Source organism: Physcomitrium patens, chromosome 1, assembly GCF_059467195.1.
Source record: "Physcomitrium patens ecotype Gransden chromosome 1, ASM5946719v1, whole genome shotgun sequence".
Taxonomy (NCBI): Eukaryota; Viridiplantae; Streptophyta; class Bryopsida; order Funariales; family Funariaceae; genus Physcomitrium; species Physcomitrium patens.
The window spans coordinates 16,175,172-16,319,350 of NC_143410.1; the positions used below are offsets into that span (position 1 = coordinate 16,175,172).

General features: G+C 33.9%; 9 protein-coding genes and 1 long non-coding RNA gene across 27 annotated transcripts in view; 7 read left to right on the forward strand and 3 right to left on the reverse strand.

Moving 5' to 3' along the window:
* The first annotated feature begins 35,623 nt into the window (after window positions 1-35,623).
* On the forward strand, window positions 35,624-43,138 carry LOC112290957 (serine/threonine-protein kinase STY46). Of its 5 annotated transcripts, none has more exons than XM_090251289.1 (17): window positions 35,624-36,765; window positions 37,372-37,486; window positions 37,715-37,782; window positions 37,948-38,037; window positions 38,290-38,365; window positions 38,813-38,923; window positions 39,169-39,219; window positions 39,636-39,811; window positions 40,038-40,145; window positions 40,324-40,397; window positions 40,561-40,736; window positions 40,893-40,988; window positions 41,103-41,183; window positions 41,496-41,549; window positions 41,736-41,870; window positions 42,171-42,272; window positions 42,807-43,138. In XM_090251289.1, the coding sequence occupies exons 1-16, from the start codon at window positions 36,584-36,586 to the stop codon at window positions 42,264-42,266; spliced, it is 1,689 nt and encodes a 562-aa protein (XP_090107415.1). In that variant the 5' UTR covers window positions 35,624-36,583; the 3' UTR covers window positions 42,267-42,272; window positions 42,807-43,138. The 5 variants fall into 5 exon arrangements, with proteins under 5 accessions (XP_090107415.1, XP_024393616.1, XP_073390975.1 ...); XM_024537848.3 differs by having other exon boundaries at window positions 35,631-36,765; window positions 41,463-41,549; XM_073534874.2 differs by having other exon boundaries at window positions 35,631-36,765; window positions 41,463-41,549; window positions 42,171-42,228.
* Window positions 43,139-54,228: 11,090 nt separating this feature from the next.
* Window positions 54,229-56,155, forward strand: LOC112291495 (uncharacterized). The gene is made up of 2 exons (XM_024538996.3): window positions 54,229-54,362; window positions 54,708-56,155. Exons 1-2 carry the CDS (start codon window positions 54,252-54,254, stop codon window positions 55,659-55,661), a joined length of 1,065 nt encoding a protein of 354 aa, XP_024394764.1. The 5' UTR covers window positions 54,229-54,251; the 3' UTR covers window positions 55,662-56,155.
* Window positions 56,156-58,126: 1,971 nt separating this feature from the next.
* Window positions 58,127-70,467, reverse strand: LOC112285513 (protein EXPORTIN 1A). 3 transcript variants are annotated; one of them, XR_016503339.1, is made up of 33 exons: window positions 69,798-70,342; window positions 68,051-68,167; window positions 67,773-67,865; window positions 67,472-67,543; window positions 67,220-67,327; window positions 67,009-67,091; window positions 66,669-66,807; window positions 66,328-66,396; window positions 66,124-66,201; window positions 65,793-65,855; window positions 65,462-65,506; window positions 65,147-65,254; window positions 64,662-64,757; window positions 64,322-64,516; window positions 64,075-64,134; window positions 63,807-63,917; window positions 63,574-63,671; window positions 63,222-63,330; window positions 62,766-62,831; window positions 62,532-62,630; window positions 62,267-62,347; window positions 61,994-62,083; window positions 61,734-61,819; window positions 61,471-61,551; window positions 61,113-61,295; window positions 60,851-60,917; window positions 60,608-60,718; window positions 60,311-60,418; window positions 59,922-59,965; window positions 59,641-59,781; window positions 59,266-59,370; window positions 58,900-59,040; window positions 58,127-58,765 (listed from the first exon to the last, which is right to left on the reverse strand). XR_016503339.1 is itself a non-coding variant. In XM_073534885.2 (33 exons), exons 1-32 carry the CDS (start codon window positions 69,891-69,893, stop codon window positions 58,918-58,920), a joined length of 3,219 nt encoding a protein of 1,072 aa, XP_073390986.1. In that variant the 5' UTR covers window positions 69,894-70,342; the 3' UTR covers window positions 58,127-58,765; window positions 58,900-58,917. The 3 variants fall into 3 exon arrangements, 2 of the variants coding, with proteins under 2 accessions (XP_073390986.1, XP_024382189.1); XM_073534885.2 differs by having other exon boundaries at window positions 59,922-60,059; XM_024526421.3 differs by having other exon boundaries at window positions 58,127-59,040; window positions 59,922-60,059; window positions 69,798-70,467.
* A 3,809-nt stretch (window positions 70,468-74,276) lies between these two features.
* On the forward strand, window positions 74,277-87,559 carry LOC112286868 (DNA polymerase alpha catalytic subunit). Its single transcript, XM_024529208.3, has 34 exons — window positions 74,277-75,349; window positions 75,558-75,791; window positions 76,036-76,124; window positions 76,224-76,718; window positions 76,945-77,118; window positions 77,652-77,735; window positions 77,999-78,073; window positions 78,319-78,383; window positions 78,728-78,818; window positions 79,022-79,210; window positions 79,404-79,564; window positions 79,883-79,997; window positions 80,114-80,293; window positions 80,582-80,695; window positions 81,147-81,266; window positions 81,385-81,705; window positions 81,877-81,969; window positions 82,182-82,303; window positions 82,643-82,715; window positions 82,841-82,897; window positions 83,147-83,239; window positions 83,348-83,473; window positions 83,617-83,714; window positions 83,842-83,887; window positions 84,085-84,198; window positions 84,379-84,456; window positions 84,681-84,794; window positions 84,913-85,002; window positions 85,186-85,268; window positions 85,403-85,610; window positions 85,858-85,911; window positions 86,319-86,438; window positions 86,566-86,640; window positions 86,805-87,559. Exons 1-34 carry the CDS (start codon window positions 75,004-75,006, stop codon window positions 86,973-86,975), a joined length of 4,668 nt encoding a protein of 1,555 aa, XP_024384976.1. The 5' UTR covers window positions 74,277-75,003; the 3' UTR covers window positions 86,976-87,559.
* A 3,473-nt stretch (window positions 87,560-91,032) lies between these two features.
* LOC112289585 (uncharacterized) lies at window positions 91,033-94,687 on the forward strand. Of its 4 annotated transcripts, none has more exons than XM_024534896.3 (5): window positions 91,033-91,239; window positions 92,012-92,384; window positions 92,493-93,078; window positions 93,519-93,763; window positions 94,041-94,687. In XM_024534896.3, the coding sequence occupies exons 2-5, from the start codon at window positions 92,055-92,057 to the stop codon at window positions 94,554-94,556; spliced, it is 1,677 nt and encodes a 558-aa protein (XP_024390664.1). In that variant the 5' UTR covers window positions 91,033-91,239; window positions 92,012-92,054; the 3' UTR covers window positions 94,557-94,687. The 4 variants fall into 4 exon arrangements, with proteins under 4 accessions (XP_024390664.1, XP_024390693.1, XP_090107418.1 ...); XM_024534925.3 differs by having other exon boundaries at window positions 93,534-93,763; XM_090251292.1 differs by lacking the exon at window positions 91,033-91,239 and adding an exon at window positions 91,663-91,833 and having other exon boundaries at window positions 93,534-93,763.
* A 4,816-nt stretch (window positions 94,688-99,503) lies between these two features.
* LOC112288537 (TOM1-like protein 1) lies at window positions 99,504-102,061 on the reverse strand. Its single transcript, XM_024532800.3, has 3 exons — window positions 101,284-102,061; window positions 100,533-100,796; window positions 99,504-100,322 (listed from the first exon to the last, which is right to left on the reverse strand). The coding sequence occupies exons 1-3, from the start codon at window positions 101,803-101,805 to the stop codon at window positions 99,897-99,899; spliced, it is 1,212 nt and encodes a 403-aa protein (XP_024388568.1). The 5' UTR covers window positions 101,806-102,061; the 3' UTR covers window positions 99,504-99,896.
* A 1,858-nt stretch (window positions 102,062-103,919) lies between these two features.
* On the forward strand, window positions 103,920-104,311 carry LOC149989899 (uncharacterized). The gene is made up of 2 exons (XR_016503365.1): window positions 103,920-104,045; window positions 104,231-104,311. It is a non-coding gene; the product is annotated as an uncharacterized LOC149989899 (long non-coding RNA).
* A 1,104-nt stretch (window positions 104,312-105,415) lies between these two features.
* LOC112283817 (2-Cys peroxiredoxin BAS1, chloroplastic) lies at window positions 105,416-108,336 on the reverse strand. The gene is made up of 7 exons (XM_024523075.3): window positions 108,049-108,336; window positions 107,660-107,743; window positions 107,088-107,169; window positions 106,702-106,781; window positions 106,341-106,466; window positions 106,062-106,175; window positions 105,416-105,754 (listed from the first exon to the last, which is right to left on the reverse strand). The coding sequence occupies exons 1-7, from the start codon at window positions 108,292-108,294 to the stop codon at window positions 105,638-105,640; spliced, it is 849 nt and encodes a 282-aa protein (XP_024378843.2). The 5' UTR covers window positions 108,295-108,336; the 3' UTR covers window positions 105,416-105,637.
* Window positions 108,337-111,951: 3,615 nt separating this feature from the next.
* On the forward strand, window positions 111,952-114,872 carry LOC112283872 (2-Cys peroxiredoxin BAS1, chloroplastic). The gene is made up of 7 exons (XM_024523209.3): window positions 111,952-112,239; window positions 112,545-112,628; window positions 113,119-113,200; window positions 113,507-113,586; window positions 113,822-113,947; window positions 114,113-114,226; window positions 114,534-114,872. Exons 1-7 carry the CDS (start codon window positions 111,994-111,996, stop codon window positions 114,648-114,650), a joined length of 849 nt encoding a protein of 282 aa, XP_024378977.2. The 5' UTR covers window positions 111,952-111,993; the 3' UTR covers window positions 114,651-114,872.
* A 27,891-nt stretch (window positions 114,873-142,763) lies between these two features.
* LOC112289172 (putative HVA22-like protein g) overlaps window positions 142,764-144,179 on the forward strand; it is a 4,079-nt gene continuing 2,663 nt past the window's right edge. For 2 of the 9 annotated variants that reach the window (XM_024534363.3, XM_090251342.1), the window contains exons 1-2: window positions 142,951-143,092; window positions 143,591-143,799. In XM_024534363.3, the coding sequence (XP_024390131.1) occupies window positions 143,768-143,799 (32 nt within the window). In that variant the 5' untranslated portion in view covers window positions 142,951-143,092; window positions 143,591-143,767. Of the gene's footprint in view, window positions 143,113-143,249; window positions 143,410-143,590; window positions 143,800-144,179 lie in introns of those variants that run through there. The other 7 variants (XM_024534682.3, XM_073534911.2, XM_090251343.1 and 4 more) reach the window with 7 other exon arrangements.

Consider the following 144,179-nt stretch of genomic DNA (forward strand, 5'->3'; position numbering starts at 1 on the left):
CTTTGTTGAAAGACCAACATTCAAGTTGAAGAAGAATGGCAACCAACAATTGAGAGATTTTGGAAGCTTTTCTTGCAATTGGTAAGTTTGGTTCTTCTCAAATTTTGTATACTTTTTAATTTCTTGTTGCTTGAAGTTTGGTTGAAATTTTAGTCAAGATCTATGGTTCAACTAATATTTATTGAGGTTTCAAATAACTATAGTAATTAATTAAAATTTACTTGGATTTGTTTTAGAATTGTTTAAGATTTGATTAGGATAGGTCTAGGATTGGTCTAGGATTTATGATTTGATTAGGATTTAGAATTTTATTAGGATATCATTAAGATTTTATTAAGATTTGACCTAAGATTTGATTAAGATTCATTAAGATTTTAGTAAGGATTTTAATTAGGATTAAATTAGGATTTGATTAGGATTTATTTAAAATTTATTTATAGTTTTTAAATATTCTTTGTTTTTTCTTTGAAGGTTTTTATTTATATTATTTATTTAAATTTAATATTATTTCTTTAAGATTTTATTTTGATATTTTTTTAAGATTTCTTTATTATATTTCTTTAAGATTAGTTTTTTGATTTCTTTTTATTTCTTATGTAATTTCTTTTCAGTTTATTTAGATTGATTAAAGTTTAATTAATATTATTAAATATTATTAAATATTATTAAATATTATTAAATATTATTAAATATTATTAAATATTATTAAATATTATTAAATATTATTAAATATTATTAAATATTATTAAATATTATTAAATATTATTAAATATTATTAAATATTACTTAAATTTTATTTAAGATTCTATTAGACTTCATAGGATTGTTGTTGCATTCTATTTACCTTCTATAACTAGATACTTGATGCATTCTCAAGCAAAAATACATGTACTACGACATTGTTATATGATTATAATAAAGAATCCATATACAATAAAATACAATCTAAAGTTTCATCTTTTTTTTTCCTTCTTTACATCCTTTGATAGGAATATCATCTAAAAAAAGTATGATTTTTTAAAAAATAAAGTCTTTCAATATCTTATTTATGCCATTCATCATATGTACAATTGAGTTAATAGTACTTTGTAGAAGGGTACACATTTTAAGTAGTCTAAGTGGCTCTACTATGTTCACTAATTCCAATCTTCTACCATCATCAATCTTTCTTTCCTTGACAAATTTCTCACCATACCACCAACTAAATAAACTTGTTCTTGTTTTTTCTACCGGATGCTTTCAATAACAATTCTAGAACTAATTTTGTCAATCCAATTGTAAAAAATACTTAACAACTTCAACAAAAGAGAGCAAGCTGACAAATCTCAAATTAATAACAAAGAACAAACAAAAAGCTAATCCAAGTAGTGCCAAATAACAAGGTATTGGTTGAGACTTTTCTCACAATAGATCTAACACAAAGGATTGAATTTGAAGTGAAGTTTGCAAAGCAAAAATCAATGTGTTGTATGTGAAAGAAAGAGAGAGTAAGAGATAGGGCTAATTCTAGTTGAAGGCTAGATGGATCCACCACCGTTACAAGGATACTCTATTGTAAGGCTTGAGTCCTAGTCTTTAAAGCTTTTCAGCAATGACAACTCTTAGCTTCAATCTCTTCACCCCCCCACGTAGGTTGGCCCAGCCACCACGTCAGCTATTTACCACGTGGGTCCAGCGTGGTGCCTCGCTTCTTCATCTACGCTATTGCTGTCCTGCATGGCCTCGTTTTCCATTCTGGTTTGTGTAGTTTTCCCTTGTTTCCATTGCAAAGTTGGTGGTAACATTGATTACATGGGCGACGCTTCCTTGTCAAATACGGAACTTTGAGATGTCTAACATTTTTTACTTTTATGTATGTATAAATAGGTGTGATTTTTAAATTTTCAACGTTTTAATATTTCACTTCAAGGGATTTTCTTTTTGTAATTTTGAGTATTGTGCAACTCTTAACTTTTGTAATATTTCTTTCTTTCTAATAGATGATAAAGGATTCATAATTGAACTGGGAATTTATAGAGATCCTGCAGCTAACTTCATTACTACAAAATGATATTTGGTATTAGTTTCCATGAAAAATTTGAGCTTAGAAAATATTGTTGGTGAATCTCCCTCAAAAAAATCATTTTTCTACATATATCAAGATTTTTCGAATCTACTATATACTCCAAATATTTACGTTTGAATACAAACATGAGTGATTTTTGTACGTCCCAATTTACTACATGAGAAATATTCTCTGTATATGATAATCGTAGACATTTTATTCTAAAATACGGAATTGATGAAGGGTATTTAAGCTTACACATTACAAGAAATTGAATACAATAATTGGAAGGACAATTGAAAAGCAGCTTGCACACAGTGAGAGTGTGTGCTCGACGCCATTCTCCTATTGAAGATGTGGCCCATCACGGAGGCTGTGCTGTGTGTGTATCAATATGTGTATGTATGTGTGGTGGCTGGAACCTTTGGGAACACACCACGGGAGGCCCCCCCGTTGGGCATTGGTAATTTTAGTGGGTATTGAATATGCAGAGGAAGAAAGAGGCCTTTGATGTATGGAGGGGGTAGACCTAGAAGCATCTGGAATCTTCCTCTGCCTCTCTTTTATTCAAGGCTGATATCTAAGAGAGAACAGTATTCATTTTGGTATGTAAATATGATTTCAATTAATAACAAATTCATCAATTGAACATTGTATTGATGTTGTCCTGTCCCATGTCCCTCTAGGGGTTGAATTTTTGATATGAAATTTAAATTTCTTAATATTGATTTGATATTTATTTATTTATTCTGTTGGGGTAGGGGAGACAAAGCTCATGGTGACGGGGGATATGGATGTGTGTATTTAGTATTCTGAGTTCATTGTTTTGGAAGGGCTGATTTTGAAACGTGGATATTAGATGTCTGTTTTTGGTTTGGTGAATATATGAAGGCTTGATAGAACACAGAAAAACCAATCATGTAACTGTGGTACATAAACAGGCTGTGGGCTGATTGATATTTGAATGTTTAATTTTTTTGAATGGTATTTTAAAAGGAATGAATCTACAAGTATTCTTTTTTGTAAATTGATGATATAAAAAGGGCATGGATATTTTGACATTCTCAACATCAAATCAATGATTTGGTGGGAGTTTGTTGGGGATGTTCCCATCAAGCTCTCCAAACACCACATTCCTTCAACACCCTTTGCAACTTCAAACATGAGCTAGTTATTGATTAGACTTGGAGGGAATTACACGCAATAGCTCTTGTAAGCTCTCTCAATCAGAAACACTAGAGTTCAATGTAAATAAACATGCAAAATTCTCAAACACAATGATACCAAAATATTCATGCCCCATAATTATCAAGATTATTTTCAATTTTATTTTGTTGAAAAGCTTGATAAAATTTACAATTCAACATTTGTTGTACTCTTATTCTTTCTCATTTTACCCGAGTAAAGGCACTTATTGGTTTATCCATTTTGGTGTTAATTCTTGTTTTCTGGTTTTTTTTGGTTCAGGTAGCTACAGATGCCATGTTGAAATCCATGATTGCTTACACACTACACCTGCTCTCACTAGTAGGAACTTAAATCTAGCTTCTTCTGCAGATAGTGAAGCAATTTTGAATATTATGTGGGTACACGTGTACGAGCATCAGTTCATGTGTAAATGTATCTCATCCATGTTTAACTTAACTTCTTTTCTCGCAATGAGAGATGTCAGCCTAGTGTTACGGTGTCAGAAATAGCCGATGTGTAAGGTTTCAATGAGTCAATGTTTGTCAACAGGATAGACGAAAATAAAAAATTCGGGTAGAGAATTAGGACTTTTCTGCTCTTTTTGCCCTTCATTCGTTATTTCTATCGACTATCAAGCATTAGGTATGTACGGTTTCATGCCCTGCATGGTAATACACCGGATTTTGTTACATCAAGTATCACTTTGTATAGCAAGGTACAACAATTTATGTTTTGGAAGCTGACTTTGTCATTAAATATTTTTTATGTGAATATAAGGAAAATACATCATTCATCATCTGCTCAACATGGTGCTTTCTTCCATATAGATATTTAAATAATTGCTTCATCTTTAAGTAACATGGAAACTTTTCAAGAAGCTTCCCATGGTTGCTTCATCTTCAAGCAATATGAGAACTACTTGAAAAGCTCCTTAATATCTAGTATATATTGGAGTTATAGCTAAGGAGATCTTTAATCTCAAAAATTCATCTCTTAGAGCTCTAGCTCATCTCTCTTACTATTAATCTTGTACTCATCTAGTTTAATTAAGTTCTTGTTAACTTTCTTATTAAAATTCTTCTATTCAATTTCTTATTTGGCCTTTAGTATAGTATAGTTGTTATAATTTGTCAAGATTGTCTTCTTATCAATATTAGAACTTGATTCTTCTTAATAAAAAGTAAATTATCCATCTTCTTGAAGGCATCTAACCACTTTAGAGATTGTAGATTATCTTCTTTTAAACTATTATTATTTAAAAACTTCAAGTTTGGAAACTTCTTTTCATTCGTACAACTCTAGATTATAAAGAAACAAGCTTATTAATAGCTATTGAAGAGCAATATAAAGAATTTCAAGATGTCTTTAAATAAAAAAAATATTGACATTTTGTTAGAACATTAACTGTATAATTATGCTATTGATCTTTAAGAAAGGACTCAACTACCATTTGGCCCAATCTATAACTTATCAGAGAACAAACTTTTGGCATTGAAGGATTACATCATCAAAAATCTTTCAAAGAATTTTATTCGCCATTCCAAATTTCTAGTAAGTATACAAATATTTTTTAAAAAGAAAAAAGATAGATCTTTGCAAATGTGTGTTGATTATTGAGGCATCAATAAAATAATGGTAAAAAATTATTATCTACTATCATTGATATCTAAGCTTTTATAATAACTTGATCAAGCTAAGATTCATGCTAAAATAGATTTTTGTAGAGCATATAATCTGGTTTAGATTAAACAAGGAGATGAATGGAAGATAACATTTTGGAATATTTTTTAAGTATTTTTTAACAAGTTTGTTTTTTGCTATCTTAATAATATCTTAATTTATTCTAAGAATCCTAAAGAACATAATGAATATGTAAGACTAGTCTTGCAAAAGTTACAAGATGTAGGATTATAAGCCAAATTAAAGAAATATATATTCTATCAACTGAAAGTAAAGTTTTTTTAGATATATTATATTTAATAAAGGCTTGTTGATGGATTCAAAGAAAGTTCAAGCTATAATAAAGTGGAAAATTCTAAAGATAATATAAAATATATAATATTTTCTTAAATTTGCTAATTTTTATTTGATATTTATTAAGAATTATTTTCAAGTTGCTGATCCTATCATTCAATTGATATCTAAAGACAAATTAAAATGGAACTTCAAATACAAAAGACTTTTCAAGATTTGAAGACAACTTTTATTATAGTTTCAATATTAATGCATCTAGATTTCATGAAGGCCTTTTATTTGAAGATTGATGCTTTTGACTTTAGATTAGAAGCTATACAATTATAAATGGAAAATGATAGAAAAATCTATCCAATTGCGTTTTATTTAAGAAAGTTTTTAAGTACAAAGATCAATTATGAGATTCATGATAAAGAACTTCTTGTAATTATAGACTCTTTTAAAGAATGGAGTCATTTATTAAAAAATACTACACTTCCTATGCTTATATATACAAATTACAAAAATTCAAAAAAATTATGTCAATTGAGCTTCGAATTATTACCAAGCTCATTGAAATATATCATTATTTTATTTTGATTTTGTAATCACATATAGCATGGTGTTGTATTACGTGTTGACTTATTTGAAAATGCATCACGTATCTGGCTATAAAAGGTGAAGTTGTATTTTATAAGATTCCAAAAAAACTTAATAGGTTCTTTCCATTTAAAAATAATGTAATTCAAATTTAAATTAAAAATTACTTAAAGCTAATACAAAGTACTCAAAAATACTCTTTTTAGTAACTTCAATTATATATAAACTCCAATTGTCTTATTACTTTCATAATTAGGTAATTTTGATTTTTTTTTGCTAGTCTTAATCCTAGTCAATGAGCTTTAGTAAGCTAAAACTTCTAATCCGACTATCTACTTGGTGCAAAATTTTGCATACAAATGCCATAATAAATCTTTTATAAGATTAAAAAAAATTTACTTCAATTTGACTTATAAATTGTGAGAAAATTTCCAAAAATTGCACTAAAGTTACTTGGTTGCCAACTCAAAAGTTGATGTAGATGTTCTAGTAGAGATTCTTCCTTCTCCAACCATTAACTTATGCTTATAATTTTTTTAATCTTATAAAATTGGTGTGTAGCTTGATCTTTAAGTCTTTTAATACTAAACCAAATTTTACCTTGTTTCAGCAAGATCTTCAAATATCATAGAAATCCTATCCAACCTCAAACTACCAACTTAAAATATTCTTTTGTACCAAAAACCAGATATCTTTCAATTGCATCATTAGATTGACACAAAAGTTTACACATACTTAGTACATCCAATCAATTAAGTACTGTAAAATTTTAAATCATACATGTGACACCAATTGCACAAACTAGCTAATAGTACTAGTCCTAATTATATTGCATACATCCAAAGTTACTAATACAAATCCTAACTTTGAATAATAATTACAAAGTTTTCTCAAATCCTATAAAAAAAAACTTTATAATTCTTAAAAATGTTTAAAGCTAGCTTTAAACTTCTTATCATTAATCTTCAAATACTTCTATATTTAGTCCTAAGTAACTATTTTAGTGGCCATAGGTTTGATTTCAACCTTGTCCTACAAATTGTCAAACTTTTAATATCAATCCAATCTAACTTAGAAATTTTTTAGTTCCTTCTTATTATGAAATTAATTCTATTATCAACTATATTAATTATTTATCTCTTGTATAATATTTTTACTAATTTATGGCCTTTCTAAAGTAATAAAAAAGTTTCTATAATATAGAAAGTAAAATTATTAATCAACCTTTAATCTAAGAGCTATAAAGACAAAAAGAAAAACTAAGAAGCTTTTATAAAAGCCACGTTTAAATGTCTTGAATTATTATTAAATTAAGATGATTAGATATTAATTAAAAATTTATTTTTTATTATATTTTCATCATATAATTGTATTACAATACAACATCCACTTCCTTTGAACTTGTGTACTCTTTAGTATGTATTAAATAAACCATATGTTATAATTGGCATCACACCATTTCTTCATTTTTTGCATCAAATCCTTCATTGGTATTTTCACCATTCATTTTAATAAAATTGTCTTCTTCAAAAATATTAATATCTTCAATATGATCCTCCATATAGATTTTTCTATCTCATCTTTTGAAAATCTTTACTTGCTTCCCAACAATAGGTATTTTCAACCTTGTACCATTCAATTCTTTCAATGAATATGTAGCATTATCATAGATTGTTATTACCACATAATCAAGCTATATCTTAATAATTATTCTTCAATCAATATCATTTCTTCAATTTAGCAAAAATAGCCCAAATTCCTCTATGCTCTACTTATAATCTATCATAAAACTCCTTGAGTAGTTTTTGTTGAACTTCCTTGGTACCTACTACTTATTGTGGCATTCCAATGTTTGATTTTGGCTTCATTCATAGAAATTTTATTTGTAATATGAATCCATATGTTTTTTTTTTAATTTATTTAAATTTTTCAATTAACTAATTAACATCCTTGATTAATGTGCTTAAATAATGTTTAATATCCAATAACTCTCTTTTGTTATTTATTTTATGAAATGGCTTATTTTCTTTGTTTAATTATAAAACCAAATAAAATTTTGTATCCACATCATCAATATCTTCAATTATTTCATCTTCTTGATCATATTTTGCTCAAGATAATATATCTCCTATCAAATTGTCTTTTCTTCCAACATATCTAAACTCTAGATTTAATGACTTAATATAAATAATCCATCTTAATATTACGATACCTAGTGTTATACAATTAGTAATCATTTTAAGTAAAGGCAAACAATCTATTTGAATCACTACTATTGTCTTAATCAAATAATATTTTTTAACTTTCATAGCTGAAACAACTCTCTATAATTCTCTTTTCACCTATGAATATATATATATTGGTGAGTACCTAAAATCTTAGCTCCAAATCAAACTAAAAATCCATGTACATTTGAATCATCTTGACCTACAGTCCATCTAATAGCAATCAGATTAATATCCATTCTAAGAATCATTAATCTATTATACTTTTAATTAATTTTTTTTAATATTAGAAGTAGTATTAATAATTTCTTCAATCTTTGCACTGCTTTAATGTATTTTTTTCTATTTAAATTAATAAATTTTATATATTAATTTATACAAAATAGTATTTTCATTGTTGTCATGTCTTTGCTCTCTTCTGTAAGTTAAAATTAATCATAACCTAAATACAAATTACCTATTGAATAGATTGCCCTTCATGCAAATACTTCAGTAAATTCATATATTATTCATCCAATTCCTACATTCCTAATAGTCATCGCTGTTGTGTTGTAACATAACTATATAGTGAAAGATAATAAAATGGATCTTATTATAGAAGAGCCAAGTTAAAAGATAAAGTAGAAAAATATAGATAAAAGATAGGAAGATAGTAAAACTTTTAGTAGTAATGCTGCCCTTTTAGAAAAAATAGCTTCTACTTACTTTGTAGGGCAAAAAAATAGGCAAAATAAGGTAGATTGGAAAAATAAATGATATAGGCATCTTTAAAAGGAATTTAAAAGTAAATTCTAGCAAAATTTCTTTAAAAAAATTAAATATTCATACTTTGAGAGGATCAATTATGAATCAGGGTCAAAATCAAATCCTAAGGCATAGAATCAAGTCTCAACGATGACTTCAAGACTCTTTTATAATTCAAAGAATAGAATTTGATAGTAGACTAAATAAGATTTTTATGAGCATTGGTTTTGGATGATTTGGATTCGTTATGACTTTGTAAAGATTTTACAAAGTCAAGTTTATTTTTGGATGACTTGGAATTTGTGAAATAAAATAGGATTGATATTTCTAATGATTTCAAGAGTTTTTAATAAATTTATAAGTGAAATTTTGTAGATTAATGGTCATAATTGTGTTTAATATGTATTGTGAATCTTAGCTCTATTTAATGATTGAATTGAGGGTTATTGAGGTTTAAGTGGATCAAGGTCTTAGAAAGTAGAATTTTAGGTGTAATGAGGATTTTTAAGATTTTTTGCAATCTATCAATTGAGTTGGAGTAAAATTTGTATATGAAGATATTAGACTTGTTTTTTAATGTGTATGAGAATTTTGAATGATCAATCGAATGGTGAAAAAGAGAGATATTGGCTTTGAGAGATTGGCATGAAGGTCGAAGAAGGAGGCCGGCGAATATCCAAGTACATTTTTGAGGTTATCGTCTACTTTTTAATTACGATCCTTTTCAATTTTTTTGTATTTTTTTTCAACTTAGTTTTTAAGAATTTTACAAATTTTGAGTCAAGATCAACGGTTCATTCATTAGTTATTGAGGTTTAAATCTATTATAGGAATTACTAGGATTTACTTAAGATTTGATTTAGGATTTAGGATTTGGTTTAGAATTCAAGATTTAATTAGGATTTGATTTAGGATTTAGAATTTGATTAGAATTTCATTTAGGATTAGAAATTAATTAGGATTTTATTTAAGATTAGGATTTGATTTAGAATTTAGGATTTGATTTAAGATTAGGATTTCATTTAAAATTTAGGATTTGATTTAGAATTTAGGATTTGATTTAGGATTTAGGATTTGATTAGGATTTGATTTACGGTTTGATTAGGATTTGATTTAGAATTTAGGATTTTATTAGGATTTGTTTAGGATTTAAGAATTAGTTTTTTTTGGCCTAAAGTTTGTATGAAGTCCAATAGGATTTTAATTAGGATTAAATTAAGATTGGATTGAGATATATTTGAGATATATTTGTGATCATTTAATATTTTTTTAAGATTTTTTATTATTTCTTTGTAATTTCTTTGAAGTTTCTTTGAATTTGATTAAATCTTGCTTAGCATTATTATGGTCTAATTAGAGTTTAGTTAGTATTCTATTAGAATTAGGATTTTTTTGTTGTAATTTCCATTCTACCTTCTATAGGTAGATGCCCAGAGCATTCTCAAGCAAGACTTCATGTATTATGACACCGCATTTATTAGTTGCATATCTTAAATAAATTGTAATGATCCATTTTTTTTAGGCACTATAGACCATTGACTAGAATATGGTTCAAAAAAAGACTTCAAAATCTTCATCTTTATCTTTTTTTTGATAATTACACTAAGTTTGATAAATATTCTTTTGATTTTGGAATTGGCCTCAAATTTTAAGGTACATGTGATATACTAAAAATGACTATAGGTGTTATAATATTTGGATTTATACATCAAATTTTATAAGATTCAAAGGCAAATGATATATCTTATTTTTCCAACATTTCTTTGAAGTATATAATTTCTTCAAGCAACAAAGAACCATCAAAACTAACCTTTAATTTTTCAAATGTCTCTTTAGTGAACTAGTGCCTAATATTCTTTTGATTTTTTTTTAATGCTTCTTCTATCTATTCTTTAGAATCTTCTAGTAAAGATCTAGTAATGGGTTTTATCTTCTTATCTATTAACTTATATTTTGTTTCAACTATAATCTCTAATACTTAAAAAGATTCAATCATATCATAAATTTTTTTTGAATTAATTTGTATAACTTTATTATTATCACTTAATCCAATAGATGCAATCAATTTTAAAGGATCTTCAAATCCATTTTCATCATAAATATTAGTAATTTTTTATTATCTTTTAATATTTTTAATCTACACAATTCTTTTTTAATTTCATACAATCTTTTTTTTTCTTTCTTTTTAAAAAATCTTTAACAATGGATTTTTTTTCTAATTTTTAATGTCGACCTTGTTCCAAAAATGGTCGATCCTTAGATATCAATCTAATCTATCTTACAGATTTTTTAGTCCAACCATACCTTCAACTAAATCTTAATGTCAACTATACTAATTATTTCTTTCTTTTATTCCTATTTTTATCAATTTATAGCCTTTTTAAGGCAATAAAAATATTTTAATAACGTAAAAGATAAAATTACTAAGCAACCTTTAATCTATTAGCTATTAAGACAAAAAAATAAACTATAAGGCATTGGATTCTTATTTAAGGAAGAAAAAAGACCAAAAGATAGGACAAGACTTCTTCCAACTTTGTGCATCTATGTTTGAAGAGATGCCACTTAATAGGAATGAAGTAACTACTCAAGGCCATGACAAAGACAAAAATTAAGGAGCAAGAAGCAACAAAGAGATGGAGCATGGTGTAGACAAAAGTGAGATAAATGTGTATAATTATACTTTTTTATGAGAGGTTTGAGGATAAAAAAATAAATGCTCAATTTACACATCTTTTTTGGACTAAGGCTACTATTGAGGCTAAAGTGAGATTAGAAGATTTTAAAGAGCACACTTTAACATTTATTGATCATAGGTTGGAGATCAATATCATTTCAAGGAAGATTTATAAGATAGATAAGTAGACTATTTATGTTAATCATAGATGGGTATTAAAGGCCACCAACAATGAGTGAGGTAATTTGTATAGAGCATGTTTGGAAGTTGGGACAAGGATTGAGGATGTAGAGAAAGAACAAAAAAAATTTGTATAAAATTCCACTACTTATCCTATTATTTTAGAATAATCTTATATCACAACTATGAAGATGGAAACCAAGGTTTTAGATGATGGTTCTTACTATACAAGAATTAGGAACTGTGATAGAAAAAAGTTAGTGTAATTCTTCTTGGTAAGATTCAATCATGAACAAAATAGAGATCAATTAAGAAAAGCTCCTTTGAGGATCAATGGGAAGTTTTCAGATTTCTAAAGAGTACTCCTATTACAAGGATGCAAGTAAGTCTTTTATCCATACACTCTCCAGTATGGATAGCTTTGAGTGTAGATTTATAAGTTTGATAATTATTAGAATTTTGAGATTTTAGAAGGCTAGAAATTTAAGTCATATGTGTAAGGATTGGATGAAAAAATAAAAAAAATAAATTAAAATGATTAGATTTGATTTCAAGTAATGACTCTATTTTGGATATAATTGAAGAAGGATTTGAAGATGATGATGTAAAGATTTGAAAAAAATTGACTTTGCATATGATTGGAAGTGGATCTAATATTCTTGTGCAGCTTTATTTAAGGAAAAAATATGAAGAGATTTTAAAATTTTCTAAGAGGCTTAGGATATTTGATAGTCATATGATATTGCAAGATGCTATAGTGTAGACTAAGTACATAGTTTTGGCCAAGAAGATAAAGTACATAACAACTCAATTACATCAACATATCAAAGAGTATATCAAACAAGCTACTATAGAGCCATGATTCAGGGATTCAAGAAATATTAGTTATAAGTTTACTCAAAAGTCTTTGAGTAAATTGAAGATTGAGAGGGGTGATTTTTTGGTTGAGGTGGATAAAGAGAAATTTTTAGAAATTCTCTCTAAGCATCATAAAACTTTTGCCTTTGTACTTAAAGAAATTGATTTATAGATCCTACCATAATAGCATCTATGGTTATTTTTATTATTCTATATTTGTCTTGAAACTTAAAACCTATTCTAATGTCAAAGGCTTTGCTTTTCAAATTGGTAGATTTGTTGAAAGAAAAAGTTAAGATGGCATCTTTGAATCATCTACTATGACGGACATATACATTTATTACAATGGTTATTTATATGATTAGGTAGAAATAGGTAAATATAGATTAATTTCATAAAGTCTTCTTAAAAAGCTTTCTAAAAGCTTCATAGATATGGTTTTGACTTTAGATGTATTTGTAAGTTAGAAACTTGGCCAACAAGCTAATCATGTCTTAGTAGCTTTTGGAATAAGCTAATTATGTAGCACATATATAAATAATTTGCTTTATAAGTTAAGACATGTGGCTAGCAAAGTCAATACATATTCGAGTTCATCACCTTTTGAGTGACTTTCTAGTTTTTTTCAATGATACAAAAGTCTATTGAAGATTTCTTTTTATTTGAGATTCATATCCTTGATAGTTTGACAAGAGTGCTAACATGTTGTTTCGGTCTTATTTTAAAAGTGAATGGATTATTCGACTTTTATTATTATATTTTGAAGATTGTAGACTACTCACCTTTAAACAAAAAATCTTGTTTTCTAATACTGATCTTTTTCTTAAAGAGAGTGGATTATCCCTCTTTGTGGAATTTTTTTATTAGAGGTTGCAAATCACCCTCTTCTAATTTAACTTTTGAAATTATTTGAGTTGTCTATAGAAGGAAAGATTATAGATGCCACTCTCAATAGAAGTGAGAATATATTTGCAACTATTGCAGATCTTGATGAGCTTATCAACAATCTAAGAATAAAAATCTCACATATTTCTAATATGAATCATGGAAGTATTATGCCTACGCCAATAAAAAAAAGTTCAGAGTCTATGGTAAAAAGTTGTGCACTTGAAGGGAGCAAGTAGATTAACCTCACAATCAAATCGAGGGAGTTTTACTTCTACAAGTATGACAAGGACAAATATTAATATGCTTGAGAAGTTTGATGGAACAAGATCACAATTTTGAAGATTTTTGCAACAAATCAAGCTCTATCTAAGGTTGTATCTTTTCCAATACCTTCATGGATTTATTCAAGTTCAATTCATAGATGCAATGCTATCAAGAAGTACTCTCTATTGATTTGGACCTTTATTAGAAAAATATTTGTGACTCTTTTATGATTTGAATTCATTCTTAGAAGTTTTTATGGCCATATTCAAAGAAAGTGATAAAAAATGAATAGCAAAGACTAAGTTTTTTTTTTATGACAAGAATCACAATCAATTACCATATATGCTATTAAATTTCAAAACCTTGCTTACAATGTGGACTAAAACGACAAAATACTTATAAATCAATTTCGATATGGATTGAAGGATAGCATTAAAGACTTATTATTAATAATACCAAAAGTAAAATCTTTAAAATAATTTATTGTTTAAGCTATTGCATGCAAAAATTGATTATTTGAAAGGCATCAAGAACAAAGATTTGGTTGTAGAAGAATAAATCAAGTAATGGCAGTAGCTCCTAAGTTTTCTAAAATGTATTCATCAAGGCCAAAACCAATGCATATAGATATGATATGTTTTAAATCTCTCATAGAGCAAGAAAAGACTCAACATCACTAAAAAGGTTTCTATTTATATTATGGAGAAGCTAAGCATACTGCTAAATATTATCTAAAGAAGCAACATAATTATAAAATAAAAAACATAATTACCAAAGAAGATAATGTGTTGAAAAATAAGTTTCTCCAACTACAGTGGAAATTGTGCAATTGGAATCATGTACAACACCTAGTCAAGGTCTTATTTTTTCCTCAAATCCCTCACATTGTTTTACAATAGAAGTATATTCAGGGCCTAAAAATTACAAAGTCTTTGTCTTATTAGATTTAAGAGCCTTAACATGTTTTATAGACAAATTTATTTTTGGTATTATTAATAATATATGTCCATTTCTAATAGTAAAAAAATATCAAGTGATATTCCTAATCAATATCAAGAATTCTAAGACGATTTTGAAAAAAAGAATGCACATATTCTTTTAGAGCATTGACCTTAAAATTATTCAATTAATCTGCAAGAAGAAGCTCAACTACCATTCAGACTAATTTATAGCTTATTATAGAATGAATTGACTATGTTAAAGGAGTACATTGATGAGACCTTGGCAAACAACTTCATATGTTATTTTAAATCTCCAATCGAGGCTCCTATCTTATTTATAAAGAAGAAAGATGAATCTTTACAAATATGTATGGATTATTGAGGATTCAATAAGATCACTATCAAAAATAGGTAACTTTTGTCTTTGATTTCAGGATTTTTTGACTAACTCAATCAAGCAAAGATCTATATCAAAATAGATCTATGAAGAGCATATAACTTAGTTTGTATCAAAGAAAGAAATGAATAGAAGACTGCTTTTCAAATTAGATATGGACATTTCGAATATGATATCATGCCTTTTGGACTCATAAATGCATCGGTCGCTTTTTAATATCTTATGAATGATATTTTTTGTAAGTTTTTAGATGATTTTATTATTTGCTATTTAGACGACATTCTAATCTACTCTAAGAATATAGAAGAACATGAACTTTATATTGCATATTATAGGAACTTAAAAATGCAGGATTATATGACAAGTTGAAAAAAATGTGTATTCCATACTACTTGAGTTGACTTTTTAGGATACATCATTTCCAACAAAGACCTTATGATAGATCCCAAGAAGGTCCAAACTATTATAGATTGAAAGATTTTAAGAACAATTGAAGATATGCAATGTTTTTTGAGTTTTGCTAATTATTATCAAATCTTCATCAAGAACTTCTCTCAAGTTGCAGATCCACTTATACGTTTGACTTATAAAGACAAACTTCTGTAAAATAAAGAATGAGAAGCATCATTTGATGCTCTAAAGAAGAAGTTTATTTCTACACCAATCTTATATTGCATTGACTTTTCCAAAGAATTTTTTATGGAAATAGATGCATCAAATTTTGCTATAGGTGTCGTATTGTCACAAATAGGAACATATGACAAACTCCATCAAATAGCTTTTCATTCAAGGAAGTTTTTAACAACCAAGATTAATTATGAAATCCATGACAAAGAGCTCATTGCAATCATAGATTCATTTCAAGAATGGCATCATTATTTAGAAGGCACCTCAAGTCCAGTTATTGTATATACAGACCATAAGAATTTCAAGTACTTCATGTCAGTACATATTTTGAATCATCATCAAGCCCATTGGAGCATGTCTTTATCTAGATTCAATTTCAAGATCACTTATTGACTCAAAAAACAATAAGGTTTATCGAACGCTCTCTCTAGATGTTCTTATCTTGTACCAAAATAAAGAGATGCATCTTTTGATTAACAAAGATTAGTTTTCTTGAAGCTCAAGCATTTTCATCTTTGAGCTATAAAATCAACATTGATTGTTGATTGAACATTTGTGAAGTAAATTCAATCAAGCATGTCTTTTGATCTTCTTATTTAAGATATTAAGGATACTCCCTTTAAGTCCCATAATACTTTAAAGTTTGAATTCAAGAATAATCTACTGTATTTTAAAGGATGCCTATATGTTCCAGAAGGTGAAACTCAATTACATGTTCTTCAAGCTTGATATGAATTTCCAACAGCAAGATATTTTGGATACAATAAAACTTTGAAATTAATATCTAAGGATTTTTGGTGGCCACAAATTTGAAAGGCACTCAAAGATTGTCTACAATCTTGTGATATTTGCTCAAGATCAAAAACTCCTCTTCATCAACCTTATGGACTTCTTCAGCTGTTACTCATTCCAAAACAACCATGGTCTTTTGTTTTTATGGATTTCATCAAGGATCTTCTAATCTCATGTTCTTATGACTCTATATTCGTGATAGTAGATCATTTTATTAAGATGGTATATTTTGTACTATGTACAAAATCTATCACAGGTGAAGAAACAGCTAAGCTTTTTATTGACAATATCTAATACTATCATGGATTGCTAAAGGATATTATATTGGATAAGAGGATTCAATTTGTATCGAGATTTTGGAGAACCCTATTTAAGATTCTAAAGGTGGATATAAAGATTTTTTCATCTTTTCATCTTTAAACTTATGGACAAATAGAACAAATAAATCAAGTTCTGGAGTAGTATTTGAGATGTACCATCAACTATCATCAAGATGATTGGACAACTCTTTTATCATTGGCAAAGTTTGCATATAATAATTTGATACATTCTTCTATCCAACAAACACTTTTCTTTACCAATTATGGTTATCATCCATATCTTGATACTTTTAACTTTTCAAAAGTTGATAATCTTATAGCAAAAGATTTAGCAAATTACTTATGAGAGTTACATACAATAATGAAGATATAATTAAAGAAAGCTCAAGAATAACAAAAAATCAATGCAGATGCCTATTACAAAGAGCAACTATAATATGATATGGATGATAAGATATAGTTACTTCGTCGAAATATCAAGACTATTCATCCTTGTGATAAAATAGATTATCGTAGGCTGTGATCTTTTCCTATTTGTGAATAAATCAATCATATTTTCTATCAATTATATCTATTGAAGTCTATGAAGATCCACCTTATATTCATTGGCGTGGATATGATATTAATGAACGTACATAGAAGCCATCAAAGAATCTTATAAATGCAGTAAAGAAAGTTGAAGTCTTTCATCAATGACATCCATCAAAATCAAGATGAAGAATAGCAAACTTTTGCTATAAAAGAAACAAGATCAAAGAAAAATAATATTCTATCTTTTATCTTTCATTGTAGCTTTTGTATATTTGTGATGAGATGAAGCACCAATAACTAGCAGATTCAACTCAAGAGCTTTCATTTGCAAACTTACCAAATGAAACATTACGATTGTCACAACCTTCAAAATGACAAAATCAAGATAAAGATCCTCAAGAATGATATATCTTTCTTCTAATAGATGATAAGATACAACATATTTGATATCATGACCTTAAAAGAGACTCTTGATATTTATTGATTTTATTAAAGGTAGGAACAACTCCTGACGGTGTTCCAAATGTTTTATTTGAAGGAAGTTATAAAGGCGTCAACAATGATTAAATAATAGGATAGTCTTCTCGCCCTGGTATGAGACACTTTAGATGGTTGAAAGGACCTATCAACCATCTTCAAAGAGAGCAAAGATCTAAGTATATAGCAAATACAATTCACCGCATCTTGGACTTTCTCAACACATGAAGACTGCTCCTCATAGAACTCATCCCTAGAAGGAGGAAGGTAATGTCATGGACATATATATTTACCTCAATAGTTACTTATATGATTAAATAGAAGTAGGTAAATATAGAATAATTTCATAAAGTCTTCTAAAAAAACTTCCTAAAAGCTTTATAGACGTGGTTTTGACTTTAGATATATTTGTAGGATAGAAACTTGGTCAAAAAGCTAATCATAAGTTGATAGTTTGTGGAACAAGCCAACTACATGGCATATACATAGATGACTTGCTTTGCAAGAAAAGACATGTGGCTAACAAAGTCAACACATATTGGAGGTCCTATAAAACATCGCCACATAGCTCTTAATTAACCATCTAATTAATTTCTATTGTTGATCAAAAGAAACATTTCTTTTCTTTGATGCAAGATCAAATTATTTAGAGAATACATTTGACAAATACTATTATTTTTTTAATCAATAAATAACCTTGAATTCAAATCTTAAAAAGACATGCTCTAGCAAGCTTGGTGACAATTCAAAATGCATGTTGGCATAAAATATTTAAGGTTCTTGTGATTTGTATACATGATGACTAGACTAGTAGTACTTTTTAGATAATGGAGTTATTTTTATTATAGATCTTATAGTTAATCTTCGCCATTATTTTTATTATAGATCTTATAGTTATTCATTGAAATATTTTTGAAATAAAAAACTATTGAGTGAATTTTATCATTTGTTTTTATTTGTGATAATATAGCACACAAAGCAAAGTTTGATGCATCTATTTCTATAAAAAAATGGCTTAGAAAAGTCGATGCAATATAAAATTGGTGTAGAAACAAAAGTTGTCTTTAAAACTTCAAATGCTACTTTTGTTTCTTGATTCCATCAAAATTTGTCTTTATAAGTCAAACATATAAGTAGAGCTATAACTTCAGAGAAGTCTTTAATAAAGATCCAATAATAATTAAAAAATCTCAAAAAATATTAAACATCTTTTATTGTTTTTGAAATCTTCCAATGTATAATAGTTTGAATTTTCTCAAAATCTATCATAAGTCCATCATTTAAAATGATGTATCTTAAAAAGTCAACTTAAGTAGTATAAAATACATACTTTTCTATTTTGGCATAAAGTCCCTCCATCTCTTAATTTTTGTAAAATACAATGAACATAAATTTTATACTTTTTTATTTTTATAATAGATTAAGATGTTGTTTAAATAACAGATAATAAAATCATCTAAAAACTTTGAAAAGATATGTTTTTTAGATGTTGAAAAGTTGTTGGTGTATTTTTGAGTCCAAAAGGTATGATATTATATTCAAAATGTCTATATCTAATTTAGAACATGGTCTTGCATTTATTTCTTATTTGCATGCATACTAGATTTTATGCCCTTCATAGATCTATTTTGATATAAATCTTAATTTATTTCAACTCATCAAGAAGTCTAAATATCAAAGATAGTAGTATTGTATTATGTATTATTCTATTTAAAAATTCAGTAGGCATCTGGCTGTAGAAGATGAAGTATTTTACAAGTATCTAAGAAACTCTAATAGATTTTATTCATATAAAAAGAATCCAATTCATAGTACTCAAAAACACTCTTCTTATCAACCTCAACCATACATAAATTCTAATTGCCTTATCACTTTCATAATTAGGCAATTTTGATTTTTCTTTGCTATAATCTTAGCCAATAAGCTTTGGTGAATTGTAACTTTTAATCTGATTATCCACTTGGTGCAAAAATTTACATAAAAATAATATTATAAGTTTTTTATATGCTCAAAAAAATTTGGCCTAATCCAATTCATAGATTATAAAAAAATTATACAAAAATTGCACTAAAATCACTCAGCTACCAACTCAAAAGTTGATATGGATGTTTCAATAGCAATTTCTTCTTCTTCAATTATTAACTTTAGTTTAAAATTGGTATATAGATTGATCTTCAATTCATCTAATATCATGCCAAGTTTTATCTTTTTCCAACTAGTAGATCTTTAGATATTTAGAAATCTTTTCAAATCCCAAACTATCAACTTTTAATACCCTCTTGTACCAAAAACCAAATATCTCTCAACCACTTTGTTAGATTAATAGAAAATTTTATAAATATTTAATACATCTAATCAAATAAGCATTATAAAATTTTAAATTATAGATGTGACACCAATTATACAAACTAGTCAAGAATGCTAGCTTTAATTGTATTGCATAAATCCAAAGTCACTGATATAAATCCTAATTTTAAATAATATTTGCAAAATCATTCAAAATCCTATAAAAACAAGCCTTATGCCTCTGAAACAAACTTGAAGCTAATTCTTTAATTCCAATTGTTGATCTTTAAATCTCTCCACATTTTATTCTAAGTGACCAGTTCAGTCACTAGAGGTTTGAATTCAATCTTGTCTTGCAAACAATCAATCTTTGAGAATCAATTTAACCTATTTTAGGAATTTTTTAGATCAATTCTATCCTCAATTTAATTTTAATATCAAACATACTAATTATTTAGTTTTTTTATCCTATTTTTATTAATTTATAGCCTTTTTAAGATAAAAATAAAGTTTCAATAGCCTAAAAGGTAAAACTACTAATCAATCTTTAATTTATTAACTATCAAAATAAAAAATAAACTAAAAGGCTTTTATAAAAATCATATTTAAATATGTTGAATTATTATTGAATTAAGATGATTAGATATTAATTAAAATTTTATTTTTGATTATATTTTTATCATATAGTTACATTACAATACAACATCAAGTATTTTTTCTTGATGGTGATCTCCTTAAGTCCTCGATAATCAACACACATCTATAATGATTCATCTTTTTTCTTCATAAATATAATTTGAGATCTTGCTAAAGATTTAGAATGGCGTATGAAGTTCTCGGCCACATTTTCTTCAATGTATTCTTTGAGTTTAGCTAGCTCATTTTGTGATAAATTATAGATTAATCTAAATGGCAGTTGAGCTCCTTCTTGAAAGTCAATTAAATAGTTATAGAGATGATATTCCAATAGAATATCTATATTCTTCTTTTCAATTATATCTTTAAAATCTTGATATTAGCTAAGAATGTTATTTGAAGTCTTTCCACAATTAGAAACATGTATAGTATAAATAATACAAGATGAACTTTTTTTTACAACACAAAAGAAAGTCCTTACATCTAAAAATATAGATTTGGTTTTATAAGACTTATGACTTTCTATTTAATTAATTACACTCTTAGTTATATTTTCAAAAAAGTCAAGATTACAAGAAATCTAATTTATTTAAGGATTATATTTTTTTAATCATAATAAATTTAAATTAACTAAATTAAAAAGAGATCTTATGATATTAAATATCACAAAGCTACTATGGCTATTATTTATTATTTTTAAAAGAAATATTTTATAAATAATATCTCTAAAAAATAATAGACGACTATCTATGATTTCTTTATGAATAGGTTTTGTTTTCTTTACTAAAGATATATTATATCTTTTAACAAATTCTTCATTTAAAAAATAAGCTGAGGCTTGTGAATTTCATAAGGCAGAGGCTTTATGATGTTTAGGTCTTAAATTAACATCAATTATAAAATAAGGAGAGGATTTTGAAGAAAGAATAGGATCTTTATTAGGTGTTGTGTAAGGTTCCAGCCACATGTTGTTGTATTGTAACATGACTAAATAATAAAAATATAATCAAAAATAAATTTCTAATTAATATCTAATCATTTTTATTCAAAAATAATTTAAGATATTTAAACATGGCTTTTATAAAAGCATCTTAGTTTGTTTTTTTGTCTTAATAGCTAATAGATTAAAGGTTGGTTAATAATTTTACCTTCTAGGCTATAAAAAATCTTTTATTGCCTCGCAAAGGCCATAAATTAATAAAATCAAATTAGAAGAGATAAATAATTAGCATGATTGATACTAAGATTAAGTTGAAGATAGAATTGGACTAAAAAATTCCTATGATAGGTTAGATTGATGCCCAAGGATCAACCATTTGTAAGACAAGGTCGAAATCAAACTTCTAACCACTAAAACAATTGCCTAGGGCAAAGTAGAGGACATTTGAAGATTGGCAATTAGAATTTGGGAGCTAGCTTTAAGATAAGTTTAAAGATGTAAGGCTTATTTTTTGAAAGATGTAAGGCTTATTTTTTGAAAGATGTAAGGTTTGAAATGACTTTATAATTATTGTTCATAGTTAAGATTTGTATCTATAATTTGGAATTTATTCAATATAATTAGGATTAGCATTCTTGACTAATTTGTACAATTGATGTCACATCTATAATTTAAAATTTAATAGCACTTAGATAATTATGTGTTAAGTGTATAAAATTTTGTATTAATCTAAAAGTACAATTGAAAGTTATCTAGGTTTTTGTACAAGAAGGTATTAAAAGATGGTAGTTTGGAGTTGAATATGGTTCATATGATATCTTAAGATCTACTAATTGGATTGAGATAAAATTTGGCATAATCATAGAATACTTTAATATCAAGCTATATACTAATTTTGAGTTGAAATTAATGATTTGAGAAAAAGAAATTGCTACTAGAACATTTGTATCAACTTTCAAATTGGCAGTGAAGTGACATCAATGCAATTTTTGGACTTTTTCTTACAATTTGTAAATTTTGTTAGATTGAAATTTTTGTGAGTATATAGAATATTTATAATGATTTTTGTGTGAAAAAATTTTCACCAAGTAGATGGCTAAATTAAGAGTTATAGCTTGCCAAAGCTTACTAATTAGTACTAAGACTTGCAAAGAGAAATTAAATTGTCTAATTATAAAAGTAATTTTTTTCAATAAAGAAAAATTTTAATTGAAAGATCAACATTCTAGTTGGAAAAAAAGACAACCAACTTCTAAGAAGTTGTTTCAATCGGTGAGTTCAATTTTTTTCAAATTTTGTGTATTTGTTAATTATATGTGGATTGAAATCTGAATAAAATTTTAGTTAAAATCAATGATTTAATTAATATTTATTAAGATTCTAACATATTATAATAATTGATTAATATTTATTTAGGAATTTTTTGAGATTGTTTAAGATTTTATTGAAATTTGGTTATGATTTAATATTTATTTAAGATTTAATTAGAATTTGTTCTAGAATTTTATGAAAATTTTATTAGGATTTGATTAAGATTTGTTTAAGATTTGATTTAGGATTAGATTTAGAATTTTACTAGGATTTGGTTAGAATTTGGTCTAAGATTTTGTTAAATTTTGATTGAGATTTTATTAAGATTTTATTAGAATTTGGTCTAGAAATTGTTTAGAATTTGATTAAGATTTTTAATTTTAGTATATTTTTAAAGATTATTGTTATTTCTAAAAATATTTTATTTTTATATTTTTTTTAATATTTTTTTTAGATTAATTTATGACTTCTTTTTATTTCTTTTATAATTTTATTAAAATTTCTTTTGGATTGATTAAATTTTGATTAGGATTATTAATAATTACTTAGAGCTTAATTAAGATTCTATTAGACTTAATAGGATCTTATTGTTATATTTTCTATTTACCTTCTACAATTAGATATTCAATGCATTTCAAGGAAGAATTTATGTTTTATAACAACATCGTCAAAAAAGATTGTATATATATTATAGAAAACCTAAGCTCATTACTTAATATTATCTAAAGAAGCAACACAACTATAAAATAAAGAGCATGGTTGTTAAAGAAGATAATAAATTAGAAAAAAGAGTTTGTCCAACTACAATAAAAACCATGTACTTCGAAGCTTATACAATACTTAATAAAGGTCATATTCTCTCCTCAAAAATCTCTCTTTGTTTTACAATAGATTTTTTTTTAAGATATAAAAATCAAAAAATCTTTGCTTTATTAGATTCAAAAGTATCTAATTCTCCCTTAGATGGAGATTTTATTAAAATATATTAAATACCTTTTGTAAAGACAACTAAATATGTGCATATAAAAGTCATATATGATTGAGGTAAGTATATACATGAAAAGAATTCAAGTTGCACTTTAAGTTAGTATAAAAATTATTAAGATATTTATAAAAATAAAAATAAAAATATTCTTCTAAAGCATTATTTTTATAATTTCTTAATTAACATTTCAAATAGAATGAAATTACTATTTGGAAAAATCTAGAATTTATCTCAAAATTAATTGACTAAACTCAAGTAGTATATTAATGAAAATCTGGCTAAAAATTTTATATGCCATTCAAAATCTCTAGCAAAAGCTCCTATTTTTTTCAATGGAAAAATAAATAAATAAATAAATAAATAACGGATTACTTTAAATGTATATAGATTATTGAAAGCTCAATAAGATTACCTTCAAGTATAGATACTTTTTACTTTTGATATTTATACTTCTTCATTAATTTAATCAAATCAAGATCTATATAAAAATAAAGCTACAAAGACCATATAACTTGATATGTATTAAAGAATAAAATGAATAAAAGATTGTATTTGAACTAAGTATGGACATTTTAAATATGATGTCATGCCTTTTGGACTTTTTAATTGGATTGATTGCTTTTTAACATCTTATAAATAATATCTTTCAAGAATTTTTAGTTGATTTTATTTTTTGTTATGTAGACAATAATATAATCTATTCTAACAATATAAAAGAGCATAAAATTTATATTAGTCACTTATTACAAATACTTTAGGATGTAAGATTATGTACCAAGATGAAAATGTATATCTTCTATAGTATTGAAATTGATTTCTTATGACACCTTATTTTAAAGAATAATCTTGTAATAGATCTTAAGATAGTTCAAACTATCATAAATTAGGAGGTTCTAAGAACAATAAAAAATATCCAATATATTTTAAAATTTGTTAATTACTATCAAATTTTCATTAAAACTTTTCTTTACTTACAAATTACTTATACATTTGACTTATAAAGACAAACTTGAATAGAATAAAGAAATCAAAAGAATATCTGAAGCTTTAAAGATAATATTTGTTTTTTTTATAATTTTTATAAAACATTAATTTTTTTGATGATATTGATGGCAGTTTATAAATAATATCTTTCATATAAAAATAAATGCATTGGACTTCAGTTTAAATGTAATATTATCATAAATAGAAGTAAATGACAAATTTCACCAATAGATTTTTATTTAAGAAATATTTTAGCATTCAAAATCAACTACAAGATCCAAAATAAAAAAATTCTCACAATAGTGGATTTTCATCAAGAATGGCAATATTATTTGAAATACACTTCTAATCTATTGATTTTTTATAAAAAATACAAAAACTTCAAGTATTTTATGTCAATACATGCTTTATTTTTTTGACAAGTCCTTTAAAGCATTTTCTTATTAAGATTTCAATTCAATATTATTTAATGGTCAAGAAAACATCAAGATTTGTTAAATGCATCTTTTAGATAATTTTATATTATTCCTAAAGAAAAAAATGTAGCTTTTGATCAACAAAAAATTATTATTTTGAAGTTAGAGAAATTCTATTTTTGACTTAAATAATCAATATTAATTATTGATTCAACCTTAATTTATCCAATTTAATCAAATATGTAATTGAATACTCTTATTCATGATATTAAGAATAACTCTTTTAAATTTCATAATACTTCTAAATTTGAATTTGAAGATAATATTTTTTATTTTAAATGATACTTATATATTCTTGAAGTTGAAGCATAATTATGTTATCTTCAAACTTGTCACAATTTTTCAATCGTAAGCTATTTTAGATACAACAAGACCTTAAAATTAATCTTGAAAGATTATTAATGGTCTTAAGTATATAAGGCAATTAAAGACTTTTTACAATCATGTGATATTTGTTCAAGATCAAAAATTCTTCAACATTAGTCTTATAGACTTTTTGAGTTGTTATCTATACCAAAACAACTATAGTCATTTAGTTTTATGGATCTTATTACAAATCTTTCAATCACAAGTTTCTATGATTCTATATTTTTAATAAAAAATTATTTCATCAAAATGGTATATTTTCTATTATATACTAAATATATCACAAGTAAAAAAAAATAATTTAATAATATTTATGACTATCTTAAATTATCAAGAAATACTATTTTAAATAAAAAAAACTCAATTTTTTCAAAGTTTGAAGAACTCTTTTTAAGTATTAAAGGCGGATATAAAACTATCTTTGATTTTTCATCCTTAGATTGATGGATAAAAAAAATCTATAAATCAAGTATTGAAAGAACATCTAAGATGGACCATCAACTACTATCTAAATGATTGAACAACTTTTTTGCTAGTAGCAAAGTGTACCTACAATAATACAATAAATTGATTTTTTAATAATTACTATTCTATGCTAATTATAATTACTAACAATGATTTGATACCTTATACTTTTTAAAGTCACTAATTTGACAATAAAAGATTTAACAATTTTTTTATTATAATTGCATGGAATAATAAAGACATAATCAAATAAAATTCACAAACAACAAAAGATCAATATACATCTCTATTTTAAAGCACAATCTTAATTCCATTTTTTTGACAAGGTATGATTATCTTGTCGTAGTATTAAGGTTATTTTTTTGTAATAAGTTGGATTATTATGAACTTAAATTATTTTTGATCTGTAAAAAAATCAATCTTATCACAGATCAACTGTACCTACTAGACTCTATAAAGATCCATCTTATGTTTAATGTGTCCCTTCTTGAGTGATTTAAGATAGTGGCTTTATTAGAAGGAAGACAAATATCCCCTCTTTTTATTGAATTAGATAATAATTAAGAATTTGAGGTGGAAAAGCTCTTGGATTTAAGGTGGGACAAAATTATTTTATAATATCTTATACAATAGCATGAGTATGATATTAGTGAATTCACAAAAGAGACATCTTAGAATCTTGCAAATATAACAAAAAAGAACAGCATTATTTATTAATAATATCTATCAAAATGAAGATGAAAAACAAAGCAATTTTTTTCTATAAATCAAATGAGGTTTAGTATAGATTGTATTATATATTCTATCTTTTTTTATGATTTTTGTGAATTTATAGTACAAAAGAGATAGTAAATGAACAAACATTATATTTAATTTAGGAGCTATTTTTTTAGGAATTATATGATAAGACTAAGATTTTTACAACCTTCAAGACAATGTAATAGAAACAAAGATGATCAAGAAGAACATATTCATTTTTGAATAGATGGCAATATACAATTTGTTTGATATCACAACTTTGGAAGAAATTCTTGATATTTGGTAAAAAAATTAGAAGTATGAATCACTTATGATAGTATTCTAAATATTTTATTTAAAAGAAGTTATGAAGGCTTTAACAATGATCAAATATTATGGTGGTCTTCTTGTCTTAATATAGGACAATATTAATAGCTAAGGTAATTAATTAACTATCTTTAAATTTAGCAAAGAATAGATTATATTGCAAATATAATTTTTTGCATTTTAGACTTTTTTAATATGTGATTACCATTCTTTGTAAAACTTATCTCTAAAAGAAAGAGAGATGAGAAGAGAGGAGAGAACATCATATCATTGATATATATATATATATATAATATATTAATTATTTAAATAATATAAATAATTATTTAGATAAATTTAATAATATCTTATAAAAAAGCTTCATTGATCCAAATTTTCTTTATGTGTCTATAGATGAATGATAGATTGTAAACTTAGCCAATAAATTGACCACATATCAGAATTTTGGCTACTTATTATATAAGTTGGACATATGTTACACATGTAAGAAAATTGCTTTGCAAATTAAACATGTATTTTACAAGTTTAATACATGTTGGAGGTTATATGGAACATTTCTATATAGCTCCTAGTTAAATAGTATATATAGAGATATGAGTAATGCCTTCATTAGTCTTGTCAATTCTTTCTTTTCTTCTAATCTAGTTTCAAGAATCTCCAACTTTCTAATTTTTTGGCAATAGTCATACTAATTTCTTCTTAAATTGCCATTCTTATTTATTTCTTTTTTTTCATATTTCTTTAATGTATGTTGTTGTATTACATGAAGTCTTCTTTGAGGATGCATTAGGCATTTAGTTGTGGCAATTAAATTAAAAATTGCAATAATTAGATCCTAAAAATTCTAATAGAATCTTAAATAAATTCAATTAAAGCTTAAAAATCTTAATCAAATCTTAATAAAATTCAAAAGAAGTGTTAAAGAAATTATAAAAGAAACATAAAGAAATTATTTTAAAAAATATAAAAATTCTAAAATAATATCAAAAACAAAAAATTTAAATAAAAATTAAGTAAATTTAAATCAAATCATAATATAATTTTAAATAAATCCTAATAAAATCCTAAAAAAATAGTAAATAAATCATAACCAAATTCTTATAAAATTCTAATAAAATCCTAAATCCTAAAAAAATCCTAATTTAATCTTAATAAAATTCTAAATGAAATCTTAAATAAACCTTAATTAAATATTAAATCTTAAATAAATCTATAATCAATTATATTATAAATTAAAATCTTAATATTTAATAATTTAATAATAGATTATGATTTAAAATTTGGAAATATTTCAATTATTTGATTGACAATAACGTAAATAATTTGAAGATGAATGAACTTATTAAATAATAGATAAATTCTATAATCCACTTGATTATCAACCAAACTCCTCTTCCAACCTTGATATCAATTTCTAGCACAATATCTCTTGATTTTATTGTCCAATAGCTCTCAAACTTTGTATAATTATTTTTTAAAAAAATTTAAAACTATTGTATAAATTTTATATCAGTCTAATTGAAAAATTACTGAAAATATTAGAATTCCTCATTGAAAAATAAAATTTTTTATATATAAAAGTGATATAAATATTATTAAATTATAATTTATTTTTATATGTATATGTATATTAAAAGTAAATGATATATATATATATATATATATATATATATATATCAAAAATTATATACTTTGAATAAAAATATTTATAATTAAAATTTATTTTAGAAATAATAATTTTTAAAATAAAATTTATTAAAGATATTTATAATTTTTTTCTACAATTAAATGTAAATAAATAAAATTAATTTTATTGACGGCTAAAAATTGGAATTTTTTAAAATAGATATCAAAATTTAATAAATTGTTTTAAAATATTATATAATCATGGTTATGAATTTTATATATTTATTTTATATTTAATTTAGTATTTATTGAATTACAAAAGAATTATAAAAGAAATATTTGCTATCCGTCAAAATATTATATATATATATATATATATATATATATATATATATAGATATTAAAGATATGATTTTAGACAAACTCAAGAATAAAAAAAACGCTTATGAATATTTAAAATAAATAAATATATAAAGAATTAAAATAAAAAATAGAATATTAATATAAGATAGAAAGAAACCAATATATATTTTTATATATTTATTAACTAGAGAGTCTTGAAGCAAGACTTGAATATATGAGAGGTGTTGACAAGTTTAAAAACGGTTCTAACCTTACTTTTGTATATATTAGCTAAGAAATAAAAATTGTAGAAGATTTTATAGTTAAGTTACTAAAATTATTTATCAAAAATTTTAGAATCAATAGAATGCATTGACTTAATAATTCACAGAAATATATACATAAATCATATATACGTATTATATATACAAAATATATTATATGTACAAAATTTATAAGATTTTTTCAATTTGTTTCTAAATTAAATGAATTTGTTTTGCAATAAGTTGCAAACTGATCAAAATAGTTAATAAACTCCTTCTTAAAGGTCAATTGCATTAGTTCAATTTCTTGAATAAAAGTAATGCATATTATTTAAAAGATTTTATGTACATGTTTCTTATAGTTCTGTAGAATGCTAATGTAAGTTTAAATGAAGGCCATATATTTTATAAAATAAAAAAAAAAAAAAAAAAAAAATACAACTTATTTTTGAATTGTTTGAATAACTTTTTATTTTAAAATAAAAATTTGATATTTAAAATTTAAAAAAAATATTTTTCTTTTGTTTTTAAAAAGTTAGAAGAAATTAAATACTACAATATCTACAACGTTTTTAAAAGTTATAGACTTCCAATCATAATCAATCAAAGAAATAAGACTTCAAAAACTTTACAATGTTAAGTATTCTTAAATTTTTCTAACCATCCATAGATACTTCTCCTAGAAGTATGTTAAAAGTGACATCTCTGAGATAAATAAATTGAAAATCTAAAATTTATAAGAAAACTATCTTAGATTTTTTCAACTAAAATGTTTCTATGATACTTAAAATTACTTTATCAAAAAATGTAAAAATATAAAAAAAAAAAAAAAACATAAAATCTATGAATTCCCACAAGACAAAAGTAAAAATTACAAAAATTTTGATTCTAAAAATAAATTCTAAAAATATAATATAATAGAATAGAATAGAAGTCCTTTACAAAATAATATTGTACGAAAATCTAATTCCACAATCTATATAGTAGCCAAAAGAAATAGTTTTTTGTTTTTTTTCTTTTTTGAATTTAACTCATTATTTCTTACAAAAATTTGTGAATAAATAATATTTAGTTAAAAAAGAGTTAATTAGAACAACTAAAACTATTTAATTTTTTTAATTTTAATTTTTAAAATATTTGATTTTATATCTTAAAAGATTAAGTTCTTTTCTTCTATATGTTGATCTTACAAAACTATTAAAGAAAAATATATTCAAACTTTTAAAAGAAAATTTTATTATAAATGATAATAATAATAATAATAATAATAATAATAAATTTATATATTAATAAAATAAAATAAATCATACAATTGCCATCGCTAAGTACAAAGAATTTAAAAATCTTAAGTCAACACTAGAATACATAAAAGACACTGACAAGATTAAGAACAACCTCAATCATGCATCTATATGTATCAACTATTAAAATAGCTATGTAAAAGTTATCTTGTGATTGCAAGATTTAAATGCCAAAATATCCAAGTTCTAGAATGCTTTCACAGTGATTTACAATTGATTTTACATAAATTATTCTAACAGTACAAAAAAGATGTTTCTATCAATTTTTATAAAAGCTAAAAACTACATCTTATAAGCCAAAGTAAAAAAAACAATGTTATTTCTAAAAAAAAATTCTTAAAAATATTTTAAAACTAATTACCAGAATACATGTATATAATATATATATATATATATATATAATAAAATCATCTACATATTATTGGAATATTACTATTAGAATCATTTAAATTTTTATAGATATATTTGGAATCGTCTTTAAAATTTATATTTTTTCAAACTTTTATAGAACATTTTCCGATTAAATTATGAAATATCATAAATTAAATACATGGATACTTAATTCTATTCTATAATTAGGTACATTTTGATGTAAGTTAGTCACAAATATAAGGATTCCTTAAAAAATTACAATATTTATTTTTGATTATTGAACATGGAAACCGTAATAAAAATAAAATAAAAAAGGCTTTTTAATTCTAAAATTTGGTCAAACATATCAGGACCTAAAATTTTCATGTTTTGCAATCAATTTTAAAATTTTATTTTATTCTAAGAAACAAATTTGTATAAGGTATGTATTTCTTGAAGAATAATTATATATATATATATATATATATATATATATAATGATTTTAGAAATTATTATATTAGAACATTCTTTTAATGATATATTTAAATAAGAAATTTGTCAATAAATTATCATTTTTGGCTTCTAGTATTTATTCTAGAAAGGAAATGACTTTAAATTTATAGTGATTACTAGAATTGATTTTGAAGTATAGTTTTTTTACTAAATTGTGGATTAGAATCAATATTTTTAAGAAATTTTAAAAAAATACTACTAACTAATGTAGTATTTAATAAAATTCATAAAGAAATAGATTAGAAAAAAAATCAAATATCATATTGGTGACCAAAAAAGTACTTTAGACATTAACTTATCTATATTTATCTTCTATTATTGGAAAAAAAACAAATCAAAACAATTCAGTAGACATGTAAATTTGGTTATTAGATCATATCAGCTTATTTAACATTATATAAAAATGAAATTCCTTAAAAAACTGAAATTTCAAATAAAAATTTTAAAATGATTATAAATCACAAGAAATTTAAATCAATATCATGTAGATTTGAATTATTTATTTCTTTTAAATCAATAAAAATTTATTCTTAATCTTTAAAAAATCATTCAACTCTTCTAAATCTTTAAAAATAATTCAGAATACATTCTTGTATTTTTTTTTTGTGTGTGTGTGTGTGTATATATATATATATATATATATATCTATATTTGTTAGATACTTTTTCTTGTTAAATTATAAGAATTATTTTTTATGATCTCTGGTATCAAATCTATTTCAAAAGTTGATGTGTTGGTATCTTTTCAGTAATCTAACTAAAAAGTTAGAAGAAGCTCGTTTAACAAATACATAATTTTGTAAAGAATACAAGAGAAAACAAAATTGAAAACCTTGACAATCTTATATATGTTTTTCTTGTATGAGTCTACTAGAAAAAACATTTTTTCATACACAATCTATAATTCATTATTTTTACTATGAATGATTTTTGAAGATTGTTCCAATTTGAAGAAAATTCTTGCTTTGTTTGATGGTATGAAAACCTTAAAGATATTGTCTTATAAAGGATGTGAGAATTTAGAACACATGCCTATGGGATTGAAGCATCTCTCACCTTTGCAAGAATTATCATTTGAAGGTTGCATAGAAATGAAAATTGAAGGTGATACCATTAATGCATTGGCATCTTTGACATACTTAAATTTGAGTGATTGTGTTAAAGTAGACACAATACACAAAGGATTTGCCAATCTTGCATCTCTTAATATATTGCATTATGATGATTGTACAAATTTGAAGACGATTCATGCTATATTTGATGGTATTACAAATGTGAAGAGATTGTGATTTGAGGGGTGCAAGAATTTAAAAGACATGCCTACAGGATTGAAGCATCTTTCACTTTTGTAAGAATTATCAAAGTTAAAGTGAATATAGACCTTTTATAATATATATATATATATATATATATATATATATGTGTGTGTGTGTGTAGTTTTTACAATACGTTATCTTTTATTTTATTATTGTATATATAAATATTAATAATAATATATATATAAACTTTATTAAGAATATTTTACAATACATCATCTTTTATTTGTTCAAGTGCTAAATTTTTATTTTTATGTAAGTAAAATATTTAATTGAAATTGATCACACATATTTTATAATATATTATTATTTTAAAATATTTATATTTTAAATAAAAATTTGAAGTTTATGGGATTTTTAAGAAAATTTAATATCAATGACAAATAATTATATAATATCATTGCTTAACATGTTTCATATATATATATATATATATATATATATAAACTAACTAAATTATAGAAATTGAAAAGTAAACAAAATTCCAAATCATTAACTGAAAGTCTATTCAGACAACTCAAATGCAACCACATTGTGTCATATCATAAATTAAAATTTGTTAACTTTATCTTTCTATTAGAATGTTGACTTTTATTTTTTTTCCATTTTATTTTTTTATAAAGATTAACTATATATATATATATATATATATATATACACACACACACAATATGTTTATGAACAAACACATACAAACACAAATATACATGATAAAATCACTAAAGTTTCCAGAAAATAATGTCCAAATCAAAAACATTTTTCTTTCATTAATATGATGAATGAAAAACCTCAGAGTTCAAAACCTAAAATTCAAAAAATAATTAATAAAATGAATAAAAGACCCCTTGTATAAGATTGCTTTTGAGGATTACAGATTACAAACTATATTTAACTTCACCATTACTCTTGTGTTTATCATTCTTAATTTTAAGTGAATTTATTTATTTTTCTCTGAATATCAGAAGTAAAAACAAAAAGAAAGAATAAAGAAGAATAGAGAAAGTTTTTAGAAGTGTTCATTTTAGCTTTATTTCAGGATAATTAGTATTAAAATTCCTTTTCATTGAAGGCGTTTTTTCTATATCTTCTTAACAAAACGTTAAAGGAATACAATAATATATTTCTCAAATTTCGGATTTTTCCTAGAAAATAAGCAAGAATTTTCAAAAAAGACACATCTTTTTTTAAGAAATAAAATAAATTAAATTTTTTTGAGTCTAATCAATAAAAATTCACATCTATTCACTACATTATTTCTTCCTCTTAAACTTTCATACGCCTCCGAAGCCATCCATTTTTATCTATTAGTGTACACAACATGAAATCATTTAATACCATGAGTTATATCAATCTTTAATAATTTTTCTCATAATTTTTTTTTATTATTATTTTTGTATATTATTATTACTATTATTAATATTTTGCTGATTGAAATGACAAAGGCCTTCGAAAAGAAAGTTCCACACATTCGCATCTATCCATCCATTCACATTAACTCATTCATCAACAAATCTGATCATTCCTTCATTCACATCTCGCACCCATTCATCCACAGAATCGCACCACCACCCAACAATTTCTTCATTCATTCATCCACTAAACCGTACCGACGAATACTCGACGGCGACGGACGGACGGGGCGGTCGTCGTCAACGGGACGACAATAATTTCATTCATTCATCCACTAAACAATAAGGACGAATGCTCGACAGGAACGGACAGACGGACCGACGGACGCGCCGGTCTGTTAAGATTAGCGAATCTCTTTCACACAGCGAGTGAGTTACTCCCAGTGAGAATCGCTTACACCGCTGGTTTCACTCAGGCTTTACGGGGTTAGAAAGATGAATAATCGCCTTTCGAAGCTGGAAAGCATCTTTTGGTGATGCAGTTAAACTGCAATTTCGATCACTGCAGATGCGGAGAGGGAATGGAAGTTTCTCTTTGAAGGAATCCAGGGTACATTGCAGATACCAGAAGCTGGTGCACAAGCGAAGATGGAAGCAAATCTTGTGTTCGAAATAGGGGTTTCGAGGTTTCGTAGTTGCGCGTGATGACAGGAAAGCTTGAGAAAGATATTAGAATTTTGGATGAGTCTGAGATAGGTACAGTGTTTAACTATTTATTTTACTGAACTAAACTTGTTCATTAGAACCCAACTTTGGAAAGTTGTGTGAATGTCGTGTCCTACGAAGATGGTAGTGCCACGTTTCCTTAACATTGGAGATAGTCTCTTCTTTGGAGGAATAATCTTTCGACATGGATTAGTTCAATTAGGCGGTTCTGCCCGCTGGCGTCAAGGTTCCGTGCCATGATTTGAAGTCTACTGGTAGCTGCGACCAGTAGCCCTGCGAATGTACAAAATGGGAATCAAGAGTCAAAGAGAAGCGACTGTGATGTTTGCTCTGGCAGAATTACAGAAACCAACTAATTATGGAAGAGGAACAAATACATTGATTCCGGAAAGCAGGACAGATGTGGTTTCTGAGACATTTCGAAGTCCAAGAATTATTCCAACGGAATGTCACCACAGCCGCAGCCACATTCTGATTCCTGAACATGGTCGTCGGTGTTTCCAGCCTATATTCCCGAATTCCTTTCTTCTCTTGATGTAGTCGTGGCCTTTCGAGGTCTCAAGAGGCAGTATGTTTTTATTGCAAGTGAAACAGATAAGCACTCGAATCCGGCGTAGTGTTTGTGTGTCGGCAATATCCTGGCTTCTCTTAGAAATGGGGTATGATAATCTTCCCATGCGTGTCAGGCTTTCATCCGGGAACACGTCTTGTGAGTGATCCCTCGATGACATGCTACACTTGGCAGGTGGCTCTACGTTTTTAAATTTGTGGTTATAATAATGTGGCTGTGGCCCCCATAGCTGACCTTCCAAGTCCCCGATGTCAGCTATTACGGTCGCCTTACGGTCGACGCGACAGATAGGTCGGTAATCATTCGAAGAATACTCCACGAGACAACGATCGCGACGCTGATGTAGAACAGACGACAGTTGCCTCATCGCGAATACTAGCTGCCCAGTTGCGCGATTACCGCAGTAATGAATGCGCAAGGAGACGATCGTCATCTCTTTTTCCAAATTAAATCACTCTGTGGGCGTTTATTCAAGTCCAATAGGGTAGTCTGTTGCTGAATGGGGATCTCAAGGGCGTTGATCGTCTCGTATCGAGGTCTTTCCATTTTCATGTGAACCTATATTGGCAGTGAGATTGAGCTCTAGAACGAGAGGCACCGACATGTTCATCCCGTGATTCAGAATATTTTTAGAGTCATCAATGTTACCAGGGTTGCTAGGATCCTGATACGACACGAATCCATGGAATCACATGGATTAGTCTTTACTAGGTGCTTGTGCGTCTGTTATTAGGAAGTACTCTGAGTTGGGTGGCAATTATTTCAGATAGTAAAGCTCTTCGCTGGGTTCGAAGAGGACGACTCTTTTCTTTTGGTTACGATTGTCCCACAGTTTGAAGTTATCTACCGATTGGTGTGTCCCGGATGCTGCAAGGGATCCTTGCAAAGATTCTTGGATGGGTCGGGGATTTTGCATCAGGAGTAACTCATGCCCTAGATTTTTCGAGAAAAGCTTGCAATACTGGGATTTGAAGCAACGTTACGTACTGTTAGCGAAGGATCTTTATGGAAGATCACTTGGGTGAAGCAAGCATCAAGATGGCAGTGCACAACGCGCAGCGCAAGCAGAAGAAGAGAGAAGTGTGCGAGAGCATCCTGTCGCAGCTGCAGGACAGCGGAAACGATGCTGCTTCAATTCCTGGATTCGCCGACGAGCTCCAAGCGCACTTTAACAGGCTTCCCACCCGGTGAGTGGAGATTATTCATACCTGCAAGCCTTGCATCCAACCCTAGCTCTAGTACTTCTTACAGCTCTCAAAAGCTCCTCCAGGCATTTCATAAGCTATTTGAATTCGGACCACCGCGCGGATATGTTCGCATTTTGCGCAATAAGAATTCTTTCTATCTGAAAAATGTGACTACGATTTAAACCCTCGCAGTTCTTTTTATTCACAAGGTTTTCCGAAAACCCCTACGAGTTTCACATAAACCCTACAGCAGCTCCAGATCCTGAAGCACTTATTTGAAATTTTTTTGAGCGTTGTGTAGAATGAAACCCCTCATACTCCCCGAGGATTTCTTCTCTTTTACCAAAGTGTTGTAGAAGATGGACAACCTAAATACTAACACTCTGCAATCTTCTTTTTGTAGTACACGATCGCATGTAGAAATAAACGTAGCCCTTCGAGTTGAGTAATTAATTTCCGTGTCGAGATTCATCATTTTCAGTTATGGCATATTTTCTCTGCTGTACCAGAGTATGTCAATGGAGGTTGAAAGATCGCCGGCCTGTATGAGAGCAAGTTCTATAACCGGGTTCTAATGATTTTAGTGCTCTTGGCGTATGTGTGTAGATATGCATTGGATGTGCACATCGACAGGACGGAGGATGTTCTCACTCACAAGCGACTTCTGGAGGAGGCCAAGGTTGTCAGAAATGTTGCCGCGTTCCATGTTCGTTCAGTCGAGGTACATTGGATGCCAATATCACATGTGTTTCGAACTCTTAAGCTATCTGGAAGGTGGTAAATTTTTGGCATTCTGTAATTTTTTAAATTTTCGTACTATGGAGGCATCCGTTACGTCGATCATTTCAACTGAGCGCAGACTTTTGACATCGTTTTAGTCTGTTATTTTTTGCCGCTGTGTACGTTTCTTCTGCAATATAATTGGTGATCTTCAATTTGCTTCTTGCAGATCTTTCCTTCTGAACCTCCGGATAACTCAATTTCTCAAACGGCTCCGAACCAGGCTGTTAACGATCAGTATGTGTTGATGTTATCCTCGTAATCGGCCACTACATATTTTTATTTCAGCATTTGTATGGAATGAGATCGTGCCTTAGAGGTTACGAATTAGCAGTAATCAGTGGCAAGAATGAGCTAATCGTGGCTTTCTATGCTGGACCCTGTTTCTACTTGCCATTCTAGGAGATTGCAACCTCCGGCCTCAGAATTCAATAGTCCTACGTCAGCATTAATTGATAAAGACAAGGATGACAATAGCCATCATTCTCAAAGGTACCATGCTTTGGCTTATTTCCAATCACGAATGCGTATTTTAGCCTGATCTACCTTGATTTTACTTGATTAATATTCGAGGTTGGAGAGGGCTCTCATGCTACGTTGAGAATCGATATCGTGAAATGATACTCTTTAAACTGTTTTTTAGTGAGGGTACTAAGGTGTGAGGTTAGTTAGCTCCGCTGCTCAAACAAGCGGTGTTGGATCCCTACGGAGGGAGCTCTAACATCAACATTGACATTCTGGCAGTTCGACACACTTGACAAACGTGCCAAGGCATGAAGTCACCATCTCATGCATTGATAGACCCAAACTTCTCAGTCAGGTGTGTACTTGAACATGATATTGGGAAACTTCTCATGGCTGAGAACTATGCAGTGTAACAAATAATTCTGGTAAGGATGTAAACAGCAAAACGTGCGAATGAGCTTAAGCTGTACAAGTAGCTATTGTGCAGAACTTGATCATCATTCAAAAGGATGAAGCGTTGGAAAATTGTAACATTAGGAGTGTGATCAAACTTTTGAATTGTGCTGCCAACGCACTGCGTCAAAAAAAATTATGGTTTATGGACTAAGAGCTCGACATGCTTAGGCTCCTTACTCTGCGTCCCAAACAGCAGGGTGCCGTGTGGTCTGTAGGAAAATTTGTTTTGTTATCAGAAGATTAAAAACTGATTTTTGTGATAGGTTCTATGAAGGTGCATCTTGGTTAAAGAATGGTCGGAACCAACATGAACTGTTGAAATGACTTTGTATCCTTTCGTGGTTAGTTGTCAGCGTTGCTCGCAGATGTTGGGTTGAACATTCGTGAGGCACACGTCTTCTCTACCACGGACGGCTATTCTCTTGATGTTTTTGTAGTAGATGGTTGGCCGTCAGAGGTAAAAGGAACACCTTTTCGTTGATCTCTCGGTCCTTCCGAAAAGCTCTTGCATATCTTCGATTATTCCATCACCGACAAAAATAAGCCTAGTATAGTTCGCCTATGATAAATTTCGACCATGGCTGTCTCATTGCAATGATTATATGTAACTATGTGTTTCGATGAGTAATATTGAGTGCAATATTCATTCGACTGAGAACTCTTGCTCTTGTTTTTATGAATCGGAATGTCACTATTGGACAGGGTATTGAAGATCTGAAACGGGCTTTACGTCAGGCTCTCTCAATTTTGGAGGTCTGCTAATGTGTTCTTTTGCCAATTTCTTCATATGTTATGCCTTAATGACCTTGCGGATGATCTGAATTAATCGGAAGTATAGTGAAAATACTTTTTTTTTAGAAATACTTGATGTGTCTGGTAGTAGATTGGTGTAATATCCAGGTCGAAATTTCTTTAATAACTGGAATTGTGGCTCTTCTTAGGATCTTAATAGTTGCTTTGCATTAGAGTCCCAGTTCATTATCTTAAGTAAATTAGTTTAAGTTGCGTAGCTACCTCTGAAAAAGAGATACGAAGGCATCTGAGATTGCGTATGCATGGTCGTTTACACGCCTCGGGATATGATGGAAGTTTGATGATTAACCTGATAGGTACGCTCTAACTTTCTTATGGAGGTCTGAATTGCCATTTTGATGTCTCTTGATGTTCAGCCTGCTGCACTGACTAGCCCGAAGCCAGTTCCTGAACATGTGCCTCGTCAAAACCTTCCGAAGTGTGAGTTGAAGCCAGAAGCGGTTCCGTTATTCAGTGGCACAGATGATTGGGAAATTGATAGTAGCCAGTTGAAGTTCATTCGAAAGGTGTCAACTGGGTCCTCTGGAGACCTGTAAGTAATTCTTGGCATTCGACTTTTTGAAAATGGGAGGAACTTAGGCGACAATGCAAGGTAGAAATAAAGGACGGATGTGTATTCATGTGTATCTGGGTTCTTTGACATTTCGTTCACGTACTTTCGAAATTGATAGGTTGACTAATATCTTGAATTGTCAAACGATCTCTCACTAATCTTTCAAGTCATGTTTCAGAGCTGACGTAAATCATCTTATATGCAGATACCAAGGTAGTTATTGTGGACAGGATGTAGCGGTCAAAGTTCTTTATCCAGAGAGGATGAACGAAAGCATGAAACTAGAGTTTCAACAAGAAGTGTTTATCATGCGGTAATGTGTCACACTTCCAAGTTTCAGTAGTTCAACTGTAACATCACATGCCATGTAGATCTTTGTTTGTATTATTTCTTTTTTCGTTTTTTAAACCTTACATGTAGGAGAAGCCTCTTGAGATATCCACCTTTGCTTATGAACATGTCGACCTACAGTGAAATTTGAACTTGTACAGGAAGGTCAGGCACAAGAACATAGTGCAATTCATTGGCGCTTGCACAAAACCTCCCAATCTATGCATCGTCACAGGTACATGTTTTGGATTATCGCGCGTTCCTATGACGCATACTCATGTTTGATGCCAAAGATACCGAATGCTATCCATGCTCAGAATCTGCTACCCTCTCGTCTATTCTTTGTTTGTGCAATGCTGCAGCTCAAGGGTTGTTAGTAAAATTTATCTTGCACACAGAGTACATGTCAGGTGGAAGTGTTTACGACTATTTGCACCAGCAGAAGGCAGTTCTGAGGATACCAATGCTACTGCGAGTGGCTATTGATGTCTCCAAGGCCATGAACTACCTACATCAAAATAAAATCATACATCGTGATCTAAAAGCAGCAAACCTCCTCATGGACGAGAACGAGGTCCGTAACCGATTAAAAAGTCTTATAGACATATTCGATGCATCGTTCTAGAGCATTGTGTCATTTGAAGTAATGTTCTTTTCGTATCCTGCTTCCTGGCTGCATTGTGACAAAGCCACTAGCATTGGGAGTGTTACAGATTGTGTGGATTGACAGGTGGTGAAGGTGGCCGATTTTGGTGTAGCCAGAGTGCAAGCCCAGTCGGGCATCATGACAGCAGAGACCGGCACGTATCGGTGGATGGCTCCTGAGGTATGGCTTTTATAGCCACTTCTTACTATAACTTAAGAATCTTAAATTTTCTGTTTTAAAGCACTTAGGGAATGAGATCATGTGTAGTTTATGACTAGGCATGAAGCTGTGCAGGTTATCGAGCACAAGCCGTATGATTGCAAGGCAGATGTTTTCAGCTTCGGCATAGTGCTTTGGGAGCTACTAACAGGACAGGTAACAGATTTTGTTAGTCCGGATGACACAATTAAAAAACTCATATTGTTCCTTGTCCAGTTGGCTCTTTTCAAACTTCGTTGGTTCTGTTGACAAACACAGTTAAAGCACTTGTAGATCTGAAATTAAGAGCAATCTAGAAATTGCGAAGGGAGTGGGTAGTCTATGTGGATAAATTAGCTTTATACGTCACGCTACGATTCGTATGAAGAAAAGTATAATATTGTCTTGTTTTAAAAGTTGATGCTGTTACAACTTATTTTGTTTTGTACATGATAGCACTCAACTCTCAGTACCTGGAGTCTGGTCCAGGTTCCTTATGCAGATCTTACTCCTCTTCAAGCTGCAGTTGGCGTTGTTCAGAAGGTACTAAATATTTAAACTTTCCAACGCGCACAAGTTGGTCCCGCAATTACCACTTTTGCACGTCCTTGATTTTGTAATGGACAATCGTATTCTAATTGTGTCCCTTTTGAGCACTTCCATTTCAAGATTTTGCTTTTAAATTTTGAGTAATACTTAGATCTTACTCGAAAATATGGATTCGTGCAGGGTTTGAGGCCAACCGTCCCTGAGAAAACCAATCCGAAACTGAGTGAGTTGCTTCATAGTAGTTGGAAAACAGACCCAGCTGAACGGCCTAGTTTCTCAGAAATAACGGGTCAGCTTGAGGAAATTTTGAAACAGGTATGCACGTGCTAGATAGTCTTACTGAAAGTTTGAGACATGCGACACTTTCTGCATTCAATGTAATTTGCTCTCTGTTTGGCCTTATGTTCACTATTGTAATCCCAACTAATATAATGTTAGCAATGGAGTTGGTATACTTAGAAATGCCGAAGTGCACTGCATTTCAAGTGTACCAAGATCTTAGAACCAGTACAACACTGGTCTCAACTCATCCTTCGCGTCTATCAGCAATCTACTCTAGTGGTTGTCTGGCATGGTCATTTCACTTTTAATCATTTTTTCTCTCGTCTTCAACAGGTGAATGAAGATGTTGCAGGAGATGCAGCCACCAGACGTAAGGACAAAAAGATGGCAGGTTCATTTTCAACATGGAAGCACTCACCAACTCAATAAGTCAAGGTTGTTCTAGTGCTTTGGACTTAATAGCGTCTTAATGGTCTCTACACGGTTTATCGGTTGTGTAGTTCATGGGTTTGATGTCCTGGACGTGATTTAAAGGTATGTTGCCGAAGTATGTCATCCCTCGTATGCCTGCTTACGAAATAGTTATAAGGGATTCTTGATCAATATGAGCCTTCAATTTCTTACAGTGCCGTAGCATGAAAGACGAATCCGGTTGTTTGATACTGGAAATCGAAATGCAGTAAGCCGATTGCCAAGATGATGCTCTCTTGCTAGAAATGTAAACAAGAATTCATTGCACCAATAGTGGCACTGATACCAACTTGTGATAGTAGTACACTGTTCACAGTCAAAATCTCTGTAGCAAATCCGGGATTTGGAGACCCTCATAAGAATTACTTCATCACTCTGGATTACCCCAGCTTGAATACTTGTGAGCACTGCATCGAATCAAAACATTGAACACTAAATTGAATTCAGCAAATTCTTGGATGCTTACTGACATCGTTCAATTTGTGTACTTGTGTACAGAACAATCAACTGAGGTTCATTTTAACGGTCCAGCGTACCCACTAGCAGAGAAAAAAACTCATGGCGTGTAAACAAGCCAGAACAAGTGATCTCTTTTGCAACTATAACTTGTGGTCTCGAACAAGTGCTCTAAAACAAATGTGGAAGGATCTACTCAGGTAGTATGGGATGGCGTATTAGTGTCAACTAACCACGTTAGGCTCTCTCAGCACTTTCAACAGAGAATACAAAATTTGTCATAATAGTTTCAACTAAGTTCGAAAATTCTTTTAAAGACCGTCTGCAGAACCGCATAATACACTCTTGGGAATAACACGTGCGATTGCCTTGTATGTGATATGTCTAGCAGTGTGATCCACCTCACGCTCTACTGCATGCTAGAATGCCTAAGTATGCACATGGGCTGATTTTCCTTCATTTGCACTTGAAAATTGTATTCCTATTTGTGAGATGAATGAATTTTTCTCATTAAGATATAAAAATATGGCAACCCGTTGAATCTACCCTCTACAAGTAGCACACACAAAAAAAAAAAAAAAAAAAAAAAAAAACGAAATGAAACGAAAAATCAAAAACAAACAAACAAACAGACAAACAAAAAAAAAAAAAAAAAAAAAAAAAAAAATCTTAATCCTAATCTTCTTAGATTAATCTCTTTAAATGTGTAATGACCATGTTTTATGGCACAAGTGAGCAAGGAGGGGTAGATGATATTGGAAGAAGAAGTGTCTAATGAAATAACAAGAAGAATCAAAGAAACCAATTCAAATAATATGAAATAATAAAATACTTAACTTATTACCATTATGGATGTACACGGTATAAGTACACAAGTTGAGATCTAGAAGTATAGGATTTCAACATAATAGTTTGACATGTATCCATCCATAGACTTTATTCAATGGATGGATGTAAGTTTGATAATAAATGATATTATGTTTCTAATACTCCTTTTTGCTATAAGCTTCATATCAATGGTGGATATAGTAGTGTTAGAAGTAATATGGAATTTTTATCATGGTGAGTAATTGAAGCCTCTACATTGTCTATTTTGGTCAATTCAAAAAAAGACGTAGGAAAGATGTAGGTCAGTGAAAAGACAAAGTGGGAATTTTTTTTGAATTTGTCACTTTGTTGAGAAGGAAATAATGATGGGTAGAACCAATTTTGTAAGAATGCTGTCATGTTTGCAAGGAAGGGTCACATTGAAGAGAAAAAGAGGAGAAGTAAATTTTACAAGTATGTTATTGTATATGTTGGAAAAAGTTAGTTTGACAAGAAGAAAAATGAATTAATTATATGATAGAGTATAATATATGAAAGGTGAAGTTTTGATCATACTTTGGGTTTGGAAGAGTGTGGTTGTAGATGACTTGAATATAGATGGAGTTGTGTGAAATTTGTATTATCATAGCCTCTTTCTTGTTGAATAGTTTGTTTTCAAATGTCTTTGAATATTCATATTGCAAATTGTTTTATTGGATGTTGTGGTCTTGATTGATGAGTGCCATCATTTGTTATATAAGAGCAATAGGTTGATAATATAAATGATCTTATATGTCCAAATTGGTTATGTGAGGGTTGTGAAAAAGAAATTGTTGATGTAGATTCTTGTGATGTTATTTTATTAGGATTATATTTGATTTTGTGTTGTGACTATTTGCAAGATGTTGACATAGGAAACTTGAGGTTGATAGGATATTATAGTATTAATATTGTCTCTATGTTGGAATATGAAGAGGTAGCAAGTAGGATTTTTCTAAGTTCATAAGCCTCTATAAATAATAGTTCCTATAGGAACAATTTTTGAGTGGAAGAAGAAGATGAAGATGAAGAATTGACAAAGAAAGTTGAAAAAGCAGTAAGAGTGTTTGTAACAAAGAGGTAGATATTGTTGGAGGTGATAAAAGAGTCAAAAAAAGCAATAAGATTCTATTTATTGTATCAAAGGTATCAATAACAAATTTAGTGATTCCTAGCTTAATGCGAGGACTTGAAGTTGGTGATGAGGTTTTGAGGTTATTGCGCCTATTACAAGTAGTATGTAAAGATTGTAAGAAAAGATTGGATAAAAAAGATGATAATAATGTAACTGAAGAAAGAAGGCTTGATAAAACAATAGTGGCTACTTACAAAAGAGATGCATTAATTGAACTTTTTTTTATTTTGGCTACAAGTAGATGCAAACCATATAGCAAAAGATGATGATTTTAGAAATTGTCTAAAGAATTAGAGGTGATAAGTGAAACAATACAGATTTTGAGTTTTAAAATGTAGAATTTCAAAGTAAGACATAAGATTTAGATTCTTTCTAAGTTTTTTAAACAAGCTTTTTTTCAAAGCTTTTGTAAAAATATCAGAACTTAATCTAATGAAAGAACATACTTGAGTATAATTTTGCAACTCTGCATTTTTTCTTGTATAAAATGGTGATGCATATTATTATGTTTTATTCTAGGATTAATGTTGAGATTCATTGCTATGCAAATGTCATCTTCATTATCACAGTAAATAGAAACAAATCTTGTGATTTGAAGACCAAAGTCTTAGAAAACTTAGCCAACCAAATAGCTTCTTTAGAAGTTACATATGATTTCATATATTCAACTTCAAAAGAATTCATGGCCACTATTAATTACTTCTCCAAGAACAAAGTAATGATGTTAGAGCCAAGCATGAAAGTGAAGCCTATTGTAAAGCATCCATTGATCATATATTTAATCTAGTTTATATCAATAAATCTAATTATATTAATATTTGATTTTGATAAATAGAAAATATTATAATTTGAAATATGCTTGATATATCTAACTATTCTATAAGCTACTATTAAGTGAGATTGTCAAGGATAAAAAAAAATCTTAAACAAATACTGATAGCTTTAGAAATGTTGAATTAAGTATAAGTGAGATGATTTAATTTTTTCACTATAGATTTGTAGTATGTAAGATTACAAGATTTAGCATTCATGTTGACTATGAGTTTCAGCCATACTTGCATTGGTATTGTAGTAAGAGTATATTTTTTTATACCAAAGAATTCTAAGACTTAGAGCACATATCTATATTGAGTCATAAAGATATTTCTAAGTAATTTTATATACTCTATTTTGTGGTAAACTATCATATCTCCTTTACTTAATTCTTGTGAGTTCTCAATTATACTTTAAACTTTAAAAAAAAATTATTTTTTTATTTTATAATAATTAAGCATGTTAGATTAAGATTTATATAATAGAATTTAGTTTTATAGAATTTTTAGGATTGTAAACTTTGATGGTATAAATCAAAGTCTAATTCCTTGAACTAAGCTAATTAGGACCAAAGTAATGAGAGTTAGAAAATTAGAGGAGTAATTTAGTTAGTTTTAATAATTTAGAGGTCATTCATTATTACTATGATGGGTTGACTAAGAGCCTATGAATTCACCTACAATCATCTCATATGATTTAGAGTGAATTAGAATTATTATTTTTTAAAAGATATAATGAAGTTTAGTAATGATAGTTTTAAAGATTTTTTCTAAATTCAACAAATCAAAGTTGCAAAGTGGTTCTTTTAATTAATGGGAGTTGTTCAAATGCAATGGCAATATCGGATTCACTCCATGGAGTGAAGAAAACAAGATCAGCACCCTCTCTTTCAAAATACAAGTGGAGCAATGAAATTTTCATTTTTGTAGAATTTTACAAGAATTGCCAAAATCCTTATAAGTAAAATTTTTTATAAAAATTACAAATGAGCATGGATTGAGGCATATAAATAGTTGATATTAGCATAAAAAGGTGTTTTGAATATAATGGTGAAGTTAGATTTATCAAAAAATCTTTTTTGACTACTTACAAGAGCCATCAGCCTTGGTAACGAAAATAGCTTTTGGATGAATAAAGGTTGTAGATCTACATTAGAGATCTTTAAAATCAAGGATAGAGGTGTGGCCACTCTTCTACAAGCCACCACTCAATTGTATAAGAATGGCTTGGTTTCCCAAGCCCTCTTTCTCTCTCCTCTTTGATGAAGGATAAAGCCATGCCAAATTTTGGCATTAAATCCTAATTTTAATATTAATTTTGAATTTAAATCTCACTATAAATTTTGTGGGTGTGTACATGGATCTTGAATTGTGAATGATGGTTTTTGGATTTTAAAACATACTTCATTAAGATAGATAGCTCTCTTAGCCTCCCAAATACTCCAAGGGTTTTAAGAGCCTCAGATTTCCTTCAATTAGTCATTCATTTTTTTTAATTTCAATGGAAATTTATTTGTGGTTGTAGCTTTTGGTGTTAGATTTTCAATAAATTAAGGCTTGATTGATTTGGAGTAAAGACAAATTTTTGGAAGTAAGTGCATCTTCAGGTTGAGTTTGAAGATAAATTAAATTTTTGATGAATTTTTAAGTGGAGGAAGATTGCTTGCCACGGTAATCTTGTTCACTCAACTTTGAAGGAGCATTTCTCATGGTTTAAGTACTGTATTGAATTAAAAATCATTATAGCAAGAGAGCCTTTAAGTTAATCTTGCAACAAACTAAAAATCATTCATTTTGGAACTAATCACGATTTTTGGCAAACTTTGGAGAAAAAGGGGATTTGTTGCTCTCAATTCTTGGACATTATCAAGGTATCTTTGCCTTTATCTTGCTTTAATTTTATTTTTACTTTTATTCTTTTAATATACTTATAACTTTCATATTTCACTTTTATCTTTTAATTTTAATATTTAACTTTTAATCTTCAATTTCTAATTTTTTTATTTTTATTTTATTTTATTTTTAATTTAATCTTTAAGATTTTACTTTTATTATAGATTAATCTTAATAAATTAATCAATTATTTTTACTATCAATTATTTAAGGAATAATAATTTATGAGTTTCAATTAATTAATTAATTAATTACTCTAATTAATAAAAAAAATATAATCACATAAAATTTAGTAGTTAAATAAGGACCATATAATTGATTCTAAATAAATCATTGAGATTTAAGTAGAGATCATGCAAATAGCCTTAAAAGACCGTAATAAATTTTATTAAATTTTTTTATTAATATTAATAACCATTGTTTAGAAGGCTTAAAGTTAATTGAATTGTAAATACTAAGATTTAAATTAACTTAGCCATTACACAATTAGAAGTTCTTTCATTCCACTTTCTAAACCTGTTGTGTGGCATCAATTTCATGGACTGGTAAAATATGAGCTCAAAATTCCAAAATTTCAAAGTTGGATATTAATTGTTATATAAATCAATTTAAAAAAAAAAAAAAAAAAAAAAAAAAAAAACTGCCACTGAACAATAGGTCATCTATATATATGATAAGTAATAAAAAAAATTTATGTACTTAATAACATAGATATTATAATTGCCTTATCTCTTAGAAAAACCTTGTTTTTTGAAGAAAGAATTGATTATGCCATATTAGACTTTAGAAATTTATTTGATGCCATAAAAAGCTTTATGGAATCTAAAAATAAATTATTCTTGTCTTCTTTTAATAAAACCTTGTGGTTATGTGATATATACCTCTTCTTTCAAGTCACCATGGAAAAACATAGTATTAGCATCTATGTGGTAAAGTTTCTTATTCTTTTGTATTTTTAATACTATCATCATTTTTATTGTTCCTCATTTTACAACTAAAGAAAAAGTTCTTTTATAGTCTATTCCAACTTGTTGTTCAAAATCATGAGCAAATAATCTTATATATATTTTTTTGTAGTATACCATCAAGTTTAACTTGACTTTGAACATCCATTTAATAAAAATGGATTGCTTGTTAGATGAGACTGTAATAAAAAGTTTTTATATTATAGATAGGTTGCATTTTATTTTTGATTGAAGTACTCCAACCCTTATCTTTGATAGCTTTAAGATAAGAAGAAGACTTCATATTTGATAGATTAATGAAGTTGCAAAAGTTAACTTGCATCCATTTTGGTGGTTTGGCAACTTGTTTACTAGCACAAATCACTAAAAAAGAGATAATAATGTTGATAGATGAGTATTTTAGTCTGAATTGGTCTTCTATTTCATCATTAAGATATTCGATAGTTATATCTGGTCTAGTAGATGGGAGGTCATTACTATTGTAAGTAAGCCAAGTATCAATGTTCTTAAATTCCATGTAATAAGATATAAAATTTAATATTAGAAATAACATAGAAATGTCTTTAAAGAGAGATAGGAGGCCCCAATTGAATATTAGAAGGACTAGTGAGATAGAATCAAAGGTGAAAATAAAAGATATTTTATCTTTGTAGCTATCATGGAGTAGCATAGTAATAGTAGAAGATAACATGCCTTCAACTCCAGCATTCTTGTCATCATGATTGTCACTAAGTATGGTCCTTTAGGGATAGAGTGTTTAAAAAAATTTGATACTAAGAATTGTTGTTGCAGAGTCTAATTTGAAAAAATAAGTTTCATCAAGAAAACATCAGAAGTAACTTAAATTTTACAAAGAATAAAAAGATATACTTTATAATCATTTAATTCGTAATCAATTTCTAGATAGATTCTAAATTTTGATTTAGATTCAAGTTTGTATCTTTGAATGTTCTTATTTTTTATGAATTTTTTTTTTTTAATACTATTATTGAGCTAATATTTAGATTTGTTTTGAAGAAAAAAGTAGTCAAGATGCATACCTTGGTTTGCTCAAGTAGGGTTGCAATTTATGAGTTGAACATTAATATGGACAACTTCAACTTAGAAAAATAAAAATATGCTCCTACTTATCAATATGATTTATATCTTATTCAATATATATATATATATATATATATATTAGATATCTTATTTTGTTGAAGAGTACGAGCAATTAAAGTATGATACCTTGGTCTTATAGATATTTGATGAATTCTTGCAACATGAACTCTCCTCCTTCCTTAGATTGAAGCAAAAAAATGTAGGTTGAGGTTAGTTACTCAATTAATATATAAAATTTCTTTAACATTTCAAGACATTGATCTTTATAATCATGAAGTAGATCTAAGATTTTTTTAGAAAATTTGTCAATAAATACAATAAAATAATGTGAATGAGCTAAAAATTTAACTAAGAGAGGCCCGCATACATTGACATATATAAATTGTAGAGGTTTTGAGGTCCTAGATATTGTTACTTTAAAATTTTGGATTCTACTTTATTTATCTTAATAACAATGACTGCATATTTGAGTTTTTATTAAAAAAAATATAAAGTTTTAAAACTAAATTAATTATTTATATATGTTTAAGGTTCTTATAGTTCAAGTGCCCAAAAAGCAAGTACTAGAGATATGTGAAAGGTTTAGTAGATTTATGAAGTGTTTTTAGTTTAAAAAAATTTGTATTCTACTTAGGTACCTCTATTGATTTAATTTAAGTATTAATATATAAGTTATGTATAGCTAATTTTTCTAACTTCTACAATATATTTTCAAGATCTCTTTTATCTTTACCTATGATTCTATGTGGCTTATTTGCAAAAATAATAATGCATTGTTTGGGTCTAAAAATGCAAAAATTACCAATATTTGTGATTTGTTCTATAAACAAGTTATTTCTTCTTAGACCATAGACATAGCAAAATTCTTTCACGATTTTTATTTCTATAGTAGGCATTATACAAGTTTACAGATCTTTATCCTAAAATTACATAGATATATTTTTTAGTTGAAATTATTGTATTGCTTTGAGTATGTTCTATCTAATCAAAAATACAATAGTCTCTAGTAAAATGCTTCAAAGCATCAAAGTCTAAAATCCATTTACTATCACCCTTGTCATTGAAAGCTAATAGTTCAAACACTTCTAAGATACTTTCATTATTTGATAGATTAGAGGAAAGTAGGATGTTTATAGAATTCTTTAATGATATTAATGCCATAATTATTTTTTGTTGCTAATATAAAAACAAATATGCTTGAATTTTAAGCACTAAGGCAAGTATTAGGATTAGAGTTTGTATAGCCTTGGTGAAAAATCATGTTAGTTAGTGCACAACAGATATTTGAAGTGTGCTCTTCTTTGTTGCATCAATGACAAAAGAATGAATCTTATAATTGTCCTTGTTGGTAATAACAAGGTCCTTAAAGTCTATTTATTCTATCAACAAGGTCCTTAAAGTCTATTTATTCTATCTTAATTCCAACCTTAGCCATGTGAATGTCCTTAGTAGAGTTTATTGTGATAGAGATTTTGAATCTGCATAATAAGAGCTTTATTAATATATTATTGTGTAATAATACAACCATTAGGTTAAATATATATATATATATATATATATATATATATTATAAAAGAGTCTAATTGAAAATATATAGTAAAAAAATGTAGATAAATGATAGGCAAATAGTAAAATCTATTAATATTGGAATTGTTTTTTATAAAAATGGATTCAATTTACCTTGTAGAGCCATAAATAAGTCAAAAAAAGGTAGATTAAAAAATAAAGAATATAGATATATGTAAGAAAGAGTTAGAAGTTAATTTTAGTAAAAATTACCTCAAAAAGATAAGAATTGATATCCAAAGAGGACTAGTTTCTAACCAAGGTTGAAATCAGATTCTAAGATATAAAACCAAGAACCTACAGTGACTCCAAAGTTCTTTGTAAATTAGAAAGTAGAATTTGAGAATAAACTTTTAAAAAAAATTTTGAATATTAGTTTCATATCATTTGGATTAATCCTAAATCCTAAAATTTGTATTAAATTTTAGTTGGAATTATTAGGATTTGTTAAAGATTTCATTAGGATTTAATTAAGATTTAATTAAAATTTATATTTTTTATATTTTTTAAAGATTTTTTTATTATATCTATTTTATTAAGATTAATTTATTATTTCTTTATGTTTCTTTTGTAAGTTATTGAGATTTCTTTTGGATTTAATTAAAGATTGATTAGCATTGTTATAATTTAATTAAATTTTATTTAGAATTCTATTAGAATTATTAAGATCATCTTGTTGCAAGTTCCATTTTTCCTTCCACAACTTAGTATTTAGTACATTCTCAAGCAAACTTCACATAATACAACAACATTCTTAAGATTTTTTGAATGTCGCATTAGTTTCTTCTATATGCAAATAATTCCATAATTCTTCTAGAGATAGTAAGTTTATTTTTTTTTTCATGTGAATCATGAGTTTTTCAAAATGTTTTAGTAAGCAATTTAGTGTTCTATGAACTAAACTCCAAGAGGTTGCATCAACTCTATGGCTTTTAGATCCCCAATAACATCATTAATGAATTGCATTAAAAAAAAAAGTGTTTTGGTATTTGCTCATTTGTAGGTATTTTCATGAATTTAATACAACCATGGTGTCAAAAATAGTATTTTTGAGAAATATATTCTTAAGAAGGTTTTGGGTAGTTTTAAGATCTTAAATATTGAAGATGATGTAGTATAGATCTAGAACAAGGGAGAGTTGTAAAAAGGCCTTCATGCATCTCATTTCCTTGTAATTCACATCAAGTATACATGATGTGGTAGTGAAGTATTTTACTCATACTCCATTTTTTTTTTTGTCGTTATTCATAGAAGAGTTGTCTTTGAGTTCAATGAGATTCTATAGATCTTCTTTTTTAAAAATACTCTACATCATCATGGCCTAATGTTAGTAGTTTTTGAGTCTTATCAACATAGTTTCTTTTAAAGATATGCTCTTGTAAGTACTTATTTTGTGTTCTTTTGTAGGATATAGAGATATACTACAAAATGTTTGAAAAGTAGCAGAGGTATAAGCATTGAGGAGAAGAAAATAGAAAGAAAAAAAATTAGATCTAGAAAAATAGAGTCTTATATAAAAGCTTAGTATAAGTAGGAAAAAAGAATTAGATAGAAATATAAAAAATAAAAAATAAAAAATAAGGACAATGTTTATAGATGCTATTATATTATAAATAAAAAAAAAATTGATAAACAAGGAAATAAGCCAATGTTTATTAATAATGAAAAAATAGAAAGAACTTTGATAAAACAATAATGCTTTAAAAAACACTCTAGGAAAAAATACTTGTTCTAATATTACAAAGAAATAATAAGAAGAATCAAAGGAAAAAATTCAAAGAATATAAAATAATATTCATATAGACTTTATTTAATAGATGGATGTAAATCTGACAATAAACAATATTATGTTTCTAATAGTATCCACTCAATGTGATATTCGAGATTGAATATTTGAGAATGCTTCAAAATTAAAGTTATCACAAGAGAGACTTCAAATCTTTTTTCCTATGAAAAGGATCTTGAGATCATCTTTGCCATTGTCTATTAAGTTTATAAGTTTTCTTATTCCCAAATTGGAGTGGTTACAAAAATTAAATATGGAAATAAAGTAGATCAATGTTAAGATTTAGGCGGATTGATTTAATATTTTCTTATATATTTAACATTATTATGTTATATAATCTTATTCATATTAGTGAAGCTAAGCTATATTTTTAAAGTTGAAAGTTATTCATGTATGACATCATTGATTTGTTGCAACTTTAGCTTATTAACAGAATAGGTCTTCCTTAATTAGTGTTGAATTCTATTAAACCTCAATTCTAAATACATTTAAGTAGACAGAGTCATCGATGATGTATATATAACATTGTTTTTTACAATTTTGTATATGAGTAGATCACAAGTACATAGAAACAAATAGACATTGCAAACAAAATACGAAAGTCCTAAAGCTCCAAGATGACTGCAAACTACACAAGGTGACAAGTAGTTGTACCAAATAAGTTTACAATTGTGAATCCCAACCACGAAATCCTGCCCTTCCCCGATGAAAAAAAATATAACATGCAACAGTTGGATCCGCATTGTTTCAGAAAATAAATTACACAACAATTGGAAACACAACACGAATAAGACCTAAAAAGTAAACAAACCAGTGGCATCGGCAATTTCAGGACTGGATTGAAGACTTGAACAGTGTCGAAGAATGAACGAGAAACCGAGCCAACAGAATAGGATTTCTATAAATATAAATATAAATACATGGAATGTGCTGCTGTAGATTCACGATGAGCCTGTAAGATGCCGCCAACGAAGTTTCTAGCGGAATTGATCCGCTGGCTTCATGTTTATTGCCGCCGCTCTCGTTGTGGCGTCGCGTCGGAGGGAGACCGTGGCGCACAAGAGCACAACGTGGCCAACGCCAATCCCCTTACCTTTCACAACAGCCATTCCCTGGTCCCAACTCCCGGAATTCGCTTCTGGGTTGTTGCGCATCGCAGTAGTTCATTCTCTGAAATTAGGGTTTGAGGTATTCCATGGCAGCGCAGGAATTGCGATCTCAGCGATGAGGGATCCTGGGTTGTTCGCACTAGTTTGGGCCGACGGGATCTGGATGTCTGACAGGAAGGAGACTGGGTAAAAGGGGTGACCACCGAAGCGAGGTGTGTGTGTGCGTTTGTGTGAACTTAGTTTTGGCTTGGTGCCCGGAGTTGTGACGGGAGCCATGGCGGCCCTTGGCGCTACTAAATTCTTGGTGCTGGTCGGTGCGGGGCTCATGGGATCAGTGATGGTTAGCAATAGTAAGCTCGCTGACTTTGTTGGTGATCTCTCCAAGGTAAGTGTATTTTTGAATTCCACAATCTTTCCTGCGGTGTGGATGGGCTTTTTGCGATTTGTCGTTGGATTTATGTTTCTAAAGTTTGAAGCTTGAGTTTAGGGTTTCGGTGGCGATCGATGTAGAGCCTTTGATTCGCTTAATTTTGAAAGGCGAAATCCGTTTGTGGAGGAATTTGGCTTTCAGGAGTGACAGAGATGAGAGCGATGTTAGATAGCCGTAGGAATTTCCTAGTAATCTAGTACCACATCGAATTAAGTTATCAATGCGCTGTCAATCAGTGGAGTGAAACGGGGTGAATGGGTTTTTTGATCATCGATATTTACGATGATGCGGTCTTGTTAGGTTTTGTCGAAGCATCTGAAAGAGAACGGACAAAAGGGAGATGGAGTAGGAAAAGATGCTGCACTCAGTTTACAGGTTCGGAAACTAACGGAAGAGCTTCGAAATCTAGCCTCTTCCTCAGGGACAGTCACTGTTGTGCAATCAGGTTCCGGGTCAGGAACCTCGTTCACGTCATTCATCTTGCCAGCTGCTGTTGTAGGGGCTGCAGGTTACAGTTACATGTGGTGGCGTGGTTTCTCCTTCGGAGATATAATGTATGTCACAAGGAAGGGCATGAACAATGCTGTGACGGGGATGGGCAAGCAGCTAGATCAAGTCTCTGCAGCTCTTTCATCGACAAGGAAACACATGAATCAAAGGCTAGATAGTGTGAGCAGCAAATTGGATGATAGTGTTGTTGTAACAGGGTTGATTAAGGATCAAGTGGAAGAGGTGAAAGGCACGGTTGGGAGAAGTATATATGAAATTGGAAACGTTAATCGGAAGATGGAAGATCTAGGCGTGAAGATTAGTGAGGTTCAAGAGAGCCAGAATTTCGCCAATCAAGGGATTATTCTACTGGTTGAGTGGGTGCACCGTCTCAATCTCGTTGCTCCTGCCAAGAATCGAGAGCTTGCACAAAGTTTCAACTCATGGTATTTGAAGGCTAACAGTATGGAGAGATCCGCATCATCTTCAACTCTTCTCACTCTTCCAGGCCTAAAGCAGTTATTTTCAGAAGCCTTGGAACCTACGCCATTTAATAACTTCCCTGAGGGTACACCTGTAAGGGACTCTGATGAATTTAAATCACCTGGCTTGAACTTGCCAAGCCCTAGCTTGGGCTTTTCAAGCAATCATACTCCAGCGAGGACAAAGTCCGCATCCATGGTATCCAGGTCCTCATTTGGCCGGTTGTCTTCAGGTCTTTCTTCATTTGCTGGATTTTCGGGAATAGCCTGTTATCTTGCCTAATACTTTCCTGTCCTGACAGAATGTACATCTTGAATTATAGATTTTGTTTTTTTTTATTTTTTTTTTTAATTCATTCAAAGTTTGCGGGGTAGCTGTTCCCTTTTACCTTCTTTTCCTTATAACATAATTTTAAAATACGTAATAGTTTAGTTATAGAGAAAGAGATGTTTACAGGATCAAGGCCATTTATGGTTTCTGTCCCTACAGGTCTTGAAAGTAGATCCAGTATTGAGTTAAAGGAGAGGACTTTTGCTAAAATGATCCCTTACAATCTATTTTTATCTTTACAGAGGAGTTAAGATAGAAGAGTTTCGGATAAGAAGGGTGCGGCAAGCAGAATACTAAAAAAAATTAGTTTTTTTGTGTGGTACTTTTATTCCTAGAGTATTGACCCTTCGTGCTGAGAAGCATGCGACAATGGTCTCCTGCAGTTTGTGGAACTTAAAGACACTTGCAATTGCCCCGAATTCAATACAGCGATGTACCTTTCAGTACTTTGTCAGTGAGAATCTCCACATCTCCACTTGTAATGTTGAGAAGTTTTCACAACTATTAGCATGGGAACAAATCTTGTCATAACTCGCTTGAGCGTTATTCAAATCTATTATGAAATGATACAAGTCTCAGTTGAATCAGCCGCAGTTATGAGGAGTATTCAACCTGTGATTCCTTTTGGGATGGTGATCAAATGATAGCATCAGTTAGAAGTGTAGAAATTAAGTTGAGGAGTTGGGACTGTGATTCGAAGGTGGTTCAAGTGGTTCAATACGAGGAATATTTTTGGTTTAACTTGTGGTTGTAACTCAAGTTAAATAGTTTAGATTACAACAAATTCTATCACTAGGTCCATATTTTGTGCAAGAAAAATACATCAATTATTGTCTTTTATAATTGATTCTTTTATAACTAATAGAGATTATTTTGTAATTAATGAACATTATACTATTAGAAGAATATATTTCTAGACAACTTATCAATATGATTATCTATATGATAATGATATGCTTAAGTGACATTAATATGACATTGTGATAACAATCAAATATTTATAATGTTATTTGAAATAATGTTTTAAGATTTTATGGCTTTATATAAGTTTGGAAGGTCTTAGAATATTAGTAGGTAATCTTTATAAAACTAACAAATACAATTAAATAAAAGTAAATAATATTATGAATAATTTAATTATTTTAAAAAAATATCTATCTAATTCTTTTTGTATGTATTCCAAATATATATATATATATATATATATATATATATAATTTTCTTTATTTACTTATATTACAAAATTTATTAGTACATGAAAATTCACCATCTTAAGTGACTAGCAATAAGGCCTTACTAATATTTCTAAAGACTTATAAACAAATGAAGGATCTATATTGGTATGAATGTATATTAAGTTACAACTAATGTTGTATAAAATTAATGAAGCAATATTCATACTTTCTTACTACTATCTTTAGGATACATCATACAATAAAAAGAAATATGCATTGAATCACAAAAGATGGTATATAAGTATATAAGTATATATGGTTGATACTTGTTGCCTTTTCTTTTTGCAAATTCTATTCTAATCCCCTTCCAAACTAAAACTTTAATCTAATGGTTGTCTCTAATAGTAGGACTCTCTTCTAATCAATAGCATCTTCTTTTTTCATAATGGTCTTGTTATTTGTTACTTGCAGCCCTTGACTACTTGTATTATCCAACATTATGTTACTAATTCTATTTTATGTCATTTTGCTGCATGGTGGATTTGCAAACTTTTGTACTTGTTATTTCAATAATATTTTCAATGATGGATACTTATTGTTTTATAGAACTTTAATTCCAGCCTCCTAACTCCTACTTTAGGTCATGCCAATCTCATATCTCTCAATTGATTGATCCAGTAGTCATTTACTTTTTGTCCATGTATACTTTATAATTTCATTATCTTTGTGAACTTTTTCCTAGTCAATATATTATTTGAAAATTTTCTATATTTTTAGTCACAAAATATAATATAATAAAATTAATTTGCATACGGTTAAAATACGGAACTTGGTTGATGTTGCATATGCAAATACGAACACCCGAAACATAGAAGAAAATGTTGCCATGGACACTAAATTCTGGGATAATTAAGCATGAAAACTCTTTAAATGTTTTGCTTCATTGGCATGTGGTTTAATGTGACAAAGTGTAAACTTGTCACTGTGGAATCAGTATCCATTCTGGTCATCCAATCACCATATCAAAATCTAGAGGGACTGAAAAGTTAACGGAAACATGAACCAAGTTCCTCCATATTCACAAGGAAAAACAAAAATCCTTCTTAAAATCTTTATTAAAATGAAGACATTATTTTCCTTATCAAAGTCTAATCAATCAGTATTCAAATTGAGCACAACAGATTTCACCCTCATCTTCGAATAGAATCCAGGACATTTGCAACTTCACTTCAATATCAATGCTTGAATCTCAAAAACCAGATGGTATCATACAAATAAGTTGATTACAAAAGTTTTGCGTATGTTATAAACATAACAAGTGCGCAAGAATTCCTTTCACAAGGGAACACTTGAGTTTACAGAAGCTACATGTGGGGCCTACGGGAAGGAAAACTGTTTCCATATTGGCTACACAGGCAGGTCGGTGACCGAGTGCATAAAACGGTGACTGAAATGCACTGGGTTCGAACTACACAAAAATGTTCAGAGGATCCGCCGTCTCCCGGCTAAGGTGAACATAAGGAGGAGACAGCCCTACTTCAACCACTGAGGACACACGAGATACAGTGCAGAACAGTTTTTCCACAGGTCAACTTGCCTGAACCAGCACGAGTGTCTCACAAACTAACTCCCTACCCAGAGGTATCACACGTAGGATATGGCCGACTCCTGGGTTTCCAATTTCTTAGATTCTGGTCTCTTTTCTCCGAGCGGAGTGAACAACACTCTCATTTCTGGAGCCCACAAAGGTGTACAAGGTACACATAATTCCAATAATCATCGTAAGCCTAGTGTGATAATGATACTTTCAACCTGGCCAGGATCATCCTCCACTTTTTAACATGCCATCATGCATTAGTCGAGTCCTGAGATCACACAAGCCTACCATGCCCAACCCGCACAAGGCAAAAGGTACTGTAAGTGCAATAACACAGCTCCACACAAACAGAAAGGGTTGAAGTTAACAAATACTAAACAAGAGGAGGTTGGACGAGAACTAGAATCTGAAGTCTCACGCTCGTCAAGGAATATGCCTATGTATCAATCATCTCATCTTGCAGTTCACTTGGAGCAACCAATCCAGGAATGCTAAGCATTCGCCTTCTTTCTGCCTCTCTTTGTACAGCAGCTTCTTCAGCATACAGGTCATTGTTATCCTGCAAATCATCTTCAATATTAGTGACTCCGATCCACAGCCAATTGCTTCGTGATGAAAATTGTAAAAGCTGTAGAAAAATCCCTATTACGTAACATGCAATACTACACCTCAATTCGATATGGACTTGGATGCTACAGGCAAAGCCACAAGTTGTTCTCATAACAGCTTCATCACGAAATCAGAAAGAGAGAAAAGTCATGTTCTGACTGAAAAATATGAGAACCTGAGCTGAAAACTCCTTGGATTGGATCAAGAAGTCACGAAGTTGATTCTTGAAAGCTCCCAATTCATCTCGAGTCTCAAACAGCCCATTTACAAATGTTGTCACCTACACATAAGAAAAACTAAGTAAGAAGGTATTGCAGATCACTGCGATGTCAGCAACGAGCAACAAACGTACGAGAGAGTGACTAATGCAATAGTAGAGAGCCTGATAGCTTCAAATTCCGAAGCTGTAAAGCTAGGGGAACGCTTTCACCAGAATAACTCGATTATAAAGTCATAAAGCACGATACAAACCAATTAACTCGAAACTGGGAGGCTTCCGAATCCCATCAACATGATGGATAAAAAATAAAATAAAAACAATATAACATGCCTCAAGTAGAGTCATATTGGGAAACGACGTCCCCAAAAGCTTGATGGTGTAGTCTCGAACAAATTCCATATTATTTGGGAATGCTGTTGAACCTAATGTTGCTACATCCCAAAGTGGTTGAGTGAGAGCCTGTGAATCAACCTGAACAGAGCTGAACTATGTTAGACATGCATGGCAACCTTGGAACCATGTTTTCATGTTAAGTGCAAATATAAGTATAAATATTTAAAAGTACATGTACATCATGGACGCCGAAGAAGTGAGATGAGGGAAAGAAATACCAGACAGAATAAGTGCTGGAGAATTAACACATGCAGTTTGAATCCTGGCTTGTGGAAGGTGTCAGTCAAAACAGCAAATAGTTCTTGTTCAATAGTAAGAAAGTAGGTTTGATGAAACTGATTACAAAATTCTGACGCCTACACCACAATAAAGAACCACAAAAATATAAGAACGAAAATAGAAAAGCCATGCACATTCAAACCTGCAAAAAAGCTGTAAATAGAAACAAAACAACCAAAAGTCGAACCTATGAACATTAAACTGTGCAAGTAACAAGCAAGAAAAAACCGCACTAGGAATAACTAAAAGTATTAAAAATATCATCGAGAAATATGTCATGATAAGTTATATATGAACACAAAAACATGCAAGGTGTTGAAGACCTTACTTGGAAGTTAGTTAGTATTTCAAGGAGGAGATTAAGCCCAGTCTCAGCAACGTTGCGTTCTGTGTGACGGAATGCCCAGATTATGGAATCCATCACCAATTTCAGTTGCTGACATAAGGCACAAAAAATCACAAACACATGCTTCAATGTACAAGTTTTTAACAATTGAGATATTTTCATATACAACTCACTATCACATGGTAAACAGAAGAAACATCTGATATGTTCTGAATGAAATTGGCAGAAAAGACAATTCTACTAAAATGCTTGCATCAATGACCATCAGCATGACTTTACCTGGCTAGACAAAGTGAAAAGAGCACGGAAACAATGGCTTGCAATCGCCCGCAAAAGTGAAAAGAACTTCAGCCGATGCTCTGGGTAATCTTCAAAGTTTTTGGTAATCATCTGCGCAACCAAGATCTGATGTAAAAATTCCGAAACTAAAGTCTCTTCAACGGCACATCTAGAAAACTATACTATACCACGACATACAGGATAACAGACACGTCCCCCAAATACAAACTATTTGCCAAATACCTCAAGAGTGCATGCAAACACAGCTTCAAATATTCTGGGAACGTCATCAATCATGGCACCCTTTAACCTGCAAAACAGTCTTCGATCATTAGAATTCATGGAAATATGCTACAAATTACAATTCGAGGGAAGAAGAACATCACTTCTCCGCCTACCAATCACAGAAGCACACTTTTAACGTTGTATTTATACCGTTCATTGATGCCTTTGCTAAGAAAAAGTTGGACAAAAAATCACAAATTAGTAAGATTGTAGAACGCACTTGTCAATGATGGTTGCAAACAAGGACAAAACTTCAGATTCGCGGGCGTCAGAGACGTTGCGGGCATAGTCACCCAAGATGGGATCCATCATAGCTGGCACAAAATTCTTAGCGATCAGTTCCACATCTTCAGCTTTGTCCACAAATGTTTCAATCAACTTTAGTGTTTCACGCTTGACGGACCTGCAGAAAGTGTTACAACAAATAAATAAATAAATAAATAAGAATGAATAGCAATATCAATGTCAACAGCACAGATGATCATGCTGTTAGTGAACAAAATTGAGATAAGTAAAGATAAGACATGATATTAAACTTAATTTAGAAAGACTAGACTTGTAGAGCTCCGATTCCATACCTCAACAGCTTGACAAATGAAGTCCTGGATGCAAAGGGTCCTCCTTCAGCAATGCTACTTGATATGAGTTCACTGTACATTCTGCACACATCGATACACCTCCTTGTATATAACAGCTATCCAAATAATCCCCTAATGTGGACAATAATCAATAGCAGCTGAGAAAATAATATAAGATCTGAATCTGTTAAGCTGCAGAAACGACAAGCTTCACATATCACACATTGTGACCAACGAGGCTCTGCAAGATACAGTCACCTTACCTATAAACATTTAGCATATCCAAGTAAATCAATGAGATTTGAGCTAGAAAGGCTTGGCCGAGGGAGCTGGCTACACTAGTGTTCAACTGCACACAATCAAGAAGAACACACATTAGACTGGAGAAATGACTAGGTCATCAAAAAATTTCATTGCTTCGTAGAAAGGTATCACTACTTCAAATTTTTTGGACACAGATCAATTAATTCTATCCCACAACTGATCGAACATACCATTGATTCCAAGGTTACAGAGGGCATACCTGCAGAATATTAAGTACGGCTCGAACGACTTCCACTGATTTTAAGTACTCAACGCTTTGACGAGCTTGACCGATGATTTCTACCCATCTCTGCACAAAGAGCGCATCTTAATCACACATAACAAGTGTAAACGACATAGAAACACACACACACACACAAATTAATTCTGACCGACTAGAAATCCTTCGATATATTCCTTTTCTATGTAAAGCGATGAAATGCAAAATTCCATCAAATCAACAATAACACGAAGTACTTGCGCAATATTCAACCTGGTTGGGAAGTTCCATGAGTTTCTGCAGATATTCATCCCGTCTTTGAGGGTCTGATTCAGCTTGAATCATGAATCCAACCTGAAATCAAACTGAAAGTAATTAACAACCACTTTTACTGCATCCACAATTCAATTCCTAAATTTATAGAGTGATGAAGAAGCAAGAATTTTCCAAAGCAAGCGTTGGAAAGATGACATATACCAACTTAAAAACAAGTACATTCTGAACAAACGTAGCAAACGAATCACAAATCCTAGAATACCGCTTCATAAAATGTATGAATTTGATGGGCTTCCAGATCCAGAATAGTCGTAGGTAAACCCTTCAGAAGCTCGCATACAAAAGGTTCCGTCTCTCCGACCTGGAGAGCAAAGTCAAAGACTACTTCATCATTGACAAACTCAATTCGATAATTATCTTCTCAAAAGACTAAACTCGATAAAATTAGATTCAGTAGAATCCAGAGCATGTAACAGACGAAACGAAGAAGGCGTACCTGAAGAATAACGAACTTTCTTCTACACTTTTGAACTATCTTCAAAAATGTATCACAGGCCATATCCTAAACAATGCAAAATACGTTAGTGACTCTTCGAAAATTAATTCTTTACAAAAATGAACAAAGGTAGCCAACGATTCTCCTTTGTTCGAATAAGTATGATGAATATTCTTACCAATTCGATTAAAAACAACACACGCACACACACACACATATATATATATTTATTTATTTATTTATTTATTTATTTATTTATTATTCCAGCAATGTTTTCAGGGCGGGTAAAATTAAAACAGGAAAAATAAGTAAGAAATTTTATTATTATTATTATTATTAATGAAGAAGAAGAAGAATCGATGAAATAAAAAGGAAATTACGAAATTCCAAATGATGAAAACAATCATGGGTACTGATCTCTTATCAAACATCTAGCTGGAAGGCAGACTATGGTACCTGAACACCAGGATGAGTTTCGTGCATGAACTCAAACAGCTTATTCACTACTGTCTTCAAAAACTTCCAGTGAGCTCTCAAGAACCGAGGGTACTGCCCCACTACATACCTGAGAAAGTGCAAGTAAATTTCATTCAGAGGAAGACCAAGCAGCCTATTGAGTTTCTGAAAATTTGAGTAATGATCTCACTAATAGGCTGCTGATCATTACTGAGATCAGCCTATTGAGTAACTCAGTAATGATCTCATTAATACACCTAATGTGACCATTACATCAAAATCTACAGATCGTGAGGCACAGACCAGAAAATTCAAATGTCCAAGAAGCTATTGAACAAGTATTTGTACATACATAATGTTACTGGCAATCACTGCTTTGTTGTCTTTGCCTTTTGTGATTTCACACAGGTTGAGCAGATCACGAATCACAGTGACGAGAAAACGATTTTCCTGCTTGACCCAAAAACCTCACATTTAGAAACTGGCGAAAAAAGAGAACTAAAATTGCATAAGAAGATCTAAACCATTCCAAATGCTCAGAACGATAACGTTAGGAAAAGACTCGATGTTAAACCAGTAATTCACCTGGTCTTCAACCATAGAGCCTGAAATGGAGCCTATAGCCCAGCAGAGTGTATTTAAATTGTTCCAAGCCCATTCCTCACCATTTAATTGCTTGCTGAGTTTCCGAAGCATCTGCAATTCTCAAGACCGGTCCCAGAATGTCAAGGATCACGTAAGAGCAATACTAATAAAAGGGAGCATGGGTGCCCATTCATGCATGTAGAGCAAAGAAAACCAATGAAAAAGTCGTTACAATATTAGGTCAGTTGCGACATGAAGGAAAGTTAACCTGCTGCTCCGTATCCTCATGATCCAAATGAGACAAATAAATCAAGGTCTCCCTCATAATCTGCATAAGCACAACGCAGTGAGTCAAGACTCATTTGATTTGTGCATCGAACTTGACTGAAGATCATCAACTTACAGAGGACACCGACACAGACCATATTAAAAAAAAAAAAAAAAAAAAAAAAAAAAAAAAAACGGATATTGAATATTCAAAAGAGAGAAGCACCAAGAAGGCAATAGTAATGCACCTTATACTGAACAAGAACATCGTTGTCTTTCATAGTCTCCCGTACAATGTTGCCATTTTCATCTTCTACTATCAAAACTTCCTCTGGCTTAGCCATGCGACTGATCATCAGCAGCCTTAATTTCGATAATGGCCCCGAATACAACGCTCTGCGATGGGAAAGCAGCGTGGCCATCCCATTCAACATTCCTCCAACCTGCGGACTCATTTCAAAACTTAAAAATCATAAAATACGCTTTATGTGACTTGAAGGGATAGAACGTTCAGTGCCCCATATAATATGTACTTACAAAATATGATCAAGGACACAAAAAGTTAATCAGAAGAGAAAGCCTTCTTACCTGGAGACCCAAGGGACTAGGTGGAGCGGGAGTTTCCATATTGCACTCTGACTGGAAGAGATCGCAAACGAGTGAATTCCAGTAGTCCAAGCAAACCTATATGGGTTCACCAACCACATTAATAGCAATCCCACACTGCCGGAATAACAAGGATATATACTCTGATACGATCGTTAACCCCATCAAACACAAAGGTGAATGTGATAGAGAAAGCAAACACAAAAAGTTGATCCAGATTTCTATCAATTATAACTTAAATGGAACATTGAAAACCAGACAAAAATATCAAAACCTTTCCACTGCACGCAAATATTATTCTATACCTCAAGTGCCATGGAATTGTCGATTATCCCGACACCCCCAAAACTCCCATACTTCGCAACTTAAGAATGCAGGTCAAACTAAACTAAAAACCAAAGCCAATACCAGTAAATCTTTGCTGTCTCTCCGAGCAGTGCATCATAAACAAGGCATAGAATGCACACCTTAAAAACCTCCGTATCATCTACGTATGAGATACCGATCAAATACTCCAAGCCCATCAACAAAGCAGTTCGATTCTCTGGAGTTGTCTCCAACACCCCAATGTGTGACTGCGAATCCCAAATTGTCCCTCATTTCAGTCCAATAATGCACGTAAATAAAATCCACTTCTAAGTGGATCTTTAAAATTTGTACAAACTAATAAACAAACAATTAAAACCTTCGGAATTAAGAGGCAACGAGACATCTGAACGATGTGATGCTATAAAGGAATATTAAGTGCAGAAAAAGAGGGTAAAAATGAAAATCAGAAAAACCTTCAAGAACGATGTGAAAAATATTGCCAAGTTTTGTATGAACGCCTGCAAAAACCGAGGGCAGAACGTATCAAACATAAGGAGGGGTGACGAGACAAAAGTCAGCAATATACCGCATAAGATATCTACGAAACTCACAAGCTTGGTCAGTATTCCAGACCAGACGCAGGGGTCACCCGGACGTGCACTCATTTCCACGTAGTAGAAGATGATTAGGTATTAGTAAATTATGAAATAGACGACTAAGAATTAGAAAGATCAGGTAAGTGCAACTTTGATGTAGCAGTTTTAAACATAGAAGTTTTATAACGGAAAAAGGCATAAGCCAAACCTGATCCTCATCTGAACCACTTGCATAAGACTCTGGTACATTGGTGCCTGGAGGTAATATAACCTGCCATAATTCCATGCATAGATCATGTCACAGGTATATAAATGCACTAGTAATCTAAACTGAAATGAAAGCAAATTCCACATAATACTACGCCAGAAGATAGGATGTAGACTATCAGAAACCTTCATTAAAATACAATAACACGTTCATCTACCTTCGTGACAAAATTCAAAACCCATACATCTGACAAAATATATTTCCTGTTTGATACCACCGATTAGTATCCTTAATGATCCCTAATAGTTTGACAACCCATATGATTCTTTACCTGCAATTGTACCATGAAAATAGTGTAAAGTTTCACGAATTGAGCATCAAAGTAGCCTCCACAACTGAGGGCAACCACCTGCACAATACTGATTCCTTCAACCCATGTTCAAAGTCTCCATACACAACAAAAAAACAAAAGAATCAATAGAACAGATTTGTAATTTTAAAAGCATAATTTGAAATGCGGCCTAGCCGAACTTACCTCAGATAGACATTGCAATGCTAAGTTACGATAGCTAATAACAGGGAATAACTTCAGCAATGTCTCCAGCTGCACGTTTACCACGGGTAAATGAATGGATAAATTGTAAACACCGAATCGCAAACAAACAAACAAATCTGCATCAACCTACAATGAACGGCAAGCGCAAGGCTAGTTTTTGATAGTCGGATCGCGTCAATGAAATTGTGATCTATGCTTGAGATAGCACTGAATTTATTGAGACCAAACATGGTATTGAGAGAGAGAGAGAGAGAGAGAGAGAGAGAGAGAGAGATGATAACAATATTAGACTAGTAGTAAGTTTTTAAAATAAAACTCACCAGCGCTGACTCGAAGATGTAACCAAGTGGGATCCAGGATAGAAAAGCGTGTAGAGTGGCCAATGTCGCTCGAATAAGCTCAGGATGTTGAGACATTGATAAAACATATTGGCATAGTTCATGAATGAGCTGGAATTCACTGTTGAACAAGTCCGCAATTCCAAATGAAATACGTCAATTCCAAAAAATCGGCCAGTAACATATGATTCATGGATGCAGATGACTGAGCCGTCACTCATTGAAAACTAGATCCTTCAAAAGAACGAAGGCGATGACGTTAGATACATACAAAGATTGACATTCAACCCTCCCACAGATAAGTTACAAAGGATTTCCATACCTATTTAAAGAATTCTTCAATTCTTTGATCTTACTTTGAGTTAACTCCCCTTGTGAGAAATCAAAAACTTCCTCACTGAGCAGCTGCTTTCAAACAGTTCAAGTTAGACGCTTGTAGATATTCAACGTAAAGCGCATCAGAGTCAATAAAAATAATAAATCTAATCAAGAGAAGATGATCAAGATTTATACCAACGAAGCTTGAGTCTTACTTTCAATATAACCATGCAGTTCTCACACAATGTTTCACTGCTCTTGGCAGCTGAAACGAGATCTGGTATGAATCTCGGCCATCGTGCAGGCCACTCATGCTTTAAGACCTGCATCAAAGCAATTATTAACCTTGTGAGCACCACAACCTGGACGTGAGAGAATCCGAAGCCAAAATGTGCAATATTGTATGCATATTACAGCCCAACACGGTATAGAAAGAATAACGTACGTGCGTGTATATATAATTATACCTGAACAAGAATGATATTTAGTTTGTTCACATACAACCGTTCTGCCCGAAATGACGATTCATTGCTTGAGAGCTGCATTAAAATATAAATAAATAAATAAAATTAGTGTGAAGAATACACGAAACCACTGGAGTCACGTAGTGAAGCAGCACAAATTTAAGGTTTTGAACATGAAAGGAAGGAACGAAGATGTTTGTGCACAAACTACTTATTAAAACTCTTTCGCAAACAAAAACGCGATCGTATCAGTACTCAGAAATTGAGACATGAAAGATGAAAAAATACGGTTAAGTTAATGAACCTGCACAATAAGGTCTGATATATAGTTCTTGATGCCATCTCGTTGCTCTACGGGTAAAGCATTCCATCGATACTTAATTACTCCCTCCAGCACCTTCATCGCAGTAGGCACGAAGACATAGTCAGCATCACGAGTTATGCAGAAGGAATATGACGGACTCAGTGAATTGGCGTTCCAATTGACATGTAATTTTACGCGAGAAGCATCAAATCGCCAGTCACATGAGTACACGATGAACAATATCAAAGTACCAATCAACAGCACGCCGACATTCTTACCTGAAGTGCATAGAACTTGGTATTTGGAATTGTAGAATTCTGGAGAATCGTAACCACTCGAGTCCATGTATCTGGGTGCTCTTGCAATTGCCTCAACACCCTCTCAGCAGCAGCCCTCTGCATTAACAACGAGAAGCTCAGCAGAACGTAGTCCAGTTCCCGGCAAACTTTCTCAATATCTTTCTCTCACACACGCACGCGCGAGCGCGACTATTTTTCCCTCCACCATATTATAATTCGAAACCCATTCAATATTTACTCACATGTCCTCACCAGTAACAGAGAATTCTGCCTTACATCAAAACATGACCGGTTCCATCCGTCTCAATATTTCAATTCATTGAACTAAGATGTAAACGAGCCATGAAGATTATTTATTGCATTCAAACTCCTGAACTACGAATAAGACTATTCCTCCACAAACGGGACAAAATTTTATATCCCTACAGAAATGAATGCGATCTATTTAGTTGATGACCGTACTGTACCAATCAACATAATAAGATTCCCCAAAGTAACTCAAGCACATACAAACTGCAAATACGACAAGTATAGGAGAGACTGCTATTCTACAACAATCACTCCAATTCGTGGGATATGGGTTTCGTGTCCTTGATACACGCAAACAACAACTGTAATACAAGTCAATTCAGAGACAAGAAACCCCAAAATCTAACGATTAAATCAAGTTGGGATTAGAAATATTCCCTTCCACACTTTGATAGTAGCTCATGACACTTATTTGGACGTGGAGAATTTCCAAAACCACAAAAGAACTAGTTAAATCTCAGGAGCAACACACCAAAATGTAGTAGACTGTAAGAAGAGAAAAAGACAATTTGGTTTGCATGCTAGTGTGTTGCATGCAAAGCTGGATTTCAACATACTTCCTTGAACTAAATGTATGCTTCCAAAAAATCCTATCTGGAGTCCAGTGCAAGAAGAAAATGGACCTAACAAACATCATTCTCTCCGCAGGTATTCCTCGCATCTGCAGATTACGATGATAGCTATTGTGTAACATCCGCAAAAGTTCAGAACTGCACTATAAGGAATATGATATGCAAAATCGGAAGAAATCAACACTTTCCATAGACGCACTACGATGTCCCAAACGAAGAAAGATCACCAATAGCTCGCCACTAATTCATCCAATATGCTCCAATGGGATCTCAGTCTCCCTTGAAGCCAATTTCTTGTTACGCAACGGCAATAATTCCTAACTAAAGCGGTTCATTTATTGAGAATTAATCATGAAGCCATCGAATCAAGTGAGTCGACGCTCATCGTTTGCCGGTATTATTCCAACAGGCGATGCTGACGAAACACAGTATTGTAGCAACTAACGTGATCTGTACATTACGCAGCGCTGGACATAGCTTCATCAGCGCTAGGGAACAGGTAAGTCAGACTCGGAAATGTGATCAGGTTTGCGAATTTCGACTAATTCAAAGTCTAAGACGTATTAGCAGTAATTTAGAACCTTCAAACGAAGAAGTAAACAGCTCAAGGAATCCACGCTCTTAAGGCACATACTCCAGATAAATATTGTACATCAGCACGATCAGGATCCCGAAACAGAAACATGATCAAAAGAACAGATCGAAACATGGTGGTAATCACAAATACTGCTCATCATGAATAAAATAAATATTCAAACCCGCATCATTTCCCAGTTCCGTTTGAAAGCGCACAGCCATGAGAATCGTGTGAACATTCGGAGCTCTGTGACCGATACGAAATGTACCTCCTCTTTGGAGCCCGTGCCATAAAATGCTGCTACAGTAGCATCAAGAAGACCGACATCAAGAGGCTGAGTGAAATCCAAGAGCTTCTCTGCCATGGCGGTCGCCGCTTCTTCTCACCCTCACGCAATAAGAAATCCAGAAACCAATCAGTCCCGCCTCGGGCACCTGCTCCTCGAACTAACTTTTTCCGTAGCTCCCAAACAAAAATGAATAAAGCCACCTGCACTCCCGTAAACCCTACTGCGAACACCACACACTTCAAGAACTTCCGCGTCACACCATGACGCTCCAAAGAAACCCCCGACCTCCAAATCTCAACCACACGACCTAATCCCCGTCACAGACAACCGCCGGTGCAACAGGCAAAGAAAATTGCACGCTCTTGAATCCCACGCCGCGTTCAAACGGTCAAATGGCGATAAAAATCCGGAGGGTATATTGATCCGGGGATTGATCGTAGCGACAAGATGGTGAGCTTGATGAGTTTGCACAGGACCGGCGAACCTTAAACCCTAGAACGTCGCTGATGCAGCTAGAAACAAACCGCTTGTCGATTGAATGGTGATAGGATGCATTCGGGGGCACAAAAACTAGCCCGGCCTTCCCCCACCCCACCCCCTCCTGGCGCACCGCTCAAAGCTTCTAGAAGGACGAGGTTCTTCTTCTTCTGCTCAAGCTGACTTGTAAAGAACTGACTCGACTTCTTCAGTTTATCGACCAGGCAGACTCTCGCCTCCGTCGTCAACAGGAGGTGTTGTCCATGACTACCCCCTCTCCCTCCCCCCCTCCTCATTGCATGCTTCGAAATAGTCGACGTAAACGCTTCGAATGCATGGACGATTAGTGGCGACGAAGGCACGGTCATGGGCATGCGACGAAAAGTGGACATTGGACCCAACGAATCAGTCCGAGAATGGGTCGTCGGTACTTTGGAGTTTCTTCACAGCCCCGCTGCTGCTAGTTCAACAATCTGGTTCACTTTTCCTTTCGTGACACATTGACTTCTCTGCTTGGGTAATGGCAATTTGATCCCCTTTGCCAATTGACCTATTCCCCTTGTAGGACGAGGAACTTGAAACGAAAGCGAGGAGACACAGAGACTCGACCCCCCCCCCCCCTACGACAATGAAAATTTTTTTCAGCACATGATTCCACATTCTAAAACACAAGTCGAACTTCGTGACTGCTTCTACGTTTGCTTCCCATCTCTGTTTCTTCTTCTTCTAGTGGGGGCAGAGACAGAAATTCATACCAAACAACGCTCTCCACATTTCCCTTGAAATCAATTCATATCATTACAATCTTGCCCTGCAATCAGTGAGGTATGGGTACTCTTGATATGAAAATCAAAAATTTGAAAAGCACCACTGCTCAGCACATTGTTATGTTATTTTTGAATGAATAACGAGGTATCGTGTTCTATGCACATTAATTTGTGCTAATCTTTTCTTCTCTTCTCATTAAAAACTACAATCTTTGCATGTGACCATTGCAAATGTTGCTTTTACGTAATATGTCCTCATGGAGAGAAAGAAAAAGAAAGTAATAATAACAATAACAACAACAACAACAACAACAACATCATAGCTCATAGTCCTTGAAATATGTATAATTGCATGTTTAAACATGTTATTTTTAGTATGTATTCAGCACACATAATTGTGTCTTGTCAAAGTATATTGATGTAAATGAAGAAAGAATAAGTTATCATGAGTTTTATATTGAGTGTATAACATGTAACAGTACAACTTATAATTAAACTACAATATGTACACAATTCATAATAGGAGGTTTCAAACATGGCACTTTTCCGAAATCAAATAACTAGGATTCAGCACCTGATATATTTTCAGGAACACTTGAAATATCAAATCCAAAGCATCACCATTCAAATTTTATTACTCCATGCCAAAGCATGGTATTAGGGAGTGTGGTATGGAGTCAAAGAAGAAAGAGAGCTGAGGCAAACAACTCGGTTCTTAATATTTGATCCACCCCTCTTTTGATATTTTAATTTCAAAATCATCCACCTTGCTACATGGGTGATTTGGTGAATTATCAAAGTGATATTCTGAAAGATCATGAGATACTTTGAACTTGCATCACAACTGAAATAATTTTACATGGTTTCATTTTGATCAATAGTGGAACATGTGTAAATTGACTGAGAAATAATAGTTTTATTTGAAATCATGCACAATTTGAGTGCAAAATGTACATATTTACATGTGACATTAAAATTGCACATATTAATTGTAAAATCATATAATCACTATTAAATAATCATTTTTTACAATTTTATGTTTAAATTTATAAAATATAATTTTATATATACTTCCAAAAATAACTATTTTATATTTTTGGTTGTAGCAAAATAAATGTCAAAAATAAAAGTTTACATATAAATTATAAAAAAATATAAATGCATTCAGTAAAAGATAATTATATTAGAGTATTATATAATAAACCAAATATTTATTTCCAATCCTTGTCAAGACTTAGAAAAATGTAAGAAACTTGTTTATGTTTACATTGCTTGCAAGAATACATTTTATTTTTTCTTTTTCTTTTTCTCTTTTTTCTTTTCTTTTTGAAATAAAGAGATTTTTTAGAATATGTGATTTATCAAATTATATTAGGATTTTCTTAGAGAGGCTTTTTAAAAAAGTTTGTGTAATCAGTCCATCAAAGAAACCTTAGAAGAGGATTTTTTTAAGACTTTGTTTTCAAATTTTCTATTTGATCATTTCAAAAGGTTATTATAGTGTTTTGCAAGAATCCAAAATTTAAAATGATTGTAATGTTTTAGGTAATATACATATTATTAGAAAGAAATTATATTGATTTTGTTGGATTGAGACTCAAGCTAATACTAAATAGATTTGGGTCTAATTGCAAAGTAGTTTAAATCTTAAATTACTACAATACATCACTTATTATATGGTCTTTAAAAATATATTTGGATAAATATATATATATATATATATATGTATTACAACTTTGCAATTATTCAATTTTTTCTTGATTTACAACTAGTCTATATTACATGTCAATTATTGCATAAATAGAGAGTGTAATATATCATACTGAAAAAAAATAAAAAAAATAATACACATATCAATTGATGAATACATATAATTGGCATCCAAATTAAATATTAATATACATGTGTAAAAAATAAAATTCATTTTAAGCCATATTTTTATGTGGGAGCTTGGTTTTAATTCATTTGGTAGCATGATTTGTAGTCACTATTGCACACATACAATTGCTATAATAATAAAATTTAGATGGATTTTAGAAACTAAATTTTTGATTTACATAAGATTATTTTCCATTCTATAATTAGATGTTTAAAAACAACCAACTTGGATTATTTGAAATTGTGCTTTGATAATTGTAGCAATTTAAGTGAAACTAGCAAATATCCTTGTGTTGATTATACCAAAGGTAATTTGGATGAATGACTCTTGAGAAGATTATATTTTTTAAAAAATAACAACATACATGATGGTTATGTGATTTATAGAGAAAGATGCAAATATTGGCTCTGGCAATATTGTTTTTTGATGCTCGGGTTGTTTTAAATTAATAGAATATATTATCTTTGATTTCAAAGAAAATAATGTTATGTGTGATTTATTTAGTTTTTTATTATTAAACACATGCAATAAAGAGATAATTGTTAAAAAATAGTTATTAGTAGTTGGGTCCAGTTGGATTAGAATGAAATGAAACATGCATTATGTGTTGAACTATTAATGGAATTTAAAGTTAAAAATACAATACATATGTGCTAATGTCTTGTATTAAGATATACAGATATTATAAAGTCACTTTCAATTTTTTTCCAGCAATTATTAATAGAGAAATAAAGTACTCTTTAATACACATAGCACAACTATCTACCTAAATGTCTAATATCATTTTTTAGTATTTAATTCTTACATTAGTGAATTTATTTAATATTTATTAGTAACTTGTAAATCCATTCAAATTTTTTTTATTTAATAAATAGTTTTTTATGTAAATATTTGTAATTTAATTTAAAATAAAATATTTAAAAACAAGTTCAATGAGGACTAATTATGTAAGCTGATTTATTAGCTTGATCTATTTTTGATTTTATTGTTACGGGTGGTCAAAATATCTTTTTAATACATGTACATATCTAGTTGTTATGCTAAAATAATCATTTAGTTTAGCTTAATTAGGTGTTTAACAAATAATCCAACAAGTTTGTATAGTAATAAAAAATAATCATCTTTAAATTTGCAAAATATACATAAATAAGAAATTGCATCTCCTGATCATCCACATTCATACAGTGGGACAACCCGCAACCCACTCAAGTGGATTCCACATACGGGTTCACCCAAATGTGAAACGGGGAAGCCGGGTCTCTGATTTCCCGCCCTTTTGAACCCTCAACTTTCGGCATCTCCCGCGAGCTATTTTTTCTGAAGTCTACCGTTTGTTTTCAAATCTACCATCGCTCTTTCGTTTTTGATGTCCAGAAATGTCACCGTATCCGTCAGGGTTCGATTGTGCGGGTGATCGATGTCCTTTGCCTTGAGGCGAGATTAGATGTATTCGAATTTGGGATCATTAGGTGATGTGTCGGCGGTGAATGGCAGCAGTGATCGTTGCTCATCGAGCACCACAGTCGAGAACTTAGCATTTGGGGTTTCGTTTGACGGCCGCGGACAGTTTCCGGCCGGAAATTGACACCGTGGTGTCGGAATGGATGCGTTGCTCTTGACTGTATCTAGTTTCTGCTTCAGAGTTTCACTGTGAACGTGTGGCATTCGTTCATCACAATTCAACAATTGGCTCGCATTTTCCTGAATTAGGTGTCTTCTCTGACTCGTATCGAAGGATGAGCGGCATTGATGTGCATTTCTAAGAAAATATAGGCTTAAGATTCTCTGACTATCACTTTGAGGACTGCTCATGTCAGGGGTGTTCCCTGAGTGGAAGTTGTGGAAGGGCATGAGTTTTCATTTCTTACAGATCACAAGTGTTGGTGGATGCCTACCTTCACAAGCGAGTAGTCATATATGTATTTTTTGCTACATGATATGAGCATTGCACGATAGCTCCTGCTCACGTAGTGTGAATGAATTAGGGGTCCATTTGGGTGAATTGTTACGTGGAAGCTCAAACGGCTTTCATCAGCACTGCTCATTATCAGAGTCTTCCGCAATGGCTAGCAATGGAGGAGGTAGAAGAACCAGAGGGGTGGTTCCTGAAGCCTCCGCTCGGGCTGCGGCGCTTTCTGAGCTCAAGAAGCTTAAGGATGAAGGTGGACGTCGGGTAAACAATTACCAGGTTAGAGAGGAAGATAAAATATACGACTCTCTGTCGGAGGCGGATTACAACCTTCTCGTCCTTAAGAGAAGAGAGGAAGTTAAGAATTTTGTGGTCGCTGATGATGGATTAGGTTACGCGGATATTGGAGAGGAGGAGGACTGGAATGTGGATCAGTATTGCGGCGACAGCGAGGACGACGATGCAGACACAAACAAGAAGAAAAAGAAAAATGCAGATGGTAGGACGTTGAAAAGTTTGGGACGTCAATAGGAAGCCGTCTGCAGTTTTGTCACGAACCTTATTTTACAGTGATTTCATTTCTGGATTTTTTGCAATCACTAGATTCAGTTACAGGTGAAGACCATGTTGCATTTTAGGTTACCATTTCTTGCCAGTAATAATAATTTCGGTGAATTGATCGGATGAGTTTATTTCGAGTTGAACAGAGGTCAAGAAAGATGCGCCAAACAGGAAAGCAGCTGCTTTGTCAGCGGCTGCATCTCTGATAGGAAAGCAGCGCCTTGCAAGCATGTTCACTTCTGCTTCAGGAATCCCTTCTCTTGGACGACGTCTAAGGGACGATAAAGGAGTCAACACGGAGTCCATTTTGGATGATGTGCTTGCAGATGTTTCTGCTGACGATGTCGATCGCGAAAGAGAGAAGCGTCGACGACGTGCAAGTAAGCATCCTGTTGGCCACACAGTCTATCTGTTTCGTTCTCTGCTGTATCAGGTACTTGTCCAGAAAATGATTTCAGTTTTTTGCCTTTTAGTTTACTGGTTCAAGGCACGCTGTGACCGTGTGGTCAAATGATAAGTTTTATTTAAGACCTGTCAAGTTGTGCGTTTGATATAGAGTCTGTCTTTGGAACTTTTTGGGTTTTGTGTTCTACATCTCAAACGGAATGCTCGGTAAATTTTCAGATTTCCGCCCATCAACATCTGTGCAGGATGTGGTGTTTCAACCTATACCGGAGAGGATGGTTGTTAATATTGCCGAGAAATCCACACCCGTAAGTTCTTATGACACCTATTTTGAGAATCCTGTCCATCCTTTGGCACTTGTATTACCGAAAGATACTCTCTGATTGTATATCCCTATTTGCGTGCAGGGAAGCCAGATTACTAGTTCTTCTCGCCCGAATACAGATATTCCGCTGAGCAACTATCTGGAAGAAACGAACGCATCTGAAGGTCCCTCTGTTTCAACTATTGGCCAAGAGTGTGTTACGGATATCTGCGACAATCTCGTTCAAATAGATAAAAACGAGGCCATCAACGAAGAGGTTAAGAAAGTTGTTTCAGATAATATAGTCCTTGATATGAAACCAGAGAAGAAAGCAGAAACTGTGGTTCTCAATGCCAAAATATCCAAAGTGGAAGATACAGGGAAAGGAGCAATGGCAGCGTGGCATGCAATCAGCAAGGGCACTGCAGGAAATAAATCTGTTGTAGATATTAAAAAAGAGGAGGAGTTGACCGATCAGGTTATATGCGATGGCAATAGTCTACCGTTGGATGCAGAAAGTCGGCTTCCCTTCTTTTTGCTAGACGCCCATGAAGAACCATATGGAGCTAATCCTGGCATTATCTACATGTTCGGAAAGGTATGTATCCATGCTGAAACTCTGCAACTTTAGCACTCATCATCTTTGCGGATAGTGTTTATCTCATGTGATAGGTTTTCTTCAGCTTCAGTAACAAATAGAAAATAAAGTTTGATTCTTGAAGGGCATATCAGAAGAACTACATGCTGGGCATGCTTGAAAACCGTTCTTCAATACCGCAGTTGGTTAATAATGTTTTTATTGTTGTTAATTTGTTGTATTGTAGGTGCCAGTTGGTGGAAAGTACGAAAGTTGCTGTGTAGTAGTGCGGAACATGCAACGCTGTGTGTATGTTGTGCCTACCCCGAGTATTTTCCCCTCGAATTCCATTGCAGAACTCGGACAATTAGCATCCTCTGACCAGCCTGCAGAAAAGATAGCTTTCAAAGCGAAGCTTCAGGTATAATTTATCCTACGCCAAATTACTTCAGAAGGTGAATTAGATTCTTAAGTCTTCTAAATACTTTCTCTTTGGGCACCAACACCTCTCCATGGTAATGCTCTTAATTGATTTGAAGTCCACTGTTTCGCTGTGTTGTATTAGTTTCATCTGGATGTTTCTTTATACGAAAACTTGTGTTGTATCGTATTGTATTGTATTGTAGGCAGTGCTCTTGTCTGGCATGTGTGGTGTGGTTTACTCTACTCTTTCTATCATAATGACATGACACTTGTCAAGCTTGAAATCAGTTAGGGTTTATCGTCCTTCCTAGCTAAGATTTAATGTTGCCAGAGTTTATTTTTGTTCCATAGGTTGTATTGCTTTGTGAGTGAATGGTTTATTCCAGCTTCTCTTACTGGCTTACGGTATGAGTCTTATTCCTATTCGACTTTCTATGCTGAACACTTGGAAGTCTTTTGCTGTGTCAAAAATTGATTTTATGCATCACTCCTATTGCGCACTTACACTTTGTCGGATTTGTAATTTTGCAGGAATTGTCAACAGATCTAAAGCAGGAAATGGCCGAAAAGCTTATGGACTTGGATGTTGCTCAGTTCAGCATGTATCCTGTAAAGGTATACTTTCTTGGTCAAGGAAGTGTACAGACACTTTGTGGTTCTATTCATCTTAGCTCTGCTGTAGTAATTATCGCTTTGACTATATTTCCGAGTACCTATGTCTTACCCAGCCTGTCGGAACTCTTGATCACGGACTCACCTTTTTGGAAACGTTTTCTAAGTATGCTGATCCAAGCAATAGTCATCACCTAAATGTGTTCAACACAATGATTGTCACAAATTTTTCTCTTTTAACACTTATTTGCGGCTGATGTTGGCAGCGCTCTTACGCATTTGAATGTCCAGAAGTACCAACTGGAGAGAATTATTTCATGAAGCTCATGTATCCTTTTAAGGTGTGATTGGCTCCTTTTGTTTTGATTTATACAAGCTTTTTCAAAATCTGATTAGCTTGCTCGTATGAAAGTTTCTTCCTCGATTTGCCTTCGAGGAGTTAGCTCTTGCATATTGTTAAGCTTCACTGTTAAATCTACTAGACTGTACATGATCACCGTCTTGAAAGACATGGTGGTAGACACTAAGCTACGATGTATTTGATATTGATGCAGTGATAGTGTTTTCTGCTCTCGATGTATTGCAGAATCCTCCCCTTCCAAGTGATTTAAAAGGACGGAATTTCGTGAAGGTCCTTGGGACACATACAAGGTACCAGGAGAACCTTGTCCTCATCCCACAAATGAACTTATTAGCTACTGCGGACTTGATTATCCATTCATTCAGTTTATTGGCTTGAGCAGTTGATGTTAACAGCTGTTTTCTGGATGCGGATGCACTTTCATTAACATACGTCATCTATTTCTGCGTTATTGTGTAGGTTTTAATTGGTTACCAATTCTCATGATTTGATGCCATGAATAGCGCACGATTTTAGTGACAATATATCCATACAGCACAATGTGAGCAGCTGTTTAGACACGTGTGTTTTTTTTCTATATGTTTAAGAAGGGCAATCCAATTGAGGTGTCTCGGGACTGTGGGCTGGGTTTCAGTGCATTGGAACTACTGCTAATAAAGAAGAGAATCAAGGGGCCCTGCTGGCTTTCAATTGCTGCGCCTCAGCGTGTTGCAAGCTCATCGCAGGTATATCTAGCCGCGTTAGCTATTGTTGCGGATCATCTTGGAATAATATCAAAATGACTAATAAGAGTGCAGTACGAGTTTTGCTTTATATTCCTAGTTTGGCCGATTCAAGTTTCCCAAGGATTTTTACGAATCTTTATTTTTTGTTTGTAAGCCAGTCTTGTACTAAGCGAATGATTTATTTGGCTTGTTGATTGATTCAGATTAGCTGGTGCAAAATCGAAGTAAATGTGGAAGATCCCAAGGACCTGATGGTGGCCCTTCCAGGAAAGGGACCGTCAGGAATCCCACCACTGACTGTGGCCTCTCTCAACCTCAAAACTGTTATTAATTACAAACTCAATGTCAATGAGATAGCCTCTGTTTCAGTGGTCTACTGCAAGCGAGTCAAGGTTTGCACTGTACTGCAGCTTATAGTTTGGGCCGGGACTATGGTGATTGTGCTTGCTTCTGTGTTTTCTTGTTGAATGTTTGTAGCGTCTGGAACAGCGTCATGCAATTTAATGATCTAGTGAATTTTCGTTTTGAAAAGTTGGAAATGAATGTTTGGAGAAGGAAATGACGTCCTCACATGTTATAACTTAGGTGGATGCTCCCATGCCTCTTGCTGAGTGGAACAACCGGGATATGCTGAGCCATTTCAGTATTGTGCGAAAGTTGGACGGTGGGATATTTCCTATGGGTTTCGCATCCGAGGTTGCGAAAGTAAACAGCAATTCTGTGAACACTCTCAATGCAGAGAGCAGGTTGACATATCCCTCCCTTTTTGACTGTCTGATTGTCTTCTTCTCCCCGCCCCCTTTGTTTGTTTTGTTTTGTTTTTTTGAATTTGCCTTTTCGGGTTTTGGGTTCCTAATAATTCAGCACATAGATTCAAACTTCGTTACCAGAAAGAAGGTGGGGAAAAACAACTATATAACTATTTTTCAGTGTCTTATGTCCACGGTCGATTCAAGAAGAAGTTGCACAGCTCTTAGGAAACCGTCATCACAGAAGTTGAAATGATTTCCTCACAGATCTGCAAGGAATCTGACATTACAAATGGGTTCACGGGTCATTTGCAGTGAAAGAGCTCTGTTAAACCTGCTGATGATCAAATTGCATCAGCTTGACGCGGATGTGCTTGTCGGACATAATATATCTGGGTTTGACCTTGATATTCTACTTCATCGGCTGCAGGTATGGTCTCTTCTAGTCACATCTACTAAGTAGGTTATTATTTATCAGATGTTATGAGAATTGAGGACAAAACTTGAAGAACCTTCCAACCATAGTTTGCGTGTTCAATCTAACAGGCCTGCAAAGTGGCAAGCAACGTATGGTCAAAAATAGGTAGACTGAAACGATCCCAAATGCCTAGGCTGAATGGAGGGGGGTCAACATTTGGCTCTGGTGCAAGTCCTGGTGCCCTGACGTGTATTGCAGGCCGTCTCCTATGTGACACATACTTGTCCTCTCGAGAGCTCCTAAGAGAGGTAAACTGGTCTTCTCGACACCCTTGACGTAGTTTTGTTTGCATTTTAATTAGACTTTTATGACTTTGGGCTTCCTCCTCATTGGACGTGCTTACACCGTATCGAACAGTCAAATTTTTGATGACGAAGATGCTGTGATACGTGAGCAGAGTTTTAGAAGAGACTTGATCCATGATGTCAAACCTTATAAATATAAAGCATTTTTTGATTCTACTGTCAACTTCAAACTCGAGCATTGTATTCCTATATATTCTCCTCATTTGTCGGAGTTTTTCTCATGGTTTACAGGTCAGCTATTCTTTGACTCAGCTGGCAAAGAGTCAGCTGGGTCGAGAGAGGAAGGAGTTGGTCCCTTCAGAAATTCCTGGAATGTATGGGAATTCTTCGTCTTTGTTGGAACTGGTGAGATATGTTCTTTAAACGTAGTAGACGACCTAAAAATATGGAAGTCCGGCATAGTCTTGGATTAAAGTCTCTGGTCGCACGGATGTGACTGCAAACAGTGCAAGTATCATCTGAAATTAAAAGTTTTGTATGTGAGTGAATTTTAACGGAAGTGGCTTGAGTGCATATAAGTGCGGGATATCTTTATTAACTTATTCATCTACATTGAAGTATGATTTAAACTTTTCTCTAATTGTTTTGCTAGTTTGTGCTTTTTTACCTTTGAACCACAAGCTTGGATGCCTCGGTATTAGTAGCTCTGACGGTTAGAATCATCGTTCCAAACGAGTCTAACTCTGGGTAGAGAGTTCTGGTTTTGTGTATTATGATTCTCGTGAGAGTAGTTTGTTCTATATTTGTTCTGTTGATCCTGAGGTTAGTTGATAATTTCCTGGGTGATTGCTCGCAGATTGAATCTGGAGAGACAGATGCATGGCTGTCCTTGGGACTCATGTTTCACCTTAGTGTATTGCCACTGACTCGGCAACTCACCAACATCAGTGGTAATCTGTGGAGCAGGACGCTACAGGTATGGTGCTTTGCAAAATTTGAATCCGATTTTTCAAAGTAAAATCCTTAGGATTTCATCTGCACTTGAGGATGAATCCATGTCTTCTTGATAATAGAACATGGGGATATTTTTGTAGGGAGCTAGGGCACAGAGAGTGGAATATCTTCTACTACACGAGTTCCATATTCGAAAGTTCATACTTCCTGATAAGCTATCCCAAAAGGAGAAGGAGAAGGAGGTTGGTAAGAGGAAAGCATCAGCACAATCCGATAGAGATGTACCACCAGATGGTGAAGATGGTGACAATCGTGACGCTGGCCTTGATAATGCAACCGCCAAGAAGGGGAAGAAAGGACCTGCTTATCTTGGTGGATTAGTCCTGGAGCCCAAAAAGGGTCTGTATGATAAATATATCTTGCTGCTAGACTTCAACAGTTTGTATCCCTCCATCATTCAGGTTCACCCAACAAGTTCTGAGCCTAATAGATTTTTTCTATTTTTAGCTTCTAAAATCTCTGAGTCGTCTTTTGCTCGATATCGAGATTCTCCCATTTCAGAATATGCTCATCATTTATTTCTTAAATATTCAACAGCATTAGTGAATAAGTTCTGATGGTTCACTCTTCAGGAATACAACGTCTGTTTCACTACTGTGGAAAGAACTGTCACTGGTTCAATACCCTCAATACCTTTGAGTGATGTACCAGGTGTACTACCTCAGGTACATTATCCTCTTTCCTTGCAGCTTCTTAATTTCGATTGTGTAGAGTTTGATTGTTAGGACCTGGGCTGCAAATCTCATCGTCGCTTGTATCATTAGCAAATGCAGTGCTAGATGTAGGAATGTCTGATCATTGTATTTCAAATTGTAATATGCTGTGTGTTTGTGACTCTACTAATGTTGCTGCTGAAATGAGCATTGCACACGAACAGGTGTTGAAGGGTCTTGTAGAGCGAAGGAAGCAAGTGAAGGGGTGGCTTAAGAAGACAACTGATATTTTGAAGTATCAGCAATTCGATATCCAGCAGCAAGCTCTTAAACTCACTGCCAACAGGTATCTCTATTACTGAAAATCCCGTTGCTCGTACTTTAGTTCTTGTTAGTAACTAGGAATATTATGTAATCTTCCAATTTCTTTTAGTGGTGAATGTAAAATGTGATCTGTTTTACTTCCCCAGTTGAAAATGTTTTGCTGGTTTTAACTGGGTTTGAAGATGGTTTGTCTCGTTCCTTTCTCACTGTATGCGGCTATGGCAGAAATAGTTGAGGATTATTTACTGCACCGCATGTTTGGATACTGCTAGTCGATAGGGTGGCTATTAGTACTTGATTTTCAATGTTATTATTGATGATATTCGATTTTCGTTAGCATGACATTTGTGTGATTGTGCAGTATGTATGGATGCCTGGGCTTTACTAATTCAAGGTTTTACGCCAAGCCTATTGCCGAACTTATTACTGCCCAGGTATGCCTACTAAATTGTATATGAATAATATTCGACAAATTGAACTGAGCTTCTGTACTACTATGCAATGTATTCATGATTTGGAGAATAAGAAAGTCCTGTGCTGTTGTAATGTCTGAATTCAGGGACGTGAGATATTACAAAGCACTGTGGATCTAGTGCAAACTTCTTTAAATCTAGAGGTTTGTTCTGCCTTCCTTTGATTTTTAAAATTTACCTCCACCCACGTTTTGCCTTCCTAAAGATGTATCCTCTGACGAGGATGATAGTTCTAACTGCTTCTGACTTAAATGCTGAGACGCTGTCTGTAATGATCAATCATGAAAATTGTGCTCACTAGGATAGTGGAGTTTAAAACTAATGAGTGTAACTAGAAGGTAACTTGGTCATACTGTTCTCAACTCAGAGACATCAGGGGTGATCTTTGATAGGTAATATATGGAGATACAGATTCTATCATGATTCACTCAGGGTTGGAGGATCTTGCAGCAGCAAAATCGATTGCCATGAAGGTCATCAGAGAGGTATACACCTTGGTTCTCGTCAACGGTTTTTGGGTGGTGTTATGTCCAGACATAGCTTTGGTAGTGCTGCTCACTCAACATATTATCTCATGAAACTTGTGTACTCAGGTGAATAAAAAATATAGGCTCTTGGAAATTGACCTGGATGGAGTTTACAAGCGGATGCTTTTGCTCAAAAAGAAAAAATACGCTGCTGTCAAGGTGCAATCTAATAGCGATGGTAGTGTTACAGAGGTGCGTATGATCAGGATCATCTTGGTTTCTTTCTTGGAGAGCTCATTTGACATCCTTGCACCAATTAACCACTAGGCTTCATTTTTGTAGAATGGTGATTCCTGTAATGAAATCTAATAGTGGCAAGTTTTTCTTCACATCAGGTTATAGAACAAAAGGGACTTGATATTGTGCGACGAGACTGGAGTTCACTTTCTAAAGAGATCGGAAATTACTGCTTGGAACAAATCTTATCTGGCGGGTATATTTCCTAACCTAAGCATTTGTCTTCTGCTATTCTTATAACGTGCCATGCGTTTCGAAAACCAACTTTTACTCCTCGTAGGTTATCTTGTGTCGAACTTCAATTGACTAGTGGACTAATTCAGGTCTCGCGAAGAAGTAGTGGATGCCATCCACTCTCAACTACGGAAGGTGAGTACTTCATATCTCATGTGTATTAGAACGTTCATGAATTCCGCAGCGAAGTTTGAAGAGTGTAGGATCATGATAAGCATTATTGGCCATACAACAGTGTCTGTTTTAAAACAAGGACAACTAATCAGTAGAAGGACCTTGAGGATTATGCAGTGACTTTTGAACTGAAAAGGAACAATGGATGTGGTCTGCAGCTACAAGAAGACATGAGGAATGGGCAGATTGAACTGGATAAATATGTTATTACTAAGTCTCTTACTAAACAACCCGAGGACTATCCAGATGGAAAAAACCAACCCCACGTTCAGGTTCAGTGTTGTGCTTGCTCATTTGTATGGATTGAAGTATATTTTGTGAAATTTCAACAAGTTTCTTTTTAAATGCGTTAATAATATTTATTCGTCAGGTTAGTGGTCTCGAATTCAACTAGGTTTTACATTGAATCTTTTGTTTGTGTAATTAACCCTCAACAAATTCCGCACTTCCAGGTGGCACTGAGGCGGAAGCAGAGTGGGCATCGCATTTCCCCCAATGACACTGTGCCGTATATCATCTGTATTAAGAAGGTTACACATCTCATGCCCTCAGCCCAATTATAAGGGTGAACTACATCTTACTCTTGATTAGTTGTATGGTATAATTCGCAATCTGTGTGCTTTATTCCTTTACAATCGTTCTTGAGCGCTAGCGCTTGGTACAGATCAAAGTGTTAACTTATCCTGCCCAAATTCCGCCAGGAATCCACGTTTGATTCACGTCTCATTACATTGGCTGCGCACCCTGTCTACAGGGCTCAGAGAGACCTCAATCTGGAGGAATTGCAGATAGAGCAAGGCATCCAGATGAAATCAAGGAAGAAAATTCTGATTGGTTGGTTGATGTTGAGTACTACATCTCTCAGCAGGTAGAGCACCCAAAGCATATATCTACTAATTCTTTACTGGATTAACGTATGCTCAGCGCATACTAGGCGCGTTTTCAGAGGGATGTTTTACAACTCATGATAATCTCGTGTGTTGCAGATTCATCCTGTTGTATCAAGACTTTGTGCACCTATTGAAGGAACTAATGCTGGGCATATTGCTGACTGCTTGGGATTGGACTCCGCCAAGGTACGTCTAGTCTTATCCAGTATAAACCTTTTTTAGAAGCTAAATACTGACCAATTGCTACTATTTTCGTCGCGAGTCATTTTGAACTCCCAAAATAATGTGGTGTTTGAGAGCTGTTCCAAGGAAGTACGTTTTGATTCTTGCTGTGTCTTTCAACTCTTAATTCCCACCCTTGTACTTCAGTTTCTTCAACGACAAGCGGCAACTACTATTGACATGGATTCAGCTCGTCTTACTTCAGCTTCCATGCTTGAAGATGATGACAGGTGGAGTTCCTAGCGAAGTCACTTTTGCTGAAGTTCAAACTTTTGCTTTAATGTTTGATGGACAACAAAGATATTGCTGACCTAGATTGTGACGTCAGAGTTGTTCATTTATCCTATTTTCTGCTGGATGTCAGGTACAAGCTTTGTGAGCCGTTGGAGTTGGTCTGTGCACAATGCTACAAGAAGTATGTGTTTCCAGGTGTGACTGAAATTCTCTCATTAATTGCCACTCCGAAGGGCACCTCGAGCCCAGCTGCAGCATGTCCCGACCCCTTGATGTGTGACCAATGCAATCAATCTGGTGGATTAAATCGGGTCTCTCCGGCCATGTTGGCTAACCAGGTCGTTGTTTTAGCCAACCTTAATTAGCTTTCATGCCAGTAGTCTGATTGTAGATTCTTTTATTGCCTATTACGTCTTTCTGTACTCAGTCTTGCATTATCAGCAAAGGAGATACAGCTGATTCAGAAAGAATTTGCTACAGCTTTTCACGAACCATGAATTCGATGGATGTCATTTCAAGAACCAACCAATTTGGTTGATACTTATTCCTCCTAATTCTGACGTGCTACAATATTGATTGATGCAGGTCAAACTGCGAGCTGATGAATTTATTAAGCGCTACTACGAGTGCTGGATGATGGTGAGTTGTTAGTGTAAAGGGTCTTGATGACCTCCTTTGATGTCCACCACGTCCAACTAGCTATTTAATCATGTTTTCTGTATAGGAAGTGTTGGGTTGCAAGTTAGTCAAAGTTCCGCGTGCTACTCGATCTGTCTTTTCCTATCTTGCTCTAACTTACTTTTTCTAAAACATGTGCTTTCATGATTTGTGATGAAATTAAAGCGGCTTTAGCGACACTTAAGAATTAGTTCGACCTTCTAATACATATTTGTGATAATTAGGTTGGGTTTTTTTTTATTTGTCATTCAAATTCTACATCTCAGCATTCTTCCAGTCAGAAAGATGTGATTTTCTACGGCTTGGAAATGCTTTAGACTGCGTTGTTTTTCTTGTAACTTGACCTTTATTTTACCGTGGCTTTGCAGTGTGATGATGAGATGTGTGGCCACATCACTCGGAATATCACATTACAACGTGTGGGAGATGCTGAAAAGGGGACTGTCTGTCCTCTCTATCCTCGCTGTAATGGTCGACTTCGTCGCCAGGTCAGTATCTCCGAGTTAACACTACACTACCTCTCGTTGTTGAACCTTACATTACAGTATGTGTCCTGTTATGTTCTTCGAATTTTTAACATATTTATTTTTGTATGTCATGAATTTGTGTATGCAGTATACGGAGGCACATTTATACAATCAGCTGACCCAGTTTTACCGCTTATTGGATGTTTCTCGTGTTCTTGAGAAGGTAATTTGTTTCGTCTCAACTGAGTTTCAATCTGAGTCTGTTTACGAGAACAATGGAGGAATATTTCGCTTCCTAATTTTGGGAACTTACCTGTTTTGTGACGTGATGTTCCTCAATGTTGAATCCCTGACTACTGACGTGAAATCTTGTGGGTTGCGATTCAGATCGTGGACTCCGGGGAGAGAATGGCCGCTGAGCAGAAGTTGGCTCCTGTGCGTACCGCTACAGATCTGGCTGTGTTGACCATCAACAACGTTCGCAACAAGTGTGCCTATAGATTCATTAAATTGCGTGACCTTTGTGTCACTGTGTCTGACCCATGGGCTACTGTTTAGCCTGTCCAGTTGAACTGCTCTTGTAGAAGCAAAGAGAATATTAGATGCAATTTGCTTGCCTTAATTCATATATCTTCCAGGTACTTAGGTCGTCGATTAGTTTTGGCTATGATACAACGCATGCACCGGTCTTCAGGAGGAAATTATCCAGTGATTAGATACATATTTTAGCCGTGACGACCGTAATCTACCTCAGCGGTTCTCATGATTTTACTACCTTTGATGACCGTGAATAGGCTGAAGATTACCATTCACGATAATTGTCAGTACTTTGTGACCTCGCCTGCCTTACCGGAGACGACCGCCTTTTAGATTCCCTCACACTGGTTGCCTTTCGTGAAAGGCTGTAAATTTCTTAGTGCAATCCTCTGCAGGTGCCGTGCCGGTCATGGGTTGATTTCCAAAAGGATGTAAATTAGCATCAGGCTGTGCATCATGAACTGTAGCAGTTGTGCAGTTATTTTCTCACTATGTACGTCCGGTTAGTAACATGTGTCAATTGAGACACATTCTAAACAGAAAGTGTTGCTCCGGATTTTCCTGTTGGTCCCTATTTTAATTCGAGTCGTATTATGTTTGGATTATCTTCTTTTATCTATATGTAGTGGACGTTTGTTCTATCTAGCACACTGATGTTTTGCAGTCATTTACGAAACTAGAAAATGCTCTCGCTAGTAGATTAGGGGATGAATTGCGAAGGAATAAGTGTGGAGTAAGTGAGTTCGAGGTTTGGACCCTTCTTCATGAGAGCTCACTGAAATATCGACGAAGTCTCTATTGAAGATATTCTGCTTCTAGATAAGGTTATTTGTAGTTTTAAGGAAATGAGGTTTAATTGCTTAAGATATTGAAAATCAAGTTTCTTTAATGTACAATATATGGTTTTTACAAAAATTAGGAATGTTTAAAAAATACTTCTTTATTTTTTATTTGTACAATTTTATATTTTGCCCAAAACTTCAAAGTGAACAGAAATTCTTTTTGAGATATCTAATTTTATTCTACCTACTTTAGTATAAAGGTAAATATCAAAGATCATAACACTTCTTTGACAATCCACAAAAGACATAATATAACAATTGGATTTAATATAGTTTAAAATATATCCATATTCCAAATGTATTTAACATTTGAAATATGGAATATCTAATATATATATTAGATTATTCTATTTTGTGTATCATAATCACATAATATTAATTCAGCCTTGTATGTTATTGATTTAAAAGTATCTTTGTCATTTATATTTATATTAGTAAAAAATATATATATATATATTTATATAGAAATAGAAACTATGAGCATATAAGATTTTTATCTTCATATTTATCTTTGTAATTTTATACATGCAACCATATATTATTAATATTGTATATTATTCTTACACCAATATGTATATGGCTTACGTACAAGCACACTCCAAGTTGCTACATATACACCCATTATGTCTATATATATACACACCCAAGGCTTCTAATTGACTCATTTAGATCTCTTTTCTCTTGTCTCAATGTGGCTTCCAACCCCATCTCTTTTTCCTGTGTCCAAATGTGGATCTTGGTTCCCCTTTCCTAATCAAAAGTTTGCAAAAAATTAAGCTATGCATTAGGTTAATTCATGTTCTACCTATAATGGTTTAAAATAGTATGATCTTTGATATTTACCTTATTTTGCTGCTAATAGGATTTACTCGCCTACTATGTGCAAGCTCTTGTAGTATTTGTTATTATCTAAGGATATTACATATGCATGAGACATTGGCTCAAAGAAATAGTTATAGTATTGGTGGTTCCATTTATATATTATTTTTGTCTTGGACTTTCTTTAGTTTCTCAAAAAATTCATTTAAGCACAGATTGGTTGGACCTTTGAGTAGGGTTAATTTAGGACTTTTGCTAATTTGTATATTGACTAGAAAGAATACATGTAGTGCAATGCAAAAATTTGGGACTTTGGATTTGTTGCAATAAAGCGATGCTAAAGAACATAACTCATTTTGTTTTATGTGTTAGAGGCAATTCTTGAGAACTTTTATTTCTTCTCTTGATATTCCAATTTGCTAAACAAGATTGTCACTTTGAGAGGAATGTTCTTGCCAACCATCATGTTATGTAGACATTGGAAGTATAGTTTTTATGTGAAATGTTTATTCATCTGATTATTGAAGTAAAAGAACATAGACAAAAAAATCCAGATGCCCTACATTGAGATGATGGCTCTAAGTTGCGTGAAAGAAGGAGAAGAACCTTAAGAAGGTATGCAAGAAGATTTTGTTCAAGTAGCTAACTTCTAAGCTTGGAGAAGTTAAGAATGATTATATAAGCATATCTTATATATTGAGTTCTTCAAAGCCCTTTTGACAAGGGAGGAGAATTGAGACCCTCTTTTTAGCAAGGAAGAGAGAGAAGAAGGTTGGAACTCACGCTTGGACAAGGGAAAGAAGGAAGGAGGCTAGAACTTGAGCTTAGGGAAGAAAGAGAAGAAGGAGGGCCAAGACCCATGCCAAGACAAGGAAGAGAAATGAGACCTATGTTAAGACAAGGAAAAGAGGGATTGAGACGAGCATTGAGAAAAGAGAAAATAAATGTGGATGAATCAATGAGAAGCCTTGGATGTATGTTTTAACATAATGGATATAACAAATTGGAGTGTCCATGTAGCCCGAGCTTATATATATATATACAAATATATATGAAATAAATATATAAAGATTTTTTTAAAATTTAGTACATAAATAATCAAGTACTATAATAGATTTTTTTTTATTGAAATATTCTTATTTAAAATGTAGATTTTTAATGCAAGAAAGTATTATAAATATAGATACCAGCTAAATTTTTTTTGTAGAAAAGGTGAATTTAGAATTATTTTATTTAATAGAATAAGTGAAGCCATTATTGTTAAGTAGGCTAATGTATTTTATATTAGTAATAGATAGAAGAAGCTAAAAGAAAATAACAAATTGGTAAAAAGAACATGAAAAATACAAGTATACAAGAACAATAAGCAACATTAACAGTTAAATTTGCTATCTTTATAATAAAAAATGATATTAAATGTATGGATTTATATTTAATTTTTGGTATAATATAATGCATGTGTTGGGCTTATTTTTATACGTTTTGTTAACTAAAAGAATAGTTGTACTTAGGAAACAAAACAAAAGACCACAACTTTAAAATCATTCAATTGAATTAAATTAAAAAGTCTTATTTATTTTTCTTTTAAATTAGAAAATATACATATATATATATATATATATATAAAGGAATCCAAAGGAGCTACTTAAATATTTTGAGAAAAAAACTACTTTTAAAATTCTATTTAATAAATGCACTACCCATTGATGTAATTATAAGGTGTACATAGTAAATATTTATTTAAAACTTAGAATTTACGGATGTCCAAAATTGATTGACATGCTTACTTATCCTGGTAGTCCACAAAAATGAACTCAAATCAAAACACAAATCATGTCAAAATATTATACCACACATATAATAAAATCTTAATAAACTATAGAAATTAATTCTTCAATCATTGTTAGGATTTGAGAGTGAGACATTCTTTCTAGAAAGAACCTTCCATGCCACTCGTGCTTGAGTCTCTAGTTCTCTTCTCACTCCCACCCCCTCCTCCCTTCCATATCAACAAATACATATTCAATAATGAATGCTACCTCCTCTATCCAAAAGACAAATGGGCATAATCCTTTGCCCAAATAATCTATGATGAATGAGAACCCATAGGATCATATTCATCCACGTAATAAAAATTCTAAGAGATAAATAAAAGATAAATAAAGAGAGAGTGAGAAAGAGGGGGCCATAATTGGATAGTTCACAAAGGAATGCATCAAGATTCGGGAGCCGGCGGAGACGCACCGGGACGGCATAACTGCCACGATGAGGCGGTGCCGGGCTGCCCGCGGGTAGCTCTCCGGGCTGCCGGAATTTCGTTTCCCGCTCACTGGTGGGCTGCCCGTGGGTAGCTCTCCGGGCAGTTGCAACGACTGCCAGTGCGTTTATCAAGCGACTGATCTCCGACAACAACTCTTGAATGTTGTTGTTTCTTTGTTCTTCGTTTGTGTTCCCGACCCTCATTCCTCGTGCTGTATCTCATTCTATCGGGCCTTCCACACCACCGCCATCGCTATTGCTGCTGCTGCTGCTGCTGCGCTTCATTAGCCGTGCGCGCGCGCTACTGCGTTCTACGGCGAGGTGATAGGGAGCGCTTCTTCAAAGCGTATTGAGCGTCCTTGGGGGTACTCTTTCTCGCTGGCTTAATGGTTAGGAGCACGATGGTGTGTCAATTCCATTTGGGATTGAGGTGTTTGTGATATTTTTGACTAGGGTTTAAGCTTTGAGGAGGATCTTAGGGTTTTTTTTTTATAATTTGAAGTTTATTTTGTGGGAGGCTTTAGTGGCGTGATTTTAGTTCCTATTGCGAGAGGTTGGATTTTGATGCTGCGATCAGTTTTTGTTTCGGTTTTTGAGTGCTGAGATTGAAGTTTTTTCAGCAATTTTGGGGAGTTTTTTTCTTCGTGTGCTCCTGATTGTGGGCCCCGGACTTCATCATTGGGGCCCTCTGCAGGAGTTTTTTAATGTAATGTGTTGTAGCGAGCGGTTTCTGCGCTTTAGGGTTTTCTCTCTATCAGATTTTCCGGGCTGGTTTAGGTGCTTAGCGTGTGTCGTTGCTGTCTGGTTCTATTGACACGCAGCCTTCACTTTGATTGGTTACTATGCATTGGGTTTGTTCTGGCCAATGCTTTGGATGTATTGGCCTTTGCAAATTTCCGGAGGCTATATCCTCTGAGGATGTAAATTGCAGCGATGCTGGTGTCTGAGCAATGCACACTGTGAGTTGCGACCTTCAGGTCCAATACTCGAGTAGTCTTAGGTTGTAGTTCTAGAGCTCACAAAGGTCATGAACTCTTGTCTCGGTAGTTATAATTTTAGCTCTGCTGTTTGCCAATGCTCATGTTTCACATGATTTTTTGTTGGGTTTTGTACTCAAATTTTCAAATTGGAACTCAGGCTGCGGGAGATTCTGAAGAGTAATTTTCGTTCAACGTCTTAAATGGCGGAAGAGCTAGATGATGACAGGGATGAGGAGTGGTTCAAAGAGGTATATGGAACAGAGTACACCGCCCCTGCTAGAGCTACAGGTGCTACGAGACGAGCTGTTGAACCAGCTCCGCCTAAAGTCGCTAACAAGCGTGCACCCAATCCGAGTGATTCTGAAGAGGATGAGGAACAGCGAGATCCTACCGCAGTTCCTACGGACTTCACTAGTCGGGAAGCAAAGGTTTGGGAGGCTAAGGCCAAGGCTGTGGAGAGGAATTGGAAGCGTAGAAAGGAGGAAGAACTTACTTGCCGTCTTTGTGGCGAGGTTGGGCACTTCGCACAGGTAAGCGTTGCATTGCAGATATGGGTTTTCCGTCTCTTGATACTTTGAAGCATAAGTTTTGTGATGGTCGTGCTCAGTGGTGAAGAGAATCTTTGCACTCGCGTGCAGGGTTGTCCAACGACTCTTGGGGGGAATCGTAAGCCTGGAGAAATAGTGGAACGCATCCCGCTTCGTGATAAGCGATTAAAGCCCCGGCTTATAGGCACCGGCGGTGCTATCATACAGGGCATTGAAAAAGAGACTGGTTGCCGCTTGAAGCTCGAGGATAATTTAACTGTTGGGAATGGGGCCTTTTTTGTGAAGATTACGGGTCCTGATAGAGTGGCAGTTAAAATGGCAATGACATCTGTGAATAAACTCGTAGACCAAGTAGAAGATGAGTGGAAGCAACAGGCTAGTGCTCGGAAGCCACAGGGAAGAGATCGAGAAAGGGGAGATAGAGGAGTTTATCAAGGTATGGGTGCGGGTCATAGCCCTGTAAATGCCGCTCAAATGCAGCATGTTGGAGCTCTAAGACATCAACATGATAAAAGCAGTCTAGGAGGAACTGGTCGCAGGGGAGATCTGACTACTCCACCATTGGATGAAGAGAAGCGCACGATTGAGCATATAGCGTCTCAACTGGAGGCTCGTAGGCAGTGGGAAGCCGTATCGGGCTCTTCTCCGCAGTCCTTGAATGGCTCATATAAAGAGGGTAAGTCAAACCCTTAGCCCTACGTACACCATCGTAGCAGACTGTTGTAGAGCAGCTCCACTGAGAGAGGGCATAGCAAAATCCTGGTATGACTTGGACATTAGTGGTCTGTTTGTTTCCCACAAAGAAAGTTCGGAAACCACTTATCCTCTCTTTGGAAGCTACCGTATGTAGCTCCTTCATCTGGAGCCTTTCAGGTAAGTTTCTGCTCGATCGATGATATCGCGATTTTCTATTAATGTGGAGACCGGATTGCGCATATGATTCATCGTGGATCAAAGAATGAGTGTCAAAGCGGTAGTATCTGTGCTCTGAAGATAGCAGTGGTGCGGTAAGTGGCCATCTTCCCTGCTGTCTGTGGGTTCGGATTAAACGGTGTAGCCCACTCAGCTCGACCTAGTCAGGGGAACCCTCATGCTTTACCCCTCATTTTCGTGAAGGCCGCTCTGCTTCAGGATTCGGGAGCTTGGCACCACCACTGCCTGGTGAAGTAGATGTCGGGGGTGCCTACTGCCCAGACAGTGGTGTGTCATACCCTGGCCAGGCTGATCAAGCACTAGAGATGGAGCCGGTGTATAATGCACAAAGTCTGGATGAACTTGAACGTCGATTCCTGGAAGAGACTATCGAGCTTACCAAGGATCAAAACAAGGAAGAAGACAAAGAAAAGTCTCGCCATCGCGAGGTTCGTACTGGTCTTTGTAATATTATCTTCGCTGCAGTCGAATGGAATCTGTTGGTGCATAATATTTTGATGTGATCGTAGCAAAGTAATGAAGGTTTTACTGTAGCATTCTTTTAAACCTAAGCGTTGAGGATCGTATTACTGAATGCTTCGTATTATAAATACTTTTTCGTGATCTGGTGTGGTTCCTGTGTAAGTAGTCATAAATGCGCATCTTTCGTAAAGCATAGAAATGAGAAGAGAATTATAATGCCGATGTGCCCCATAACTTTTGCAGAAGCTTCGAGAGATTCAAGAGCAGTTTCAGCAGAAAATGACCACACTCCGAGCAAAACAAGCCAGGCAACGTGAAGGTTTTCTGCGGGCCGAAGCCCAAAGGCGATATCTTACACCGGTATTAAATCACTCACATTACCAGTACAGAGGTTCAGGGGGCTCAGTGCAACCAGCTCTATCTTCTGGGAGACCTGCCTCAAATTATCTTGATCCCTTATCTGCGCGTGCTGTTTCAGCACATGCTGACCCCTTACCCCAGTATGAGGGATCTTATGATTCCAGCTATGATAAGGGTTACGAACAGAAACCTACCGAGTCTTCGCAGGTTATTCGAGCAACCTCTTACGATTCCTACTCTGAGGCTCCGTATTCATTAGGACCAACTTCTTCCTACAACAGAAAGCAAGGGTATGATATGCTAGGTAATGATAACAGTAATGAGTACAACAAATCTCATGTGTATGATACTAAACACTACTCATATGAGACTACTGCACAATATCCTGCATATGGATGATGTTCCGAAGAAAGGTGGGACGTTTTTCAAGGGGTACTGAACAGTTGCTAGTCTTGTGAGAGCACTCTTCATATGTCCAAGCACCCTCCATTGATATCAGGAATGAAGGTTCCTTCAGGACAGGTATGAAACTGCGGCAGTTACTGTTGTATGATATGTCGAATATTCTTTGGTATGAACGTTTCCATACTGCATGGATCCTTCGCATGGCTGGTCTTTTGAATTCTGGTGTGACCGATGATGCAAGTTTTCTGAGGGTGGTTGTTCTCATCTGTGCGGATAATGGTCATGATGTGAACTTCGACGTGAACTTGACATTGGAACATGAAAAATTGGTGTCAAATTTGTTCATTAGAAATCAATAATCGTAATAATTGTTAACAGAGCCATGAATAAGACATGTATTGTTTAGCTCCGCTTTTGGGCACCTCGCCCAGCAGTCGACAAGCTCTCAGATGTTTTTTTTTTACGCTTTTCCAAGTGCTTGTACAGCTCTTCATTAATCAACTTGTATTAAAAAACAAAAATGCCCTTTCTCACTTCATGCCATCTAAATGTATTGCTCTGGAAGTAATGGATCCTCTTCAGCAGCTGTGCATGAGGAAGCTCAAATCTTGCCCAGTCATATAACGAATTGGGACTGCATGGTGAAGCCAGTGTTGTGATTATGCATGTTGGTGCAGCTAGTATTTTCCACCAAGTTACCTTAAAAGTACAGCGGGCTGCTGATCAGAATTGGAGCCACTTGAAGTGCATGTCAATGGATTTGAACTTTTTGGGGCGATCTTATTGAGCAGTCCCTTATGGTGTGAAAGATAAACTCATGGATATGATGTTTTTTGATGACCATCTTGCAGTTCACTGATTGTTGAAGAGGTTTATCTCTTCTTCTGGGCAACGAACCTTCACATCTATGGTTTAGCAGCATGTTTTGCAGTATTTTAACCACGGATTCTTTGATCACAGCACTAGGTTTAGGCTACCCTTAAGGACATTTGACTGCTTTGCAACTTCAACAATATCAGTGTTCCATCTCTCATCTTGTTTCCAAGCTTGATTTATTTAGGTGTTACTCTAAACATACGAACTCTTCATGTTGTGGCGCAGTGCTTTTGGGTCTCTCCTAATCAGGACCCGATTGAGAAATAATTATTTGAGAGTAACCTTGTTTTGAGACGATTGCCCTAATTTTCCTTGTTTCTGCAAATAAGGTTAGCTACATGGTCAACTACTACAGCTATGCTTTTAATCACCACCTTTGATGTACTGTTCTTCAATGAACTGACAGCAGTACATGCTTGAGAGGAGCAGCTTGAAGGGTATCGTAGTCATCTTTATATTATCTCATCCACCAGGTCTGCGCACCCTAAACACTACAGGGAGTTGGTGGGTCAAGTTGCTAGCTATCTGAATGTACCTGCCGTTATTGAGGATTTGAATCCCACATAAAACGCTTTGGTTTAATTAAAACAAGGATAGTTCATAGCAAAAACGTGACTCTCGTCAAAGCTCGTCTTCTAAAATAAATTGCTTTTTCTATCTGATAGATTCTGATGTATATCAGGCTGAAGAAGTCAGAATTTGATCTGGAGGTGGATCTATTAGGCCTTATTGATGTCTGTTCAGTGCAATGTGATAACAAACGATCTCTTCATCCCTCTTCATCTTACTGGTGAGACCATTTATCGGTGCCCTGCGTCTTTTAGTCTCATTCAGTTTTAATATAAACTTCGGAACCATTTTCCGTAACGCAAGACACGCCCCCATTTAAGTTTTTTTGTTCCCAAGTACCGCTTGTTGAAGGTTGCATTATATTGTCCCGCATTCGAACCTATTTGTAAATTAAATGAGTATTTCATCAGACAATTTACCAAAGAAATGTGGTAGGTGACTCAGCCTGGGTCTGTAAGCCTTCTGAGACTTGATTGGAAACAATTTAAAGTTCACATCCACTGGAAAGATATCTGTCTCCGCACGACTTGCAACAATAGCAGGCGGTGTAAACTCTTATCCTGTGCGTTAAAGTGACTTCAGCTCATTCTCTACCCCCTCGTATGTTCAACGATCCTGTTTTGTATGATTTATTTTAGGTTGAAGTTTGACATGATAGGACTTCACGAGTAATCTCCAAGAAAGGAAGTTGTGGCCTAGGATTGGAAACAATTAAGTCGCTTGTGCACGTGCTATAAGGCAACATCAGAATGAAGAAGGCGTCGGTCTTTATTCTAGCTCACCACCTGTTTTTTAGCGTTCCTTGAACCTGAAGGATGCTCCATGATCTTCGTGTCTTGATACTCTTGGGCTTCAGAAATCTCATCACAGAGACCGTCAGATGGCAGGCAATGTTTGAATAAAAACTTTCTGATTAAGTGGGTTATAGCAGCTAACATCATGCAACCTGTGAAGGTTGCTTAACTGAAAGTTCAAGATCCCTTGACTATTGGACCGCCACTACATGCAACCTGGTTGTGGCAGCCCCTTCATCAGATGGCTAGTAAGGTGCTTGCTCTTCATAGATGATGAAAGACTCAAAGCACCTCCCAAAAATGCTTTTGCATGTGCTGAACGTCAAGTGATACTTTGGTCTCTCTTCCAGGAATCGTTTAACACTAGGCGTGTCGCCAGCCGCCCCAGGAGGTACCCTGTGAAATAACTACAAGAATGTCTCTACTGTGTCCCTATTTTTGCTGACATCAATTGAAAAACAAAATATATTCTTCCATGCAGGGATTACTGTTCCTTGGCTAAGCCAATAAATTAAGATTATAAAATTTACAATCAGGATTCACCTCACAAGCAATTGGTTCTGAGGTTTACTTGAAACCTTCTTCAATTTTAAGGGTGCTTAGAGTAGAGTCTGATGATTGTTCACTTTGGTTTCTCCTTCCATCCAGACCTCTCTGTTTTCATAAAGGCTCCAAGTATGATTTGGAGACGACCTCTCTAAATGATTTTGTGGCAACTTGTTTTGTATTTCTGAATTCATAGAACTACATTCGTGAAATCAATAATACGTGGCAACAGTGCCGTTTTCAAGCCATTACTTTTTCAGTGTTGGCTGTTGGTGCATTGAATGAAGCGAGGATGTCATCAATTTGCATGTAATCAAATTCAAAGCAGATGTACATTACCAAACTTCACCACTATTCAGAACAGGATAGCAGGTTTTAGGAAACATGAAAATTATCCTATTACCATGTAGTGCAGTATAGTATCCACTGCTGTGGTCTCTCGTTTCTGTTTTAATCCCAACTGACATTCAAACGCAAGTTGCTGCAACATTCTGCATAAATAAATTTTGAATTTGGTGCCCTAAGACACCAACCAAAATCACTAAATTTAAATTCTCATTTGGGAAAAGAAAACAAATTGACCTAATGTTGCTTAATTTTCAAATATGCTCTGGCTGGTTTGAAGTCTGCTTGATCAAATGCCCATCTTGACATCTCAATTTCTTTGTTTTTATTTCTCACTCTAGCTACAAGCTTGTCTGTCCGCTTAATGATACGGTTAGTTCAACACCATGCCAATCACCACAAGTCTAAATTTCTTGTTATTTTATATTCTTTTAAGGAATTCGTCAATACTCTTATGTTTATCATCTTGGTGGATGCTTTGAAGTGTGAGTTACTAGATGTCTTTAACAGATGGCAGGAGTGCTAAAGCTGCTTCTGGTTTTTCCTGCTGTGGCGGGAAGATGTCTCGAATCCGCTGAGAGCGAAGGTTGTGATGCCCAAGACAATTTTAAGTGTGTTTTGGATACAAACTCTACGGGGAGTTAAAAAAAAAAATGCAAGAGATAAATCACGAAGACCTATTCCTCTCAGTAGCTCATTGTTCCAGGTTTGAGGTCCTGCCCAGCCGAAACAACTGGACAAGGTTTCTTAACTTTCTCTTGGTCAATCTTTTGACCAATTGAGTGGTTTTTTCCTCAGCGAATTAACGCGGCAATTGAGAACACCAAATTGCTGAAAAAACCCAGTGCAGCATTGATTCGTTGATGGCCATTAAAATATGAGGCAATCCATTACACAAATTAGGTTGTTATGTAGTTGTTGTGTTTCACTCCCTTCGAATGACTAGAACCATTCGTAGAACTATTGTTACATTATATGCTTCTAACCTGTAGCCTTGTGGAAACAAAAGAAATCAAGTGCTGTGTATCGAAATGCACTGCATATTTGGTACATCAAGAACCTGTCTATTTTAGATCTCAATGCACGCTCATCAACTTTTAATATAAATGTACTGATCAGCTAAAGTACAGCCCACGCAAAAATAAATTTCAAATTCCGTTGTTATATCTCATCGATTAACTGAAGACCCTTCTATTGCACTTCATGATCTACCAGAAGATTGGCTTCCTTCGATTCCGAAGCCAATTGCCATGGTTTAGTAACTTGAGACAAAAATTGGAGGTTCCTATTCTGTGACAACTAAGTGAGCATGCAATTCAAAAGACCAAGACAGGTACACAAACAGGGACATTGAACTGTGCAGGAAGGGTCGTTACTCTTGGCAGCAAAAGAAAAAGCTCTTTAAATGTAAACTGGAATCAAGACAGGTAGCTAAAAACTTGGATTAAGTTCATCAAAAATTGAATACAGAAATGTTTCGATTTTCCTGAGCACTCATACTTCATTAAGTACACACATTGAAAAAAAAGTTAGGATTGAATTGCAGTTTCGCATCCCAAATTTACATGAGCATTTGATAGTTGACTATACACGGGCCTACCTTATCCTTCAAGAGTTGGCATGATTTACATGCATACATAAATACAAATGTGTGAATTAAATTGGAGCAGTCCCGGGACAGGGACAGTGACACACAGCACAGGACCACACAAGCGGACAATGAAAGCTCGATAATCATAAACAAGAAACGTAGGACTCCAATCATCAAAAGCTCCCCAGCAACACCCCGTCTAATAGTTTGAGATCGACATACAAGCAAAACAGTAAACTGGGTACATTGATGATAAATTCAATACTAAGCATGAGCTGTGGGCTAAATGTAATTACTTAGCCACAAACAGCTTACAAGAGAGTAACAAAAAAAAAAATTAAAATTAAAAATTAAAAAAGAGGGGGAAAAAAAGAAAGAAGAACAGCCTGTCGTAGCCTATTCGCCAGCTGCCGATTAAAGACCAACGATGAGTTCAAACATGTCTCATCCTGAACCAGCGAACATCCAAATATACCAGGTTTGGTATCTGCCAGGAACGTCCCTTGGTCTGCTCAATACCGGTAGTCTAAGCACACACTCTTGAACGGAGTTTATATACCAACAAAGCTGCTAAAGAATCACAGCAGGAGCCAGAGGGCATCACGAAGCCAGTTAAAACATAATCAGGTCATCGGCATTTTGCTTCTTCGATTTCTGGTTGCTCCCTTCGGCTGCTGCTCTATTCCCAAAAATCATCTCGTCCAAGTCGGCCATGGCCGCGTCGTCGTGTGTCGAGCTGGGAGGAGCGCTGGGCTTTAAGTCACGCTTCCGCACTAGCGAGGCTTCTTCAGCAGTACCGTGGGTGTCGTCGTCGTCCAAAGCTTGAACATGAACGAACGTGGACTCTGCTGCTGGTTGAGTTTGCTCCGCGGTTCCCTTCGACATCTCCTCAAACTTTGTCAGGACGCGCTGAAGGTCGTCATTCACGTTCAGTGCCTCAAAGAGCACTGGATCGGCGTCGCCTGTTCTCTCCACAATTCTCTGCACCTTGAACTGAGAGCTCCGGCATTGTTCCACTAAGGTCAATGTCAACTCTTCCTGCGATAACGCAAGTGATAATGATGAATGGAAATCTTAGCTGAATATCATCCAATTTTGGAAGCTCTCGAAATGTCTAAAAAGCGCTTAAAAGGAGAACTAACACATCGTAAATCAACCAGATAAAAGAGAGATAATATGTGCCGTCAATACATCCTTCATCGAATTGTGTTAAGAAATATATCGAGAAACTTGCTCTTTTCCCCTTACCTTGAGAGCTTCTTGCTGTGGAGACGACGTCAGAACCGTGTTCAGAAGTTCTACACTGTTGCGAGCCACATCAAAGACTTCCTTAGTGTCCTCTGCGCTCACATCGTGAGCTACAAAGCCAGTCAAATCCCTGGAATGAAAGCTGCCGGCAATACCTCCATTTCCTGGTGGGCTTGGCCTTGTAACAGACTGCGGGGGGGTGAAAATGGGAGCAAGACTTTCCTCATCTCGTCCTGGGAATCTGATGCCTCTTGATTTTAAGCTCTGCAGCAATATGGCACCAGTCGAAATCGTGTAATTATTGTTTCCTAGCGATACGTTGGAAGCAACATCTACGATTCAATTCGCAAGTTTTATCGACCATCAAATTCTTACAGCCTAAACTTGATTATCCGTAGCACTAGATCAAATAATAAGCGATTCACTAAAACTCTAACTTAATCTGAGAAGGAAACCCTACACCATAACATAGTCAAACCCCAGCGTTGTTGTCAAGGTCATGGTGTTTTCAACTCTTCAACTAGGGACCTCCCTCGTAGCGTTCCAGTTAGATCAGAGGCTTTCGTTAGAGCAAGTCTAGGTTAAAGACTCACCAAATCATGCATGCAAGTGGACAGTGTCACAATCCAGTAGGGAGAGGAAAACCGCCTGTTCAAAATACAAATTTGCAATCCCGAGGTTGATGCGCTACAGGGAACGTTGTTTTGCACTTTCGACAGAACAGATGATGAGAGAATAGCATAAAACTAACCTTATACGTTTCCTCGAAAATTGGTAGGTATCGAAGCTCTTCGGTAGACTCGCCCCAGGCTTCGATCATTTTCAGGGACTTGTCGCGATTCGCCGTGGACGTGCTGCGATCGTCGACCATCTTCACCATCTCGTCCAACACCTTCTCGGAAGCCACTTCCGAAAACATCTTCTCGCAGTTCTTCACCACCATCTCCAGGAGCGTGAGCGCCAAATGCTGAATCTGGACACTCTTCAGCATTATCCGCTTCTTGATGGCTCTCGCGGTGTCCTGCCCGCTCAACTTCTCCAAATTGATCAAATCGCATATTTCTAGGTTCTTTTGCCAATCTGGCCCCTCCATGTCCTCCCCTGTTGCGTCCTCAACAAGCTTGTCCGCCTGGGTTGAAACCTGGAACAACTCCTTCATTTTATCGCTCATAGTGGACATCCGCTCGCTCATCTTGCGACTCAACTCCCCACTCCCCGTCTTCACCTTCTCCCCGAAGGCGCTGAACTTCTCCTTGAGATTTGCTCCATCCATAGTGAACCTTCACCCCTTTCCTCACTACCGATCGAAACCCTCGCCCCCCCCCCCCCCCACTAAACCAAAAATTCTGACAACACGATGAACACCTCAATTGTGTGCACGATCCAATGCAATAATTGAACAAAAAGAAACGCAGACCAAGATCATTACCACAAAAGTACAAAAAGAACAAAAATAAAAACATCAAACAAAACCGAGCCGCAATTCGATGCCACCGAAAACACCCGCAGACACCTTGTGCGACTACAGTAAGCACAGTCGATCGTCGACACTGGAAGCAGGACACAGCCCGATGAATGGACGAATGAATAAATGAATGAATTCAATAGATGAATGAATAATTGGAACGCGATTCCGTCCCATTCATCCCTAGCTCTAACGCACAGAAAATAAAAATAAAACAAATTAAAAACGAAAAAACTATTCACATGATGTGTTCATGTAGATCAAATGCGAAGATGGTTTTGCTTTAGCTGCCTCTCCTTCAAACACCCACCAATAGAAACGCTTCCTAAGCTCGGAGCTGAGTCCATGGGCTTCAGATAGAGGCCTACTTTTGCTACACTAATTAGTGATTTCACTTAAAATAGAGGGGGTCTTACCTTCAATCGTAGGTATTTCTCATCTATATCCATTGGGTAGTATTCGTTGGGAAATGAAAGTACTTTCGTAGAAATGAAGTTCAAATGGGTGAGTGGATTGCAAGTTTAAGTGGACCATCGTGGGAAGTTTCGGAGGCGTGAACAGGAAGGTTCCTACTGGGAAGGTGAGCGAATATCTTCGCGGCCTTGACGAGTGAAGATGGGCCCCACCGATCGCATCCAGTGGGTTTTTTTTTTTTTTTTTTTTTTTTTTTTTACATCCTTTTCGCTGTACGATGTAGACTGAGGCCTCACGAGGACTGTGAGAGGCGAGGCAACGATCTCATCGACCAATCTGTTGAGTGATCCAACGATCAAACAGACGGGTCAACAGAAGAATCCAGGAATATATTTTACCTTCAGCGGTGCTATTTTTTCTTTTTTCTTTTTTTCTTTTTTTGTGCTCTCCAAGCACACCACCCGCATGAACTGGGAGTGCGCTTCGTTCGGTGCTGCACCTGAGGGGGTGGGGTTCTCTATGATAGCAATGGGAAAAGCTAGAAAGGAAGAAATAGCTGGGTAGTGAAAGAGTGAGGTTCACTGTTCTTTGTGCGTTGCTCAAGCTATCATCCAAGCTCCGTTCGATGTAAGTGGAGAGTGCTTTAATTCGATAGCGCTTTACATGGCTTCTTCATGTCCCACCCTTCTTCGCGCTAGTGTGCTTCTGATGCCCCAATTTGCTGATATCTATGGGCAACGGCAGTCGAAGTGCGCCGCATTATTGATACATCAACTGTGGAGTTAAAATCTCTCGGGAAGAGGGAACCACGGAAAGGGCTTTATCAACGCGGAAACGTGCAGAAAAAGCAACACTTGCGCGGAGAGAAGGAACGGAACATTTGTGTCTGGGTGATGTTTTCCCAAGACAAAGATGAACGAAACGATGTCTTTGCAAGGAAACAGACGAGTCGTTGCTGATGCTTCATCATGGAAAACTCGCACGTAAATGCTCTATCAGACCTACTTGCTGATTGTACCAACGACCTCGCTGTTGAACACCAAAAACATCCTCATTCTCATTCCCAGCTCTGTAGTCGATCCTAACCCGACAGACGCAGCGTCAACAACTGCAATCCTCGAAACTAAAACATCTTGTAAGCATCATAAACCGCTTGCAGAGCATGAATCAACCACAGAGGGATTGGCCAGAGCAAGCTCGGGGCGGGCTGCAGGATCGGGAGCACTGGCACAATTATCATATTGAAAAATCTTAAGCAGTTGGCTAGTTCACATACACCGCTCCGACTTTCAAGATCTCTTCCTCGGTTATCAGCTTCATTGCCTCCGATCGAAGACTCGGCGACATTGAACAGATCCTGACGCCGCGAAGGTCCTTGAATACGATTTACGCAATATAACTACCCACTTCGTCGACATGTGCAAATGAAACTGAAATAGTACGCTGTGCGACAACCACCTCAAGATCTTCAAGGCTGCTATCAAACCCTAATTTCCGCATGATCGCAGACCACCCACCACATGAAAACAAAAAAGGAACAAAGAAAAAAATGAATATGATTTCTTCATTATATATTACGAGGATTATTTGGATGTGAATGTTTGTTTAGACTCGAAATTTCGCAATCCCAAAAAGTATAATATTTTCTTTCATAACCAAAACGTCTAATAAATATATATATATCAAATATATTTTTGAAATATGTTGAAATATCAAGAATATCCCTGTAATCTTGATAATAGCAAATATCCCCCTCACTTTAATTATAATTGTACATCTACCATTGAACTTGATAAGTATAACCATATTTTCATTTTAGGTGAATCCAGGCCCAAACCTCAAACCGGATGTCCATATCTAGTAAATTTCGACGAGACACTTTTTAGCATAAGTCAACCCTCACACACACAAGACTCTAGGGCTGCCGTGGAAACACTTCGAATCCCTCTCTACAAGAGAAGTTTGCTCACTCCGAGGTAAGCGGCCAAGAGAAGAGCGGCGACCAACTGCAACAGACTTCTTTTCACTCATTATATGTTTCGTGCTAAGGATGGATATTTTCCTGAACTCCATCTTCAACAAGTGATTCAACGTGGAAGCCAACAAAGTGAGACTATCGCTGTCGAGAGAAAGTGGCAAAATAAAATAGCAACCCTACTCATACACAGTTTGCAAAATCGTAACAAGACAAGGGATTGCGTCAAGGTCAACTGCAATTTGACGGTCGTTGTAAGTTGGAGTTGTTATGACGGAAAACGTAAGAGAGCTCTCGAACGGCTTAATGAAAATTTCCATTCCGAACAGCTCGAGGGCTAGACTTCACTCCCCAAAAAAAAAAATGAGGTTCAGAATGGCAGCAAATGTATTCGCAAACAAGAGATACCCAACATCTGAGCGGAGCTAGTAGAAAGATCAACAGTAATCCTGGAAACCGTGACCTCCTCATCAACACTAATTGAGTCAAAAAGTACCTCCAACAATGCCATTCTGTCAACACAAAAGAAATAATCCCCACCTCCAAATCCTCCCATTCCTCCTCGCCTGATCGCCTCGCTGCACACCCAAGACTCACTTCCTCACGACAACGTCATCGCTGCTGCCTCTGCTCCGTGTTACACTCCTCCACGCCTCCTTGCTGACTGACCACCACGACCATCCCAACCTCACACCGAGTAACGCGCTCACTCTCAGGGACCGCTCAGTACGCACACCATGCAATTAACCCTTCAATCGTCCACGATCAGGCACGTCAACAGCATCAAGCGCAGCACGGACGTCGCATCAAGGGCGGCTCCCAACGATGCACCACGCACCACAAATCATTCCGGAACCGACAAAGCATACTCTCTGCTGCAGCGAGCAACCACATCTCTACGACCACCACCCGTCCACCCGACTTTCCATCCAACAGACCGGACTGACCACACACACACACGTATCACACATTCACACAAACCACGGCGCACCACGCAAACAGAACCCATCCCTCATCACCGAAGGCAGCGACTTTGAATTCTTGTGCTCGTAGCACCATTGCATTATACAGTTTGCCTCAACCGTGCTGATCGAGACCCACTCACACTACAGGTCCACATGAAACGCTTCTCTAAGTGCATCCAACTGGGCCCCAATCGGCACAAAATTGTCTACCTCCCCACTACATGCCTACTCCAGCGCACCACCCTCCACAAAATGGCCGCCGAGCAGCACCTGCCAGACCACTCGCTTAGATGGCCTCGAAGTACTCCTTGCTCAGCTTCGAGTCGGGCTTCATGGTCTTTTCCCCGGGCTTCCACCCAGCAGGGCACACCTCGTCTGGGTTGTCTTGCACGTACTGTACGGCCTGAACCATTCCATCCTCTATCAGCCACAACCCCACCAAACAGAAACAGAAAAGACAGCACACACACGACTCTACTAACATCATCATCCGCACCCTCCATCGACCTCGCCGTAGAGCTTCACACTCCCTCGCCTCTCAGGACATGTCCCTCCTCACCTACACCCTCCATCCAAACGCAACCGTGCTGCACGCCATCCCAAACAAACCAAATACCACCCCGACGCGGCCACCTACACCACGGCGACACCCACGCCTCACACGACGTGCCCCAAAACCCAACTCACTCCAGACCCTCTCTCCCACCCACCTGCAAGGTCCGCAGAGTCTCGTCAACGCTTCGCCCAATGCCGAGGTTGTTGATGGTTGCGTGCTGGATCACTCCCTGCTTGTCGATGATAAACAGGCCCCTCAGAGCAATGCCCTGCCAAAACCAACGCCCCCCTCACTTAGCCCAACCCCACCGGCCAACTCTCCACCCCGAACCCACGTTGCCACTAAATACCCTCCCCGCGGCTCCACACCGCCAATCCCAACCCACAAGATTCATGCCCAACACATCTCCTCTCCCGCAAACCCTCTGCATTACCTGGTCCGGAATCAACACGCCGAATGACTTGGAGATCTTCTTGGTGATGTCCGAAACGATCGGATAGCTCAGCTCGCCGAGACCTCCCGACTTCCTGTCTGTCTGCACCCATGCGAGATGGGAGAACTGCAGCCATTACCATTGTCCAACGTCAGATGCTTCCACACATGAACCCATCCAACACGCCACATCCATTTCTGACACCACAAAACAACCACCCCTGCGCCTCCCCATTGCATGTCCACCTTTCCCACATTCGTCCCACCACAATCCTGCCCTGAACGGCCGTGCGCCTCATCGTGTACCCCACTCCCGACACATCACAACCACATCGCAAAGTTGACATAGAATGGACACGCACCACGCTGTCGATGGAAACACCGATGACCTCGGTATCCAGCTTCTCGAATTCGCTGTACCTGTCACTGAACGCAGTGATCTCTGCACGCCCACATCATTCCCCCCAAACTTCAGACCACGATTCCATGCCCAGCTCAAACAACCTTTCCTAAGCGCGCGCGCCCACAGGCTGCTATTCACGCCCGAACTCCAATCCCCTCAGCTATATATCATAGATAGAACTAGTAAGTCGATGCTCTCTTGCACAGCTCCTCACTCACGTCTCGCTCTACTCCCCTCCTCCCCAACCCCCCCCCCTGCCGCACCCCCCGACAGAACAGGCTCACCCCTCTTCATAACAAAACAGATTCTAAATGCACCACCCCCAGCCCGAGTCGTCTCTGATACCTGTTGGGCACACAAATGTGAAGTCCAGTGGGTAGAAGAATAGCACGACGTACTTCTTTCCAATGTACTCCGACAGCTTAATCTGCAAGGTAGACGGAGCCGCCCGGTCAGTCTCGATACATGCATAGTACGCACGAACCCTTGGTCGCCTTCCTCGAATCCAACTACACCCCACGACGCATGCAAACAACATCCGACTCGCACCTCCCTCCACCGCACATGCATGGCACTCCGCACCTCGCACTAGACCAACACTAACAGCTCCCCGCATCTGCATTCTCCGCAACTAACGTTGCTTCCGGGCCCGCCTACGACCTCGACATCCCGGGAGCACCCCACGCCACTCACATGGCCCGCACGAATTCGGAAGCCAATTCATATCATACTACTTCGGCGCGACCATACTACTCTTCTGAAACTGCACATGCAGAGGGCACACAACCCAACAACGTCTCCCACCCTACACCACCGCCACTCGTGAACTGCTATCATGTGCAAACAAACGCCGCAAGCCGCAATCCAGGCTAGTGTTACCACTCGTGCGCACTCAGGCCCGGTCAACAAATCCGTACCTTGATGAATTCCTGGTCAAAGACAGCCTCCGCCTCGAAGTCGGGTGCCACATTGCCGACAAGTGGCGCGTAGTCGTCCTCGGCCTGCACGGTCATTGCACACACCGGTTAGTCAACCCCGCACCACTTTCCCTTCCACACACTACTCCACATTCCATGATCCGAAGCGAACACCCGCCAATTCCTAGAATGCCATTCCGGACGACTCCCTCGCTAAGCACCACGTCGCTCGTCCACCCTCGACCCCCAATCACGATTACCGCGGTGCACAGAAAACATCAACGCCCAATAACACATTCCCGGTTCAAATTCCCCAGCGTGCACCAAGAGTTTGACCTAACGCCCGTGCCACTCCCTCGTCTCATTCAACTCTCATCCCTCCTACTCACCGAAGCCCTAGCGACGCCCCTCTTCTGCGATGCGGCCTTCGCTCCAGCTACCGCACCAGCCTTGGCGACGGCCACATTGGCAGTGGCGACACGAGCACCGAAACTCTTGCCCAGGCCGCAGAATGACTTGGGCACGGCCAACGAGGTGGACGTGCCGGAGGCAGAGGACGAGCAGGCCGCAGACGGAGCGCGGGGGATCACGACCGAAGAGGCCGCGACGCCGGAGGCTGCTGCAGCACACGCCATAGCCACGATACGATGAGCGACGCAAAAGAAAAATTCTCTGCTGCGCGGAGAGTGCGAAACTGGGATGCTTTCCGATAGAGTTGAATCAGGGACGGTAACAGGGTCAGGGCCTCCGAGGGCTTCTGGAAGCCCGTGATGCGGCTACCGTCCATTTGTTATCCGCACATTGGGCAATGGCACGGATCGTCCGTCCCCGCGGATATGGGGATCCTTTCCCATGGCTGTGCCTTCGTCCATAGCTGGGCATCATCGTGCGTGTATGTGTGCCTCAGTTTTTAGCATGGTATCCACAGCCCGTGATCCGAAGTTTTTGGGACAATACTTGCAAAACCATCCAAGAAGAGGGATGTGCAGATGACTGGGCATTCACACCAGTGTCTTGTGAAGTCCTGTCAATTATGTTCTGCATTGCGCACAGCAATTATGTACTGTTTTATGAGGACCTATGGAATATGAATTATGTACCGCATTGCACACAGTTTTTTCCCTTTCTTTTCTTTTGATTTTATTTGGCTTTTTTATGCCAATTTTTTCTTTAGAGCTCATAGGTAATGTCTCTTTCGTAAAGCTGCTAAGTTGTGTAAAATCAATCTTAGACTATATTATGTCATTATAGGAAGAGTCACTTATTATCCATTACACTGGGTCAAAGATCATTAGTATTGTTATTATTTTGTTCATTTACTATTATTTTTTATTATTATTTTTTGTTTTTTTCTCATACAAGGCATTGTTATGTTGGGTTTGTCTGGTACAACTAAGGAGGATAAGTGTGGAGATTTTGGCATTGTTTTGTTGCAACATAGTAAGATTATGATGTAGTAGGAAGAGACTAAGTGATTCTATTGGATTAAAAGGTTTTAAGTAAACATTGTTGCGATTTAGTAGGTTGTAGTGCAACATAATGTTAGAGCAATGTGTGAAGTGTTGCATCGCATGAAGGTTTTAGTGCTCTACAAGAAAATTCATTACTGAAGCTAGTTGTGAGGATTACTTATTCCAACAAGAATTACATATTAAAGTTACATAACGGCACAATTTTGCACTAGCATGGTTGTAATTGATGAACAACATTGGTCTTCTACAATATTGGAATTACAGTATAATATTTGAGGGTTGTTGCTATTTCTTGTCAATCTTGGTCGTATTTTTTGAAAACTTTGGACATGAATAGGTTCTTGCATGCTTGGTTACAATGTTCTTGAAGGAGGTGACAAAGATTGTTTTGCCTTATGTATTTTTTCTAAAAAATAAACAATTTTATATTTATGGATTTGATTGAGATAAAAAATAAAAAAAAAAAAAAAAAACTTTTGACAAGTTTTGTTTTAACTATTGTAGGGAATAACCTCTATAGTGATTTATTTTTCTAATGTGGAGCAATTTTTATGTGAAGTCTAATTAATCATTCTATGATAGCAAAGCTTTGGCATCAATGAAGGCTATTGCTCACTTTTGACTTTATTTACATGGACAATAGTTTCTATAGGTGACTAATCATCAATGCTTGAAGTGACTCATGGAGTTAGACAAACTTATTCACAAGCTTGCTAGATGGCATTTGTGGCTTTTAAATACAACATTGAGATTATACATTAGACATACATGATCAATTAGGATAGAGTTAAACTTTTATTTTATCCAAGTTCTAATAAAAATAACTTCATACGTGTTGGATAGCATAAAAATTTTAAATGTGAAACAAGTTTTTGAATGGCATTCAATTACAGTCTTGACTTTGATATCAAGGTCTACATCTTTGATACTTATTCAAAGCTTTGATGATAAATTGATAGAACTTAAGCAATTAACAATGTATAGAAGGACCTATAATACTTGATATTAAGGTATGGTGCATAATTCTTTGTATCAAGGATCTATTACCTAATAGTATTTTGATGGTTGAAAACAAAGATCAATATGAATGTTGAAAATATTCTAAAAATTGTGCTCCTTGTCATCTTCATATTGATAATTCTATACATCTTAAATTTGTAGTTGTCCCAAATGGTCATTTTTGTTTTGTATGTGGTGGAAATAAAAGGTTGCTATCATACTAAAATGTGACCAATGCTAATATAGGTGGTATATGACATGTTTAATACTACTTCTTTAGACTCTTCTTTTAAAAAGTTATGTTTGTCTTTATTGTAAGAAGTCTTCAAGCTATGCCACATTATTGAAAAAGATTAAAAATTCCATCTTTCATGTTTGTCACATATTTTGGTGGTTTAGATACTACAACATTGGTTTGCTTAAATAAAGTCTTGTAGCAACACCGTTTTAGCAATCAAGGGTGCCAAATCTTGTCAAATAGATGTAAACAAATCTAATTTAGTATATTAAATTTTTATATAACTTAACATTATTCATTTGTTGATATTATAACCATCAATAAGGATTTGAAGACTTAGGTAAAAAACAGCCTTGACCTAAATTTCATGTGAAATCAAATCTTAAGTGTTATTTTGGGAAAAATATAAAACATTTGTTGTAAGTTGCTTCTTATCTATAAAATTAGCTTTTTATTCAAGTTTTTAAGGATTTTCTCTACACATACTTGCACTCTTAGATTCCCACATTGTGATATAAGAGATAGATTAACTTAATAGTATATAGATTTCCTATCTTTCCTTTTAAGTATATTATTTTATATTTGTACTTGGTTTAGATTGCATGATTCATAATTCATTTATGGCATACAATCAATTAAATATTACGATCTTCACTTACATAGACAAAATGCAAGATAAAAAAATAGAATATATATTACTCTTAACTAAGCACACAAAAAACATGAAGAAGTATCAAAATAACAAAGAGGGCAATAAAAACTTATGAAATTTTGAACTTTGAATCAATAAAAAATCAAGTTCAATAAAGCACCAAGAATCTAAGTTGGCGAAAAAAAAAATTATCCTGAAATTGGTTGAGTCATAAACATTCTTCCAAAAAACAAAAGTATCTTCTACATTGCCAGCTAAACTGTATAACATCAAAAAAAAAAAATAATAGTAAATGAACAAAATAATAACAATACTAATGATCTTTGACCCAGTGTAATGGATAATAAGTGACTCTTCCTATAATGACATAATATAGTCTAAGATTGATTTTACACAACTTAGCAGCTTTACGAAAGAGACATTACCTATGAGCTCTAAAGAAAAAATTGGCATAAAAAAGCCAAATAAAATCAAAAGAAAAGAAAGGGAAAAAACTGTGTGCAATGCGGTACATAATTCATATTCCATAGGTCCTCATAAAACAGTACATAATTGCTGTGCGCAATGCAGAACATAATTGACAGGACTTCACAAGACACTGGTGTGAATGCCCAGTCATCTGCACATCCCTCTTCTTGGATGGTTTTGCAAGTATTGTCCCAAAAACTTCGGATCACGGGCTGTGGATACCATGCTAAAAACTGAGGCACACATACACGCACGATGATGCCCAGCTATGGACGAAGGCACAGCCATGGGAAAGGATCCCCATATCCGCGGGGACGGACGATCCGTGCCATTGCCCAATGTGCGGATAACAAATGGACGGTAGCCGCATCACGGGCTTCCAGAAGCCCTCGGAGGCCCTGACCCTGTTACCGTCCCTGATTCAACTCTATCGGAAAGCATCCCAGTTTCGCACTCTCCGCGCAGCAGAGAATTTTTCTTTTGCGTCGCTCATCGTATCGTGGCTATGGCGTGTGCTGCAGCAGCCTCCGGCGTCGCGGCCTCTTCGGTCGTGATCCCCCGCGCTCCGTCTGCGGCCTGCTCGTCCTCTGCCTCCGGCACGTCCACCTCGTTGGCCGTGCCCAAGTCATTCTGCGGCCTGGGCAAGAGTTTCGGTGCTCGTGTCGCCACTGCCAATGTGGCCGTCGCCAAGGCTGGTGCGGTAGCTGGAGCGAAGGCCGCATCGCAGAAGAGGGGCGTCGCTAGGGCTTCGGTGAGTAGGAGGGATGAGAGTTGAATGAGACGAGGGAGTGGCACGGGCGTTAGGTCAAACTCTTGGTGCACGCTGGGGAATTTGAACCGGGAATGTGTTATTGGGCGTTGATGTTTTCTGTGCACCGCGGTAATCGTGATTGGGGGTCGAGGGTGGACGAGCGACGTGGTGCTTAGCGAGGGAGTCGTCCGGAATGGCATTCTAGGAATTGGCGGGTGTTCGCTTCGGATCATGGAATGTGGAGTAGTGTGTGGAAGGGAAAGTGGTGCGGGGTTGACTAACCGGTGTGTGCAATGACCGTGCAGGCCGAGGACGACTACGCGCCACTTGTCGGCAATGTGGCACCCGACTTCGAGGCGGAGGCTGTCTTTGACCAGGAATTCATCAAGGTACGGATTTGTTGACCGGGCCTGAGTGCGCACGAGTGGTAACACTAGCCTGGATTGCGGCTTGCGGCGTTTGTTTGCACATGATAGCAGTTCACGAGTGGCGGTGGTGTAGGGTGGGAGACGTTGTTGGGTTGTGTGCCCTCTGCATGTGCAGTTTCAGAAGAGTAGTATGGTCGCGCCGAAGTAGTATGATATGAATTGGCTTCCGAATTCGTGCGGGCCATGTGAGTGGCGTGGGGTGCTCCCGGGATGTCGAGGTCGTAGGCGGGCCCGGAAGCAACGTTAGTTGCGGAGAATGCAGATGCGGGGAGCTGTTAGTGTTGGTCTAGTGCGAGGTGCGGAGTGCCATGCATGTGCGGTGGAGGGAGGTGCGAGTCGGATGTTGTTTGCATGCGTCGTGGGGTGTAGTTGGATTCGAGGAAGGCGACCAAGGGTTCGTGCGTACTATGCATGTATCGAGACTGACCGGGCGGCTCCGTCTACCTTGCAGATTAAGCTGTCGGAGTACATTGGAAAGAAGTACGTCGTGCTATTCTTCTACCCACTGGACTTCACATTTGTGTGCCCAACAGGTATCAGAGACGACTCGGGCTGGGGGTGGTGCATTTAGAATCTGTTTTGTTATGAAGAGGGGTGAGCCTGTTCTGTCGGGGGGTGCGGCAGGGGGGGGGGTTGGGGAGGAGGGGAGTAGAGCGAGACGTGAGTGAGGAGCTGTGCAAGAGAGCATCGACTTACTAGTTCTATCTATGATATATAGCTGAGGGGATTGGAGTTCGGGCGTGAATAGCAGCCTGTGGGCGCGCGCGCTTAGGAAAGGTTGTTTGAGCTGGGCATGGAATCGTGGTCTGAAGTTTGGGGGGAATGATGTGGGCGTGCAGAGATCACTGCGTTCAGTGACAGGTACAGCGAATTCGAGAAGCTGGATACCGAGGTCATCGGTGTTTCCATCGACAGCGTGGTGCGTGTCCATTCTATGTCAACTTTGCGATGTGGTTGTGATGTGTCGGGAGTGGGGTACACGATGAGGCGCACGGCCGTTCAGGGCAGGATTGTGGTGGGACGAATGTGGGAAAGGTGGACATGCAATGGGGAGGCGCAGGGGTGGTTGTTTTGTGGTGTCAGAAATGGATGTGGCGTGTTGGATGGGTTCATGTGTGGAAGCATCTGACGTTGGACAATGGTAATGGCTGCAGTTCTCCCATCTCGCATGGGTGCAGACAGACAGGAAGTCGGGAGGTCTCGGCGAGCTGAGCTATCCGATCGTTTCGGACATCACCAAGAAGATCTCCAAGTCATTCGGCGTGTTGATTCCGGACCAGGTAATGCAGAGGGTTTGCGGGAGAGGAGATGTGTTGGGCATGAATCTTGTGGGTTGGGATTGGCGGTGTGGAGCCGCGGGGAGGGTATTTAGTGGCAACGTGGGTTCGGGGTGGAGAGTTGGCCGGTGGGGTTGGGCTAAGTGAGGGGGGCGTTGGTTTTGGCAGGGCATTGCTCTGAGGGGCCTGTTTATCATCGACAAGCAGGGAGTGATCCAGCACGCAACCATCAACAACCTCGGCATTGGGCGAAGCGTTGACGAGACTCTGCGGACCTTGCAGGTGGGTGGGAGAGAGGGTCTGGAGTGAGTTGGGTTTTGGGGCACGTCGTGTGAGGCGTGGGTGTCGCCGTGGTGTAGGTGGCCGCGTCGGGGTGGTATTTGGTTTGTTTGGGATGGCGTGCAGCACGGTTGCGTTTGGATGGAGGGTGTAGGTGAGGAGGGACATGTCCTGAGAGGCGAGGGAGTGTGAAGCTCTACGGCGAGGTCGATGGAGGGTGCGGATGATGATGTTAGTAGAGTCGTGTGTGTGCTGTCTTTTCTGTTTCTGTTTGGTGGGGTTGTGGCTGATAGAGGATGGAATGGTTCAGGCCGTACAGTACGTGCAAGACAACCCAGACGAGGTGTGCCCTGCTGGGTGGAAGCCCGGGGAAAAGACCATGAAGCCCGACTCGAAGCTGAGCAAGGAGTACTTCGAGGCCATCTAAGCGAGTGGTCTGGCAGGTGCTGCTCGGCGGCCATTTTGTGGAGGGTGGTGCGCTGGAGTAGGCATGTAGTGGGGAGGTAGACAATTTTGTGCCGATTGGGGCCCAGTTGGATGCACTTAGAGAAGCGTTTCATGTGGACCTGTAGTGTGAGTGGGTCTCGATCAGCACGGTTGAGGCAAACTGTATAATGCAATGGTGCTACGAGCACAAGAATTCAAAGTCGCTGCCTTCGGTGATGAGGGATGGGTTCTGTTTGCGTGGTGCGCCGTGGTTTGTGTGAATGTGTGATACGTGTGTGTGTGTGGTCAGTCCGGTCTGTTGGATGGAAAGTCGGGTGGACGGGTGGTGGTCGTAGAGATGTGGTTGCTCGCTGCAGCAGAGAGTATGCTTTGTCGGTTCCGGAATGATTTGTGGTGCGTGGTGCATCGTTGGGAGCCGCCCTTGATGCGACGTCCGTGCTGCGCTTGATGCTGTTGACGTGCCTGATCGTGGACGATTGAAGGGTTAATTGCATGGTGTGCGTACTGAGCGGTCCCTGAGAGTGAGCGCGTTACTCGGTGTGAGGTTGGGATGGTCGTGGTGGTCAGTCAGCAAGGAGGCGTGGAGGAGTGTAACACGGAGCAGAGGCAGCAGCGATGACGTTGTCGTGAGGAAGTGAGTCTTGGGTGTGCAGCGAGGCGATCAGGCGAGGAGGAATGGGAGGATTTGGAGGTGGGGATTATTGCTTTCGTATTGTTTATTTAATCCATAATTAGATAATGGTAAGAAATAGTGATATTGTATATTCTTAATAAAGAATATTGACAATTTTCTTAATTTTATCGTCTTAGTTTAAATATGAACTCATCTATGCATGCTTAAATAAAATATGGGTTTCCATAGGTCATTATTGTTGGTACATTACTTTTATTTTTTTCCTACTCTTATTCTAGTTGGTTCAAATATTATTTCACTTATTCAATTATTACCTATATTATTAGGTTCATAGCTTTAAAGTTTTTAATTGAATTTGGATTTGCATATATATATAAATTTTTTGAATTGATTTTTATTATTTTTATTATGTAAGAATATTCCCTAAATATAGTATTTTAAATATGTTTATATGTTTATATTTAAAATTAAAGTCTTAGAAAAATAATCTTCATCCTTTGGCTTGCATATTTTAATAGAATTTTTCATAAAAAATGACACTTATTTGTATTCAAAATTATATATGGCAATGTATTTACAATTGAAACTCATTTATTATGATAATGTTAGTCTATAAACTATATAATTTATTATATAATTTCAATTATCATCCAATTACATCCAATCAACATTTATCAAAAAATTGGATGTTGTTCATTTTGAGATATGAAATTTTTACTTATTTAATTATTCAAACATCTCATGTATAATATAATTAATTTAAATCTAAAATTAAAATTTTAAAAGTAATAAAATACATACACACACACACACATATATATATATTTATATATATATATATATACCATGAATTTCTCCTATGGTTTTATGAATAAGTCTTTTGAATTTAGAAATGATTCTAAATAAACATTAAATTTGAATAGATTTCTTATTTTAGAGTAATATAATAGAATCTGTATAAAACTGTTTTAAATAATATAATATATGTATATATATATATATATATATATATATATATATTTTAATTTAAAATATCTCTTATTTATAAAAATCTCTATTTAAATTTTGATTGATATATTTGAAAGTCTTTTTACCTTTATTTTCTATTGTATTGTGAAGGATTTAATTTTAATTTTATTTTTAAAAATATTTTTTTATTATTTTTTGATACATGTATTTCAAGTGTCTATATTATTTATTCTTTTGAGTTTTTATGTCTTAAATTATTAATTCATAGTCAATTCTTGTTATTTTCAATATTTTTAAAGTCAACTTTGGAGTGTTGTTAATCCATTTCGTTGGTCCCAATTTGCACCTCCTATAGTAACTTTTATAATAAACCAATATGAAATAACTATCAAACTTGTTGCAAATGATGTTGACTATAATAAGTGCATTTATATATGGTATGTTGTATCTAAACAATCATAATATGAAACCAACATATTAATATTGTACACATTTTGGCACTACCTTTGAAAACCACTATCATGAACTAAAAATCTAATAAGTGATTGTTCAAAATTTTATTAAAATATCCTATTTATGCAACTCCATATTTGGATCCATCCGATCTTCCAAGTTTTGTGGCTCAAGGAGTTTCATATTGAATTTAGGTGCTTTTTAGACCAACACCAACAAATACCACCCCAATTGGTATTAATAACCAATAAGAGTATGAAGTAGACAACATTTTGGAGCATTGCTACCTTTAGCGTGGCAATGGACATCCACAACTTCAGTATTAGGTTCTTTGGAAAGGCTATTCCATCCATGATACAAAGTGGAAACTTGTATAGAACCTCATCTATTGTCAAGAATCAATCTAGATGTATCATTGAGACCAAAATGAGGACGTTCCGCATTAATACACAGATATTAACTGTAACCGGACATAGATAAGATAATTGTATTATTGATACATAGAGATAGATAATTAGGACCCTTTTTGAAAAGATTTTGAGAATTTTTAGAATTAGGCCAAGTTAGTGGTCTATGTGGGATCCACCATAGAACATCTTAGAAAAACTAAGGGCAGTTATTTAGGTAGAGTCTACTTTTAGGATCTTTTAGAAAGGCAGTTATCTTGGTGGAATCCACTATTAAAGACAGTTTAAAAAGTTCTAAGATGGTTGGACAAAATATAAATAAGATTGAACAAGGCCATTTAGGACATTTGGTCAAGTATGTCTTTGGTCCCTTTCTCTCAATAAAGTTTGGTTTGCATTTTATGTTTTATTTTTTTCTATTTTTTTTTTCTCTTTTTTGTCTATCATATTCTATTTTTTTTAGTTTTGTTTAGTTTTGTTAAGTTTGATTTGTATTATCCTAATTTGTGATGGGATTTATATTGCTATATACTAGAAGGATTTTAGATCTTTAAAAAAATTCAATCCCGTTTCAAGATAGATGAGTGACTTAAAAAATAGATCAAATGTATTTTAAATTTTAGAATATGTTGCTTATAAAGAAAGGTAACTTTATTACTTTTAAGTAAACTACTACAAAACTATTGTACATTGTTAGATCAAAATGATAGATTATTTAAGGAATTTTAAGGAAAATATCCATCAAATCAATCCATTGCAAATATATTCACATCAAATCACTCTATTGCAAATATATTCAATACAGATAAAATAACCACTTGAATATATAGATCTTAGATAAATTAGAAGAAAAACTTATAGAATATAATTTATTTATGGCATTATACCAACAAGCACATAAAATTTTGTTAGCAATAAAAAAAAAATGGTGAGGAGGATGTAGAACTAGAAGTCTCACTTTATTTTTATAATGATAAGAAGAAGCGCAATTATATTTTGTAAACTTTAAACAAACTTGCAATTTTTTTGTTTGGTAAAAGGTTTGTTTTAAAATCAATGTGAGGTATAATCATTTGATATTAAAGTTAACCATTGCGGAAGATTCATGAGGTGCATTGATCATATTTTTTATTGAATTATATATTGTTATTTATGTAGATTGATTTGAAGTAGACCAATATTGTATTACATGTCCTTCCAAAATGTGCCTTATGGTCTTGTGTTACATTGAAAGAATTTTATTCTTTAAGATTATTTCTATGAAGAAATGAATATTCAACAATATTACAATCTAAAAATATATTTAAGAAGTTTATTATCAATACATGGGTAATAATAAAATAAAACAAATTGTTCTATCTATTATTGAATCAAGATTAATTATGCACTAATGTATATCAATAACTTACATACATTGTAGGTGTGCTTAATGGCAACTATACAAATCTATTTTTTTTGAAAAGTGGCTTATTCTTTTGTCAATTAATGTATAAAGTCTATAAAATATGGTAAATATTTTTATTATTCAATGGTAATTATTAGATTTTATCAACATTTAGATGTATTCTTAATGATGGCAGCTAATCTAAAGTGATTGAAAATAATAGAGACATTACTTTTGAAACTCAATTGTATAGATTTGAGCCATTGAAAATAGAAGCTTTGATAAAGGATATCATTGTTGTATTACATGAAGTCTACTTGAGAATGCATTGGATACTTGGCTATAGAAGGAAAAATAGAATTTGCAACAAGATGATCTTAACAACTCTAATAGAATCCTAAAAAACATCTATTAAATTATAACAATACTAATCAATATTTAATCAAATCCTAAAGAAGTCTCAAGAACTTATAAAAAGAACATAAAGAAATAATAAATTAATCTTAATAAAATATATATAATTTAAAAATCTCAAAGAAATATAAAAATAGATGTCTTAATTCAATCTTAATCAAATCCTAATATAATCTTCAAAAAATTCTAATAAAATCCTAAATCAATCTTAATCGAATCTTAAATTAAATTTTAATAAAATCCTAATAAAATCCTATCCAAATCCTAATCAAATTCTAATTAAATCTCAAAAAATCCCAAAAAAATCTTAATTAGATCCTTCTCAAATCCTAAATCCTAATCAATTCTTAATAAAATCTTAATCAAATCCTAAACAAATTATAGTAAAATTCTAAATCCTAACTAAATTTTAAATCCTAGATCAACCCTAATAAAATCCTAAAAAAATCTCAAATCTTAATAATATCCTAAATGAACTCTAATCAAATTATAGAGCCCAATCCTTCATCAAATTCTTAATTAAATCTTAAGTAAATCCTAACCAAATTCTTGATCCTAAATCAATCCTAATCAATCTTTAATCAAATCTTAAATCTTAAATAAACTCTTAACAAATTCGACATCAGATTAAAAATCAATAACTAATGCTTGAACTGTTGATTTTGATTCAAAATTTGTAAACTTTGCAATAATTAAGTTAAAAACAAGTAGATTTTTTTTTGAAGAAGATCACACATACTAATTGCAAGAAAAGCTCCCAAAACTTTTTGATTATTGGCTTCCTTCTTCTAACTTGAATATTGATCTTTTAACAAAGATTTTTTTTTTTCTTCAACCATTCAATTGCTCCAAAATTTGGATTATGTTTAAATATTTAAGTCTAAATATTTTTCACCAATTTTGCTTCAATTGAATTGATAAATATTTCTAGATCGTGAAATCCCTCTTTGATTTTAAATCTCAATTATTTAACACTTTGATCCACAAAACCTCTTTTACTTTAATTTGATTGCTTGATTTACCTCAAATTTTTCACACATATTTATAACAAGTACAACAAAAAATTGTCACATTTTCACATGTATACATGCTAAGAAACTAAAAAAATCCTCAAATTTATAATCGTATTTTTATGTCTCAAAATCTAAATCCACCAAGTATATTACTAACTTTGAAAATTCCTCAAAACTTTAATATTAATCCAAATAATGTGAAATAAACTCTCAAAAATATTTTCTCTAATTTCTTCTCAAATTACATTCTTCAATTGGCAAAAGAACCTTAGAAATGGCATAAGTGCTTAGTTTTGTGCCTTAACATCTAATTTTGATCCTCATTGGCAATTGATCCTCTTTAGGTATTAATTCTTATTTTCTTGAGATAATTTTTGCTAAAATTAACTCTTAACTCCTTTTTATATACACTTACATCATTTATTTTTCTAATCTACTTTATTTTGCCTTATTTATGGCTATACAAAGTAAATTAAATCTATTTTTACAAAAGACACTTCTAATAGTAAAAGATTTTACTACCTTTTTGTCTTTTATCTATATTTTTTATTATATCTTTTATTTAGGCTCCTCTATAGTAAAAAAATTTCTTTCTTCTTTCATCTGATGGTTGTGTTGATACACAACATCATAAACAATGAATATCTTAGAAAAAGAGTGGCTTAGGTCTATATAATTGAAGTACAAAAGTGTTGATTTCTTCATATGCACAAATTAATTTTTTTTGCATAAAATAAAAAGATAAAGAATCCTATTAAAATTGACAACATAATCAAAACATTTTTAGTTAAAAAAGTAGATTAGTTATTATTAGCTATCCTTATCATGTACATGATCTACAAGCCTTACAATATGCATAATTCAATTACTTTGTGAATGAGAAATGGCAAGTATTCAAAAAATATCCACAAGATTTTAACAAAGCAATAACTATAGATGTAGATAAATATTCAATGTACTAACATAGAAATGATAGATATAGGATGTAAGCTGGTAGAAAGAAAGTTGATAATTGCAATGACATCTTTTATAACCTAAGATTGAATTGAAAGTACAACTGCGACATAAATATAGAAGTGTGTATATTTGTTTGAGCAATCAAGTATATTCATAAGTGTATTTATTAATGACATGATTAGACAACATTGTAGGTTGGAATGATTGACAATGAAATCAAACAATGTTTAGATGTAAGGTACATAGAAGTCTTAAAAGTAATATAGAAGCTTTTTTAAAAATAAAATGCATTAAGAAATACCAAACATAGTAAAATTGGTACTACATTTGTTTGGCATGTATAATGTGGTCTTTGATCCAAAAAGTGATGCAATTGATATTTTACAGAAAGCAAATTGACAATATATTTTTTTGACATATAATGTGTAAGGTGGCTAAGAAATATACATATCAAAAGTTTTCTCAACATTATGTATGGAACAAATAGACTTGAGAGTGGATGCCAAGAAAAAAAGATTTTTCATTGGATAATTGTACTTTGTTGGATGGTTATTTTGAAAAAAAATCTATTTCTGGCTTTAATAATAATTGTTAAATAATTACAAAATTTTGAAGACTTGCAAATAATAGATGGTATTATATATATGACATATTTAAAGCAGCATCCTTGGCAAAAAGATTATTGGAAGATGATAGTAAATGGTAGCAACGTTATAGAATGTCAGTTTAATAAAGATAACCAATTAGTTTCAATCACTTTTTGTAATAATATTGCTGTATTACATTTTAATATATCCATTGGTTCTTTGAATTGATTTTTTTTCAAGTCTTTACAATGATTTGAGCTGTAAACCACGAATAGAATACAACATGAAAACAATGTATAAAGAAGAAGTGTTTGATCTTGGTCTATATTTGATTGAATATGAACTAAAAAGCATAAATAAGGAGATCAAAGCTTTTTATCAATGCTAACATGGGGGAGAAATTAAAAGAATGTATGACAAGTTGAAAATCAATTGATTGTAAAATAGTTGGTATATAATGTTAAAGAATTGAAGCATAATAGTGCTAAAAGAAGGACAAGGCTCAATTATAATTAGTATTGATAAACGTGTAATTAATCATGTTTTTAAATTATCTTTCTCACAATTATTAGAAAAGAATTCATTTGTAGCTCCATCTTATACTTGCATAATGGTAGATCTTTCTTGATGACAAATAAGACATGACTTCATATTTTAATTGTATACTTTTTCAAGTTGTTTCAATGAGAATTTGTCTCTTAGATCTACAAGGCAAATAAGCATATTCTTTAATTAAATATTCCATTCTTTCCTTCCAACCTTGGTTTGAGATCCAAATCAATAATTGACATTATTTGGACAAGATTTAATCTAAAGGTTTGCAATAGAAAATAATTTATGGTCTTTATTAGAGTTGCTAGAAATTGCCAATGAAACCAATTAGCAATTCTAACACAAATATCTTTTATTTCATTGAATAATGTATCTAGACTTGTAGTTTGGTCAATATTGTCACTTTTTGCATAGCTCTGACATACTTCTTATATAACAATGTGCTAAAAATAATTCCAATACCAAAAAAATAATAGAATAATTTAATAAAATATCTGATGTATTGTTCCAAAAAAGAATTGATTCAAAAGAATTTTAGTATCTTCTTCTTCAGATAAAATTTATCCACAATTCATATTATGATACTTTATTTTTAATTTATATTATTATTAAAAAAATATGAAGTAAAATTTCTTCAAAAGGAATTACATGAAAAGATTGTTGTAGATAATATTTTTTTTAGATATTAAAATATTTAATTTAAGTCTTAAAATCAATAAAAAATATTTATTAGAATTATTAAATTTTTGATACTTCTTATATTATATATTTCTTGAATATATTATCTATTTATAGTTTTATCTATTTATAAGAATAAATAATAAATGTTTATTTTATTTTATTTTAAAATTATATTTGTAAAACATATAATAGGTAGCTACTTTAAATTGTAGGTAGCTATCAAGGACATGAATCTCAATGAACCAAAAGATCAATACACTCTTATATTATTCAAAAAAAAAAATACATAATCACTCAAAGATGGTATAATATTGAACTAGAATGGCTATTATCAAAATTAAAAAAAACTAGAAGTCTCTTAAAATAAAACTAAGGATAAGAAAGGCATTAATAAGAGTGAAGAAAACTTCATTATTACTTCTGTATATACTATCTAACTAGGAACTATGTGGTTGTATTATAATACAACTATATCATAAAAATATAATATATATATATATATATATATATTTTATTAATATCTAATCATCTTGGTTTAATAATAATTCAAAATATTTAAACATGGCTTTTATAAAAATCCTCTTAGTTTATTTTTTTGTCTTAATAGCTAATAGATTAAAGGTTGATTAATAATTTTATCTTCTAAGCTATAGAAACTCTTTTATTGCCTTAAAAAGGTCATAAATTAATAAAATAAAGGTAGAAGACATAAATAATTAATATGGTTGATACTAGGATTAAGTTGAAGGTAGAATTGGGCTAAAAAATCCTTAGGATAGATTGAATTGGGCTAAAAAATCCCTAGGATAGGTTGGATTGATACTCAAGGGTTGATCATTTGTGAAACATGGTCGAAATCAGACCTTTGGCCACTAAAACAGTAGCTTAGAGAAAAATATAAAAGAATTTGGAAATCAATGATTTGAATTGGAAAGCTAGCTTCAAGCTTCTTCTAAAAATATAAGGCTTATTTATATAATATTTAAAATGACTTTGAAATTTTTATTTAAAATCAAGACTTATATTAGTAACTACAAATTTATGCAATATAATTAAGGTTAGCACTCTCAATTAGTTTGTGCAATTAATATCACATCTATAATTTAAAATTTGATAAAGCTTGGTTGATTGAGTGTACTAAGTGTACATAAAATTTTGTATTAATCTAATAATGTAATTGAGAGATATTTGGTTTTTGGTACATGAGGGTATCAAAAGTTCATAGTTATGAGTTGGATAGGATTTCTATGATATTTGAAGCTCTATTAGTCAAAACAAAATAAAATTTGGTATAATATTAGAAAACTTAAAGATCAAGCTATATACCAATTTTAAACTGAAGTTAATAGTTGGAGAAGGAAAAATTGATACTAGAACATTTGCATCAAATTTTGAGTTAGTAACCATGTGGCATTAGTGCATTTTTTTGGATATTTTTTTACAATTTATAAGTTAGATTAGACTAATTTTTTTTTAACATGTAAAAGATTTATAGTGAAATTTGTATGCAAAACTTTATACTATGTCGATGGTCAAATTAAAAATTATAGCTTGTTGAAGCTTATTGATTAAGATTAGGGCTTACAAAGAAAAATCAAAATTTCTTAATCAAAAAGTAATTGTTAGGGACATATTCCTTAGAACTTTCTAGAAGAGAAGCCTCATGAACCTTTTAGAGAGAAGTTTCAAGAAGCTTCTAGAAAGGAAGTCTCTGGAACCTTATAGAAGAGAAGTTTCTAGAAGCTTCTAGAAAGGAAGCCCCTGGAACTTTCTAGAAGCTTCCTAGTTAATAGAAGTAGCTCGAGAAGTTTCTAGAACCTTCTAGAAAGGAAGCCTCTGGAACCTTCTAGAAGCTTCCTAGTTAATAGAAGTAGCTCGAGAAGCTTCCTAAGTAGGAGTATATATAGGGATCGAGGCTGAAGAGTTCTTCAGTCTCGACAACACATCTCTTGGAGTTCTAGCTCACCTTTCTGTTGTTGTTCTTGTACTCATCTATTTAATCTAGTTCTGCCACTTCTTCTTGAACTTCTTGTTAGATTTCAAGTCTGTATTTTGTGTCCGTGACAGTTTGTTGAGACTGTACTAACTTGAGATATCAGAGCTAGTTCTTTCTTAGTAGAGTGTGGATTATCCCTCTACTTGAAGGTATACTAGCATTTTAGAGGTTGCGGATTATCCTCCTCTAAACTGATACTTCTTCTGTTACAATATTGGAGTCTTATTCTTCTTGAAAAGAGTGAATTACCCCTCTTCTTGAAATTCTTAAGGCATTTTATAGGTTGTGGATTACCCTCCTATAAACCAATATTGCCTCTTGTAGAGTCATTTTTGTCCTTCTTTTAGAATGGCCGGAGGTCAAGACATTAGTATGATAGAAAGTTCGGAGTCTAAGTTAGATGCTATTATGAATGCCCTCGCTATGTTATCACAAAGAACTGCAGAGATTGAAGGAGTGGTGGCAAGGCTTCATAATGATGGAGTATCTGGGATAGCACAATCTAAACTGCACCAGCCTTAAACTTCTGCACTTGGAGAAACAACTTTACCTCAGGTTCGACAAGAACCATTAGTTCTACAATATAAGGAGCCTCGAGTTAGCCTTCTAGATAAGTTCGATGGAACACGTTCCAAGTTTCGAGGATTTGTCAATCAAATCAAGTTGATAACAGTTTTACAGCCCGAACGATATCCAACGGAGGAGTCACGTGTTGGGCTTGTTGGAACCTTACTTACGAAACAAGCCCTATCATGGTTTGCTCCTTTGTTTGAGAAACGATCATCCATATTAAACAACTTTGAAACCTTTTTGGAAGCATTTGCAGAAGCATTTGGTGAACACGATAAGGTTCGATGGACTACAACAAAGATCCGGTCGCTACGACAGGAGATGCGTTCTACATCAGTCTATGCTTCAGATTTCAGGCAATTAGTATGCGACATCAATTGGGATGAAGAAGCGTTGATGAGTCAATTCTATTGGGATTTAAGAGATGATGTGAAGGATTTACTGTTAACACTTCCTGATCCACGAACGCTCAATGAAGCCATTAGCCAAGCTGTGAAGTGCGATAATCGCCTATTCCAACGTCGCCAAGAGCAACGCTCAAGACAACATATAATTTGCCATGCTCCAACTATGTCGGCAAGCAATGTGAATTTGCATTCAGAGCTGGAAGACATGCAAATTGATGCGGTACGTGTCAAATCTCTTACTATAGAAGAAAAAAAGCAACGTATGGAGGAAAATTTATGCTTGTATTGCAGTGGAGAAGGCCACAAAGTCGGAAACTGCCCCAAAAAGCACAATCGAGGCATAGTCAAGACTAGGGGAGTATTCGTTTAGGAAAACGAGGATGCCCAGCCACAGTAGGAACCGTGCGGCTGGACAATGAAATATCCCAACAACAATCAGGTTCCTTTCTTTCTGCCCAACCTGCACTTTATTTTACAATCCCTCTGTTTATCGGCCCTCAAAAACTGAGAACCTTAGCACTACTAGACTCAGGAGCATCTGCTTATTTTTTAGACGAAGAAATTGCAAAGCGTCATAAGATCCCTTTAGTACAAAAATCAAAACCTGTTCATGTTGAGGTCATAGATAGGTGACCTTTATTGTCTGGTAGCATCACCCATGAATCAAAACCTATAGAAGTAATGTTTAAAGACCATAGTAGTCATATTATTTTTAATATTATTAGAACCCCATCAAATCCTATTATTTTTGGTCTTTCTTCGTTGGAAAAACATAATCCATTGATAGATTGGAGGTTGCGGAAGATGACTTTTTCCACAAAATCATCCAAGAAAAAACCTAGTAAAAAACCTCGAAAAAAGAAATCCTTATTCATTGGAGCAAGAGCATTTATAAGATCATCTAAGGAAGGCACTCCATTTGTCATTTATGCGGCTTCAACTACCAAGGAGAAGATCTCAACAGCAAGTATATCGGAGCAATATAAGGATTTTGAAGACGTGTTTCAAAAGAAGAATGCCGACATACTACCGGAACACTGACCATATGATTGTGCCATAGACTTGCAAGAAGGAGCACAACCACCTTTTGGCCCAATCTACAATCTATCGCAAACGGAGTTGGCAGAGTTGTGAAAGTACATCGACGAGAATCTAGCCAAGAACTTCATTCGTCATTCAAAATCATCAGCTGGAGCACCCATCTTATTTGTGAAGAAGAAAGATGGATCATTACGGATGTGTGTGGACTATCGAGGCCTCAACAAGGTAACAAAGAAAAATCTTTACCCATTACCCTTGATTTCTAGTCTCTTAGAACAACTTGGACGTGCGAAGATCTTTACAAAAATTGATCTAAGGAGAGCTTATAATCTCGTACGAATCAAGGAAGGAGATGAGTGGAAGACAGCATTCCGTACAAGGTATGGTCATTTGGAGTATAATGTCATGCCTTTTGGTCTTACCAATGCTCCAGCAGTTTTCCAACATATGATGAATGACATCTTTCGAGAACACCTCGACGATTTTGTTGTCATCTATTTGGATGATATTCTAATATTCTCTAAAAATGAGGAAGAGCATGAGAAGCATGTTCATTTGGTCTTGGAGAAACTACGCAAGCGAGGACTATATGCCAAATTAGAAAAGTGTTTATTTCACCAGATGGAGATGGAGTTTTTGGGGTTCATTGCGACTACAGAAGGTTTGAAGATGGACCCCAAGAAAGTAGAAGCAATCATGTCTTGGGAGGTTCCAAAGACGGTTAGAGACGTACAATGCTTTGTTGGTTTTGCTAACTTCTATCGGATCTTCATCAAGAATTATTCTCAAGTTGCTGCTCCTCTCACTCGATTAACATGCAAAGATAAGTTGGAATGGGAACCTTTGGCAGAGAAGGCGTTTCAAGACTTGAAGACAACATTTACTACAGCTCCAATTTTGGTACATCCAGACTTTACAAAGGCCTTCTATTTAGAGACTGATGCTACAGATTTTGCTTTGGGAGTTGTGCTTTCACAAATGAGTGAAGACAAGAAGCTCCATCCAGTTGCATTCTATTCTCGGAAGTTCTCTTCTACTGAAATCAATTATGAGATCCACGATAAGGAACTTCTTGCTATAGTAGATTCTTTCGAAGAATGGCATCACTTTCTTGAAGGAGCTGCACATCCAGTAACCGTATATACGGATCACAAGAATTTGGAGTATTTTATGTCGGTTGAGTTTTAAATCGGCGTCAAGCTCGGTGGAATATGTCGCTATCTAGATTGAATTTTATTATCACTTATCGACCTGGAAGGCAGCAAGGACTATCCGATGCTTTATCAAAGAGATCGTATCTTGCACCTAAGGCTGGAGAAGCAGCGTTTGATCAACAATGTACAACGTTATTGAAGCCAGAGAGATTTCAACTTTGTGCTACTATTGTATCATTTGATGCTGACTTCCTAAACCAGGTACGTGCTATGACCATTAAAGATTCAGTAGCCATTGATATCAAACAACGTACCAATGACGACAAGTTCAAGGTGGAGGGAGATCTTTTATACTTTGAAGAGCGATTGTACATTCCAAAAGGACTAGCACGACTCCGAGTTCTTCAATCTCGCCATGATTTTCCAGTTGCGGGACATTTTGGATTCAACAAGACCTTGGAGCTTATTTCCCGAGATTTTTGGTGGCCCCAAATGTAGAAGGATGTGAAAGATTTTGTCCTCTCCTGTGATATCTGTTCAAGATCCAAGAATCCTTGGCATCGCCCTTATGGACTTCTACAGCCATTGCCAATTCCACGTCGACCATGGTCTTCAATTTCTATGGACTTCATCACAGACTTGTCATCATCAAACTCATTTGACAGCATCTTTGTCGTGGTAGATTGGCTTACGAAGATGGCACACTTTGTTCCTTGTAAGAAGACATCATCCAGTGAAGTCACAGCAAGACTCTTTCTCAATAATGTGTATCGATATCATGGACTACCAGATGATATCATATCAGATCGAGGTACCCAGTTCGTGTCAAAGTTTTGGAGATCTCTCTTTGGAATATTGAAGGTGGATATCAAGCTTTCTTCAGCTTTTCATCCTCAAATTGATGGCCAAACGGAACGGGTGAACCAAGTCTTGGAACAGGACTTACGATGCAGCATCAACTATCAGCAAGACGATTAGACTGCATATCTACTGCTAGCCGAGTTTGCATATAACAACACCCTCCATACATCGACTCAACAAACACCATTCTTTTCCAACTATGGATATCATCCGAAGCTTGATTTATTGAGTCCGTCAACAAATAACAATCCAGCTGCTGAAGGATTTGCGAAGCAACTATCAGAGCTTGAAACTATGTTGAAGCTTCAATTACAATCCGCTCAAGAATCATATAAGACGTCTGCAGATAGATTTTGGAATCAAGCACCTACTTTCAAAGTTGGAGACAAAGCCTGGCTTCTTCGACAAAATATCAAGACCAAGCGACCATGTGATAAGTTGGACTATCGAAGATTGGGACCATTTATCATCCAGAAGCAAATTAATCCAGTGGTTAACCAGCTGGAGTTACCGGCTTCTATGAAGGTACATCCAGTCTTTCATGTTTCTTTGTTGGAACCTTATCGAGAGTCATCTTTTCTTGGAAGAGTGCAATGTCCGCCACCTAGTATTGAAATCGAGAACCTTGAAGAATACGAGGTTGAAAAGGTATTGGATTCACGGCGAAGGTGGGAAAAGTTAGAATATCTTGTTCATTGGTGCGGCTATGACATTAATAAGCGAACGTGGGAGCCAGCTGAAAATCTTGCGAATGCGCCACAAAAGGTACAGGAGTTTCATCAACGACATCCTGATAAACCTAAATCAATTCGACGATAGCTTCTTTCTGAAGCTTGTTCTCTCAACAATATAAGAAAAGGGGAGAGCACCAACAAAATTCATAGTTGATGTAGTTATTTTCTCCAAGATAGATCGTAGTTTGGTCTTTTGATATGGATAGCCAAGAGATAGATACTATGCCAGTCAGAGTATCGCAACCGAGTAGCTTACGAAGGCGACCCTGAGATGAAAAACTACATGTACCACGACGACGACGGAGGATACTAAGTAACCGATCACTGGTGATCGTATTTGAGATCGAGCCTGCTTACAATGGTCAGCCAGAAGGCATGTTTGCAGGACAATTTCACAATGAGGACACGGAAGTTCATGCTTGGTCAGAAGTCGAAGGCGTGGGCCACTACCGTTGGCTTCAAGTGTCGATGAACCACTTGCCTCCTGAACAACAGTTGGAGTTCATAGCAGAAATTATGCAACAGATCTTCATTTTCTTGTGTTGGTACTGATCAACAACATTGCTTCTCAGAGACCTCGAAGCTAAAAGAGGGGGTGATATTAGGGACATATTCCTTAGAACTTTCTAGAAGAGAAGCTTCATGAACCTTTTAGAGAGAAGTTTCTAGAAGCTTCTAGAAAGGAAGTCTCTGGAACCTTATAGAAGAGAAGTTTCTAGAAGCTTCTAGAAAGAAAGCCCCTGGAACTTTCTAGAAGCTTCCTAGTTAGTAGAAGTAGCTCGAGAAGTTTCTAGAACCTTCTAGAAAGGAAGCCTCTGGAACCTTCTAGAAGCTTCCTAGTTAATAGAAGTAGCTCGAAAAGCTTCCTAAGTAGGAGTGTATATAGGGATCGAGGCTGAAGAGTTCTTCAGTCTCGACAACACATCTCTTGGAGTTCTAGCTCACCTTTCTGGTGTTGTTCTTGTACTCATCTGTTTAATCTAGTTCTGCCACTTCTTCTTGAACTTCTTGTTAGATTTCAAGTCTGTATTTTGTGTCCATGACAGTAATATGGAAATTGGAATTTGTATATGATTAATATTAATTAGAAGAATATTTTTGAGCACTTTATATTGGCTTTAAGTACTTTTAAATTAAAATTCAAATTAATTTCTTCTTATATGAGTGAAATCTATTAGTATTTTTTGGATACTTACAAAACACAACTTTACCTTCTACAGCCAAGTACCTTGTGCATTTTTAAACAAGACAATACGTAATATAAAAATGTGGCAATGTAGATCTTTAATATGTATCTAACCTACAAGATACATGTCTAATTTTTAAGACAAATTTCCTAAATGTATGCTACATGGCTAACTTGTACCACAAGCTACAAACATATATGACACGTGGCCAACTTGTTGGCTAAGTTTTCAATCTACCATTCAACTACAAATATATCTATAATCAAATAGATATTAGTGAAGCTTTTAAGAAGCTTTATTATAAGAAATTATCTAATCTTCTTACATTTATTTTTTATCTAATATTTTTTATCTAAATAAATATATATGTCCATAATATAATTCTCCCTTTTATGAATAAGTTCTTCAAAGAATAATAATCATATATTGACAAAGTCTATGATGCAACAAATTACATTTAACACATATTTTGATATTTATTTCTTTCAAAGATAGTTTATAGGACTTCATAGCTATCAATATTATCCCATACTAGGATAGAATGACTATCTTGATATTTGATTATTATTGAGGCATTTATAAATTTCTTCAAAAACATATTTAAAATTTTGTTAGAAGTGGTTCTTACTTCTAATAATATTATCAACTATTAGGAGTCTCTTCCAAAATTATGATATCAAATACATTTTTTTTAATCATCTATTAAAGTAAAAACTTGTTATTCTTGATAATCTTCATCTCTATTATGTCAGCTTAAAGATTGTAACAATCACAATTTCTTGTCTAATAACTCAAAAAATGATAGCTCTTAAGTTGAATCTATTGGTTGTTGGTTTCTATATCTATAATATGATAAATACAAAAAAAATCACAAATAAAGATAGAAGATAGAATATAATTTTTTGAACCTTATTTTTTTTTTTACAACAGAGATTTGTTATTTTTATTTTATATTTGATGGATGTCATCAATAAAAGCATCAATGTTTTTTTTTTTTTTTTTTTTTTTTTTTTTTTTTTTTTGTAACATTTTTGGCTAGTTCTTACAAATATGTACATTTACTAATATCATATTTGCTCTAATTTATAAGATATTCCAACTTATTTTGGTAGCGCCATAAGTCTAAGACTTCTTTGATTTCATATTCATAATTATTCTTTATTTCTATTGAAAAAGTGGCATTTGATTTTTTTTTTGATATATATACTTTCTTATATGGCTTAAAAAGAGATACATAGAACACAAGATAGATCTTTATAGATTCCAATAGATGTAGTCTATAAGTAAATGGATTGATTTGAAATAAAAAATAGTCCAAGTTTATAATAATCCAACTTATCTCAAGGGCAAATAGTTGTCATATTATAAGAAAGTAACTATATCTTATTATCCATTTAGAATTAAGATTTTTCTTTACAATAAATATTATGTTGATGTTTTGTTATTTTTATTTATTTATTTTTTATTATTATTATGCCTTTATTGTTGCATGTATGTCTAAAAAATAATTTTCTAAATATTTAAAAAATAAATTATTAATTTTTGAGAATTTTAAAATATAAAAACATAGATAATAATCATAATTAGTAAAAAAAAGTATTTATTGAATATAAGAATATATTATATTATTATAAGCAAACTCTATAAAGACAATAGAATTATTCAATCAACTTGATAGTAATTGATGGTATATTTCAAATACTACTTTTAAACTTATTTCACTAATTTTTTTTGTCCATCAATTTAAAGATGAAATATTGAAGATAATTTTATGTCTATCTTCAATATTTTAAAAATGATTCTACAAAACATGAATACAAATTGATCTTTTTGTTTGATATAATTTTGTTTGGCAATGTACAACAACAATAGATATTATTAAGAAATAGTATATTTGTTTCTTTACCTATGATAGATTTTGTACATGGTATAAAATGTGCTATTTTAATAAAATAATATATTATCACAAATAATAAATTATAAAAATTCAATATTAGAAGATTCATGATAAAATCCATAGAAATAGAGGACTATAATTGTTTTGATATTGATCTTGGCTAAAGAAGTCTATAAGATTAATGATGAGAAGTTTTTAATCTTTGACAAATATCACATGGTTGAACAAAGTTTTTAACTTCCTACCACATTTGAGGCTACCAAAAATTTCCTTGATATGAACTTATAAGTTTTGTTATATTCAAAATGTCTTACAATTGAAAAGTTGTAATGAGCTTGAAGCATGCATAATTGTGTTTCACCTTTCAGAACATATAAGCATCTTTCAAAATAAAGTAGATCATTCTTAAACGCAAACTTAGAAATACTATGATATTTAAAAGAATTGTTTTTAATATCATAAAGAAAAGAATCAGAGAACGTATTTAATTGAACTTGTTTAAAAAAGATTGAATCAATAATCAATGTTTATTTAATTACTTGAAGATGAAATTACTCTTACTTCAAGTGGATTATTATTTGTTGATTGAAAGCTGTATTTTATTTTTTTTAACACAAAATAAGAAATTTTGGAAATATCATTTGATAAACTTTGTTCTTTTATTGATTGATAAGTAATCCTAAAACCAAATCTTAATAAAGACATGCTCCAATGGATTTGGTGACAATTCAAAATACATTGTCATATTACATATATTCTTGCTTGATAATACATTAAGCACCTAGTTGTAGAAGGTAAGTAGAAATTTAATAGAAATCCTTCCAAGTTCAATAGAATCTTAAAGAAACTTTAAGAAATCTAATCAAACTTTAACTAATCTAAAATAAATTTAAAATAAGTTACAAAAGAAATAATAAGAAATGATAAATTAATCTCAGAAAAAATTAATATTTTTTTTTAAAAAATAAGAATGATATTTTTTAAATAATAAAAATAGAAAATTTTAAAAAAATAATAAATATATCTAAAAAATATTATAAATAAAAAAATCTTAAAAAATCTTAAATAAATCTTAATCAAATTTTAGGTTAAATCTTAATTAAATACTAATTAAAATCCTAATTAAAATCCTAATAAATTTTAATCAAATCCTAAGTCAAATCATAATTAAATTCTAATAAAAATCCCAATAAATCTTAACTATATTTAAAATAAAATTTTAAGTCAAATCCTAATAAAATATTAATTGAAATCCTAATAAATGCTAATCAAATCCTAAATCAAATTCTAATAAAAACCTAATGAAATTCTAAATCCTAATCTTAGACCAAATTCTAATTAAATTCTAAATCCTAAAATATTCCTAATCAAATCTCAAAAAAATCCTAAAAAAATCTTAATCAATTACCATGACTATTTGATAACAAAATAAAAATTAATTGAATACATTATCTTGATTAAAAATTCGTTCAGACTTCAATCAAGAAGCAATTATTAAAATTTCGAAATTTGAAAAGAATCACACTTACTAATTGCAAGAAAAGCTTCCAAAATTTCTTTGCTATTGGTTGCCATCCTTCTTTGACTTGAATGTTAATCTTTCAATAAAGATTTTTCCATATTAAACTATTTAATTATTTTAAAAATTAAATTGTATAAAGATATTTAAGTCTAAATTTTTCTTACAAATTTTTATTTCAATGAAACTCACAAATAATGGCAGATTGCAAAATTTCTTATTAATCCTAAATTTTAATTATTCAAAGCTATAAGTCACAAAAACTCTTATATTCTTCAATCTAACTATTTGATTGATCTTGAATTTTTTACACATTAACAATAAGCACAATAACAAATGCCCAAATTATCATCCATAAGTATGCTACAAAACTCACAAAAGCTTTAAATTTATAAATTTATTTTTATATCTCAAAATCTAAACTCACCAAGTATATTATTAATTTAAAAAATCCCTCAAAAATTTAGTATTAATCTAAGTGATATAAAATTAATTCTTAAAAATCTCTTTATAAGTTTGCTTCTTAATCTTATTATTTAATTGACAAAAAAAATCTCAAAATCACTACAAGTGCATGGTTTTGTGCCTCAAGGTTTGGTTTTGACTCAAGTTCACAATTAGTCCTATTAAGGTATTAATTTTTGATAAATTGAGGTAATATTTGCTTAAATCTATTATTAATTATTTTTTAAAGATTCTTATATTATTTACTTATCTCATTTACTTTAATTTGACTATTTATTCTTTTATAAAATAAATAGAAGTCTCTTCTATAAAAAGTTGCATTAAAACTAAAAACATTATTACTTTCTTATCATTTATCTTTGTTTTTCTATTACATCTTTCTACTAGAGTTTTTTATAATAACATTCATATTTTTATTTTTTACCATTTAGTCATCTTATCACATGACAACGTTGTTGTATTGTGGTTTGACTACTATGTGAAAATAATGCACATAAATATTTAATATATAATTTACTATATAATGTAATAAGAGCCACATTATTAGATTTTAGTTAGTTATAAAATATAATTAGATTACGTTTTTGAAGTAATTAGTTTAAAGGGCTATTATTAAAGTTAATTTTATGTTGATAATAGTTTAATATACTTAGAGCTACCTTTATTAGACATTGGTGGCTCTTGAAATCTTATTTTGTTTTTTTTATTTGGTGTTTAGGACATATATTATATAAATCTTATAAGAAAAAGAATTAGAGAGTAAAAAAAGCAATTAAGATATCCATATGAATGAATGAAGATGGATAATGAAAATCTCTATTCTAATTGGCCAAAATTCTTATCCAATGGACTTTAAGGAAGGTGCCTAAGGCCTTATTAGGAATTAGGGTTATTTTTTGAGGCAATTTGAACTTAAAAGGTTAAGAACAGAGTATTTAGGTTTTTAACTATGATTTTGGTACAAATTTTGTGTGATTTGGATTTTTTACGAAAAAGATATAGGCACTCAAAGTTAAGGTATTGGTTTTGTACTTACTATCACTCTTTTCAACATAATATATGTATACAGAAAGCAATGAAGGATCAGCAATTGAAGTTGGAAAAAGCACTTTTTCAACTATAATTTTTATGTATTGCTTAATGAATTCTAAGTTGGAATAAAGGAATTATAGGAAGTTAAAGTTAATGCTTGCAATCTAAGGGCAATAAATATCCCAATTTACTAGTGGTTGTATTTTGAACTATATCTTGAGCAAATCAATAAGATTTTTGCCAAAAATTTCTAAAAATGTGTATTATCATGTAACCAAACTTTATATATAAATTTTGTGGTATTTTGAGATATAGAGAAAATAATACTTAGGTATTTTTAAATTAGGATTTTAAATACCTGCTAGGATTTTTAAGATATTAAATAATTTATAGTAGATTTGTTTTTTTTTTTTTTTTTTTTTTTTTTTAAGAGCTTAAGTATAAATTTTACATCATCTAGAAATTTGAGAAAAAATGAATGGTTGGATCAAGAGATATAAATTTCTAAAGTTTAGGAAAAAAAGAATCCATTGTAGAAGAAAAATATTTTGAAAAGGGGCATTTTATGAAAAATAAAGGGAGTATTGGAAGCCAAGACTTTATATATGTGTTGAAGATGGAGATATAGAGCTATGAAAAAAATATGATATAAAGATGGTTTTCTATAAAAGAATTATGGATTTTTCTTAAACTTATTGAAAATCAAGCTTATCAACAAATGATTTAATTATGATTTGGTATAGCAAAGGATGTTAGAGCATTTCTAGATGCTTTAAAAAGCCTTATGTATTAAGCTTCTTAAATATAAAAGAGTTTTATTGATAGAATATCTTTTGATATTATTATATTTATTTGGCCTCTATAATAAAAATACATCAATTATTGGAACTTGTTTAATAAGTTAAAACTAAACTCTCTATAGCTAGGTACACAATGTATTCCTAGATAGAAAATCACATCATATGACAATATGCTACCCTAAAATATCCAAGGTTCTTGTAATGTAAATATATAATAATTGAATTAAAAGCACCTTCTATATAATAGCACCATTTTTTGAATGAATCTACAATTGTAAGAAGTTCTATCTCTTAAATCTTGTAATTGATCTTAGTTTCTATACATTTTATAAAATAAAAAGCTATTAGGTAGAATTTTTCATTTGCTCTCATTTATGACAATATCATATCAAAGGTAAAGTTTGATGCATATGTTTCTATATAGAATGCCTTCAAAAAGTTGATGTGATACAAAATTAGTATAAAAATAAATATTATCTTTAAAACTTCAAATAATACTTGCACTTCTTTGCTCCTTTCAAGTTTGATTTTATAAGTCATATCTATAAGTAGAATTGTAACTTTAAAAAAAATTAATGAAGATTTTAGAGTAATTGGCAATTTTTAAAAAATACTAGACATCTTTTATTATTTTTAGAATCTTTTAATCTATAATAGTTTGTTCCTATTATAGGTGGAGCTTGTATATGTAGAAAATTATTGTAGATTGTTCCTAATATGAATAAAAAAACTTGTTTTTCCAACACATTGTCTTCTTTGGCAATCATCCTCCTTATTTTATGATTGTGTTGCTTCTTTCAATAATGTTGAATAGTGTGTTTAGATTCTCTCTAATATAAGCACAATCTTTCTTGACAACGTCAAATCTTTTCTTGCCTAGTTAAAAATTTGAAATATATATATATCAATTTGTGTAGGTTTCAAACTTAATAAATTAGTTTTTAAGAACTTAGATGTTATTACCATAACTTGACTTATACTTCTTGAACCTAATTTTTTTTTCTTAGTATCTTTTAAAGAATTAATTGTCACATAAAAGTCCTTATTAATTAATTTTAATATGATCTCTATTATGAGGATAAAACTTTGGTTTCTACTACTATTTCTCAATCATTTTTTTCAAATATAGCCGTCAACACTTTAAAGAATGAATTAAAATTAAGGAAGAGTTGTGAATTTTTATTAATAAAATATGCAAAGTAAAAAAAAGTACTTACATATAGAAGTACACCTATAAATCTAATTGGAGTAAATCCATTAGGATATTGGATAAGATTCAACCTTAGACAGGGCTTGATTTATTGTAGAAATTCATAAAATCTTCATCTTTTTCTATCAAACTTCTCCAACATACTTATCATTGCATCCTTCATATTTATAGTAACAAGACTTTTGAGATTCAATTGTGAGATTGATTTACTTGCTTCTTTCAATTGCACAGTTTTTTGGCATAGACTTTGAACTTTATTATTAACTTTTTTAATAGGTGCACGAATAGTATCTCAATGATTGACATTAATTATACATGAAATTTTCACTCTAAAAGTGTTGACAAGCTCATGAAGATTTACAATAGTTAAAAATCTATTCTCTCTTTAGTTGAGTGTAGCATCTATAATTTTGTCTTTGATTTCTTTAACATATAATTGTAACAAATTCATAAGTCAAATTAAAAGAAAGTAATTTGCTATCTTAACTACCAAATAAAAAATTTCACAAAGAAGGATAGATCATTTTCTTCAAGAAAAGAATTAATATTAAAAAAAAAAAAAAATTATTAGTTTAAGGGTGGATAGTACATAACCTTTAAAAGTGATATAATCTTCTTGCTTCTAAAATGAAACAAGAATAATGAATTAGCACTCTTTTGAAACTAATAAAGAAATGAATCTCAAAAAATCAAAGGATTAATATATTCTTGTATCATTCAAAAAATAAAATTTTAAAAATAAATTATTCAAAGATGGTATAATATTAAATTAGAATGGTTATTTTCAAAAACAAAGAAAATAGAAGTATCTTGAAACAAAATTAAAGATAAGAGAAACATTGACAAGAGTGAAAAAGGCTTCATTCTTGCTTCTATATATATTATCTAACTAGGAGCTACATGGCAACATGGACCTCTGACATGTATCCAACCTACAAGATACATATCTAACTTGCAAGACAAATTTCTTGCATATATGCTACATGGCCAACTTGTACCACAAAGCACCAACATGTGCAATATATGGCCAATTTATTGGCCAAGTTTTCTACCTATCAATTAGCTTCAAACACATCTAAAGTCATATATATATATATATATATATATTTATGAAGCTTCTAAGAAGTTTCATCACAAGAAATTATCAAATCTACCTACATTTATTCTCTATCCAATACTTCTTATCTAGGTAAATATGTATATATGTCATAGTAGCTCAATAATAGTCAATTAATTGTTGAACTAGCCTAAATGTTATTAGTAGAAATAATAATTAAAAATTTCAATAAAAAACAATAAATCAGTTTTGATTTATAAACCACATGGTACTTATTCCTCTACTACCTAGGCCAACACATCAAAGAGGTTTTAATCCCACTCTCACTCAGCATTTCACTCCAGCAATCACACTCTCAATCTGCATTTCACTCAGTGTACTTCAAAGCTTCTTTTCTGTATTAAAATTTGCACCTCTTTCATGACTACAGCAAGTAGCCTCGCCTCCATGTGATTGGAGTATGAACCCTACACCCTATATGGACGCTTACTTTTTCTAATGGTGGGATTGAGTTGCTATTCAAGGTGTTTCAATATGGCGCGATGATTTCATGAGGTGTCATAGATTGTGGGGATTCCCATTTCTTTAGGTTCTTTTGTAGACGCGCTTGTGTATCATCCTAACTCGACATGAGACAATGGATCTAGACACAGTGATGTGACATTTATTAACATAACATATAAGAGAATATATATATATATATATAGATATAATTTAGTGGAGGATTGAGCCTATAATTAGATGGTTACGCACAGGTGCATTTAGGTGTGTGGGTTGAAAGTTTCAGCCACAAGAAAGAGAGGGAGGAGGTCCGGGACCCGTGTCGGGACATGAAAGAAGAAGGGAAAGAATTGACCTGGATCCGCGGGGGGACAAGGACCAGAGGGAGGAGGTGCGGGACTCTTGCCGGGACCTTCTTGGACAAGGAATTGTAGGAGGAGAAATAGTGTTTCGGGGGGGGTGTGCTTATTTGGGGGTGTTCCATTTGGGGGCAGTGTGCTTGTAGCCTGAGATTATATATATATATATATATGTGTGTGTGTGTGTGTGTATACACATGAGTTGAGGCTCAGAGTCCAGTTTGCGCATTTGTCCTTGACCTTCTGCTTCATTGTCTGTAGCTTGTACCTTGCTCAAGTATTTCGGTTGCTGTAGCGTGCTCCTTTCAGTTCTGTGAGTGTAGTTTGCACTTGAATTCAGTTGGCTTAGAGAGTTGCACAGGCACCGTGAACTGCAGAGCCGATTCGTCACTATGGATTCCGATGCGCTTCAACAATTTCTCCTTCTAGAACCCAGTCTGACCTTCCAACCCATTGAGATTGATTATCTCTTCTACGGAGGTCCTCCTGCGGCCCCTCCGCATGCGCCTCAAGTTCCTGTTGCAGCTGAAATCCCCGCCCAAGCCCCACAGTCTCAAGATACACAATAAAGAGCATAATCTGGTTCGATTGTGATTGCTGGATTGCATGAATTACCTCGGCTCGGTGCGAGATTTCTGAAATATGCAACACAATGGTGGGTTTTTACTTGACTCATTGGACGACGCACTTTGACACTTACGTTGGTTGTGGCAGATATATGAGTCACCACAAAAACTAACTGACCATGACTGATCTTATGATTCGAAAGCTTCGGAGTACTTTTCCAAGTCACGAGCTGGTCACGGTGGTTCACACTTCTAAGCGGATGGAGGCGAGGCTATTTGCTGTACTCATGAAAGGGGTGAAAATTTCAATACGGAAGAAGATCTGAAGTGCACTGAGCAACTGTGTAAGTGATTGCTGGAGTAAATGTTAATTCTACATAAAACACTCAGTGGATCGAAGTACAACTATTGTGTGTGTTCAAAACACTCATCTTTGTTCCATCCATTACTATCACTTGAGCTTTTCTAAAAGGAATAGACACAACAGAGATGCATTTGTTGTTGTCATAATTATGATTTCTTAAATTTTATGGAAGAGAACTGATGTTTTTTTATCAAGACAAGTCATAGAAGATAATTTGAAACACATGTCCAATAAGAAGCACTGCTTGTTGTATGTGGTTATAATTTCACTATTTGGAATTTTACTGAAAACACAGTACTGAAAAATCTGCATATTGTTTACAAGTTTTTATGATATTAAATATGATTGTAAGTCATTCTTCAAGTGTTATAATGAGATGATTATTGTTTGAGAATTTCTTTTTACTATCATATTTGAACACTAATATTTCCCAGCATCATTTGATTAATCATATGTTTTCCCTTTAGATACCAGACTAAATTCATGATAAAATTTGACAAACGCTTTTAGTTTTATAAAATGATATTTACATACGTACATTCATAAATTCGTAACGAAAACATGCTGAAATGACAGTAACTTTTATATTTTTAACTCATCAAATAATCAATAATGTTCCGGAGTTTTGGTGAAGTTGTTTCAATTCTCTATCGAATCAAGCTTCCTGTTCCAAGATTCTGGTCCAAATTGCACTCATGCGTGGTTCAACTTCGACTCAATCCGTCGATATCTGGGCATTGAAACCCGATCGGATGGAGCTTTAAGCCTTGGAGCTTGGAGTTTATAAATAGATGACATTTTCTATTGTATGCTTTTCGAGTTAAATGCTCAATCCTATAATTAGATGGAATTTCACGGGTGAATATATTCATATATGTGTAAGGTTTCAGCCTGTAGTTAGATTGTAATACAAGTGACGTTATATTATAGGTGCGATTGCAATGGTCTGTGTATGTATATGTATAAATACGTATATTGACATACATACATACATACATATATGTTCTTTGTAATTTAAGTAAGAGGTGTTTGTCTGTGTGCTGATCCCTTGAATAGCAACTCCATCCCACCACTAGAAAAAGTAAGCGTCCTTCATGAAATGGGGACATTCGTTGAAGGATCAAGCCCAGTGAGTGCACATGAATTATCCAGCTCAGTTGGAGACTTCGGCAGCATGCGACACAGTGGTGGGTTGTTACTTGACCCAGTGGGCAACGCACTCAGATACGTATGATGGCGGTGGCAGAAACATGAATCGCCGCAACAACTGATCACGATTGAACAAATATATATTTATTGGAGAGCTTCGAAGTACAAAACCAAGTTACGAGCTGATCAGGATTTAGGGTTCAAACTCCAATGCACATGGAGGCGAGGCTATTTGCTGTAGTCATGAAAGAGGTGCATTTTTTAATACAGAAAAGAAGCTTTGAAGTGCACTGAGCAACTTGGCATATGATTGCTGGAGTGAAATGCTCCACCAACACATAATCAATGAATTCTTAATACCAGAATAGTATGGTTAGTAGAATTTTATATGATTTTTTTATTTTACTTTTAGAAACAATATAAAATAGTATGTTGATTCAAAAACCTCAAAATAAAGCAATATTGCAAAATTAAAAGTTAAAGTATTTAACATTGGAGATAATCCTTTCATATATTGTGTGAAAACTCATGATTAGGTATATGATTAATACCCAATCGTGCAAGATAATAATAATTTTTTACGTCAAAGTAATTAGTCAGATAATTAGAAGCCAAAGATTGCTTAAATTTAATATACAAGATGGGGTGTATTTATTACGAGCTAAGATTTTTTTTTTTCTGATGTAGGATGTTTTTATTTGAACATAACACATAATAAACATACACGTATTTGAAATATTACCTCTATTAATTTAACATAGATATCTCACCGTGGCGTTAATACATCAGTGCATTCTCGTAGATTTCTGTACAGTAAAAATGAAGGTAAATTCGACCTGGAAAGATGGATGGATGAACTAAGTGGACAGGATCGTCAAATGAGACCATCCGGCAGCACACCATCCAGCCAGCGTGGTTGTAGGCCCAGAGACCCCAAATCGGTGGGGCGAGCATCTCCATCAACCAGCATTCGAGAAGGCGAGCCTCATGGTTTGACCACGACTGGGATTCGTTATAGCCGCCATGAATTCGTAACTACCACAGCGACAGGGGCTTGGACCGCCCCGCCACAAGAGTCTGGTTGGCGGGGTTGCTGACGTGGACGGCATGGGCGAGCTAGATGCGTCTGGTGTTTGAACCGCCACCCCGCCTTTCCAAATGAGCATCCTTCCGCCTCTCCTCGGTCTCCATTTCTTTGAAAGGACGCTGGGAATAGAGTGTTGCAATCCGATGAAGAATAAGTTGAGGTCATGTTTGGGTTCGAGATTATTTTATTCATGCAGCATTGCGACGCTTTAGAGACCACAGCTGTTGCCTCAGCAGTGGACCATTGGTTAGTAGCTGGAGTGTGACAGACGGTATGTGGCGGGAGGTGAAGGAGGTTCACGAGGCTTTGGGATTGGTTTGTTTGGAATTGCGAGGGATGCGCAAGCTCCTTCTTCTCTCGAGTTGGTGTTGAATCAACCAGGCGAAGGATCCGTGTGGTAAAACCTCTCGGATAGGTACTTGCGTGTTATTAAATGTGCGTGTGGAGCGATGCTTGTGGTGATGTGTGTGGAGAGGTTTCTGATGAGAGAGGTTCGACGGAGTAGAAAGCGTGTGAGTTTTGAATGTCGCTGGTGGCACAAGTGACGTGACGCATGTGCGATTGGTTGACAGGTCGGACGGAGAAAGTGATTGGATTGAGTGTGCACGTGAATTCTTGTGAGAAGGCGTTTAGGAGGAAGAGGGTGATGTTTTTTTTTCTTTTTTGGAGCAGTTTGACAGAGAATATTTGCAAGCTTCTATCGTGCGTAGTGTGAAGGATCTCAGTGCCGAGGTTTTCCTATTTCGTTTTGTTATTGCGTCATTTGGTGCACGGTCTGTTTCGGTTGGTGCTGCGTGACGGAATTGTTTCTCCACGTGGTTTCATTGGAGTGGATGGAGTCTGGCAAAGTTGGTTGACTTAGAAGGATATTTTTCGTTGCTTGTGACGTCGTCATTCGCTATTTATCTTTCAGATAGCTACTCAGTGGATGCTCTTGGGGCGAAGAGAAACCGACGATGCGGTCGAAGGGTTTGTGACAGTTTTTAGTGGTTCATCCATCAATTGCTAGAAAGTTATGTTCTGAAAGGATTGAAGCTGAGCTACCTCGATTTAATTTGGAGAAAAAGTATTGTAGGGTGTGCCGTTCGAGATGATGGGATCCTTCATTACACGGGCGATCATGTAAGTCATCATCTCGTTTGCTTTTCCCAACTGCGGTAGCGTGTGGACGAATAATAGTTAGCTTGTCGCGAATGGTTAGAGTATATATTTTTGAAAGATTATTTTTGAAGTATTTGGAAGAATATATTTAAAGAAATGCAAGATTCAATAGAATGCAGTGCTCATGGAACTAAATTGCGCCAGATTGTGCATCAATGTGAAGGTTACGTCTATTTGACTGCCTCGTAACGAAGTCAACAATGGTTAACTTTAAAAAAAAGTCCTGGGCAATTCTTTGCAGTATTTCCACCTTGCATTTACCGAGAGGCGCAAAGAATTTTATGCAACTGAGTTCGGGTCTTTTCATGTCGCTTATGTACATGAGACGTCGATAATGATAT

Coding starts and splice junctions, on each gene's coding strand:
- LOC112290957 (XM_073534874.2), top strand. CDS start 36,584: ATGGAAGATCACTTGGGTGAAGCAAGCATCAAGATGGCAGTGCACAAC. Junction 37,783..37,947: donor AACCAGGCTGTTAACGATCA/GTATGTGTTGAT, acceptor TTGCCATTCTAG/GAGATTGCAACCTCCGGCCT. Junction 39,812..40,037: donor ACTGGGTCCTCTGGAGACCT/GTAAGTAATTCT, acceptor TCTTATATGCAG/ATACCAAGGTAGTTATTGTG.
- LOC112291495 (XM_024538996.3), top strand. CDS start 54,252: ATGGCGGCCCTTGGCGCTACTAAATTCTTGGTGCTGGTCGGTGCGGGG. Junction 54,363..54,707: donor TTGTTGGTGATCTCTCCAAG/GTAAGTGTATTT, acceptor CGGTCTTGTTAG/GTTTTGTCGAAGCATCTGAA.
- LOC112285513 (XM_024526421.3), bottom strand. CDS start 69,893: ATGGCAGAGAAGCTCTTGGATTTCACTCAGCCTCTTGATGTCGGTCTT. Junction 66,202..66,327: donor CATTGCAATGTCTATCTGAG/GTAAGTTCGGCT, acceptor AGTATTGTGCAG/GTGGTTGCCCTCAGTTGTGG. Junction 59,041..59,265: donor CCAAGGAGTTTTCAGCTCAG/GTTCTCATATTT, acceptor GATGATTTGCAG/GATAACAATGACCTGTATGC.
- LOC112286868 (XM_024529208.3), top strand. CDS start 75,004: ATGGCTAGCAATGGAGGAGGTAGAAGAACCAGAGGGGTGGTTCCTGAA. Junction 82,716..82,840: donor CCGAACTTATTACTGCCCAG/GTATGCCTACTA, acceptor GTCTGAATTCAG/GGACGTGAGATATTACAAAG. Junction 83,888..84,084: donor TCCACTCTCAACTACGGAAG/GTGAGTACTTCA, acceptor TGTGGTCTGCAG/CTACAAGAAGACATGAGGAA.
- LOC112289585 (XM_024534896.3), top strand. CDS start 92,055: ATGGCGGAAGAGCTAGATGATGACAGGGATGAGGAGTGGTTCAAAGAG. Junction 93,079..93,518: donor GAATGGCTCATATAAAGAGG/GTAAGTCAAACC, acceptor ATTTTCGTGAAG/GCCGCTCTGCTTCAGGATTC. Junction 93,764..94,040: donor AAAAGTCTCGCCATCGCGAG/GTTCGTACTGGT, acceptor TAACTTTTGCAG/AAGCTTCGAGAGATTCAAGA.
- LOC112288537 (XM_024532800.3), bottom strand. CDS start 101,805: ATGGATGGAGCAAATCTCAAGGAGAAGTTCAGCGCCTTCGGGGAGAAG. Junction 100,797..101,283: donor TTTTCGAGGAAACGTATAAG/GTTAGTTTTATG, acceptor ATATTGCTGCAG/AGCTTAAAATCAAGAGGCAT. Junction 100,323..100,532: donor CACAGCAAGAAGCTCTCAAG/GTAAGGGGAAAA, acceptor GCGTTATCGCAG/GAAGAGTTGACATTGACCTT.
- LOC112283817 (XM_024523075.3), bottom strand. CDS start 108,294: ATGGCGTGTGCTGCAGCAGCCTCCGGCGTCGCGGCCTCTTCGGTCGTG. Junction 107,170..107,659: donor TTGACCAGGAATTCATCAAG/GTACGGATTTGT, acceptor TCTACCTTGCAG/ATTAAGCTGTCGGAGTACAT. Junction 106,467..106,701: donor GTGTTTCCATCGACAGCGTG/GTGCGTGTCCAT, acceptor TAATGGCTGCAG/TTCTCCCATCTCGCATGGGT.
- LOC112283872 (XM_024523209.3), top strand. CDS start 111,994: ATGGCGTGTGCTGCAGCAGCCTCCGGCGTCGCGGCCTCTTCGGTCGTG. Junction 112,629..113,118: donor TTGACCAGGAATTCATCAAG/GTACGGATTTGT, acceptor TCTACCTTGCAG/ATTAAGCTGTCGGAGTACAT. Junction 114,227..114,533: donor AGACTCTGCGGACCTTGCAG/GTGGGTGGGAGA, acceptor GGAATGGTTCAG/GCCGTACAGTACGTGCAAGA.